Source organism: Polypterus senegalus, chromosome 12, assembly GCF_016835505.1.
Source record: "Polypterus senegalus isolate Bchr_013 chromosome 12, ASM1683550v1, whole genome shotgun sequence".
NCBI classification, from domain to species: domain Eukaryota; kingdom Metazoa; phylum Chordata; class Cladistia; order Polypteriformes; family Polypteridae; genus Polypterus; species Polypterus senegalus.
Window position 1 is genome coordinate 71,792,956 of NC_053165.1, and position 121,896 is coordinate 71,914,851.

The 121,896-nt window shown below is 42.7% G+C and overlaps 3 protein-coding genes across 5 annotated transcripts in view; 2 read left to right on the forward strand and 1 right to left on the reverse strand.

The window, feature by feature from the left end:
* The window catches only part of LOC120540989 (rabphilin-3A-like), a 169,171-nt gene extending 133,027 nt beyond the window's left edge, over positions 1–36,144 (forward strand). For all 3 annotated transcript variants that reach the window (XM_039772206.1, XM_039772207.1, XM_039772208.1), the window contains 13 exons: positions 1,719–1,874; positions 13,047–13,112; positions 14,172–14,225; positions 15,745–15,876; positions 16,049–16,128; positions 16,892–16,966; positions 20,975–21,084; positions 27,234–27,360; positions 29,105–29,161; positions 29,373–29,524; positions 31,890–31,971; positions 32,689–32,785; positions 33,611–36,144. In XM_039772206.1, the coding sequence (XP_039628140.1) occupies positions 1,719–1,874; positions 13,047–13,112; positions 14,172–14,225; positions 15,745–15,876; positions 16,049–16,128; positions 16,892–16,966; positions 20,975–21,084; positions 27,234–27,360; positions 29,105–29,161; positions 29,373–29,524; positions 31,890–31,971; positions 32,689–32,785; positions 33,611–33,741 (1,319 nt within the window). In that variant the 3' untranslated portion in view covers positions 33,742–36,144. The remainder of the gene's footprint in view (positions 1–1,718; positions 1,875–13,046; positions 13,113–14,171; positions 14,226–15,744; positions 15,877–16,048; positions 16,129–16,891; positions 16,967–20,974; positions 21,085–27,233; positions 27,361–29,104; positions 29,162–29,372; positions 29,525–31,889; positions 31,972–32,688; positions 32,786–33,610) is intronic.
* Positions 36,145–54,853: 18,709 nt separating this feature from the next.
* On the forward strand, positions 54,854–71,909 carry LOC120540991 (group 3 secretory phospholipase A2-like). The gene is made up of 7 exons (XM_039772209.1): positions 54,854–55,523; positions 56,146–56,278; positions 56,962–57,096; positions 60,027–60,595; positions 67,888–68,017; positions 69,121–69,237; positions 71,164–71,909. Exons 1-7 carry the CDS (start codon positions 55,070–55,072, stop codon positions 71,375–71,377), a joined length of 1,752 nt encoding a protein of 583 aa, XP_039628143.1. The 5' UTR covers positions 54,854–55,069; the 3' UTR covers positions 71,378–71,909.
* A 3,268-nt stretch (positions 71,910–75,177) lies between these two features.
* Positions 75,178–120,359, reverse strand: inpp5jb (inositol polyphosphate-5-phosphatase Jb). Its single transcript, XM_039772210.1, has 13 exons — positions 119,603–120,359; positions 105,545–106,190; positions 99,932–100,039; positions 97,163–97,271; positions 96,783–96,899; positions 95,123–95,295; positions 92,995–93,106; positions 90,386–90,495; positions 87,934–88,144; positions 86,441–86,578; positions 83,553–83,636; positions 76,644–76,748; positions 75,178–76,557 (listed from the first exon to the last, which is right to left on the reverse strand). The coding sequence occupies exons 2-13, from the start codon at positions 106,180–106,182 to the stop codon at positions 76,111–76,113; spliced, it is 2,352 nt and encodes a 783-aa protein (XP_039628144.1). The 5' UTR covers positions 106,183–106,190; positions 119,603–120,359; the 3' UTR covers positions 75,178–76,110.
* Between the last annotated feature and the right edge of the window lie 1,537 nt (positions 120,360–121,896).

Consider the following 121,896-nt stretch of genomic DNA (forward strand, 5'->3'; position numbering starts at 1 on the left):
GAAATGGACCGGCAGCCTTATTCAGATGTCACATAAATGATATCTCGACAGTTTTATGAATGAAAGCATGTTAGACACTTCTTATGGATGAGGGCACCTGTTGTTGTTGGTACAGAAACATACTGTGAGGTACACACAGAAAAATAACTTAATAATGCATTACTTTATAAGGAACAATGTCTGTGTTGGAGTTTGTCCACAAGAATTTATTTTTTTTTTTAAATGGGTCTTCCGCCTACAGAAGGCCAGGAAGTCCCATCTTGGATGGCAGTTGTGGACACCAAGGTGGCGCTGCAGCTCCCCAAACCCAACACAGACAGACTAATTAATTCTGGGTTAAACTCTTCTTATAACCAGCGTTTCCCACTACTAGCACAATAAACACAAAGTACAATTATTCCTTTATTCTCTCTCTGTCGCTTGGTCTCTGCATCCTCCGCTCCTCCCAACAAACTTTGCCCACCTTCCACCCAACTCTGGCTCGTCTCAGTGAGGCAGGCAACTTCATTTATGTTGGCCAACAGACATGTGCAGACTACAGAATCCTTAACAGTAACCCGGTTTAGGGTTTACATGGCTGTGTAACCAAATTATTCACGGCTTAATCTACTTCTTTTATTCGGGTTTCTCAGAGGCCAATAACCCAATTTCTCTTATCGGAAAAAGGCCTAACATGGCTTTATAGAAGTCTGGTTAAGAACCGGGTTGTTGAAGTGCAGGTAGGTATACCTATACACTCATAGTGTGCAAGGATAAAGTTTAAAACGTTAAAGGTTATTTCCATGCTGAAAAGGAAAGTTAAAAATGCAACATTTTGACTGTGTAGCCTTCATCAGGTGTGCAACTGAAAAAGGAAGAGCAGGTAGCTTAATATAGGAGGGGGACGAGGAAACTAAACCGGGGAGGTGACAGTAGGTGAGGAAAAGCTGCCATTATAGAAGATGAAGTGAGAGTTGAAAAGTTTAAGACCTGGGGCCTCATGTATAAACGGTGCGTACGCACAGAAATGTTGTGTACGAACGTTTCCACGTTGAAATTGCGATGTATAAAACCTAAACTTGGCTTAAAGCCACGCACATTTCCACGGTACCTCATACCCTGTCATACGCTAGTTCTCCGCTCTTCTGCTCTTCCGCCCACATGGTTTGTAAGCACTTCCGGTTGTGGTGCCACAGGGCTCCTCAGTCCTTGCAGCAGCCCCTGGCGGCACCCAACAGGGCTGAGGTAAAGAACTCCAAGTCCCATGATGCCCTGAGGGAATGTGGGTCACCACTGCAACCCAGGGGAGCTGCCCTCTAGCGTTTTGGTGGAGGCAGTGCCCTAAAGAAGCTGCCTTCTGTTTCTTGGGTGTCCCTGTTGGGTTGGGCTGCCGGCCATCCTTTATACGGCCTAGAAGTAATCTTTATTACTTGAAATATTCAGTTGGTCCACATTAAATTAGTTCTTGTAAAATTTTAGGATCAATATTACAAAATATCTTGAGTTAAAAAGCACAGTAGTCGGTTTTTATATTTGCCTCGTCTTTTGCCTAGTGCTAAATGTCAAAGTCTGTAAACATGCACTTGAAGTTGGTTTAATAATATGTGCCATATTTGATATTTACAGAATTCAAATCTGCATTTTGAGACCTTAAAGAGGGACTAATTCAAAAATACTCACTAAAACAGCACTAGCTTTATTGAACATTGTTAACTTGACATTTTCGGCTTTGTTTGCAGGCACAGAGATTGGCAGAGGAAGTTATCCACCAACGAACCGAAAAGCCCAGGATGTCCGTGCCACTCCCAGCAGTAACGAGTATCCTGCCGCAGAATCTGAAGCACGGGAGGCATGTTTTGACAGTGCGGACAGGGAGGCTAACCGGAATCCTGTAGGTTAGTTCAGTCAATTAAAATGGATGGAGCAGACTCTGGTGCTACGGTGCTGCTAGTGTGTTTTATAATCTTTTGGGGGTGGTCCGTTTAAATCTTTTGCACTGGGGGTCTGTGTTGTCCGCGTTGCCACTTTGTATTTCTTGTCTACTAGTGATTTTTACTTTGTCAGTTTGACTTTTACTCTTGCATTAGAAACTTTTTTCTCAGAAACTAAGAGCCAAATTACAAAAGAGGACTAATATAACACCATTTTGTTATTTTGCAAATGTTAAATCTGTTTGTCTTGAACTGGTTATTTTGGACACTCCTTCCACCTTCACATTTCACCTTCTCAAAAGACAAATAATGATAACCAACCATGACGTTACAGTGTACTTATGTTAATGTTAATTGTATAGATTTTGATTTTTTTTTTTTTAATAAATAAAGTAGACTACCTAGCACTTGGCAGCAGCACCAAGTACCCCGTTTTAGGGGTATGTCATAGCAGAATGGGGCTGCTCTTCTTGCAATTTATGCTTAATTAGTAATTAAGTGTCACCCTCTGAAACTGGACTTGTTGTCTTGCAACTGGTAGATCCCAGAATTTGCAGATTGGCTGTGCCACATTTTGTACACTTCTCCCTAATGGATGCACTCCACAAGGCAGTGAGATGGGCGTCCTGTTGTATCCTGTGTGATAACAGCACCACGACTCCTGTCGTAGGTCTCACGATCACAAATAATGAGAAATAAATAGATCTCTTGGTAAAACTAAGGAGATGGTCATACATTTCAGAATGCAAGAGGCAGAACATGCTCTCATCTACATGGGCAGGTATTTTGTGGAGCGACTCAGCAGCTTTGCATTTCTTAGTGTTACCACCAGTGAGAGTCTGATAGGGTGCATCAAACGTTTACTGTCTTCAAGAAGACGCAACAATGCCTTTTCTTTCTTCAGATGTCTGAAGAAAACCAGATTGTCAGTGCTTAGCAAACTCTTAAAGGTTCACATTTGAGCTTGTCCTTTCCTGGAATGGCCAAGGTTTGTAGGGCAACACAGATGGTGGTGGAGTAGGCTACTTGTGGCACATAGCTCCCTTCTGCCCGACTCATATGTAACACACGGCATCTCAGAAAAGGCATGTGATATTATTCAAGACCCCGAGAAGCACAAGCTCACTTTTCTTCTTCCTTGGTTTAGGTCCATTAGTACTCCTAGCACTTTTATATTCAGGAACAGTTTTGACCCTCTGGCCTTAATTCTACTCAACGGCCACTCGGAATAACAACTGCTTGTGTGTTCCTTTAATGTTTGATGTGGTATTCATTGTTTGTTGTTGATATTGTCAATTGACTGTGGGAGACATGCAGGTAAGAAGTGCATTACGATAATCAATTTGAATTTGAAGTCGTTTCTTACTGGATGGCAGAGGAGTGCAGTGACTAGCGCTACTCCCACAAAAGTTCAGTGATCAATATTAGATTACTGAACAGGTCCTTCAGAAAAATCTGTATCCATACCTGTCCCAGCACCCTCCAAACCTTTGAGGTTTTGGGTTCTTCCCACAATCAAATTGCTTATGTCAGCGGTGGCTTTTAGTTAGTCTGTTGTGCATATATACGTGTTCTACACCTGTCTTGTGTACAAGTATAATTGTGATAAAACATGGGATGTTATGGAATTCATAAAGTGGGTTCACAAAATAGGGAAAATGAATATGGAAACATGCTAAGTAACTCTATTGCCTTATCACGCCTAGGAACGAGGATCATTTAGGAGCCGGGTCACTGTCCCACTATTTGTTTGTGTGTTTTTCTTTTGTGTTTGTTTGGATTTCACCCCACATTCTGCAAGATTGATTTTGGGTTAATGAAGGGTACAAAGTTGTTCCGATTATCATGCGACTGTGGGTTTGAATGCGTTAGTCTGCTGTATGGTGCACCTGCATGTCATTAAATGTTAGCTGCCCATCCATTTTCATTGCTTGGCTTTTCTGGTGTAATAAACCCTCATATTTTCACTGCATCAAATCCTAATTGAAGTCTTCATTTACCTTGCTGTAAAACACTGCATTGTTTAACAATGAACCAGAGAACAATGGACTGTAACATGTTGCAGGAGCAGGACATATGTGCTTCAGTAACTTGAGATCTTCTTTTATCTCCTTTTATAATGTACTGATCTTCTTCGAAAGACTTAAAATGTTTTCAACAGAAGTTATTTCAAGAATGAAAACTTCAAAAATTTTACTCACCTGACTCCAGAACTCTTCCTGAAATGTACAAGAGATGACAGCAGTCCTGATCATCCAATTATGTCTGTGCTGCTCCACCTCTGGGTTTCCTCAAAATACTTTTTATACCTGCATAAGTGAAACCTGTAGACTATAGATAATAATAATAATAATAACAATAATAACTTATACAGTGGAACCTCGGGTCATGACCGTAATTCGTTCCAAAACTCGTAACCCGATTTAGGTGTGACACGAAGTAATTTCCCCCATAGTGTTGCATGTAAATACAATTAATCAGTTCCAGACCGTATGAACTGTATGTAAATATTAATTTTTTTAGTTTTTAAGCATAAATATAGTTAATGATACCATAGACTGCACAGCATAATAGTAAATTAAATGTAAAAACATGGAATAACACTGAGAAAACCTTGAACAACAGAGAAAACTAACAGTGTAAGAGTTTGTGCTATAGTGCTACAAAACACTCGCTAAAAACATTTTTTTTAAATGAGTTTTAAGCACAGGGAAAAAAAATGAACATTTGAAAAATCCGTAATTTAATAAACCACCAAGAAAAGTAACATTGCAACAATGCACGCAACGAACCGATCGCTGTAAACAGAAGTGAAGTGGAGGTTAAAGTCCAATAGAAAAAAGTCTTCATTAAATACAATGAGGTTAAAACAATGCTGGAATCAGTCGCTTTAAAAACAAGCCCAGTGCATCGTGTGTGTGTGTGTGTGTGTGTCTCTCTCTCTGTCTCTCGCTCTGAACTGAGACTGAACACGTGTGGAAATCATCAGCGCGCACAAACCGAAAGGGAAACTGGCTTGTTCGTATACCAGATGCAAAACTTTTTGGTCGTAACCCGATTTGTACGTGTTCAGAGACGTTCGTGAACTGAGGTTCCACAGTATTTGAATTTCAATGCTTGGTCTTTTGTTTTTTTAGTGGTTTCCCACGGCAGACAGCCTTGTTTATAATGTAAAATCATATTCTTTTTTTATCTCCACTGTAAGCCATTATTGTAATCTACTATAAAAGATTCTAAAACCAAATCTTTGTTTTAATAACTCTGGGATTACTGTAGCTTTACTGGTGTAATGAATTAAACATGGAAGCATGAAACCTCTCTTTAACATTCTGGTGAGTTTCTTGTGCAGGCAAATATGTATTTCTGTTCACTGCAGCAAATTGCTACATCTTCTTGTAGGGGTGCAGTCTATTTAAAAAAAAGTCTGTATGGCATGATTATTTTTATGTTATTCTGTCGAAACATTTGAGAGACAAATGCTGCTCCTTAAAAGATGTAAAATGTGTCAAAGCTCCAAGTAATCCTGTTATAAAGAGTTCTATGTCTCATGTGGAATGGGTGTGGAAAGAAAAGGAATACTTGTATCAGCACAGTCGAGTTGTTTTCTCTAAAAGTCCCACACAGCGTATAGCATTTTGTTGAACTGTTCGTCTCCAAACCCCCTTACTCAGCATGTCTAACATTTTTTGTTGGCTCAGAGCTCAGCGTCATCATTATTTCCATCAACGTCATTGCCATTTTCCAGGTTTATCCAGGTTCTTTTCATATTGTTTGCCACCACTGAGCGTGTCTTCCTTGCTCTCCCTCTGGGCCTCATCTCCTTCATGTCCGTGCACCTCTTTATCCAATCAATACAGTTTACAATACAATACAGTTTATTTTTGTATAGCCCAAAATCACACAGGAAGTGCCGCAATGGGCTTTAACAGGCCCTGCCTCTTGACAGCCCCCCAGCCTTGACTCTCTGAGAAGACAAGGAAAAACTCCCAATAAAAACCTTGTAGGGAAAAATGGAAGAAACCTCGGGAAAGGCAGTTCAAAGAGAGACCCCTTTCCAGGTAGGTTGGGCGTGCAGTAGGTGTCAAAAGTAGGGGGTCAATACAATACAATATACACAACAGAACAATTCCTTAAGACAGCATAATAAAAATTTTAGAATTACGGTTTAACAGTAGATGATATGACATAATTAGGTTTCGATATTTTTAGAGTCCTGGAGACCTCATCCATCTAGCTGCATCTCCATTTGGCCATGCCACGGCTGAAACATTGCTCCGATGAAAGGACCTCTCTTTCCCATGATTCCTGTGATCCTCCATCAGGGATGACTTTACCATAGGCAGGCAAACAACTTGGCAGGTGGGCCGTGGCACCAATGGCCACATTTGGGTACCGAGAAAAGAAACAGAATAGGTGAGGGTTAGTATTCAAATATAATTATCATGTTACTTATGTTATAGTGCTAATGACTAACAACAGAGATGCAGTATGTACAGTTAATCAGCAGCTCTAGTCAGGATATGCTAAACTGAAGTAGTGAGTCTTCAGCCGGGATTTAAAGGCTGAGACCGAGGGGGCATCTCTTATGGAAGCAGGAAGACCATTCCACAGTTTAGGGGCCCTGTAACTAAAAGCTCGACCTCCCACTGTTATTTTATTAATCCTTGGAATCCTAAGCAGACCGGCATCTTGAGATCTTAATGTGCTCAGGTTTGTAAGTCATGATAAGTTCAGACAAGTAAGCGGACCTTGGCCGTTTAATGCTTTATATGTTAAAAGGAGGATTTTGAAATCTGCCCTAAACTTAACTGGGAGCCAGTGTAAAGATTTAAGAACTGGGGTTATGTGTTCGTATTTTCTTGTTCTTGTAATAATTCTTGCAGCGCATTTTGGATTAACTGGAGGCTGTATAGAGAACAGTTTGAACATCCAGTGAACACCGCATTGCAGTAGTCAATCCTACTAGAGATAAATGCATGAATTAATTTCTCACAATCCTGTTTATTTAGAAAGCCTTAATTTCCTAATATTTTTAAGATGGAAAAACATGTTTTGGACGACTTTGTAATATGCTTTAAATGACATGCTAGAGTCAAAGATAACTCCTAGATTGCGGGCTGATTCAGTAAAATTAATTGGGATTCCAACTGAGTTAAATGATGACAAAATATTGCTGTGATCAGCGTCATTCCCTCCAACAATTAACATCTCTGTTTTATCTGTATTTAAAGACAAGTAGTTCTCATTCATCCATTCCTTTAATTCACTAACACAACTAATTAAAGACAACATCGGAGAAACTTCATTTGATTTAAATGAAAGGTATAACTGGGTGTCATCTGCATACAGTGAAAATTAACATTATGTTTCCTAATGAGAGATCCCAGTGGAAGCATGTAAAGTGAAAACAGTAAAGGTCCCAGTACTGAGCCCTGCGGACACCATATTGAACTTCTGTGTATAATGATGGAGTACTGTCAGCACATTTCTGTACATACTGGAATCGATTTGATAAATAAGAACTGAACCAAGCGAGCACGGGCCTGTAAGCCCAACATCGTTTTCTAGCCTGTGCAGTAAAATAGAATGGTCAATGGTGTCAAATGCTGCACTTAAGTCCAACAACATAATTACAGTGGAATTTCCTTCATCAGAGGATATCAGAATGTCATTTACAACCCGTGTTAGTGCCGTTTCTGTACTATGACCAGTGCGAAAGCCAGACTGGAATTTCTCAAATAAATTGTAATGCGTAAGGTGTGACTGAAGCTGACTGGCGACTACTTTCTCTAGTATTTTAGAGAGAAATGGTAAATTTGAAATAGGCCTATAGTTATTTAGTATGTGTGGGTCTAGGTCTGACTTTTTAAGTAAAGGTTTAATGACTGACACTTTTAGTGCATCAGGTACTGTGCCATGCAATAATGAACTATTGATAATGTTAGAATAGGTGCTACAAGAACATCCATTCCACTTTTTACTAGTTTTATTGGCAGTGGATCTAGGGAACAAGTAGTGGGCTTCATTTTAGAAATTAAAGTTAAGACTTCCTGCTCAGTTACAGGATTAAAATTATTAAAGTGCTGAATGCAATGTGAGCAGGGTCTGCTAAGCTAGTATTTGGTTTGTACTGTGATGCTGAGATCTGGGATCTTATATTTTTAATTTTCTCATTGAAGAAGTTCATAAAGTCTGTACTGCTAATATCTGTTGGTATTTTGCACTGTTGATCTGAATTCCCATTTGTTAATTTAGCCACTGCTCTAAAAAGTACCCTAGGATTTTTATTATTGCTATCTATTAATGTAGAATAGTATTCTGAGCGAGCTTTAAAGAGGGCCTTTTATATTTATTAACACTCTCTGTCCATGCAATTTGAAAGACATGTAGCTTTGTTGTTCTCCATCTGCTCCAGTTTTCGACACTCTAATTTAAGAGCTCGAGTGTTTTCATTAAACCAGGGAGAGTTTCTATGTGCTTTGATCACTTTTGTTTTTAGGGGAGCCACTGTGTCCAGAGCATCTCTCAAGGTCACATTATAATGTGATATTAGCTGATCTAAATTGTTTTCCACGTTTACATTTGATGTTAACTGATCTAAATGGTTTTCCACAATTACACTCGACTTACTCAAGGTATCTATAAATTTTGAAGCAGAATTACAATCTAGATGTCGCACTGTCTTTGTTTTAATCTGCGAGTGCTGGCATGGGCAGAACTAAATCAAACGTAATTAAGAAGTGATCGGAAATAACTACATTTAATGGAGTAATATTTAAATTTTGAATTTCAACTTTGTAAGTTATAATTAAATCTAATGTATGGTTATGATTATGAGTTGGACCTTTGACAATCTGACAAAATCCTACTGAATTTAACAAATAAGTAAAACATTTGCTAAAAGTGTCAGTTTCCACATCAATGTGTACATTAAAATCCCCATCAGAACTACGTGATCATAATTTATAGCCAAATCAGACAGAAGGTTGCTAAATTCAGTCATGAACAATGAATATGGCCCTGGTGGTCTGTAGACTAGCACTATAATTGTGTTGGAATCTGTTTTAATATTTAAAATGAATGCCTCAAAGGATGTAAAGTTGCCTAAATTTTTAGGAGTGATTTGCATTTTGTTACAATGAATTATTCCAAGGCCTCCTCCTCGACCAGAATCTCTAGACTTATGAAGGAACGAGTATCCATCTGGTGACGCCTCAGCTAGGGAACAGTGTCACATTTACTAAGCCAGGTTTCAGTAAGAAGACACAGATCAGATTTTGTACTTAATATTATATCATTTACCAAAACAGCTTTAGTGCCAAGAGAGCGAATGTTCAATAAACAGCATTTAAAACTGCATGGTTCTTTCTGAACTGCTGATATATTTTTTGTTTTAATTTGAATTAAATTTCTATTACAGATGCCCCTGGTGGAGTGTCTGGTTTTATCCCTTGGTCTAATTATACACCTTATTTTTTGGTTATCAATTAATTTATGGTTTGTTTCAAGACTAAATTTACTGGATGCCCCACAACAGGGATTATGGGTAACAGCTTCAGGAAAATAACAGGTGGGATAAACAACAGCCTGTGATTTAAGATCACATGACTGCGGCCTGGATGGTGCTCTAATCAGTCAACCAGGCAGTTTTGCTGCCATATTTTGGGATAATACATAAGATCCCTCCAGTTAGGATGAAGACCATCTCTTCTGAAAAATCCAGGCCTTTCCCAAAAATCATCCCAATTGTTCACAAATGCTATGCTTTTATTTGCACACCAGGTTTCTAGCCAGCAGTGAAAGGAATGCAATCTGCTATAAATCACATCCCCTCTATACAATCTTGGTAAGGGACCAGATACAATTAAATTCCGACATTTTGTTTTAGCTTTGGTGCATAGAGATGAAGTTCGCTTTAATACCTCAGATTGCTGTAAATAAATATCATTAGTGCCGACATGCAGCAATAAGGTAGATACTTCATCGTCGGCAACACGGTCCAATGCGGCCTTTATGCCAGAAATCTTGGCCCCTGCAAGGCACTTAACATTAACTGCTGGTTTAACATAGTTTGGAATTCTAACATTCCGCACTATGGAATCGCCAATTATGAGCACTTTATTATTCTCAGTTTCCACAGGCGCTGGAGAGCTGAGAACCTGTTCTGGGTCCGAATTGGTGACCTGGGTTCTGGGGGACTAAATTTTGGATTCTTAGACCCCCGTCTTACTGTTACCCACTCGCCCTGTGGCTGAATTGGTGCTGCTGATTTCGGCCTCGCACTGACTACAGTGGGACCTGGAGAGACTGAAGCGAATCAGATGTAGCGAATTGTCTAAACAAACCGAGTCGATCCAATTTTCGGTTTGCCTAATCGCTATCAGATTCCTAACGCGGTCCTCCAATTCGCGTATTTTCCCGACCAACTCTAAATTAACTAAACATTTTTGGCAGGTGAAGCTATCTGCACTGTCGGCCGGAAAACCTGAGCTGTACATACTGCAGGACACACAACATATAAACGTGCCCTCGATGGGCAGAGAGCAGATAGAACTTACATTAAATGTTGAAGTCATCTTTGCCGTTTTATAGGTGCTTCTGCGCTTTCCGTGTTGAGCTGAATCACCGTCGCTTTTAAGTTTCCACCACCCGCTAAGTGATCGACTTTAATTTCTCACTGCCGGTTATTTCTACTGGTCAGCTGCCGGCTTTATCTCAGGTGAACTTGCTCGTGTGCTTTCAAAGGGCTACGTGCCTGTGGGAGACGCCGCCGCTCTCTGCTTCCTCTCGCTGATCCGCTCTCTGCTTCCGCTGATCCGCTCTCTGCTTCCGCCGCTGATCCGCTCTCTGCTTCCGCTTCGCTGATCCGCTCTCTGCTTCCGCTCGCTGATCCGCTCTCTGCTTCCGCTCGCTGATCCGCTCTCTGCTTCCGCTCGCTGATCCGCTCTCTGCTTCCGCTCGCTGATCCGCTCTCTGCTTCCGCTCATTCTCTGCATTTTGCTCCACATGCCCATACCACCTTAGACTGGTCCTTCTCAACACAATACTTATTGCCTCCACACCCAGTCTTCTCTTTACTCAGCATTTGTCTTTATTGTAGTCCACGACACTCTGCATGTCCACCTGTACAACAACAACATCAACATTTATTTATATAGCACATTTTCATACAAACAGTAGCTCAAAGTGCTTGAAGTGTACAGCTCAAAGTACATGTTTTAAAAGAGAATAGTACAAGATCATCAACTGGATAATTTATTTTTTTTTATGTGGCAGCATGCTTTGTTGTCTGTAAGGCTGTAGATTGCAAATGATAGGATGATGACGACACAAACCTCATAATTTCATTATTGATCTATCAGAATAGCTAATAGTTGATTCATTATCTTGTATTTTTAATTTGTTAAATAAAGATGCATCTGGCTGATCTTTCCATGTGATGTCTCACAACTTGTATATTCATATTGTGGAAGCCGGCCCGGACACAGACCGGTGGACACGTTCATGTCACCCAACACAAGTTTATTGTACATTATTTACAAGTTCAAAGTGCGCACAAACCCCAAAACTCCCCAAAGTCCAGGCCAACACCAATGCCTCTTTCCTTCTTCAGGCCTCTTTCAGAGGTCTTGTCCACTCCACTCCTGACTCACGCCATCGTATGAAGGGAGGCGGCCCATTTTATACCCGGATGTGCTCCCGGTGCTTCCCAGCAATCTCCTACGGACACGCCCCCATGTGGCAGAAGTGCCGGCAGCATACCCGGAAGCACTCTGGGTGTCCCCAGTCTTCTTCCCCGCAGCACTTCCGGGTGTGACAGAAGTGCTGAGATCCAGGGCTCCAAAGGCATGGGTGGCGCCCCCTGGCGGTGACCACGGGCCCCTACAGGGTGGAGCTTCAAAGCTCTGTACCTGTGGCCCCCAAAGGAACCAGGGTAGTCGCCCCCATATAGTCTGGGGAAGGCGTAACCCTACTCCGGTCTGGTTGCCACCCCAGCCATCTCTGACAATATTTATAGTTTCTTGGGTAAATTTGAATTTGTTGTCATGTGATCTTTTTCCATGTCACATAATGCTATTAAGGTTAGTGTTTCCACCTCACATGTTTGACTTCTGATAGGGATACATTATCTAAAATTTGCATGTTACACCTTTGTTTAGAAATGCTGCTGGATAGAGTGAGTAATTAATTATAAACTAGCTTTTTATCTTGGCTGATGTTGATTACCCCAAGATTCTGTATTAGATAAAGCCAGTTAAGACTGAATGAGCGGAAAGACTGTTGTTTTGACAAGTTTCTTCTGAGAGCTTGCTTGAAAATAGTAGCCTGCCTCAGTTTATAGCCTAAATTGCCTCTGCCTTCATGATTTGACATACAAAAGGAAGTTGTGCCCATTCTTTCTTCCAATTTTTTGTGGTGGCAGAATCCTTACGCAAAGGGTCCTTCTAACTGCAAGCTTGTAAATGAGTATTTTAATATACATCTTTTCTGTATTTCAGATTTGTGGTCACACGTGCATCTGAGTCTTGTAATCTGTCTTAATTGTGTCAGGATATAAACATACTGGAGATTTTTCTCTACTGTCCAAACTTTTGTTTTTATTCCTCTCTGTACTTCTTCTTGTCACATGTGGAGTCAGTTTTTGATTTCCATTTGCAAATTTCCTTTACTTTTAGTGTATTATGTTTCAGTATGTGTTGGAGCATTTCGAAAACTGGAAACATGTTAAAATTCTACTAAAGATCATCACTGAAGAGGCCAGCATTTCATTAAATCTAGAATCTACATCAGCTTTCAGTAGAAATGAGCATTAGATTTTGGTTTCCAGGATCCTCCTGTAATCACAAACGTTCATTCCTATCAGTTTCATAGTACATCACTTCATGCAGCCATTCATATCAGATTTTTGTTTCATTAGTTGTCTTTTCCTGCAAATTGCGGAATGTAGAAAACCTACATTTTTGTGTTTTTTTGCAGTAGCCTGTAGAAAATGGATGTCTTTGTTCATTTTTTCCTCCCAGCTCTCCTTTGTTAATCTGTTCTCATCATTATCGTCCTCCTCACTCCCAGGAAACCTAATGTCTTGTGTCTGTCTTTCTACTGCTTCACTTTGTGCTGTCAACTGATGTCTTTCAGCTGTTAAAAGAGCTACTTCTGTGCAGGCACCTCGTCCAGCACCAGTGGTCCAGGCAACTCAGCCAGGTAAGGAATGAATGCCAACGTGAGCACAAATGTGAACCCTTGAGCTGCAGTCAATCTTTCAGTGTTGCGCATGATTTAATAATATTTAGGACATTGCAATTTGAATTTGAAGAGTAAAGCCTCCTGTTTAAAAGAAGATTTCTAGTCTTCTACCTTTATATAAAAACAAAAGAACAGAGTACGCCTGTCCCACAGTTAAGTCTTTACCAGGTCTCCGTAACTTTGCACTCTTTGCTGTTGCACTAAGAACACTTGTGTATTTTTCCCCCTTTTGTTCTTGGCTACATTATACAATTATATTGTAGACCGTGTGGCCATTAGAGGCGCTGTTGCCCCGTTGATCCCACCAGACAGATGTCCCAGACACACTTGTAAAAGCACAAGAATAATATTTAATAATTCTTGTCAATAAAGTGCCCAAAGCACCGCACTCTCCACAATTATCCAATAATACAATACATACAATAATCAATCACAAATAACAATACTCCACTCCCAGCAGCTCCGTCACACTCCCACCCATCTCTGGCTCCATCTGCTAGGGTTTCCCATAGTCCTTTTAAAGTCTGTGACCCGGAAGTATTTTCTCTTCGGGTCAAATGCCTTCTTCAGGTGTCCCGGAAGTACTGCAGGTTTCCGTCCTCGTGACTCCTACGTACTTCCGGGTTGACGTAACCATAATAGTCCCTAAAATCTTGGTGAGCGGCACCCTACGGGGCTGAAGAGACGGACTCCACGTCCCATGCTGTCCTGAGGAATCCGAGGAACCATTTCCATCCGGGGGAGCTGCCATCTAGCGTCCCGGGGGATGTAGTGCCCTGAAAAGTCTCCTTCTTTCACTTGAGGGACGTCCTGGCCAGAATGAAACGCCGGCCGTCCATCACAACCTTTGACTCTTATTAACTCTGAGTCTAAAACCTTCTCTTACATACCCAATGTACATTTTTACTTTCATGATGTTTAAGAGAATGAATCTTCAATAACCCACTAATTGTAGGTAAACACATGGTCTTACCAGATATTTGTAGCTTATCTTTTTTTTTTTTTTTTTTTGAACAGGGGTAAGGAGTGCACAGAGTGGTCCACCTTCTCGATACCTTGAGCAGAAGCCAGGTAATGCATTTGATATGTAATACTCGCTAATTAAATGATATCAGTTATAGCGGTTTTATCATGAATTTGTTCTGTGACATAAATTTCTCACTTACTCATTTAGTGCGACTGTAGCTCTTTAAACAGAGGTTTCGGTCTTAAATTTACATGCAGTTAAACAGTTGGTTTTTAAAACCACAGAGCAATTAAGTTCTGAAGCCATACATAAATACATGAATCTGAAATTGGCAGGAAAAAATATTCTTACAAAAAGGATCTTTTCCTCGCCATCTTTAGTTTTTGTTCACTCATTTAACGTTTTTTGTTTTGTACTCTCCCACACCATAATCTGTCATCTATGGCGGAGGAGCAAAAGCTTTAGAGTCATCAAAAATTTTGATCTCCGTTTTTCGATGGATCTTGACATTTTAGGGTCATCAGATATTGAAAACATGGATATCTTGATGATGGGTGTGTGTCTGTCAGTCTCTGTGTTTCACAGTTTCTTGAGGACACTCTAGAACTAAACCAGCTTGACTGAAAAATACCAAACTCGAAACTTGAACCTGTTATGAGATGATGATGTGCTTCTTCCATGTGAAGGCTGAAAACCATGAGGACTGATTGAGGCCATTTATGTTAGATAGCATGCCTGGAGGAGGATGGGTGGTCTCGTGTCCACCAGGGGGGCACAATGCGCTTGATTTTTTTTGTATACGTATTTGAAGGTTTTGGCTTGTGGGGACCCGGTGGAAGGCAGAGGGGTCCACACGTACCCAGTTGTCTGGGGCCCAAATCTTTCTGGCGGCGGGCCTGCCTGGAGCCCCTGCAGATTTAGGTTTTTTTTTTTTTTTTTTTTGTTTTCTCCACTCTGGAGTTTTTTTGTTTTTTCTGTCTGCCGTGGCCATCGGACCTTACTTTTATTCTGTGTTAATTAGTGTTGCCTAATTTTGTTTTTTATATTTTGTCTTTTTTTCTCTTTCTTCATCCTGTAAAGCACGTTGAGCTACATCATTTGTATGAAAATGTGCTCTAGAAATAAATGTCGTTGTTGATTCGTTTTTGAACCAAATCGTGCAAGAGAAAGAGACGCTCTAGAGGAACCCTCAAATACCATAATTGCACAAATTAATTATGAATTCTTCTTATCAATTGCCGATGTAATGCCCTATTTTATGATCAGAAAGATCAGCATCAGAGTGGTAAATAATTACTGAAATGTTAGAGAATAGTTCCAATAACTTGGTTCCTTGGGTGCAAAGCCTTCTTAAACTCACGTCCAAACGATGGAATCCGGAAGTTTTCTGCAGTCTTCTATAATGAGAACGGCTAGCTAATAGTTCCCGTGTGGACACCTGAGCATGTCATTTATTTTGTGGGTCCTATGAATTTCTAGCACATGACAATGGCTGCATGTCCTACTTTAGAATGGCATCTCTTCAGAAATATATCCCTTTGTTGGTGCATTCCCAGCTGTGTTCACCCAAATTAGGAGATTTAATTCCTCTGATTGTGTACTGTTGCTCTTTAATATCTGTAGGTGGTGCGCCAGCAGCTGTTGTACAGCCACAAAGTGTACCGAGAGAGGAGAAGAGGCAACCAGCTCCACCTGCGCAACTCCCACCTGAGGAAGATGAGGAGGATGCCAACAGCTATGACTCTGATGAAGCCAGTAAGCAGTTTGATATGAATGGCCAATGACTGGCACAGATCACCAGTTATACTGGACTTTTATATCTCTACTGAAATATATCGTTTGTAGAGTATGCCATGCGCAACGTGAATTATTAAGTTTGCTGCTTGTCGTATATTAAGCTGGGTTGTTTTTTGAATTTGTTTTTCAGCAACTCTGGGCTCCTTGGAATTCAGTCTGTTATATGACCAAGAAAACAGTTCCTTAAATTGCAGTATCATTAAGGCAAAGGTAGAAACATTTTTTTTTTATTTAAATGTCAGGGTTTGAGGGGTAATGACAAGTTATGGTGAGTCAGTGCCCATTGTTTGTTTGATTTGTGATATTTTTTAAAGGTAAAATAAAGTATCTGTTGACTGCACTGACATGTAGGAGGTAACTGCAGCAGTGCGCCAAGTACAATTTGTCACAAAAGCGGTGAATCCTGGCAACACTGCAAGATAAAAAGCGTGCGGAGGAAATGGATTAATGGATAGATCCAGGTTTTTTTTTTTTTTTTGGTTTGTTTTTTTTTTTACTGCCCATGCCATACTTAGAAAAAAAGTTTTGATAGCAGCAGGCACACTAATCAGAGAGTGAAGAATGAAAGCATGTGATGCAGTTGTTAAGCAGAAAATAAAGATCAAAATTTCCTGTATAAGATGTGCCGTTTAGCATTTGGTGTTGGTTTGCTGTGCGTTCATGAATCTCCGCTTGACAAGGTGAGGATTATTTGACAACTGAATAGAAATAGCCACAGCCATTTCATGTTTTTGGTTCATTTTCAGTTTATACTACCCTTATATCTTTCTGACTTCAGATTCAAGTGACATCTTTACTTACACCTGTCCACCAGTCAATAATGAATTTCTAGTAGTTAAAAATCTTTTGTTTTATGTTGAGGATTTTGCAAGAAGAGGACGCTGTAATAGGTGGTCTTTGTTTATCACAATTCTACTCAAAGCAGAATGCCTTCCCTAAAGAGGACATGAACATTGTGTTTGTCATTTTACAGGGTTTGAAGCCAATGGATTCCAATGGATTAGCTGATCCGTATGTCAAATTGCATCTTCTGCCAGGAGCCAGTAAGGTAACGATAAGGCTATCATGTTAAGGTTATACATTGTAAAGTTGACTGAAGTATTGAATTAAGTATTCTTTGGAGCTTGTGTTTTATATACTGCTGTTTATGGTAGCATTATATTAAACAGCAAAAAGTAAGGAAAAACTAAACTATATGTCAGAGATGGCTGGGGTTGTGACCCGGCCGGGACGCCCCTGTTGCATATGTTCCGGGGGAGCCACCATGGGCGGTTCAATACCTCCCCCCGGGACGCTTGGTGGCAGCCTCCCTGGCCGATGGTGATTCCCCAGCCTCCCGCATGGCTCCATGGGAGATGAAGTCCTCCACAGCCTGGTTGGGAGCTGGGGGTGCTGCCTGGACTCAAGAGCCCGGCTGGATGAGTGTTCAGCCCCACCCAGAGGTGCAATTGGGACCAGGTGGTCAAGCACCTGGAACACTTCCGGGTGGGCTATAAAATGGGCCAGCCTCCACCACTCGACAGCCAGAATTGGGAGGAAGAGGACAAGGTTGCCTGGGAGGAGTGGTGGTGCAAGAAGAAGTGGTGTTTGTGTTGTACTGAAGTGCTTTGGGACTGTGTTGGGCCGGTGGGATCGGGGAAGGCGTGCCCCACAGCTGAAGAGCGAAATGAAGAGTCTGTGCGCCTTTACACGTGCCTCTGCGTAGTCTGTGCCAGGCTGGGCGCCTATATAGCACCTTACTACACATAATCAACCAGGGAAAATTATCAGCTACGTGATTTTAGAAAATAAAGAACTGCATTAAAAAGTCAAATTAAGACAGCAGCATACTTCTGTATACATGAGAGTGAATATACTAAAGCTTTTTAAGAAAACAAACACTATAATTTGTGGTTTGTCAAATATGGAATACATTTATCAAGCAAAATTGTCCTAATTAATAATACTACAGTTAGGAAAAAGAATATTAGATCATTTGTTTTCTGGCAAAACTTTAATTGCAAATTATTTACAGGAATTTTAAGATCTCTTAAAGGAGTTCAAATGTTGATGCATTACAGATGATTGATAAAGACATATTCACATCTCTTAGTGTATTTCTTAGCAGATGTTGCAAAGTGTAAACCGTGAGCAGATGAATGCATAAACTTTTTCACAAAATGTTGCCGGGATCCTCAACCGTTTGCCGATGTATACATAGGGCTGGCAGTACTGCACATTTTTATAACATGCAAAGGAGCAGCGTAACGATGTTCTAGAGTACAGATCGAATACACAGCTCAGTGGTCAACCTACTGCATCACTCAAACAATATATGTGCACGGACTCAACAAAAAGCGTAACACCACTGGTAACAAAGAAGTTTGCAAAGTAAAATACAAGGAGGAGACAGATCATTGAAAAAGTGATTAACCCAGCTCGTAAGTACTGCAGGAAAAGAAAAATAAAGCAGCTGTCATGATTGTTAATGTGAATGTCCAGGGGAGATTTCAAGAAGGGTATAGCAGTGAAGAGCCAACATAATTGTACATCATAGTGGATAAGAAAGAAGTTAAACGTCTGGAATTGTGTAAGAAGTGAGGAGAAGTTTAACTTTGTTAAGTAAGTATTCATTTTGCCTTTGACAGTGCTGGTAAGTAATTCAATAATTCTGAAAGGCACCCACACTATTTACCTTGCCTTTCTCTATTGTAGGAGGTGGGCATCTAGCATTCAAGACTTTATATCAAAGTAACTGAAGCCCACCCATTTTAAGAAACAATATATATCTTTTTATGTATCTATATATATATATATATATATATATAGTGTGTATGTGTGTGTGTAATATAAACACAAACACACTGTAAAGGACAAACATGTAACATTGACTAGGCTGGCTGCTTACTCAATACTTTGAGAAATACTTTTATGATACCAACAACAACAACAACATTTATTTCTATAGCACATTTTCATACAAACAGTAGCTCAAAGTGCTTTACATATTAAAGAATAGAAAAATGAAAGACATAATTATAAAACAAAATAAATCAACATTAACATCGAATAAGAGTAAGGTTCAATGGCCAGGGGACAGAAAAACAAAAAACTCCAGACGGCTGGAGAAAAATAAAATCTGTAGGGATTCCAGAACATGATACCGCCCAGTCCCTCTGGGCATTCTACCTAATATAAATGAAACAGTCCTCTTTGGATTTAGGGTTCTCACGGAAGGGCTTGATGATGATGATGGTCACGTAGACTTCTTCCTTTAATCCGTCCATCATTGTTGGTGCATCATGAAGCTTTGAGTAGGTGGAGGTGGCGCAGGCCACCACCACAAAGAAACCGGAAAAAGAAACAGAAAGAGAGTTGGGGTCAGTACGGATTTTAGAGCCACCATGAATAGTTGTTATGATGAATTGAACATACAGAGTATCAGGATTAAGTTAAATTACGATTAAAATGAAGTTATAAAAAGGCCATGTTAAAGTAATGTGTTTTCAGCAGTGTTTTAAAGTGCTCCACCTTATTAACCTGGCGAATTCCTACTGGCAGGCTATTCCAGATTTTAGGTGCATAACAGCAGAAGGTCGCCTCACCACTTCTTTTAAGTTTTGCTTTTGGAATTCTAAGGAGACACTCATTTGAGGATCTGAGGTTACGATTTGGAATATAAGGTGTCAGACATTCTGATATATAAGATGGGGCGAGGTTATTTAAGGCTTTATAAACCATAAGCAGAATTTTAAAGTCAATCCTGAATGACACAGGTAACCAGTGTAGTGACGCTAAGACTGGTGTGATGTGTTCTGATTTTCTTTTCCTAGTTAGGATTCTAGCAGCTGCATTCTGCACTAGCACTGCACTACCAGTCTTTCAAAGGTGATGTTCCATGTTGTTACTCCTTCAGGTTCAGTCGGAGGACTCTTCTTGTGTATGTTATGTAATGCAAACACGGATAATATTACAATTTGGTCAAATGTAATATTTTATTTGTGAGTCATCACTGAGCTGGCCTGATTGCATTCCGCTGCTTGATGAAGGGTGTCCTCATTTGCCAGTTTGTCCAACATATTACACACAAGTCAAACTTGGCATAAGTATAGACAAGCTTTCACATTATGTTGTGTTTTTTTTTTTTTTTTTTATAAATCCTGATGCTTGTGTGGGACGTTTTGTACACACTTTTTCAACCCTCTTTTTGTGCATTAGCGAGCTTTATAAGTGAGGCTGTTGGTGTGCATGTAAAGCGTAGCAGAATAGGCAGTGCCCACTTTGTAATACACCTGCACTCGGATATTCTGCTAGTGATTATGTGGTGAAATTTAACTTTGGTCTGTCAATAGCGACTTGCTTTCTGCTTTAGTGCTGGAGACAGCACTGCTGGTTACAATTTGTCCCCATAATAGGTGAAATGTTTTTTAAAAATATTAAAGAATTGCACATCTGCTGCAGTTAGAATTTTATTCTTTTAGTCACTGTCCAGGCTTGTTAATATAGGTATGGATGGAAATCGAGACTAAGTTGTAAACTGGTAACTTCAACCCGGAAACTGTTATTTAAATAGCAATTCTCAAAATGCTACTAATAATATTAAGGTTACTTTGATCAAATAATTAAAAGTAACATGGATATATTACATTTTCTTTGAAAGTTCAGAATGCACAAGGTCCCGGATTCTGACGTCAATAACATTGCAACCAAGCCTTGTTTTTGGGCAAGACGAGTCAGGTTGCTGTCTGCGTGGAAGATGCATTTTCTGTCTTTCCTCTCAGGTGTTTTCTGTGGGTGGTATGGCGATCAGTCCTTTCTGTAGGACCCTATATTTGTTTGCATGAATTTTTACATTGACCTTGTACAATGAACTATTAGGCCTTGTAAGGTACTGTCCCATTTTGGATTCTGCTTTTTGTCACTTTAACAGTGTTTGTAATATTATATTTTTCAGTGTTTTTTCTGGTTTATTTTCTATGGAGCTTTGTATGAACTTATTGACCCAGTCATCATTATTTCTATGTGTTAAACCATGCTGGCTTTTATAAAGCATCTGGGAAATGTTGGTTTATTTCAGTCTAACAAGCTGCGCACAAAGACGCTAAGAAATACACGCAATCCAATTTGGAATGAAACCCTAGTTTACCATGGCATCACAGATGAGGACATGCAGAGAAAAACCCTGAGGTGAGGCGCATCGATTTGTCATGCTTTTTCTGTGTCAAGCTGTTTTCTTGCAATTAACTTTGATTTTTTAATTAATAATGAATATATATGTCTGTCCTTGTTTTATGGTTTTTACTTCTCCTTTCATACCAGTGCATTTTGTTTGTTAGACTGTATTATTTCAGTAGTAGACAATATTTGAACAGGTGGTCAAGGTGGCCGTCTTTTTGGCCCTGCCTTTGAAACTCCGGTTTTTGTCTCTTGCCATCTCCAGTTTGCCTCATATTGAATATTATGCAGAATCCCCAGTATGACATGTTGTGGGGCTTCCTCTTCTAGTGTATTGGACTTTCTCCTCTCAAGCACCCTCACATAAAGTAATTTTTAGAGCTGTTATTGAGGAAACACACTGAGTGATTAACTTAATAATTTTATATGAGCCATAATTATTTTCTAAGTTTATGAGAGCATTTATTTTATGGTGTGACAGATAGGGGGTGCTGTCGTCCCCTTGAACCCTCAGATCAGACGCCAGGTAAAAGTCCAAATATTGACTTTATTAAAGCAGATCAGTGCACAAAGCACCCTCCTCTCCACAATACTCATACAATACACTACAATTCTCAATACAATAAGCAATCCTCCGCTCCCAGACGCGTTGCTACCCTGCCACCCAGCTTAGTTCAACTCTGGGATCTCCCACAGTCCTTTATATAGTCCGTGACCCGGAAGTGCTTTTGAACCCGCACTCCGTGTGACTTCCTAGCATTTCCGGGTCAGATAAAAACTCCTCTTCTTCAACCCGGAATCACGTCATTCCCTTTGTCCGTGTGACTTAGACGCACTTCCGGGTTGTAGGGAAAACCATCGTCGTTCCTCCCTGCAGCGCCTTCTAGTGGCCCCCGTGGTATCCAGCAGGGTTGTGGATAAAAACTCCATTGTCCATAATTCCCTGCTGGCATTCGGGGCACCTCCATGCTGCAGGGAGGGCTCCACCTGGTGGCCTGGGGGTATTGGCCGGCCATATTCCACAATGGATTTGCCCTCATCTAATAATAAGCTTTTTTGCACAATCATACAAGACCATACCTTTAACACCCTATTGGGCATCTCATCACTCTGCATTGTTACTACTTTTCTTTGTCATGGATGTGGGTAATGACTACGTACAGGATAGTGACATGCATAACTTGTGAATGTGATTTGTGGCACAATGCAAGTGTACTGAAGAATAACACTCTGGCAGTTAGCCATTTTTAAATTTACTAGTGTGCAAGCACAATTTAGGGCATGGTAGACAGTAACACATGCTGCTGGCCTTGTTCTTGATGCACCAGGCATTATTCCGAGATAATCTGTTTTCCTTGGAGAAGCTGTGCCTGCACTCATACTAACTGGTGAAATCAATGCAAAATACAGTATGGTGACAACAAGCCCCATAGTACAATTAGCAGCATGCAGTGATAATTATTACTATGTGTCAGCACAAAGCTGGTTGTTGGCAGTTAATGATATGCAACACAGGGTAATAAAGAAGTTGTTGTTATGTTGTAGGGCTCAGACTGACTTGTCTCAGTGCCTAAGCCGTGAAACATTTATTTTTCCGCTAACCTCAGTGAAGGCTTGCACACTGTATATCGCTGCGGCCTAACAGCAGAGGATTCTTCTTCTCCAGATGTCTGTGTGGCTTTACACATGATGTTCTTCTGCACTTGCATCCAAATGAAGTGCATGTTTGGTTGATTGGTGCCTCTAAACTAGTGCTGCACAAATGATTTTATGTTAGTTCCTTTGTTTGTCCCTACCTCTGCTAGATGTTGCCAGGTTACACTCCATACAAATCCATGCAGGTTTATTCAACAACAAAAATCAATGCACAAAAAATGGTTCAGAAGAAATGGTTTGTTGTCTTGGTGTAAGTTTTTATAATAATGGTTAGAGACAAGAATACCATAATTTTTTTTTATTCTCTGCAGTAGACTTGTTAGGCAAAAAACCCAGCAGTCTCAGGTAGGTGAGTAAGTGATCACGGGTCCTGTTGAGGATGACCCTAGCGAGCAGTGTTATCTCCCTGTAGCTGCCACAATCCAGACTATCACCCTTCCCATTCCAGATAGGGAAGACAAGTCCCATTTTCCAGTCAGTTGGGATGATGTCCATCTCCCAAATGGAAGCAAAGATTTCTTAAAATGCCAGGAGGACAGTCTTACCCCTAGTCTGGAGAAATTCACCCCGGATATCACAGATCCCTGCAGCCTTCCCTACCCTCAGCTGGTTCACCAACCCAAGTGGTATAGTCATTTAAGAAAGGACTGGAATGCATTGTTTACAGTAAACATTAAAGAAGAAGGAATTGCAAGTTTAGAGATAAATTATCACATATTGCTTATCTCAGACTTTCCTTTCTAACTTTAATATGGCTGGGATAGGTTATTATTATTCCCTACTACAATATTCTTTCTTTTTCTTTTACTTAAATGTTAAAGATATATGCTGCTATGGTAATTTACGTTATACAGTACTTTGAAATTATCAGGCCTAATGGGAGCATGTAGAGTGAAAATAATAAGGGTCCCAAAATTGATCCCTGTGGTAGTCCACATTTTTGATGCACAATCACCATAACTGACACAGAATTTCCTTTCAGTTTTATATTATTTAAACCAGTCTAAGACAGTACCTGAAAGCCTCACCCACTGGCTAAGGTGGTTTATAAGAATCTCATGATCAACCTGTACTGTGGCAAATGCTGCCCTCAAGTCTAACAGAACAAGTACAGGAATTTTATTTGCATTAATTCGCAGATCATTTACTAATTTCACTAGAACTGTTTCAGTACTATGATTTTTATTTAAAACCTGACAGATACTTGTCAAGAACAAAATTTTAATTCAATAAATCACTTAACTGCTATAAAACTACTTTTTTTAGATTTGTACTCAGAAAAGGCAAATTGGAGACTGGCCTATAATTGTCTTAAGATAGAGCGATCCTGGTTATTTTTTTCTTGAGTAGAGGCTTAATTACAGCAGTTTTTCAAGAATCTGTGAAAATGTCAGAATCTAATGAACAAATTACTATTTCAAGAATGTTGTTGATAAGTCGATCAGAAACATCTTTAAAAGAGCTTGTAGGAATGTGGTCTAATACACAAGTGGACTGTTTTAACTTAGTAATTATTCTACGAAGTTCAGATTAACTCATTTTGGTGAAGCAGCTTAGTTCACAATGATGAGCTCGTTGAGGCTCAATAGAATTTTTATTTGAAGTCGGTTTTATAGTAAGTCTAATACGTTGTATTAGGCCAGGTTTATACTTCACGCGACGCGACACATGCTGCAGCGGACGCTCCTGCTAAGCAAGCGTTTTACTGTTTATACTCGCACGGGTACTTTACGTAAATCTGGAGGAATCCAGCAGGTGACAGTGCGAGATATTATCACGGTGAAAACAGGTTCGGCTTCGCTGTGTTGTGAACTGCCTGGAACACCCGTTAAATTCGGATGACACCTCACTGCAATATCTCTAAAAAGGATGTTTAATGATTAAATCCATCAATCCAGGGATGTGTCCATTCCAGCTAGCATTGGGCATGAGGTAGAAACAATCCCTGGACGAGGTATCAGCTCATCACATAGTGAATACAAGCACTCACATACACACTCGTGTCATTTTAGTGACACCAAATCTGCATATCTTTGGAAAGAAACCAGAGCACACGGAGGAAACCCAGCAGGAAAACATGGAAACTCCAGGCAGGGAATATCAGCGACGTGACTCCCTGCAAGACAGCAGTGCTAACGCTCCGCCACCGTGTCACCCCCATGTGTGTAATTCTTAACAGTATTCATTATTTAAATGAAATTACCGATTTATCTGTAAAATGTAACATCCATACTTTAATGTATGTCATCATGAAAGTGATATCAAGTATAAATCTAAAGATTGTAAATGTGCAGAGAGTTGGAATATCAGACATTTAATGTGTTCTGGGTGGTGATCTATTGCTGCTTGGCCGCTGCTGTCAGGTACAAGAAGCTCTTAGCGATTAAAAACTGGAATGACGTTTACGACGGCCTGCTTTAATGATAAAGTAAACTACGAGGTTAAAGTGGACATTTCGAGATTAAAGCCGAAATTTTCACTTTAATCACAAAATGCACGTTTTCACCGTGCCCTTATTTTTTTTCTCTGTGGCACAAATACAGCGCTGTATATTATGTTGATGTTGTGAAGTTGCAACAAAAAGACAATAACAACATTTATTTCTATAGCACATTTTCATACAAATAATGAAGCTCAAAGTGCTTTACATGATGAAGAAAGAGAAAAAAGGACAAAGTAAGAATTAAAATAAGACAAAACTCATTAACATAGGATAAAAGTTAGGTCCAATGGCCAGGGAGGTCAGAAAAAAACAAACTCCAGACGGCTGGGGAAAAAATCAAATCTACAGGGGTTCCAGGCCACTAGACGGCACAAAAGCTGGCATGTGAGTCTTTTAAAATGTATCGTGTCATTACGATCAGGAATATGGGACGCTCGAATATAAAAGCACCACGAATGCATCTGCATGTGGGCATTTTGCTTCACTACATCGAACCATTCATCACACATCGAAGCGCACACATCGAACCTACTAGGATCCTCAAAGCGGTTTTCTGTCACATGTAGATAGTACACAGAGACTCTGACGTCACGTTCCGACTTTTATCACACTGCGCCCCCCGACTTTTTGCTGGTACTGCAACTCGCGCACGCGTCGCGTTAATTACTGAGGACCTGCTCAGAGGACGCATCAAATGAACGCTGGGAACGCGCGGCAGCCATGATGCGTGTGGGTACGCGTTCTGAGCGTGAAGTATAAATGAGCCCTTACTTATCTCCTTTAAAATGTACTGTAAATTCTTCACTTTTACCCTCTGATGCTTTGAGTGCTAATGGAGCTGGGTTTAAAGAGTGATCAATGGTTGGATTTCCTGCACTGTTAATAATTTTGGAAAAATAAGACTTTCTCTCCAGTCGAACATCTGAGTTCTATTTAGTTATATGAGCCTTTAGGATTTCATAATGAACCATCCTGCCCTACGGCAATCCCTTTAAAGTTTTAAGGAATGTAAGTAAAAACAGCTTTGTGCTCTGTTTTTTTAATCTGTTTTAACACACAAACAGAAAGAGTTAGTAAACACCCAAATAAATTACCATTGTATTGTACATTGCATTGAAAACTTATTTTTAAAATGGCTCAAAATATCACGATTTCCTTAAAAGTTCAGTATATGGTTTAATAACATCGTGTAACAGGCACACACTACTAAACAAATCAATGGCAGTTAATGGTATTTGTTAACATCCGACTCGTATTATTGTACCATTCAGTATTAGGTGTGACTTTATTTGTGAAGTTCTGCTTCATTGGTGGTAATTAGTTGTGTTGTCAGCAGTTATTGGAGCTTTTGTTGTGCTAGACAATACAATTGTTCATAAATAAAGAAAATGGCCATGGGTTGGGCACACAGCGCAGCAGTACTCCAGTGTTCAGAGTGATAAAAGTAGAAGAGGCGTGCATTCTCCAGCTCGGAGGTCTACCTGTCAGGTCATCGCTGGTATAGTTCTACATTACGTTGTTTAGAGAACATTGAACTTTGTTACTGCTAACTTGGATGTGATCATGTTGAGTTCATACCCACTCTAATTTAGTGAGTTTTTGGTTGTGTCTCTTTGAGTGAGTTTCTGTGTCTCCTGCAATGTGAAATCAGTGTTCTGGTGGAGTTTTGCTTAACATCTGTAACCTACATAGCAGCTTCCACAGAACCATCTCTTAGATATCTGAAGCAATCCAATTATTCTACTAGTGATAACAGAGACATGACGTTTGGGATGTCACATAAGACTGAGTCCTTGGGGACTTTTCTTCTTTAAATTGCTTGGAAGTCTCATCCCTCCGAGAGCTGGTCATTTTGTTTGGAACATTGTAACAGACCAATTCATCATGTCTGACGTAGAGCATGAATTTGCTGGGGCACAGGTTCGTCACTTGAGTCCTTGCTCATTTCACAAAAGCAAATGCTATCTACGTGTCAGCTAAGAGTATTTGAAGGTCAGAGAGGGAAATGCTCCTTCTTCATACTGTTAGACATACGCAGTAATTGCCCTTTTTGTTGCTTTAGGATTTCTGTGTGTGATGAAGACAAGTTTGGACATAATGAATTCATTGGTGAAACCAGAGTGTCTTTGAAGAAGCTGAAAATGAACCAGAAGAAAAACTTCAATGTCTGCCTGGAGCGAGTTATCCCAGTATGTCCCTTTTCCTTTGTACAGTTTCTGAGTTACAGGTTTACTTTCTTTAAGTAAAAAGAAAAAAAAAAAAAGAACCAACTTACCGTATATTAAAGACTGGAAAGTGTTTTTAGCACCTTATAACTGTCTATCAAGCCTTGATTTATTGGGCAGAAGCAATATTATAGCAGTTATTGTTATTGAAGGTTCATCTCTGGATTCAGCTTTGCTGTTTGAGTATGTGCCAGTGTGTGTGTGTCATCCTGTTCATTGCTGTTACCTCCCTTGTTCTCCTTTCTGCTAAAGTGGACCCCAAAAGCCTGTGCAGCAGTAGTTGGAGTGATCATTTTGCATGTTTAGCTCTTTTACGTCTCCTCCTACTTTTTCCATCTCTTTGGGAATTTGGATCCCTTTTCACAATATTTATAAATGTCAGTGAAATTAAAACAACCCCTTTTGTTATCAAAATATGAGACTAAAAATTTAATTCAGTATACCATCGTGTTCATTTAATGTACTTTTCTAATAAACACGTGTTGCAGTAATAATAGCAACTTATGACAATTATAGAATGTCACAGTTGCATGTAAGCTTGACTTGTCTCCTTCACCAGTGTTGAAGGACTAAATTACAGTATTCTATAATTATTAGTTAACATTTACTGTTTAGTGCAGTTAACCTCACAGCTCCATAGATGTGTGTTCCATTTTCAGTGAGGAGAAAGAGATGTGACATATTTAATATTTGTTCAGCATTGTGAAGGACAGTTGCAGCATTGCAGTGTGATGGTTAGAAAAATTATATTCTGTTTAGATTTAGATAGACAGAGAGTTAGATACTTTATTAATCCTAAGGTGAAATTCCCATACTCTAGCAGCAGCATACTGATAAAGAACAATATTAAATTAAAGAGTGATAACAATGCAGGTATAACAGACAATAACTTTGTATAATATTAATGTTTACCCCACCGGGTGGAGTTGAAGAGTCGCATAGTGTGGGGTCTCCTCAGTCAGTCAGTGGAGCAGGACGGTGACAGCAGTTTGTCACTGAAGCTGCTCCTCTGTCTGGAGATGATCCTGTTCAGTGGATTCTCCATGATTGACAGGAGTCTGCTCAGCGCCCGTCGCTCTGCCACAGATGTCAAACTGTCCAGCTCTGTGCCTACAATAGAGCCTGCCTTCCTCACCAGTTTGTCCAGGTGTGAGGCGTCCCTCTTCTTTATGCTGCCTCCCCAGCACACCACCGCGTAGAAGAGGGCGCTCACCACAACCGTCTGATAGAACATCTGCAGCATCTTATTACAGATGTTGAAGGACGCCAGCCTTCTAAGGAAGTATAGTCAGCTCTGTCCTCTCTTACACAGATTTAGCAGTAACTCACTCTGGTGTGGTTCACCATTTAGCTCTGCTGCATCAGTGAGACATGAAGCTTGATTACTGAACCACATGCTTTCTTGGTAGAGTTTGTTGTATCTTTGTGGAGTTACTCCATAGAGTTCACTATCCTCCGTTATACCAAAGATGTGTGTGCCAGCCTGACTGGTGACTATCAATTGGATATGAACATGTTTGTGTGTGCAGTGATGGAGGTACTGTAGTAGTTTGTGCTTCTACTCCTGCTTCTGTGAGAAAAGGCGAAAGTAAAAATGAATGAAAATATGCTGTTTCTTAGTTCTCAACTTTAAGTGAAATATTAATGTATAGAATGAAGACACCATAAAGCAGCTGTGTTTTAATATCTTTTTATTCATTTGCTTTAGATGAAGCGTGCTGGGACTGCTGGATCTGTTCGAGGGATGGCACTATATGAGGGTGACGTAAGTACCAGAATATTGAAGATATTTTCTTCTTCTTTTTTTCTTTATGTTAGTATGTCAGCAAAAAAATCAAATAACAAATTGGTTGGAACATGAACTTTATTCACCTAAAACTAATGTGCTGGCATTAAACCACATGCCTACATGGCAGGCACTTTTAGTATATGAATTTTATCAAGTATTTATATTTGTCACTCTGTCCCTTTCATAGGCTGACAAAAGTGGTGACGCAGAAGAGCGCGGACGAATATTGGTTTCCCTAATGTACAGCACACAGCAGGGTGGTTTGATAGTGGGTATTGTACGCTGTGTGCACCTTGCTGCAATGGACGCTAATGGATATTCAGATCCATTTGTGAAACTGTAAGTTTCTTAGTGTTTATCTTGATCTGTTTATGAAGACCAGAAATATTTTCTCTTGTGATTGGATTTTTTTAAGTAACAAAGAGACAACCAAGTAACTGGCATGAATAGCAATGCTAGTGAAATCCAAAATTATCAAGGAAAATACTTGATATTATACTTTGTTGTACATCACTACAAGCTTGTTTGTAGTCACTCAACATTAGCACAGTCTCTGATATATTTATTTTGTATAATGTTTGTTAGCCTCACAATGGAGGATGTGTTGGGACAGTACTGGCAACCTTGTGTGTTATACAACAACATTTATTTCTATAGCACATTTTCATACAAAAAGTAGCTCAAAGTAGAAAAGAAAAATAAAAGACAAAATAAGAATTTAAAATAAGACAACATTTGTTAACATAGACAAGGAGTAAGGTCCTATGGCCAGGGTGGACAGAAAAAAAAAAAACTCTGGATGGCTGGAAAAAAAAAAATAAATAAATAAAAAACCACCATGTGGGCCACTAGTACTTGTGCAGCATCATTCATGAGTACAGCTTTATTTGTTAGAAGAATTTAGGAAAATACATTATTGTTCAAAATATATTAGTTGATTCAAAGGAGAAACACTTTACATGTACTATAATTCATAGGTAACGTGCTATGAGAATTAGAGGACCGGGCCTTACTTTCGGAATTTGAATTTGTTACTAATGATTTGATCTAATTTGATAATAACAGACTGAGGTATTGAAATACTGTTAGTGGTGTGATGGTGTGTCACGGCAGCCTGTTCACCGTCCATGTGGAGTCTGCGCATTCCTTGTATGTCTCTGTAGATTTTTCTCTGGCTACTCTAGTCCTGGTGCCTGATGGATTTGGCCCATTATGTGTGAATGTCGGTCTGGTTGTGTTCTGTAATGCAGACGCAGTTGGAAACTTGTTAGGGGTAAATTTCACACAAACATCTTTACACAGACACATGGAATGAGCTACCAAGTAGTAGTAGACAGTAACGCTGTAGGGTCTTTCAAAGCTAGACTTGATGTTTTTTAATTAAGAATTAAGTGGATAGGACAGGTGAGCTTTGTCGTTCTGAATGGCCTGTTCTCGTCTAGATTGTTCTAATGCAGGATTGATTTCCAAGTTCAAATCCCACACCTTGCCTACGTTTTTGCTTTGGTAGACTCTATCCTCCGTGACCCTGCATTGAATCAAAGATCATAGATCAAAAGTATTAAGGACACCTAAAGAATTAAACTGTTCTTTTGGCTCCTAGTGTGGCTGTTCATTGCCTTTACATGTACATTTCAATATAAAACCACACAAAAATGTAATTTTGCATTGACAGAATCAATAAGTTACTTGAGGCCTCCCAGTTTATTGTCCACATCGTGTCAGTTAACCAGTTGGTATTTCAGTGGTGGTGTAAAGAAGTGCAGTATAAAGACAGCTGCTTTTGTTTGCACAGTAGAAATTAGTGTTATTCTTTAAATGTAGAGACAAGCCAAGCAAAATGAAGAGCCTGCCAAATTTTAGCCTTCTACCTACATGCGAAGTTGGAGAATTAGGGACGTTGGAAAGTTTAATATGGCGGCCGACTGACCACCAAAACAAGTATGTACATCGGTTTCGGTTAGCGCAGGGAAGCCGCCTACCAAATTTCGTGAAGATGGGGCCATAAATAAGAAAGTTCAAAATGGCAAACGTCGACCGTTATGCGTAGAATTTCGAAATGAAACCTGCTTAACTCTTGTAAGTAAGCTGTAAGGAATGAGCCTACAAATTTCAGCCTTCTACCTACACGCGAAGTTGGAGAATTAGTGACGTTGGAAAGTTCAATATGGCAGCCGACAGTGGCATCATAGCACCGAAATAAGTACGTACGTCTGTTTCGGTCAGCGCAGGGAAGCCGCCTACCAAATTTCGTGAAAATGGGGCCATAAATAAGAAAGTTCAACATGGCGGACGTTGTCGACCGTCATGACCGTTACGTGTAGAATTTCGAAATGAAACCTGCTTAACTCTTGTAAGTAAGCTGTAAGGAATGAGCCTGCTAAATTTCAGCCTTCTACCTACACGGGAAGTTGGAGAATTAGTGATGAGTGAGTGAGTCAGTCAGTCAGTCAGTCAGTCAGTCGGTGAGGGCTTTGCCTTTTATTAGTTTAGATAAAAGGATTACAATATGCAAACTTTCGAGGCAACTCGGACCCCTTCTTCAGGCAAACCTGAAATGTTTTATGTATCATTACGATGAAATATAAAAAATATACAATTTGTAATATTGGTCTGTATAATGAAATGTTCTGTGTGCTAAAAAAAAGCTATTGAGGTGATTTCTGTATTAATGTACTGTATATGTATATTTTTTAACCACTAGCTGCTTAAAGCCAGATATGGGGAAAAAGGCAAAAAACAAAACTCAGATTAAAAAGAAGACCTTGAACCCGGAATTTAATGAGGTATTTATAAATTAACTTTTCTTATTTTATTAAGATTGTTTTTTCAAGTCTAAATCGTTTAATTATAAAATGTATTTTAAGGTGTAGTACCAGTGTGGTAACAAAATAAGAATGATTAAGTTCTGGTTAAAATAATTATTTTTTGGTTTTTTTCTGTTTTCTCTTGATTTTATTCTTTCTTTTTTATTATTATTATTATTTCCAACCTTTGTTTTTGTAAACATCAGTTTTCTTTCTTTTTTCTGTCAGGTAACTGTCCTGCTTTCTCCGTATTTGAGCCCTTGCATGAGTTATACTCTGTACAGATAACACTCAGCAGTCTCCTTATAACTACAGGATGTGTTACGACTCAAAGCATTTGTTTTGGTCTTGGTTTATATGGGTCAAGCGGGCCAAATTTATCATTTGAAGACTGAAATTTGGTGGCTTCCTAGGATGCCAGCAATAATACAATATACAGTATACTAGTATGTATTCATTTCTATAGCCTTTCTTGTAGGTAAATTAAAGTATGCGCCAAAAGAATAAAAAATACTCTTGAGGGTGCGTCCAGTAAGTGATTAAAATGTGTTTATAAATTTGTCAAATAATAAATTGTTTTACATTACATATGTATTTGGAATTACTTTGAACTGGTACATTTAGGCAAAAGATTGCTAGCCCATATTTCTTTTAATTCTAGTAAACCTGACACACTCCTGCTTAATATGATTTCAGGAATTTTTTTATGATATCAAGCATAGCGATTTAGCAAAGAAGACGCTGGATATCTCAGTGTGGGATTACGACATTGGAAAATCTAATGACTATATAGGTGAGTGCAGCTTGTTTTGCTGTGAGGCCTTTCTTGTTTGTGTAACTTTTGTTTTAAACAACAGCATACATTCCTTTGAAGATGTCTTATTTTGCTTTTAACAGCACGCACAGTGTGCCAGTATCTAGAATAGTGTATTTAAGGTGCCATCTGCTGGCCATGTGGGTGCATTTCTGTGAATGTGACTTGTGATGAATGGTGTGGATATAATCTGATGTCAAGCAAATCAAGTGCTCTGTTATGACAATTGTGTCTTTTAATAATAATAATAATAATAAATTCATTACATTTATATAGCGCTACTCAAAGCACTAGCCAGGGAACCGGGAAGCGAACCCACAATCTTCCACAGTCTCCTTACTACAAACCAAACCCAGCCAGTCACAGTGCTTCTTATTTTGTAGCAGACGGATTGACGTAGATTTAGTGCGTACATTTTATCCATAGAGCTACTGAACAGAACGATGTATCTAATCTGCCTTGTTGTTGGTTGCTGGTTGGGGGCATGCACTGATTGTAGTTGAAAAATATAATTAAAAAATACATTTCCTTCATTTGTATTCTCATATACTCTGTGAAAATAATTTGAATGATATGAAAAGGACTTTTTTGTGCTTTAAATTCTACTACTTATTTGCTTTTTTCTTTTTCTATGTCTTGGTGTCTCCTAAAGATCAAATGGTCAGCTTGCATGTTTGCGTAGTTGTGCGTTTTCTTTTGCTGTATTTTTTTTTCTCTCTCTCTCTGTTTAATTGTAACGATTGCTCAATTTTTTTTTTTTCTCTGTCTGTCTTTTTTCTCCTGCTTGCTTTCTCATCTCTTCAGGCGGTTGTCAGCTAGGTATCTCTGCGAAAGGCGAGCGGCTCAAGCACTGGTATGAATGCCTCAAGAACAAGGACAAGAAGATTGAGCGCTGGCACACTCTTTTAAATGAGAACCATGTTGCAAGTGATTAGGTTCTTTGTGCACAACGTCCTCTTTCGCACCAAGTCCTATGTTTCTCCTCCTTTTACAAGTCTTGTCTTCCAGCTGGCCACTTTGGGAAAGCTTTATTCTGCACAGATGCATTCCACACTCCTGTCCCCACCTTCCAGATGTATGTCACACTTTTATGAAGACAAAAGAGACAGTCAAGGGTGTCTCCCCTAATGTTTTCTTTGATGGTTTAAGAGAGGTGGTTATCCATTTTGTCTGTATATGCCTATATAAATATATATATATATATATAAATATTTAAATGTTTCACCATTATGAAAGTACAGATAGGGTCAAAGGGGGGAAAAAGCATACTTATAAAAAAAAAAAAAATTATATTTTTTAAAGTTGCCCTTGCGTCCAGTACAGTTACTCTCATAACATAAGTTTAAAGTTTTTCTTCATCTTCCTGGGGATGAAAAACTAGCACTTACTTTATTTTGGTGTGTCCCCTTTTAATATATAGGAGGATAAGTAAAGACAGTATTATTCATAAACACAAAAGAAAGCATGTATTAAATAGTTATGACATGTTTTTAAAATCTTTCTGAAGAAATGTTACACTGCATTGCTTTGTTCCTGTGATGATGTCCCTTTCCCTCACTAGACAGGGAAACAAACTTCTTTATTAAATTAAAAAAAGTTGCCCCCCATCAGCAGTGATAGTTTCATGCCTCGCACCCGCTTTATGTATCGATTCATGCTGTGACTGGCTTAGCAAATCGCTATACCGATTTTTGATTTTTTTTTCCCAAGGGGAATTCGCGTGATCATTTGGCCCGACTTGCAAATGGACACGGATCATTGCGTTTAGGAAACTTCTTTCTTGTCTTTTTGTTTAACGCCGTACGGCTGCCTTTTGTGTTAACTTTCATCGCAGTTCTTTTGCCGTGAGAATCGATGGAAGATCTAAATGGTATGGTCAAGATCTGTTTGTTTAAGTCCTGAGTTGTGAGCAAGTGTGATACTAGTTATCTGCAGACTAGTGTCCTTTCTTTCCTAAATTGTGAATGGCGGTCTGTAGTCAGACTTATCGAGAGACAAGGTGATGCTTGTTATCCCACCCAGCCCAAGATAAGAAAACGAATGAGATTTTGTTTGTTTATCGGCTTTTTTTTTTTTATGTCAGCACAGTAACGTTTCTAAAACAAGTTGTAGGAACAGGCGTATATTAGTTGACTGGGGTTGCCACCAAATGAGTGCAGTCTGTTTCTGACGCACGACTACTAAACGCAGAGTCTTTGGGGAGAATGGAAACCTGCCCAGTTCTTGTGAGGCTGATTTGTAGACCTCTTTTGGAGTGCAGAAGCTATTAGAACACTTTGTTGTCTTTGTATGTTACTTTTAGCCTTAAAGTAGTTTACTCAAAATCATGCTACTTAGGACACAATGCGTATGTGCAGGCAGCATTATGTCTGTTTAGTGACACAAGTTTTCCTTCATTTTTTCATTTTGTTTCCCTCAGAAGTTGAAAAAACAGACTTGTAATAATTCATAGACTGGTTAGTGACATGTACTGAACTTGAAAATGGGTCATCGTTGGTAATTAAGCCTCTGTTACATCAAGTTCAATGGCCATAAATAAACGATCTTCTGTTCACGAAAGCTGAATGGCTGCTGCAGAAGTGCAGCTCTTCCCTTTGCTAATGCCAGCCTGCATGTTAGCCATAATAAAGCCTGAAGGTGTTGCTATCTATCACTGCTACAGAAAGAAAAGCACACAATGTACAATGTATGATCTCATTCTTTATACTGTAGTCTTGCAGATGTTTCTTCACTCCCTATGCATGAAGCTTCTTGTGAAATGAATGACCTTCTTTCTTCTCTTGAGTAATGCTTCTTGAACAAGCTTCTATTAACCTGTCTATTACGACAACAGTCCTCTGAACACTGGCTGATGACAATTTCGGATTATAATGCTTGTATTCAATACTACGCACCTTACTGAGTGATACGTTTGGCACATAGAATTTTGGGGGTTTGTGCCTCATCTGTGCTATCTTAGCCAGCCATCATCCAGTGTCCCTTTCCTGTGTTTCTGAATCTGTACACCAACTGAGTCACCTTCTTCACTGTATTTGTGTCAAAAGTGTCATCTCTGGCTATATCGGGTTAAAGGATACATCAGTATGTGATAAGGTATAAATCACTCAGTGTGCCTGTGTGCAGAGATCATTTTAATGTGCGACCTCATTTTGCAAAGATGTCCTCCGAGCCACGGTGATTGTTACGGATACATTCATTTAATAAACTAGAGGTCTGCTGCCAACATTCACTTGCTGGAGTTTTGTTCAGTTGAACTGACATATTGTGACCCTAAATACAGACCAATATCTCATAATAACTTCAATACTGATAAACTAAAATGATATTTATGACCAGTATTTTGTTTCTCTCTTTCTTTTGCCCACTCTCTAACAATCTACGGTAACTCTCATTTTGAAACCTCCCATGGTGTGTGTTTAGGTTAGCGGTGTTGTCTCACTATTTCTGATTCCTGTGTTCAGATTTTTACTCTGAATGCTGTGCATATGGGGGTTTTCTCTAGGTACCCCAGTTTTCTTCCCTCGTCTCAAAATATTCCATTTTAGGCTGGTTTATGACCCCAAATTTGCCCGTTCCTTGGTACTTGCGCCCAACGCTGCCAGAATAGGCTGTGGCTGCCCTGAACTGGATTAAGCAGGTTCAGATATTCAAATGTGGTCAAGGACCAGAACTGGAGATTCACATGTTAATGGCAGTCCTCCCTGCGTGGAGTCTGCATGTTCTCCCCGTGTCTGCTCCGGTTTCCTCCCGCAGTCCAAAGACATGCAGGTTAGGTGCATTGGCGATTCTAAATTGTCCCCAGTGTGTGCTTGGTGTGTGGGTGTGCCCTGTGGTGGGTTGGCGCCCTGCCCGGGATTGGTTCCTGCCTTGCGCCCAGTGTTGGCTGGGATTGGCTCCAGCAGAACCCCATGACCCTGTGTTCGGATTCAACGGGTTGGAAAATGGATGGATGTTAATGTCTTGTATGAAACCTGCATTTCAATGAAAGTATTATTTTAATTGGACATCTGTCTTAATTAAGCAGGCTGTATTTAGTAATTTCGTCTTTATTGTGTCAATCCGGGAAAGTCAAACGGAGAATGGTTTCATGAAATGTAGCATTTATGTGTTACAGGACAATAAATTACATGCATTTATCAGTGTGCTGATTGTTGAAAAGACACTGAGATTGCTTCTTTAGTATAATATGTCTGCTCCATTTTGTTAATTGTCAGCTTTTCAGGAGCAAACTCCACAGAAATGCCCTACAGTAATGGGAGAAAAACACGTGTTTTATAATGTCTATATAAATATCACACCAATCATTTCTGAGTGAAGAATAAGAGGAGATGAAGGCAACCTAATAGAATAGTGAGATCAATAAAGAGTATGGCTGACTCGGTGATTGTGAAACGGATTGGACTGAAAACCTGCAGCCACGGGGGTCCCCCAGGACTTTGTTAAGAATCAATAGCAGCTTTGGTGCCTTCTTGCAATGTATTGATTCATGTACATTAGTCATTTTTTACTTCTGTCTTTCAAAAAGGCAATAATTTTTTATTCATTTTGCTGCCACAATCTCAATGTTAATACCAGAGAAAACCTGTTTACAATGAGAAGTTGATTCTTTTGGATATGGCAAGTTAACGTTAGAGTGAACTCTTACCCCAAGATGTCTGCAATCCCAAATATAATAAAGTGTTTGTTTTTGTTTTTTTTTTAATATAAAAAGGTGAACTATTTTGAAAAGAAGGAATCTAAAGGCTATTGATATAAACCATACATTACATGCAGATCTAGGGAAAAAAGTCCATGTTGTTGTTAAGCTGAAGTAGAGTGTTTTTATTTGGTCAGGGTTACGTGGCAGACATATTTGCACCTTGCATTTGAAAGTGAATGGCAATTAGAGAATAGGGTCTACAGATTGCACCGATGGATTTTAAGATTATAGCAGTCATTGTCTAAATGCGATAAGCAACCATTGGACTACCTACAAATAAAAGAAGGAAGATATTTAGCCTAAAGGGCTATTTTATAGCCTTAGAATAATCTTATTTGGGTTCTGAATCGGACATTTTATTAGACTAAATGGTGATTTTCAAGAAGTTTCTACTGTTTACACAATGTTTCAGATTAAACTTTATAGTTTTGTATTTGAGGCTCCATCCATTTACTTTTTACTGTTTTAAATTGCCTTTATTGTCTCTTTATTTGTTTCTTGGTTCTGTGTTATGCACTCGGTGCATAGCCGCACATATGCTTAGTGTATGTTTGCAGTTTCCCATATGTAGCTGATCTTATACTGTCTTTTTTTTTTGTTAATGTGAGGAGTTGCTAAAATGCATAGCTTAACACATCTTGTACCTTAGAAAACTGTGACTTTATAATTGGAAAAAGTGACTCTGTTCTCCAGTACACAGCTGGCTTCCTGTAGAGGCCACTCGTCTGATCTCTTTGGTTTGCCCTTGTGAAAGGTCCGTCTAATGAGCTCAGCCCTCAGACGGCCATTGACCAGTGCTCAAAGCCACTGCTGTTGTTTCTTTAGTTCTTTCTTGACAATCTGCACCTTTCTGTGCCCCAGTAAACCATGACATTTACTTTTATTGAATTGATTTACTTTCAGCGATGCAGGGCAATATTCCTGGAGCGTGTAAATACGTAGAGCATGTACCGCAGCTCCCCCTGAATTTCTAATGTAGGTTAATAATAGGCTAATGTTTGGCATTTGGTCAGCATGTAAAGATTTTACACCGAGTCACAGAAATAGTAAACCAGGTACATTATGTAAAAGCTCTGAATTTTTTGCATGCAAAATATGATTCTCTTATTCTTTCCATACTAGAGTGATGTAATAATTAAACATATAAATGTATAAAAACTGTCTCTCATCTCTTTCCTTGTGCCTGTGTGTGTTTCTCGATAAAGAGCTTTAAAAGCATGTGGACGTTTCACTTTTCTGTCTTTGCTTTGATGTAATCTTTATTTACAAACTTCATGGTAAGTTCATTTCTCTGTGTGCCAACTTATACACTAAAGAGCAGATCCGAAGCTGCAGCAATAGAGTAGCATAGACGTTAACACCGCTGCCTTATAGCTCTAAAAACATGGCGTCATTTTTTAGCCTGTTGACTGTCTTTTTAAACTTGGCATGTTCTCCCAGTGATCAACTTGGATTTTCACTGATGATGTTTTCTTAGGTTAATTGCTATTTCTGAATGGGTCTATTGTAGAAGCGACCCTAATGCTCGGCTAACAACCTGTCTGCATTGCTAAGTGCTTATCAGATGTTTGCTGTCTCAGATCCTATAAGTGAATAAAGCAGGCTGACAAAAATTTATAGAGGAGTATGGGACCTCTTTTATTTCTTAACTAGCCATGTGCACCCAACTACATTGCGCGTGTTAAAGTTGTCTATGAAGGGCTCCCTGTTTAAACGTGGCTGCCAGTCGTGAACTGGACCTTTCATCGCACAGCATTATGATTTTTTATAAGGGAAACAAAATTACAAAAGAAACCCCTTGGACATTGATTTGATAGGAACGGCCTACTCGGAATCACTGTCCGAATAGTAATTATGTGGTGGTGTAGGAGCATTTCTACTTCTGTCCATTCACAGTCCGTCTCGTTTTCACGACGCTATCGTTTCCTCTCACGATCTCTTCTCAATCTTTCTCCAATCTCGCAGGTTGCTTTGTGGCAATCCAATGAGTACGGCAATATACACGGAGCAATGGTTATAAAAGGGGGACACATAGGTATCCAGGCTCTTTAAAGCATAAATAGGGATCACTTCACTGACATGTGAGCAAGCCACGGTACACCTGTGAGACGCGCAGCACTCGCCGGCTACAGCGTAACAATAATAATTTCCAGAATGTGCTGTTACGTTGTCATTCATTTTACCCACTGTCTTTCTTTCATTCATATGTTACGTAGGCATGTACCTTTTATCTTCGGCAATCTCATTCTCTAACCAGGCCTCAGGAGCTAACCAGCGTAACACTGTCCACCACCCCCTTCATTATTCCGGCACATTGTTGACATCCGTGAGTAACAACAACGTCCTAAACTGGAAGGTGGTCTACGCATGTGTGGAATTTGTGGACAAAGATCAAGATCTAAATGTAAATCTTTTAGTTAATTTAATGCACAACAATTTGTTTAGTTTGAATGTCTGTGTTTTGAGGTGTGACAGGCGTACTACAGTCTTCAGTAGTCTAAGCCTGGAGGAGATTCTTAATGCAATGCCTATGTTTTAGCTGTCTCTCTACTGCCATCTAGTGCTTATAATTCATTCGCAGACAAACAAAGATCAAGATCCAAATTAAGATTATATGTAGAGATGGTGCATGTTTTGTACTATTTGAACACCACAATGGCATACTCTTAATTATGTTTACCTGTTGTAATAGATTTATGTTTAGTGCTTAAACTTGGGCCATTTAATTACGTAATGCAGAGTTATTTGGTATTCACCAGGAGGCCAAAAAAGATTAATTTAGTAAAATTACATAAAAAGGGATAAACACAAGGAGAATAAAGTAAATGATAAAGGAAGACCATTTGGTGCCTCTCTGGACCTTCCTAAACAGGTCTTGTAGGCTGCCTCACATTATGGCCATCTACCAAAAAACAGCAAGCCCACCCTTTCAAACCTCCCATGCCACTCTAAACTAGAGATGTTCGGTGCTAGGGAGCTGTAATAGGAGCTGCTTTTCACTGCACCCTTGTCCTGCATTTAGTTTTGACTAACCATGCTCGTATTTCATTGTACATTCCATTGTTGTATCAATCTAACATTTTTCACTAGGCTTTATTCATGCTATAAGAATTTAACAATTACTATGACTAAGGCTTGTTCATCCATCAATCCATCATCCAACCTGCTATATCCTAACTACAGGGTCACGGTGGGTCTGCTGGAGCCAATCCCATCCAACACAGGGCACAAGGCAGGAAACAAACCCTGGGCAGGGTGCCGGTACACACTAGGGACAATTTAGGAGCGCCAAGTAACATAACCTGCATGTCTTTGGACTGTGGGAGGAAACCCACGCAGACACGGGGAGAACATGCAAACTCCACACAGGGAAGACCCGGGAAGCGAACCCAGCAGCGCTACCACTGCGCCACCATGCCGTCCAGGGCTTGTTCAGTTGAGTTGTTTGATTAATATTTGACTTTTCTGAAATGTCTTGATTACTGAAGCCATTGTTTCCTAATGATTGCTCAAGAGGTGAAGACACTCCTTATTTTTATTCCTTTGCACTTCGTCATTATTTGTCTTTCTTTCATGACACAGCTTCAGAGAATAACCACTTAACTGGCAATACACCTGCTGTGCTCATTACACCCTCTCTAGTGACATTCTGTCTGAAGAAGGAATCAAAGTGAAGGTTCTACAGACACAGTTGTGCTTGAAAGTTTGTGAACCCTTTAGAATTTTCTCTTTTTCTGTATAAATATGACCTAAAACATCATCAGATTTTCACTCAAGTCCTAAAAGTAGATAAAGAGAAACCAGTCAAACAAATGAGACAAAAATATTATACTTGGTCATTTATTTATTGAGGAAAATGATCGAATATTCCATATTTGTGAGTGGCAAAAGTATGTGAACCTCTAGGATGATCAGTTAGTTTGAAGGTGAAATTCAAGTCCGGTGTTTTCAATCAATGGGATGCCAATCAGCTGTGAGTGGGCACCCTGTGTTATTTAAAGAACAGGATCTATCAAAGTCTGCTCTTCACAACACATGTCTGTGGAAGTGTATCATGGCACGAACAAAGGAGACTTCTGAGGACCTCACAAAAAGAGTTGTTGATGCTCATCAGGCTGGAAAAGGTTACCAAACCATCTCTAAAGAGTTTGGACTCCACCCCACAGTCAGACAGATTGGGTACAAATGGAGGAAATTCAAGACCATTGTTACCCTCCCCAGGAGTGGTCGACCAACAAAGATCACTCCAAGAGCATGGCGTGTAATAGTCGGCGAGGTGACAAAGGACCCCAGGGTAACTTCAAAGCAACTGAAGGCCTCTCTCACATTGGCTAATGTTCATGTTCATGAGTCCATCATCAGGAGAACACTGAACAACAATGGTGTGCATGGCAGGGTTGCAAGGAGAAAGCCACTGCTGTCCAAAAAAAAAACATTGCTGCTTGTCTGCAGTTTGCTGAAGATCACGTGGAAAAAAACAGAAGGCTATTGGAAGAATGTTTTGTGGACGGACAAGACCAAAATAGAACTTTTTGGTTTAAATAAAAAGCGTTATGTTTGGAGAAAGGAAAACACTGCATTCCAGCATAAGAACCTTATCCCATTTGTGAAACATGGTGGTGGTAGTATCACGGTTTGGGCCTGTTGTGCTGTATCTGGGCCAGGACGGCTTGCCTTCATTGATGGAACAATGAATTCTGAATTATATCAGAGAGTTCTAAAGGAAAATGTCAGGACATCTGTCCATGAACTGAATCACAAGAGAAGGTGGGTCATGCAGCAAGACAACGACCCAAAGCACACAAGTTGTTCTACCAAAGAATGGTTCAAGAAGAATCAAGTGAATGTTCTGGAATGGCCAAGTCAAAGTCCTGACCTTAATCCAATCGAAATGTTGTGGAAGGACCTGAAGCGAGCAGTTCATGTGAGGAAACCCACCAACATCCCAGAGTTGAGGCTGTTCTGTACGGAGGAATGGGTGAAAATTCCTCCAAGCCGGTGTGCAGGAATGAGCAAAAGTTACCGGAAACGTTTAGTAAGGGGGAGTCACAGCAGATACTGAAAGCAAAAGTTCACATACTTTTACCACTCAAATATGTAATAGTCAATCATTTTCCTCAATAAATAAATGGCCAAGTATAATATTTTTGTCACATTTGTTTCTCTTTATCTACTTTTAGGACTTGAGTGAAACTCTGATGATGTTTTAGGTCATATTTATGCAGAAATACAGAAAATTCTAAAGGGTTCACAAAGTTTTGGTGCCAATATCAGTTCCAGTGTTACCGCAACTAAAGAAAAAACCCCTTGTAGGAACACCTTCAGATTGGGTTTGTATTAAATCCAGAGGCCGAGTTCCCAACAAACCATTAGGGTAAAGGCTTTGTAAAGACTGGCAAAAAAGGGATTATGGCTGAAGATTAGTAACCTTGAGCTGCAGTCTGTTCTGTATCCACAAAGTACATTTTTTTTTGTTTTTGTGGTCACACCTGCCACCTAGTGGGTAAAACAATTCTGTACCTCTCCAGATAAACTGGCTATTTTATTTCTCTCTAAGTATGGTTTAGAAAGATAGTAATTGGTGCTACGTATTAAGCTGTGCCTTTGAAGCCACATATTAAACTCCAGGTCGGTAGATTTTTTTCAGCTCCTTAGCCACTGTGTACAGTAATTTGACAGCTTCACTGACATGGAATGTACAAGTACACGTTTCTAATTACTATTCATAATCCCTAAAGAAATAGCAGAATGTCACCAATGGCTCTGCGTGTGCTTATTTATCTTGTACTCAATGTAAAATCACCAATGATAAGCCTTTTTAAACGTTTGTTTCTCTGTAAAGTTCTTACCTGCGTTTGCCCATCCTATACTTGTAATACACCTGGTGCCTTTATCATCAAAGAGTAAAGATACCATCTGTGCCACCAATCTACGGTGATGTATGTGCCTTCCCTGGTTCCTTTGCCAATGTTAAAATAGTGACATGGAGCTAAACCTTTATTGTGTGTGTGCCTCCCGAATAATTCAGCTGAAAAAGACAGTTGTTTCACTTCCTAAAAAATGTACGACATGGTAAGTTATAAAAAGAGTTAATCTCATGAATGTTAATTACTGCAGACGTATAAAATGGTGTTACCTTCTTAAGGCCATTTACATCAATACTGTAGACACCTTGGAGAGCTGCTGACTTACTGGACTTTTGATAAGAACAAATCTGCATATCTCCTGTGTGTGTTTCTTCTCTATATAAAGAAAGTTTAAGTGAAAGTAGTCAAAATGTGCTTTTAAGAACATATAGGAAGAAAAGTGGAAAATGTCAGACAAAGAAATAAGGTTAAGGCTGGTGGGGTAAAAATAAATAATGCAGTGTTTTCCACATCTACTGTACTTCTAAGGTGCTTTTCTATGCAAGACAGACTTATAGCGATCTATAACTATCCATCCATCCATTATCCAACCCACTATATCCTAACTACAGGGTCACGTGGATCTATAACTATAAAAGAGATAATTATATGTTTCATGTCTGTCTTGTGTCTCTAAATGTATCCGTATGTAGAGTATTGTATATCACCTTAGTGATGGTTCCTACAGCAAGGTGATGAATTGCTAGAAGGTATTGTCTCAGTTCATAAACACTTAGGCAATGCTTTATTAAACTACATGTCATCATGTATTATCAGGTTTTATCGCTCAGCCTTTACTTAACTGAACTAAATTGCCAGTTCATTTTTTTTTTGTAGCTTATTGAAAATACTTCCTCAGTAGGAGTAACCAGCAATAAAAAGAAAGTATTTTGAAAACACAATTTAAATTGAATTGAGTATTAAACTGAGCTGCGTTTTTTATTTTTTATCAGTATCCACTATTCTGGCTCAAGGAAGATTCATGGGACAACTAGACATTAAAAAAAAGGACACCAAGTACACTGGCTGGCTGAGTTGTTGCTCTAGATTCCATGAAGGTTTATTTTTTTTATTATCAAGTATAAGGAAATGCTGGCTTGGCATATATCTATGTGTATCTGCCACCAACACCTTTTCCCTTCCAGCAAAAGTCTAATTGCTGGTAATATTCAAAGGTATTTTAATTGTATTACTTCACTACAGTTTATAGAAAGACTGAAGTGAACCTTCAAGATGACTTTACTATAATTAGAACTTAAACATTAGCAGTTAGAACTTACAATTTATCTTGCCTCTTTCACAGTAGCAGTTCCTCTTCACACGTGTAGTAACATTTCAATCACGTCTCAAACCTGATCATTTGGTTCAATAGGAGTGGAGCTTGGCATGCTTTCGTTTTCTGTTGTCTGATCGAATTTGTTTCCTTCTCGATCGCAGTTCGGTCTCTTCAGCCAACTATGAGGTCCATGTCCTACAGTACCCTTCTGAGCTGGCATGGAAGGAGGAACCTTTGGGTACATCAGGCGATTTGAGTATAATAGTGAACTGAACTCCACATCAGAGAGCAAGGCTTCCACGAGGTCTTAAACTTTGAACTTGTGGCCCGTTGGAAACAGACATTGTCCCCTCCTCTTCACCTGTAACGAATGCACATTTGCTCAGAGAAAATAAATAATCCCTTTCTTTTATTTTTATTCTTTCCGTGATAAGATAGCAGGGGGGAAAGAAAAGATAAGAGGTAGTGTTTACCTTCCGAAGAAAAGCACCTGTCTAATGGATAAACGATTGTAATGGTTTGAGTGGGTGGTCAGAGAGCACAAATTGCGACACTTCTAGCTTAACCTTTTACACGTGGCATTAAAACAAAATATTTAGAGCAAGTGTTCTCCAGACAAAACAAGAAGCCAAATCAAATTTGAGATCAGAGAAATTTGAATAAATGCAGACTGAATAAAGTAAGGATTTAACTTTATGGGATTCAGGCAGCCATGCGGTTTCTCCTCACATTAGTAATATGTTTGCAGAAAGAAGGGTAACTGCTGTGGCAAGAGAATTTCGTACATTTGCCAATATTCTTTAAATAATAATATATTCAATATATTCTTTAAATAATCACACTTAAAGTGAAAATTAATTTAGGAATAAACAGCACATTAGTGCATTGGTTAGTGCTGCTGCTGCACAGCTCCATCACCCTGGGTACAGATGTTGTCTTTCTTGTTACTCCTCCAGTTGACCCTAACATTCCCAAAGTCGTGCAGGTTAGGGTCCGTCCTTTGGATATATTCCCCTGATGTAGTCTGTAATAATATTACATTTTATTTATATAGTGCCTTTCAAATGCTCAATGCGCTTCACAGCGTCTCAAAACTAAACAGCATGGTACAGTATATATAACATTGGATACAAATGTTTCCTGAATAGAACAATAAAACAGATGCAGGATGTGCATAGCATTAAATAGAATAATAAAAGACAATAAAGCAGAGTCAAATACTAAATTCAATACTAAAAGAAAAGCCTAACGAATAGCATCATTTGTGATCTAACACACACACACATACTGTAAATTGTCCTCCATATCTGGACAGAGAGGTGAACTGAAAGAAGGGGCAGCATGTCTGGTCAAGTTAAAAGCCTTCCTGATCAGACAGTTTAAAGGAATGAATGGAGTCAGCTGATCTGTAATTCATTTTGGGAGGTCATTCCAAAGTCTGCTGAAGGCCCTGCTGTCACCCATGAAGTGCATGGAGGTCATGAGGTTGCTGGAAAGGGGTGTGTGGCGCTCCCGATATCTATGAAAAAGGACGAAGGTCCAACTCTTTGGAGTCCTGGTGCTCCCTGTTTGTGAGACATGGACGCTATCCAGTGACCTGAGATGAAGACTGGACTCCTTCATGTGTGTCTCTTCAGAGAATCCTTGGGTACCATTGGTTTGACTTTGTGTAGTTCATGGAGTCCCGAATGAGGCACATGACCTGCATTGTGAGGGAGCGTCACTTACAGCACTATGGCCATGTGGCGCCATTACCTGAGGGTGATCCGGCTTGTAAGATCCTCATTGTTGGGGACCCAAGTGGCTGGACCAGGCCAAGGGGTCGCCCACGTAACACCTGGCTGTTACAGATAGAGGGTCATTTCTGGAGGGTGGGACTGGACTGGTTTGACTTTGTGTCGAGCAAGTGGTTGCTCATGGAGTGCTGAGTGAGGCATATTGCATGCATTGTGAGGGAACGTCCATTAGCGGCACTATGGCCAGGTGACGCGATTCCCCGAGGGTGATCTGGCTCACAGGATCTTCACTGCTGTGGACCTGAGTGACTGGAGCAGGCCAAGGGGCTGCCCACGTAACACCTGGCTGTGGCAGATAGTAATTTCTAGATGGTAGAACTGGACCACATGTCTGCTTGGGAGGGGGTTGCCAATTGGGATGCCGATATTTTTCGTGGTGTAGTGGGTGTGGCAACGCACTGTATCAGTGGATGCCCCCTGACCTGACTATTGACCAATGAATGAGGGGGACATGCGGGTCTTTAATTCAAAGGCACAATTTAAAAGACTTTGGTAGTAGCTGGAAGGAAGAGTATCTTGAAGTAAAAGGACGACTTTGACTCCAAAGTATTTCGTAAAGGTAGGCAGATTGAGATTGATTCAGGGTTACATCCTGTATCCAGATGATTTCCCAGACTAGTTCAGCAGGTCCAGAATATGCAGATGATCTGAGGATGAGGATTACCTACAAAGAGGAAAATATTGTTTGTATCAAGAGAGCTTTTATTGTGGGTGCCATGTGCGGATATTGAGGTGATTGCCATAAAATGAAGTGAATGAAACGTCAAGTTTGGATAGTATGCCCTTTTTACCCTACTGCTTTTTATTTAAATGATGATTCATAACATAACTAAAAATTTTACTCATTGGCTCCTACAAACTCTCAGTATTTTTTGTATTTAGCAACTTAAGTTCAGGCGTCATTAAAATGCATTTTAGTGAGTCAGAAAGATTACATTTTAGCACAAAATAACTAAACCAAAACATGAAAAATTGACCAACACAAGTAGGAGCATGAAGCTCGATTGGGTAATCAAATTTGAATTGTGCGACATCAAAAGGGGCTTTACAGAACAAGAAAGAAAGCAAATGGAAATAGTGAACAGAGCCGCCATCCATTGAGGGAGAGTTGTGTCTGCGATGCCACCTTTGTGGAGTTCCTGTTTACTGTATGTGGATGTTGTCCTAAAAAAAATCCAGTTTGGGAATTTTATTGTGCATTTAATTACTTATTTGTAGAAAGTGAGCTTGCGGCTTTTTAGATTTAACATTTCAAGAAGTGCATGTGTGTGCCACGCAACGTGACCCATCTGTCTAGTGAGTTAAACAGCATTCAAAGAGTGTTTTGTTTTTTTTTATGAATCTGCTAAATACTTCCTCCTCATTGTGTCTACGGCCTTTTTTTCCTTCTTTGAAGTTTTTTTTCTTATTAAGATTTAATATTTGAGCATCTCCCAAGTCTTTTATCTCATCCTCTCAGGGACAGAAGAACACAAACAACATTTGTATTGCGATTTGTCCGCACTAAGTATTTTCACTGACAAATTATATTTCTTTAATGTTTAAGTGATATTATAAAGTATATCTTGAAACCAAACACCTTTGCAAAGTACTTTGTACCTACGAAGCTTAAGTGCAGTTCCTTCTGCATTCCTGTCACCTGAGCAATGGCAGGTGAACTGATTCGACTCGCTTGTGGGGTCACAGCGACTGGGACTGAAACAGTAGCCTGATGGTTTCATAAAGGCCTTTGTGTGGTGCACAGCGGCCCAAAGTTCTTTAGAAGTGCAACCGACGTGGCCTGCACGTGCTCCCTTTATGAGTTGGAGTCCGAATTGTGGTTTATCACTTGGCAATCCTTCACTTACCTCTTATTCAAGTAGCCGACTCTCTCTTCAGTGATTATTTCAGAGTTGAAAATGATAGAAATCTTGTGTGCCGAATATGTGAGGTATACCTCAAAAGACTGAACAGTGGGCAGCTCAAAAGCTTTGTATCAATTGTATTAGTTCCTTTGAGAACTGACATTAATTTCTAGCAGTCAGAATATGGTTTACACTTTGGGAGTACGGAAAAGACACTACACTATATAAATAAAATGTATTATTATTACATTACCTATCTCCCGGAATTCTCCATACATTTATCCTAGTCATTCATTGCCAAAATAAAAGGCCGTATTAGCCAAATGTAGTATTAGTGTAATTGGAATGCTATAATTTGACCCATTTGTGCTGCTCTGGAAACGGGCCAGCTTGTGATTCACTATTAAAGTATTTCAAAACCTTCACTCATCCATTTTTCCTAACTCGACCGGTACAAAACTAGTTCCACCAACATGTTTCTGCATTGTAGAAGACTTCACTTTTGTTTTATGAGAGGAAAATGCAAATTTCCTTATACGTTGTAAGACTCGGAGTCTGAACGTTGAAAAACGTTGTCAGGGTCTGCTGGTTTGCAGAACAATTGTGAGACTATGCCGGAAGAAACTTTTCTACCAAAGTCAACCTCTGGTTTGACCCAAACATCCAATTAGAGGAGGAATCTGTTTGCTCTCCCAACCTTCTCTTTCCATCACAGAGTTACGGGGAGCTGGAGCCTGACTTGGATGGGCCGCCATACCATTTCAGGCTGTGCCTATGTATACTTCAGCATTTGCTCCTACTGGCCACTCTCAAATCACCAGTTAATGTGACACATAAAGAAGCCTGAATACTTGGACAAAGCCCACTATGAGAATGGATTAACATGCAAACCCAAGATGTTTCATTGTCAAAAGAGCACACAAGATCTGAAGAGAAAGGAGAACACCAGATACCCAGCATTCAGTACTCAGTCAGTCCTGTCCCATGGCAAAGCCTAGAACCTTAAGAGGGGAAAAACTGATTGTCATGGAACTTGTGGGGCTGAAAAGTCCTGTAGGGGTCATGATGGCAAACACATTGGGGAGAAAAGTGTGCAAAGATGCCAATGGGAAAGGTGCTATATAAAATATTATTACAGCGCATCCGGAAAGTATTCACAGCGCATCACTTTTTCCACATTTTGTTATGTTACAGCCTTATTCCAAAATGGATTAAATTAATTTTTTTCCTCAAAATTCTACACACAACACCCCATAATGACAACATAAAAAAAGTTTACTTGAGATTTTTGCAAATTTATTAACAATAAAAAAACTGAGAAATCCCATGTACATAAGTATTCACAGCCTTTGCTCAATACTTTGTCGATGCACCTTTTGGCAGCAATTACAGCCTCAAGTCTTTTTGAATATGATGCCACAAGCTTGGCACACCTACCCTTGGCCAGTTTCGCCCATTCCTCTTTGCAGCACCTCTCAAGCTCCATCAGGTTGGATGGGAAGCGTCGGTGCACAGCCATTTTCAAATCTCTCCAGAGATGTTCAATCAGATTCAAGTCTGGGCTCTGGCTGGGCCACTCAAGAACATTCACAGAGTTGTCTTGAAGCCACTCCTTTGATATCTTGGCTGTGTGCTTAGGGTCGTTGTCCTGCTGAAAGATGAACCGTCGCCCTGTCTGAGGTCAAGAGCGCTCTGGAGCAGGTTTTCATCCAAGATGTCTCTGTACATTGCTGCCTTCATCTTTCCCTTTATCCTGACTAGTCTCCCAGTTCCTGACACTGAAAAACATCCCCACAGCATGATGCTGCCACCACCATGCTTCACTGTAGGGATGGTATTGGCCTGGTGATGAGCGGTGCCTGGTTTCCTACAAGCGTGACGCCTGGCATTCACACCAAAGAGTTCAATCTTTGTCTCATCAGACCAGAGAATTTTGTTTCTCATGGTCCGAGAGTCCTTCAGGTGCCTTTTGGCAAACTCCAGGCAGGCTGCCATGTGCCTTTTACTAAAAAGTGTCTTCCGTCTGGCCACTCTACCATACAGGCCTGATTGGTGGATTGCTGCAGAGATTGTTGTCCTTCTGGAAGGTTCTCCTCTCTCCACAGAGGACCTCTGGAGCTCTGACAGAGTGACCATCGGGTTCTTGGTCACCTCCCGGGCTAAGGCCCTTTTCACCCGATCGCTCAGTTTAGATGGCGGGCCAGCTCGAGGAAGAGTCCTGGTGGTTTCGAACTTCTTCCACTTACGGATGATGGAGGCCACTGTGCTCTTTGGGACCTTCAAATGAGCAGAAATGTTTCTTTAACCTTCCTCAGATTTGTGTCTCAAGACAATCCTGTCTCGGAGGTCTACAGGCAATTCCTTTGACTTCATGCTTGGTTTGTGCTCTGACATGAACTGTTAACTGTGGGACCTTCTATAGACAGGTGTGTGCCTTTCCAAATCATGTCCAGTCAACTGAATTTACCACAGGTGGACTCCAATTAAGCTGCAGAAACATCTTAAGGATGATCAGGGGAAACAGGACCTAAGCTCAATTTCGAGCTTCATGGCAAAGGCTGTGAATACTTATGTACATGTGCTTTCTCAGTTTTTTTATTTTTAATAAATTTGCAAAAACCTCAAGGAAACTTTTTTCACGTTGTCATTATGGGGTGTTGTGTGTAGAATTCTGAGGAAAAAATGAATTTTAGTCCATTTTAAAATAAGGCTGTAACATAACAAAATGTGGAAAAAGTGATGAAGCGCTGTGAATACTTTCCAGATGCACTGTATATATTATGGTCTGGCTGCCAATGTCCTTAACTCTGCTGCATTGTATATGCTTGATGGTGGCACAGTGCTATGCAGACTTGTGACATTGGTCATGTGGGCCTAAAAACCAGTAAAGCAATTATCTAGATTGCATACAAATTCTATTAATGTAATTGCTAATCTGAAAAGAAGACTATGAGATTCAGAGAGCCCTGCAAACAAACAGGCACACAGTGGTTTGTGTAGGTGCCAGTCAGTGGTAGAAGTTGAAGTTCAATTGTCTGTTTTTATGAGATAACAGTTTATTTACCAAGCCCTCCAGCGTCAGTGTGAAGCACGCTGAAGGATCATTTTGATTGAGGGGCAGTCATGAACATGAGAACTTGGGAGGCATGCCTGGGGGGAAAGAGCAACATAAAGGTATTTGGTGCAAGTCTGGGCAACCTGCTTGAGTCGAGTCCGTCTCGCATGAACCATAGAGCACACTTAGGATCACCAGGGCTATTTTAAAATGAAGATACTGAAGAAACCTTCTGACTTTGGTGAAATTATTAACCAAGCATTTCCTGAAGGTGACTTGCTCACAGACAGGAATGGGGGCCCAGTTGACATGTATTTCTGGGGAAGTTTGGGCAATGGATTTCCCATGCATCATTGATCTTCTGACCGTCCAGGTCAGGTTGAAGCAGCACCAGGGCTTCTCCCAGTGGCATCTCCTTGCACATCCATACACTCTCTTTTTTTGCAGGGCCAGTTTAGAGCTGCCAGTCAGCCTATCACTCATTGGATAACCTGGGAAGAAAACCAGCACAGTTAGAGAAAAGACTGCTGTGGGCTGCACATGTTGCATGCTGAGCACGGTGTACTTTTATTATTTATTTTTGTAGGGTGGGAAAAAGTCATTTTACAGTTGGGATTACTTGAAACACTGTTTATTCTTGTATTCTTATGTTTTATTTATTTGTCTCATTTATCACCATCTTATTATTATTATTAAAGTGTGCTTGAGTGTAGCAAGTAGATTACAAGAAAGTGTAAATAGTGAAGGCAGGTAATTTGAACACCTGCGAGACTGTGCCTAAGTGCACCGTGCCATTGTGATGTTCTTTTGAGTTAATAAAGCTATTGTAATAATCATAACCTGCATGTCGTTTTTCCATACAAACAACTGGAAACCTCCTTTCGCCCACCCCTGTGCTTTTGCCTACTGTTCTCAGGAGCCATGAACTTAAGAATGTAATTGTCCTACAGTATGTACACATAAGAGGTAACTTGGAGGTGTAGATTTGAAGCCATGACTCAAGCTTTGAGGCAGCAGCACTAACTCCTACACCACCAAGCTGCCCTGAAATAATTTTGAATTCTTGTTTTTGTGTTGATCAGAGGACAAAGTGTTTATTTGCATGTGCATCTGCTTTCTTCTCAAATGGATCTGACACCTTGTGACTTTATAAAGGACTTGTGTGGAATCAGAAAATGCACCTATATATATATATATATATATATATATATATATATATATATATATATATATATATATATATATAGTGGAAAATGTTAGACAAAGAAATAAGGTTAAGGCTGGTGGGGTGAAAATAAATAAATAATGCAGTGTTTTCCACATCTACTTATAAGGTGCTTTTCTATGCAAGACAGACTTATAGCGATCTATAACTATCCATCCATCCATTATCCAACCCACTATATCCTAACTACAGGGTCACGGGGGTCTGCTGGAGCCAATCCCAGCCAATACAGGGCACAAGGCAGGAAACAAATCCCGGGCAGGGTGCCAGCCCACCACAGGGCACACACACACACACACACACACACACACCCCCACTCAAGCACACACTAGGGCCAATTTAGAATTGCCAATCCACCTAACCTGCATGTCTTTGGACTGCGGGAGGAAACCCACGCAGACACGGGGAGAACATGCAAACTCCACGCAGGGATAACCTGGGAAGCAAACCTGCAGGTCCCCTAACTGTGACGCAGCAGCGTGCCGCCTATATATATATATATATATATGTATATATATGTATATGTGTATATATATATGTATATATGTGTATATATATATATATATATATGTATATATGTATATATGTATATATATATATATATGTATATATGTGTATATATGTATATATATATATATATATATACGTATATATATATGTATATATATATATATATGTATGTATGTATATATATATATACCTGTGTGTATATGTATATGTGTGTATATATATTTTTTTCTTTTTTATATAAAAAAGTAACTTTGATTTTAATGAACTTCACGTGAACATACTCTACGACAGCTCCTTTTAGGCTTTATACAAAAGCAGGCACACATTAGTCTTATTGCCCCGTGAAAGCAATAATGGCTGTCCAAATGCATTCCTGCGTCTTTGTTTGCAGTTACTCTTGACATGCAAATGCGGTGTGCATTTAGTGACAAAGGTGTTTAAACAGCTCAAGTATTTCCACTCCTGTGTTTTTTGTTTTTTTGTTTTTTTTTTGCTTTAAGAGAAACCAAGCACTTACCTATTTAGTCTGATTGATTCAAATTTGTGCATCACAAAGTTGTCCTCGTTCATCCTCCCTATGCGGACTGTTTCACTGGCTTGTTTAGTTTTCTGAACGTGCTCCATAGTGTGCATGAGAGATTTAAGGGAGATGCACTAAGCTACTAAAAAAGAAAAGTGTTTCCTGTGCTAAAGCACAGTGTCCAGTTCAAGTGTACAAGCCTCATTTGTTTCACTTCATATTGCCGGCTTAGTATTTCAACGCACTTCTCTTCATCTGTTCTGTAAGCGCTGAGAATACAACAGGGCCATGGTGAAGGAACTGCAGGTTTGTAAGTAGTACGTGGCAATTCACAGAGCGTCTTAAAATCCACATGTCACATGCATTGCCTCCTCCTCGTTGAATGACATTTGGGTGTGCCATCTGAATAGTGGTGGCATGTTCTCTTTGTCTAGTTGAAAGCCACCTCAGACTGTTTAGTGATTTTAAATCTGCCAGATGTGAGTGTGTGAGTCCCGTGGCTGACCTGGGTGTCATTGAGGGTTGGTTCTTGTCTAATGTCCTTCACTGCCAGTGCAAGTTCATTAATTTACCCAAAACACCACAATAGAATAATAAAAGTGCAGCAGAAGCCACCCTGCTGCTGTGTGCATGTAGTTGGTACACACTTGTCCACTTCTGTATATTCTTTAAATGTCACGGGACACTTCTTGAAATTTCCATCTAGTTACCGCCCTGCCCGGGGTTTGTTTCCTGCCTTTCGCCCCGTGTTGGCTGGGATTGGCTCCAGCAGACCCCCGTGACCCTGTAGTTAGGATATAGCGGGTTGGATAATGGATGGATGGACATCTAGTCACATTCAGTAGGTCACCAGCGTGCCCCAGTTTGATGGCGGCATTGTGTCCATGCTGCATTTCTGTCAGGTGTCCCTCACGCAGGGAGTCTTGTCCGCTTTCCAGTAAGACTATTTTAGTACATTACGGTTTCTTTCACAGACGCCGACCTTCTGCTCTGCTCAAGCTTGTGCTCACCTTGCGGTGTTATTTTTGACACTATCTATTTACGGCCGCGCTTGTTATATAACGACATGTTAGGATTCATCAGGAGAGCCCCCTCGCTGACTCGGCACTCCACCGGTCCCTGCGACACCGCCAGCTCGCCGGGTTATCTGAGGTCGCAGACTGACCCGTAGCTTCGGGATCGCGCGTCCAGAGGAAAGGAGAGCGGAGGGCTGAGTCACACACGGAGCATCGGGGAGGTCTGCGCAGGTGTGGCCGGGCGGGTCGCCTGACTGAACCAATCCGTGCGGCAGTTGCAACGCAAACTCGCGTCAGGGAACATCACCTCATGAGGTGCGACACACCCCCCGACATCTCAAAAACGGAGCCGGGAGCCGAGCGACGCGAAACGGCGCACCTCGTGGCAGAGTTGTGTGTTTGTAAACGTCGCGGCTATGCATTGGGTCCTGTGTCTGCTCCTGGCGGCCCTGTTCGCCTCTTCTCGCTGTGCCGGAGCGCCCGACACGTTCTGCCATCGTGAGCGCAGCGACTCCTCCGGACGCCGTCATCTCACTTTCTTGACGCGCCGAACCGGGCAACTGGAGCTCGTGCAGAGTATCTGGGGGCCGGAGAGGAACGGCCAGGGGCTCCTGGAGTGCGCGAGCAGCGGAGATCCGGAGCTGACCGAGACTTATCTGTCCCTTTGTGAGGAAGCCGAGCCCGCTACCCCGCGGGGTTTGCGAGATGCTGCTAACCTGGTCGGCGAGGACAGTCCATGCGTGGATTCATCAAAAAGAGCCTTTCGGCGCAAGAGAGAGGTGCGAGCCGCGAGGCACAAGCGGAGCTGGATGATCCCTGGGACACTGTGGTGCGGGACCGGGAGCGTCGCTGCCAACTTCACCGATCTCGGTAAGAAAGTGTGAAGCGCCATTGAAATGGTTCTCGAATTACAAAGAGGCCACACACACTGTTCAGTTGGCATACGTTTTATTCTGCCATGTCACCCCATTTTTGAATCCAGTTCTGTTCCTGGAGCTGTAGTAGCTGGAATATGTTTACAGTCAGTAAGCATGCGCCTTCCATTGTGTGGTGCATATATCGACAGAATTATCCTGCAAGTAAAATCACAGTGGTAACCTCAGCCGCAAGGACTGAACCCTTTTGCGTGGTGTTAGGTGACAGCAGCACTATACATGTTCTCCACTGTGACACCTTTTGTCTTTAGGCTGATTAAATCCTGGCAAAGTGCAAAACTAGCCTGGTTCAACATGGTTTGCCAAAGAAAGGACCCCTTATGAAGAAGGGGGTTGGCTGGTTTAAGGGGTGAACAGAGCCACTGCTTTGTGCTATTTGCTTAATTACCAGCTTATCCAATCGGCTTGCAAAACAAGTACATCGAGTGGCTAGTGTGCTAATCAGTGTTCTTCTTTTACAGGAACATTTCAATAGTGTTTGTGCTCCGTTAAGGTGTCACACGCATTGTCTGGTGCCGAGACTGACGCGCCGATTTCCTTTTCACTTTTTTTTTCAGGTGTCTTTGATCAGACTGACAAATGCTGCAGAGAACACGACCACTGCAGACACACAATCTCAGCATTCAGCCTGAAGTATGGCATCTTCAACCGTCACCTCTTCACGCTGTCACACTGTCAGTGTGACCAAAGGTGAGACTGCATTGAAGCCCTTTGGCTCAGTAAAGCATACTTCAAAGAGGTGCCAGCTGGCACATGTAAACCACGTTCAGTGGAGCGGACAGGATTCCCTTTTATGTTTTTGATGCGACACACAAACCCTTAAAGGTCCAAAAGTGGCATTTACTTGTTGTGTCACTGGATTATCTGGTTGCTGGTGCTTCTAACGTGGCCCCAATGCCCAATATGGACTCTTAAACAGATAAGGTTTCTGTATTGTTGGGTGTGCTTACGTAACAGACTGAGGAGAAGCTAAATATGATGCCCTTCATCTCAGATGCCCTTTCCTTTTGGAGTTTATTCACACAGTATATATATTTGCAAAAACATAGCTTTTCATAGCATTAAACTTGAACTTTTATGAGTTCAAGTAAGGTAAACTACCAAGTAACAGTGGCTTTAGCTTGTACAACGTCTTTAGATCCCAAGTTTCCCTTTTACTGTATTGACAAGGCACCAGTGGCACACAGACTAGGAAGACGTGAAAGGATCTGCTCATCCAATATTTCAGCAGCACAACAGGTGGTCCACATTTATAGCTAAGCAGCAAGGCCGCTAGACAGCAGACCCATCTTCACCCTCGATTACATGTTGTACCCTAGTGAAGTACACGACAGGCACACTGCCCAGACCTTAAAAGTTCTCTCTGTTTGCAGATTCCGGAACTGTCTCCTTGGCGTCAATGACACGGTCTCCAATTTGGTTGGCTACGGCTTTTTCAACGTTCTCAAAGTTCCTTGCTTTGTGTTTGAACCCAGGATGCAGTGCACCCGCTTATATTGGTGGGGGGGGTGAGTGTTTTGTTTTTTTTCCCCCCTTATCATTGCATGAAAAATGACATGTGGTCCTTGAACGGGTGCCAGGCATGTGTATGAAGAGGAGATGTCATTCAAAAGGTATGGAGGCCGCAGGGACCGGAACGTTCAACTTATCAACTCTCTGTGACCTTGAGCCAGTTTCACAAATATGTGAAGGATGTGTTGCTGTTGTCCTTGTGAAGCCCACCTGCGTGCTGTATGAAAGAAACACCAAATTCACTATAAGGGCCAGGGTTTCACCTTCTTTTCAGAATATTCCAGCCATCAGCCAGTAAGTAAAAGCCATGCGCAGTTTTTTTGGGTTGGATTGTATGATGCTGCACACCTGGATGTGCGTCTCGGGCAGGTAATCGGGCAGCTTCAGTGACAGAGCCGGCACGTGTCATTTTTCTTTTCCATTGAGAACCTAAATCACAGCAAATCCAGGTGTCAAGCCTGCTTCAGCTTGTTTAGGGAGGCTGCCAAGCAGGAACGTTTCCCAGTTGCCTCCAGTTGACCACGTGCTACACCCAAATTTAGGGCGGTGTCCTCAGAAAGCAACTCTGATTGGCTGCCGACGACTGGCATGACACTGTTCACATCCTGACAGCGTGGGAATCGTCTCCACACAAAGGACTTGAAGGAGGAAGTTTCTGAGTCATCAGATAGGTGCATGAAATTGCGATAACCTCCAAGATCATATCGCAAATGGAAATATTAAAGAGCAAATTAATGAAACTCCAGGCTTTCATCAGCCATTGTCAGAATTGCTTTATTGGCCTGCTGTATTAACCCTTTGCGTGTACATCTGCATGTTGTACTTCGGCCAGCAGAAGGTGTTGATTCATTACCATGCCTTTATGGGGTTAAGAGAAAAAGTAACTCTCAAAGTCCACACTTGATAGATACTTAGTTAAGCAACGGCAAGATTAATATTTATAGGAATTATGTTTTACCCATGAAGCTGCAGATGCACAAATGTGGGTATCGGGAGGTGGAATGTTCTAGAAACGTCTCACTTCATTAATGAGAATTGCATGATTTTGATTGTAGAGAAAAGCCAAGCAAAATGACACCTTTTATTGGCTAACTAAAAAGATTACGATATTCGCTCGGGGGTCGCGTAACTATGATTTTGATTGATAGGTCTGTTTTTCCACCTGCCAGCCGAAAATGTAGCAGAAACCAAGTGCTTGATCAGACAAGTCCGGCTTGACCTCCACTCCAGGACGGCAGCAGGCTTGCTTGCTATCCATAGTGTTAAGTTGTGAACGAGCACGTGCATCACCTCAACGAGGGTGAACAGATGTTTAAAAAATGTATATAAACTAGCGACTGGGAGCTCGATCGAATTGGGCTACAAGTTCTATGTTTGTGAAATCCATACTTTCTCTGCAAAGAATTATTTGTTTTGTTAAGTCCTTGAAATGATTTTGTTATCACGGCACTGATTTGTGCTTAAAATTGACCTTTTCGGCCGATGTAACGAAGAGCTTCCTGTTTAAACGGGGCTGCGAGACGTGAACTCAGCTCTTAGGCGCACCTCATTTGATTTTTTCCGGCAAACAAATTTTCAAAACAAACCGTATTTTACAACTCTAATCGGAGTCGGAGTAATAATTATGTTGACTTGGTCATTTTAGATCTGAGATCGGCTAAAGTTAAAACAATGACCGTTGTTAATACCCAGCCATCATTACTCAGTTTGCCAATAGATGTCAGAAGGACGGATGCCAAAACCGAACTGCTCAAAGATAGATTTCGACATACCAAGCAAATGGCGATACGTTCTAAATTACTTACGGTTCTGGAGCTATCGAATGGTTTAAGTCAGTCGACGATGTTAGTCCTGGAAAGTACGCCCCACCAAACCAACGTTCCAAAAACCAACTGAACTTACTGTTATCTGCTCGAACCAACACCGACTTACTATACTCGGCCATCCAGCGGCCTCGCTGAAGCTTTCGAACATTCTTAGCCAATCATGCAATACTGCGTCAGCGTTTGCCACGTTATGTTCTAACTATAGAGGCAGAGTCCCATTGGATGGTTCTAACTTGTATTAAGTTGAGGTATTGACGAGGCGAACACCATACATATGGGGTATTGACGAGGCGAACACCATACATATGGGGTATTGACAACGTGAACACCATACATACGGGGCAATGACGACGCGAACACCATACATACGGATAGTATCAAATTATATATATAAGGATATTATGACACAAGACTCTATATTGAACAAATCGAAGATGTAGGAGGTGCAAAAACCTGCACACAAGCTTCAGTTTGACTGAGGATCTTGGAAAATGAAATAGTAAAACGTGAGCGTATAGCATTATTGTGTGTTCGTGGTTCATGCAGAATGAGATGCTAATCCAGTCCTCATTCTTTTATTTGTTAACCATTAAACAGAATCTGGCTCTTGTTTAGAAAGCAGACTCCACTTGGTTGTTTCACGGTAATTAATATTAGGTATATAAGTAGGCTTCACGTTTCTGTTATCATTTTAGCCCTAAAATAGTGACTTAACATCAGGGACCTATTTTACTGACCTTAAGGTTAGGGTTTGGGCGAGAGGAAGGCCGTCTCAAGTGGCGTCCGCTTTCTGAACAAGACCCCAGGAGAAAGAAAGAGTCCTTCCTAGTGTATGTCCTGCTGACGTTCATGCAGTAGTAACCACCTGATACACTTCGATTTCAGTGTGCAACTTGTTTTACGGGAGGTCAATTGTTGTTTTGTAATTTATTTCTTTTTTTTGCCTGTAATTTACTTGCAAACAGAGCTCTGTTCAGTTTGCTTTTTATGCATCTTAGATATTGGAGACTCTGCAGGTCAGTAAGTGGAGAGGCAGATTTCAAATTTATCAAACTGTTCCCAAAAATTGAAAGCCTGCATTGTTTGCTTCCCCCCCTCAGATGCAAGAAACAAAGCCGAGCTCCTTTTGCTCTTGTCCGTGGCCCTACAAGGTACAATTCCACATACCCTGAGGAAGAAGACAAAGACATGGGTTGGAGGGCCAGGGGTACCAACAACAAATCACAACCCAAGATGCCACAAGAGACTCTTCTCACAGCCAAGCCACTTTCTAAACAAGGGGGAGCACAAACCCCTAAGCAGAGCACAGCAGAACCATCAAGGAAAGGAAACCAGGAAAGTCCAGCTCAAGGAACGAGACAAAGAACGGAGAAGCAAGGTGTGGCAAGTCATCAAAAAGGAGGGAGCAAAAAGAGAGGGCAAAGTAAACTCGACTCGAGTGGGCAGCAGGCTGTCAAGACAGCGAAGCCCCCTGTGACTAGTAAAAAGGTGGCCACCACATCATCAACAGCCACATTTTATGATGGAGGCCAGTGGCTGAAAATCCACAGGGAAGAAAACGCCCTTCCCACTGTAGAACCGGCATTTCTCGGCGACGATAAGTCGGAAAAAAGCGATGGAGTTGCACACAACCGCCCTTCACTTGTCGAAAGAAAAACCGAACAACACCGTAAGTACCGTTATGCTTGTATTTGTCCTCTTCTGATAGTTTACAGACAGCAATCGGGTCTGACGTAAGTCTTCAGTCAGATTTATATACTAACGCATGATGCAATGAGACTGTGTGACAGCAGCACTAGTTCCCTTGTAGGGAGCCCAAACTAATTTTACAAAATGACACTCGGTGCCTAAATATACATTCATTTAAAAAAGAGCTTGCCTGTGGTGGTGAAGTGGCAGTTCAGTTGCACATTATAAAACCTCTGCCAGCCATTTTTTTATATGTGACATAGTGACACTAGTGGTATGCAGCATGCCAAGGATCATTTACAGAGTGAAGTGGGTTATTTAGAACAGGGTTTCTTAACCTTTATGCCCACAGGATGACCCAAAGACACGTGTGATTAGAATAGCCCCAGGTGAAACGTGAGCAATTAGAAAAATGGGTGCGAAAAGGGAGAAACAAGTGCAGTTGTAAACCGTGACAGAACTGACCAGTCACATTAAAAATCAGAGCAGCAAAAGTTCATCAACATCATCAAGATGATGAGCAGCTGGAGCACTGCCATGGGAGGCGTACCTCGTAAAAAGTGTTGAGAAGTCAAAACGTGGGTATTGTCCAAAATTGCAAAAGTGTGAATCGGAGTTACAGTGTAGGATCAACTGACACCTTTTTGGCCGAGTTTCCAAAGCTCCTAGTGTAAAATATGGGGAGTGTGTGTCTGTGTGTGCGTGCGTCATGATGAATAGGTGGGACTGCCGAAACTCATCAGTCTTAAATAGGATCTTCTGTCTGGATGTGAGTGCCAACAACGATGACGCCACCGAGAGAGGTGCAGGAGGCTGTTCTGGACAGTGGAAGTAGCAAAGGAGAAAAAGCATTTGGCTTGAGTCGCATAACCATTAATAATGTCGGCTGTATGAGTGCTCGATATTATCAAGAGGTTTATGTGGTGGAAGTGCAACAGATGGGCAGAGTTTGTGGTAAGGATTCAGAGGGCACAAGATAAGGGACAGGAGTCTAGAGCCGATGGCTGAGTGGGAGTGTGGCCACAGCGTTTGATTTGAGCCAAGCTTGTGGCAGCTGCATTCTGAACCAGTTGTGATATTACACAGTAATACGATTAAAATCCATCCATCCATCCATTATCCAACCCGCTATACCATAACTACAGGGTCACGGGGGTCAGCTGGAGCCAATCCCAGCCAACACAGGGCGCAAGGCACAAACACAGGAAACAAACCCCGGGCAGGGCGCCAACCCACCACAGGATTAAAATAGAAACAAATGTAATTATTTAAAAAAATAAAAATAAAAAAAATCCTGCAATATGGTTGATCCACTTCTCCAGCCAGTACCAATCACTGATTCTGTGCTATTTGTTACAGTCAATTTCAACAGCAGGACAACTAGGCTGGAGCCACTTTACCACCACGTTTTGTTGTCATTTATATATTTACAAACTCTGCAAGATGTCATTTTGGTAGCATAGAAGTGGTGCCAGAGCTTTTAGGTTCAGTTTGTGTGGCAGTTCACATTTAATGGCTGAACCAAGTGCCCTAGATATACTTCTTTCAATATCCGGGACAGTCGCATTTCTGCATTTAAAGTCAGTGGGATGTGATCCTACCAGGTACACACCAGATGTCGCTGTTGTGCAAAAAGTGGTAAGCTACTTGCAGCAGCGCAATTTCCATCCATCCATTATCCAACCCGCTGAATCCGAACACAGGGTCACTGGGGTCTGCTGGAGCCAATCCCAGCCAACACAGGGCAGGAAACAAATCCCAGGCAGGGTACCAGCCCACCGCAGGACACACCCACACACCAAGCACACACTAGGGCCAATTTAGGATCACCAATCCACCTAACCTGCATGTCTTTGGACTGTGGGAGGAAACCCACACAGACACGGGGAGAACATGCAAACTCCATGCAGGGAGGATCTGGGAAGCGAACCCAGACGGGTCTCCTGACCGAGAGGCAGCAGCGCTACCACTGCGCCACCGTGCCGCCCGCAATTTATTAAATTAAAATGTTTAGTATATTGGGAGAAGGGGCCTAAGGATAGAGCTGCCAGGGAAGAGAACAAGAGGAAGGCCTAAGAGAAGGTTTATGGATGTGGTGAGAGAGGACATGAAGGTGATGGGGGTAACAGAACAAGATGACGAGGACAGGAAGATGTGGAAGAAGATGATCCACTGTGGCGACCCCTAACGGGAGCAGCTAAAAGAAGAAGAAGAATTGTCAACTTGGTCTCATCAGTTTTTTTTTTTTTTTACTTCTCCAACATGAACTCAGCATAATTTCCTGCTTCTAGTATGTGAAGTGGTATCAACATCTGGTGCTGCACGATTGCCCTGGGATGTTTTTTTTAATTGCTGATTTGCACTTTCGGTTATGGCCATACCATAGATGGTGACGAGAAGTCCAGTACTATTTGGCCTATTACAGAACAGAGAAAGCAGCTAAAAAGTCAAGAACGCTTCAAGCCCACGACAATACTGTGATCAGAATGGCGCTGAAAAGTGCTGTTTGCTGTTCTCTCGGCGCCAATACAGGGAGAGGTGTTGTTAAATCTGAAAGAAGTGCTAAGGAAACTTGTGTGTGTTCTTGTCACTTCATTGGTAAGGAGCCAGGAGACGGGCCAGGGAGTGACGCTCCTGTTTCAAACTGCCTTGATGTATAGCACAAGTTTCGGTTGTTTTGTCAGCCTTGCACTGCCCAGCAAACACTGCCTGGTTGGTGGTAAGCACTGCTAGCAGAGACCCCCAGAGTCTTGTGTTGAAGTCGCGCAGTGTGTTCTCGGCGTTCACTTCTAAACTGGAGATGTTTGATCGATTTTTGTGGAAACAGAGAGCGTGTGAGCCTGCACATCTCACTAGTCATTAGCAGAATAGGAAGAGCGGAAGTAATTTTAAGTGAATGGTGGAGATGTTTGGCCACATAAAGGACTGGCATGTAACTTCTTCAGAAAGTAAACTTAATTGGCTATGTTATTGCTGTATTCATGGACTGGTTGGTGTGCCTTTTTGGTTTGTGCATGTCATTTCTAACCTGCTTAATCTAGACCAGGGTCGCAGGTGGGGCTGAAGCCTAACTCAACCAATAGAGGGGGCAAAACAGGAACAAACCCTAGAGAGTGCCAGTCCATCGCAAGGTCAACACAAACACAGGGACAATTTAGAGTTGCCAGTTGACCTAATCTGCCAGTCTTTGGACAGTCGGAGGAAACTCACACAGACACGGGGAGAACAAGTAAACTCCACATATAGGATGTTGAACCCTGGTCTCCTTACTCGCAGCAGCAGCACTACCACTGTGCCCCTGTGCCCAGATCAATATGGCTTGTATAACTGTCGACAGGATTGTTTGCCTGATGTATTACAGTCTCTGGTGCTCACTTTGGTAGTCTCGTCCTCGCTCCTTTCTTCCGTGGAGGTGGAGTGGTTGTGCAGGTGTGATTTGTTTTGGTGTAATACGTCTGTGGTGGGATTGTCTAATTGAGTTTCTTTGAGTGAATATGGGGTGGCACCACCAGACTTTTTCATGCCAAGATACACGTGGAGTGACAGCTTGATGACAGAGACTGCTATCCGTTTTCATGTGTCGGTGTGCAATAAATAGAGTAGGCCCGTGTGTCTGTCTGTCAGAGGTGACTGTGGGTACTGGGCTCCTCCTGCTGGTAGGCCATTTGTGTGTCAAGATCAAGGCTGTCTTTTATTTGAAGGTTAGCGTGCAGGTTCAAGGGTTCCTGAGGTGGTATAGTTTTTCTATTTGAGATTATAAACCACTAAACGTCAAACATGGCAACATCCAAGGCCGTTGTCTCTTCAAAGATCTGTCACATTGCCTTTATTTGATGGCCATTTCTGTCACAGCTCAATATCTGGCTGAATAAAACTCCTGCCATCCACTTGAGCGCAGTGCAGGCAAAAGCGGACAAGATTAGTCATGACAAGAATCTGGAACATCTAGATTTATTTCTGTGGAGGTCTGTCAGGGAAACTATTTGCTTGCAGGGATACTTAAAAGCTTAAGATCTGATTTCTGACTTTTGTGTTTGAATGGAGGCTGTTTTTAACGCTCTAATAGTTGGAATTTGATGAATCCATCTACCATAAAAAAGACTACATTTCTGTACACTTAATCCAATTGAAAACAAATGGCGAACATTGAGCCACGTCAGGCATACTGTGCACGTTACAACATAGGTGGACAGCCTGAGTGAAGCTTTTCATTCTGACGTCAGTTAGGCAGGATTTCTTCATAATAAAGTCCTGCTGTCACTATGAGCCCCCAATGAAGCTGCCCACCTCTACTGCCTGTCTTATCCTAAACGTAGGCTTCTGTGCAGAAACATTCCCATTAGTAGTTTTCTGATGTAAAAAAAAAATGGAGGAATCAAGTGACGATACTTGTTACAAGTGTTCAGTTTAAGTATAAGTTTTCAGGGATATCTGAGGAAGTTGGTGAGGAGTTTTCTGATGGGCTAGGAGTCTGCCAGCTATGATTGGTACACAACTTGTTTTTTAACCAACTGGCGCCCTGCCCGGGGATTTGTTCCTGCCTTGTGCCGTGAGTTGGCTGGGATTGGCTCCAGCAGACCCCCGTTACCCTGTGTTAGGATAATAACGGGTTGGATACTGACTGACAAATTCCATTTTGCAAGTCTAAACCTCAGTGCTAGTAAATATGTTGCTAACGGCTTTTAACACAAGAAGTTCCCAACAGTGCTGTGGATAAATGCTGGAGGAGTCACGTACATGTGGTGGGAGGCAGTGAGCCTCACAACGTCATCTCGGTACACCCTCATGTCTTCCTGTGAAGGACATTTCTCCCTTTAGCTTTACGCCTTTTCAACATGTGGCCCACTATACATTGTTGTGGACACACTGGACCGGCTGAGGTTTACTGTCAGAACTAATACACCAGCAGATGACATCTGTATTGTGAAGTATCTCAGAATCTCCTTTCACACCAGAGGTGTCAAAACGCCTTCGCTTTATTAGTCAACTGTCATGATTGGCCGTTAAATTTGTGACAGCTGACGAGGAAAGGGCCAAAGGGAGATTAATAGTAAGAGATAAGCTGCCATGTCTGACAGCATGAAAAGCACTTCACCAGCATGGAGGGAAGTCACCATGGCAAAGCTGGGCTGGCATCTTCTCATGAAGCTCTGAGAGCTGACCATGGGTAGACGGCTACTATCTCACACAGTTGAATGCTAAGTAATGGCTTCTTTTTACAAGAACATGCGACAGTGAAAGAACCTGGAGAAACATGGGGAACCAAAACCAAACAAATTGGTATTGAACGGTTCCATGTAAAGTTCCTGTAAGTGATACCACAGGAAATTGATCAACTGAAGATTTTAGAATACAATATGGCCGACTGTGCAGTAACATGCAGTCAAGTACATTACCTTTTGTTGTTCACAGACACCACTTTGAAATGAACGTTTCTTGATGTTTTGACCAAAATAGAATTGGAATCTGACCTGAACTCGATAACAAATGTTTGACCCCACTATTTATCTAAATAAAAGTTAAAAAAGGGATTTTATTTGTAATATCTGACTTTTCATATTCCAAGTTGTTTTCAGGAAAGGATTAGAATTGGATAAGAAAGGGAGAGTGAATTGATGTACAAACCCGTACCGCGGCAGATTCTCCATCTCACAAATGTGAATATTGCTGGGGGAAACCAGTGGGAGTGACTGCTGGCCATTCACCGGCCTTTCTTAAGGTTATGAAGTCAAACACGACTTCATTTTGGGGGGGGGCGGGATAATCTGAAAATGTCTGAAATGGGACTTCATCTGAGGGGTGGGAGTTGTAGGGGTGTCATTTCTTTCACCTCTTTTTATCAAAAGATATTGCTCTTCTTTGTATTTTATTGCTTTTACATTATATAACATGTGGATCACAAATAACTTCATGGATAAACGATAAGTTGGAGAGGCTGCTGCATTCTTGACCTGTTCATGAGGTTCATTCACAGCATTTCATACCGCAAAACAAAATCCCATTTGTGAGCCTCTGGTAGAAAATAACGCGTAGCAATGGGTCATCGTTGTGGCGTTTTGTTAGAGTAGAAGTGAAAAGGCTTCATTTCTGTCCTTGTCATTACACGATATTGTATTCTTAGGTGCATGTCAACAGTTCTTAATCTGTCCATATTTGTCAGATCATTTAAATTCGGAGAATGAAGCACAGCAGACGTCTCCAGACTTGACAGATAATCCAAGGCTGACAAAGCCTCAAGGTAGTCGGGATGCATAGTGCCTGGTCAGACACGGGTCACACTGAGGTGTCAGGCGAGTCTTGAGTGCCACCTCAAAGTCGTCTTTGTGTACACTGCTGTGCTGTTAGCGCTGGCAGACCAGTGACGTGGTGTGTTGTGGTGCTCATCCACTCTTGCTGCGCCTTGCACCATTACTCCAGTTACACTTGCAGCTCTGACTGAGTGACTGGATTAGCGGTAAACGTTTCTAAATCATCTGCTCCTTGTCTTGTGTGTTTATTGCACTTAGGAAAGGTCCACTTGTTTCTGTAAAATGAGCTACTGTACATTGTTTGCCCATTTCTTCTTCTTCTTCTTCACACAACTGCAAACAACCTGAAGAATCAGTTTGGATTAAATTTTACTTATTTACCATAAAGTCCATGGACTTTGACGAGCAGTCTTTGTGGACATGGTGGTGTGGACTCCATCTGGAATATGACGCACTAAAAGTCAACACCTTATCTGTGGTACAAATCAAAATAAAGCAGAAAAATTATTAAATAGCAGTTACTTTAGGAATTTCACACAAGGATGACGATTCATTAAATAAGTGAGATGAAACTTACCGGGCCTACTCTGCCAGTATGTGTGACTGCCGACTGCGTGCCCAGGCTGTGTTTAAACTGTCTGCAGTGCACTTGCACCTAGTTTGGTCTGAAATCCGCTGACCTCATCACCATTTAGTTTGGTTTTTTGGTTCATGTAATTAAAAGTGATAAGTGGTTAAATATTTTAGTCAAGATGAACGGTAATTAAGCTGTAAAGAGAGAGTTTAAACTAAATTAAATTAAAGAATCTATTTTTAAAGTTGATTTCATTATCTAAGGCTCAGCACTCTAAGACGCGATCCTTTCCATCATTCAAGTTTTCTATCCGGTTTACCGCCGCCCTCTGCCACTCTCACAGTCTCGGTAAACCTCACCTGTTTCAGAGTGGCCCCCTAGAATTACATGGTGCTCAAGTTTGACTCAAGGTTGGCGTCACCACTCACATGTCCTTGTGCTTTAATGCAGATAAACTGAAGAACTGTGGCTGCTACAAGCACCTCGATCGATGCGAGTACAAAATTCCACCTTACAAGAAGAGATTTGAATTGCAGAACACCGAGTCCCGGATGCTGTACCACTGCAACTGCACACAAAGGTAAAAGAGACCTGAGCGGCAAAGGGTCGGGTGGTAAGAAGAGGGCCATTCAGCTAGGATGAAGCAGCAACTGGGGGCCTGCTGTTGGGCCAGGACAAGAACACTTGATTGATTGTCTCAGGGTGGGCTCATTTTATTGGCCAGTTCTTTTAAATTGCTTGTGACTCCCCAGTTTTAGTATTTCAGACTGAGGTTTAGCATAGGATTATGGACTGGGTTAAGTTTAATATTAACAGCATGGATCTTTTTATTAAGATTAGGGGCTAGGAGGATTTTTAACATTAAGGATTGGGTTAGGCAGTGGGTTAAGTTTAGGGTTTTTGGGCAGAGGCAAGCTGAGTTGCTTTATTATTATTCTGATTATCATATAAAGAAGAGGAGTTTTTGGTACCTGATGTACTTTGCAAGACTTGTTAGTGCAGCACAAAGAGTGATTCTCACTCCATTTTGGGTAAAGTGCCAACAAACCGAGCGCTTTCATGCCACAAAGTAAAATGGAGGACCCTCTCTGTTTCCACACATGGCTTTGTGCGTGTCTCTTATACTAACTTGGTTTTATGAACAGCTGCAGAATCATAAAGGAGAGCCAACAAAGTAATGCGTACAGTTCCCAATATGTCCATGAGTGCTGCAGTAAGCAAAAAGTGGTATTGGGTGTACATCAGGAAAACACGTAAACCTTACAAAACTACTTGTGAGATTTGGCCTGGTCCAGAGGTTTGGGGTTTTTGGGTGACAGAACAGATCGAGGTCCTTGGTAGGTGCCAAATCATTGAAAACTGCAGTTCTACTTTCGGAAAAAGGAACCCACTGAGTGTGCAGTTCTACCAGATTTGGCGAGGGTCACCCTGTTGAGCCCAGCGAAGCCACATGTCATCTGTAAGGCTAGGGAGGAAGTCCCACCTGGCTGCGTATTGGGTGTCTGCACACATAACAGTCTGCTGCTACATAGTTGACTCTTCAGATTTGTGTTTTTGTAATAAATATTTAGGGACACGGAATCTGTTTGCCAAGACTACTGACTACTACGGGAGCATTCGTGCTGTCCTAATACATGCCTGCTCTTAAGTATTCAATTTAACACTTACCTGCTTTTGTTGTAGGTTGGCTCGGCACTTACGCAAGATGGGAGAGTCGAATGCAGTGGAGTCCCTGGCAGTCAGTTACATCTCCTTCTCCTGCTTCAATCTACAAACAAGGGAAGAGTGCGATTCAGGACGGTGAGCAGAAGTTTCTCTTGCAGTTATAAAGGATTAAGGAATTGGGTCTGAAGTTGTGAAAAATGGCCGTGTGGCTTAAAGCCCCTGGGGAGTAGCGATTGCCTGAGTTCTAAAAGAAATAAATTAAGTATAAAAAAAAAAGCAACATCAGGCTGTTTTGGGGCGAGGAGTTTCTATTGTGAGTTTTTCTAATGAGTAAGTCATTGATAAGTGAGCCACTCGTGAACGGTCGCCATGGATTGTATTGTCTGGAGGCAGAGTGATTTGTCATTCACAACTTAATTCACTTTCCTCAAAGACTGACCTAGAATGCCATGATAGCACTAATATTAGGTTTGAAGATTTATTTTGTGCTGCTCACAGATGTATTTCACTTGATTATGCTGTTAAATGCTGTTGTACAAATGAATAATGTAGGCTTACTTACATCTGGCCTGCCGAGGTCTGTTTATAGACTTACACGTTAAAGGGTTATTGATATTCTGAACATGATGTTCTTCATTAAAAATCAAAAAGTACATTTTATCAAATACAGTCATCCCTCACCTATCACGGGAGTTACGTTACAGAACCCCTCGCAAAAGGTGAAAATCCGCGAAGTAGAAACCATATGTTTGTATGGTTATTTTTATATATTTTAAGCCCTTATAAACTCTCCCACACTGTTTATAAATATTCCCTGCACAGTTATACAGCATAATCCCTTTGTATTCTCTTAGATATTAGGTAAGATTCATTGAAATTATGTATGTAAACACACTGTTTAAATACAGTAAAACCTAAATATTATTTTAAAGATATCGAGTGTCTCCGATATCACATATGTTACAGCCATTACGACAGACAGGCCACCAGCAATACATACGTACAGTTATGGGTACTCGCCAACAATGACAAGACAACTTGTCCGTTAACAATGAGTTTAGTTTTACTGCACAACAAAGGAGAGCGTTACAGCCCTTCTAAAGGAGCCTCTTCAGGCAACTGTATATCACCGCCGTTGTTCTTCTTCAATCCAGATCCCTAAAGCAGATTCCATCCAGACTACTGCCTTATTACGTCCACTTACAACTTGTTTTGCACCCTGGTTAAAAGGACACTGCGGCTGTAGATCTTATATTCCTTTCCTACTTTTTAAATAAAAAGAATCGTAGCCTCATAGATGCCATAATGGCATCCTACAGCGGTGTATCTTTTCCCTTCCTTCAACAAATCCAAAACGTTTACCTTTTCGGCAATTGTTAACATCTTCCGTTTGCGCTTCGGCACGGCCCTGAAGCAGTAGCAGATCGTTTTGGAGCCATAATGAAGGGCTTGACTACGCACAAAGATAAACACAAAAGAGCACAACTCTTTACACAGCGAAACACGTTGATGCTGAATGAGCGAGACAAGACTTCCTGGTTAACACTGCATTCAGCACACACAAACTTAACTGCATGCTCTGATTAGTTAGCTTCTCAGCCATCCGCCAATAGCGTCCCTTGTATGAAATCAACTGGGCAAACCAACTGAGGAAGCATATACAGGAAGTAAAAAGACCCATTGTCCGCAGAACCCGTGAAGTAGCGAAAAATCTGCGTTTATATATTTAGTTATGCTTACATACAAAATCCGCGATAGAGTGAAGCCGCAAAAGTCGAAGCGCGATATAGCGAGGGATTACTGTAGTGATGTTAAGCATTCGTTTTTATTGTGTTATACTTCACATATTTTTCCACCTATTTTTCAGGCTGTATGGCCTTTGCTCAAATTGCTTGAAATTTGTTCACTGAATGCTGCATTTTGTTAATCAAATTCTTCGCCTACCCAGTCATTTGAAGGCCCAATCTTGTATCCTTGTTTAAGTTAGGACAGACCTGGTAGCATCAGTTGCAAGCTCTCAAAACCCACGGTGACTGACCAATTGCTCTTTTTCTCGTGCAGATGTAGCGTGAAGCACACAGCAGTCCTCTCACGTGATCATCGCCTCCAAAGAGCCTTGAGGCTAAAGAAGAACGTGGAGAAGCGAGCGCGGGTTGCGGCTGCTCCTAAAGTGAAGAGACAAGGCCTGTACGAGAACTTTCAAAGCAAGAAAGGGTTGGTGAAGCTGTATGACAAATGTTTGGAGATGGTCCATGCCGTCCAGCAGCAACAGTGACACCTGGGGTCCGTTTAGACTCGAATTGAAGCTGACCGTTTTTCCTTCCCTCATTCACATGCCTAAAAACTCATCTTTATATGAAACTGCGCTGGATGGATCCAAAAACACAGCAGCCTTGCCTGTTACAACTACACAACCACAGGCTAACACCAAAGCAAGCTAAACACTTCACTAACACCCATCCACATTTCAGTCTTGTAGTTTTGTACTTAAACCACCTGGAATTATGGAACAACAAGCCAAACAATATATATATATATATATTTTTTTTCCAGCAAGAAAAAAATATTATCGTGTAACAGAAACATGGCAACATAAACACAGCAGGGAAGCTGCCATATGATGCAGATTTAGTGCACTTCCTGTAGGTGATATCCTTGGTAATGGTCACCAACACACAGCCCAGCGTCCCCATCGGGACAGTAGAAGAGTGTTTTACTATGCACTTTTATAATATGAGCGGGAGTCGAGCTAAAGTTAGAAAATGGAGCGAACCTTCACAAAGTTGATGATGTCATTTCTCGATGGAGTCTCCACCCTTCTCAGTGCACTTGTGCCACCTGCCGGGCAGTGCCTGGATTCCAGCAGAATAAAAGGTTTGTCTTGTCCTCGCCACCAATCATGCACCGCTTTCTTCACGTCATCATCTGTCTTGAATCGATGACCACCCAGAGACCGCAGTCCCCGCCGCTTCACAGTGGTCTCCAGCAAGTCACAGGAACTTGCACTTAGTGACTGCAGTACCCCTTGGCATGGAGTGTTCGACAAGAACTCGGGTGCATGAGTGGTGACGAGGACAAGAGAAAGCCGTTTATTCTGCTGGCACTTCCAGGTAGGTGGCGCAAGTGCATTAAGACCCCATTGAGAAATGACATCACCAGGTTTGTGAAGGCTCGCTCCATTTTCTGATAAATCCCATTTTCTAACTTCAACTTGACTCCCCCATCATACTTGTTTTCTGTTGCTTGTGCGTGAGAATTGGCAGTGCGGTGTGGCACAGAATTGAGATGCCAATTAATCCACACCTTTACGTTTACCTGCAGAGCTGCTCCGACTTTGTGTCACATGTGCCAGCGTGCTCGCCCCTCAATTCGTCCGGCTCTGACCTGTACAGAGTTCAGCCCGGCTTGGGCGTGCAGAGGCTGTGTCTTTTGTGACAATCGGATCGTATTCCATGACAGAGGTGCATACTACTAAGGGTTTTAAAGTTATACCTGAAGACATCACATTGCTTGGCAAATGACAAGTAAAGGCCACGTGGCATTACATTTCTAATCGTCTAAATTTAAACATTTAGAGACAGTTACACATTTTTTTATTCATTCCCACAGAAGCCAGGAAAGTAAACTGTCACCTGGCAAGTGACAATGCTAACATCGTTATGAAATTCAAGCAAATGCCACTGCTTGGAAGTTGTTCGAGGTTTGGGGCGTACTACAAGAAATGAAATCTGACATTTTTTTTTGAGCAGAATAATTTTTTTAAAAAAGTATTAAGACCTTTTCGGAGGACGGACACGTAATGCTGCTTGATTTTATTTTGCACTGCTTGTGTCTGTAGAGCTCGGCAGTACACGCCATTTAGCGAGAGCCACTTGAGATCAACTGCTCGCTTGTCTCGGACTCCTGCAGGACTTGCAGGCAGGCGATCTCTGTAGCGCCAGACTCCTTCAGTGCCGCGTGCCGCTTGTCATTTGTCCTTTTACGAGACGTATTTAAAGGCTGCTTTTAATATTTCTAAGCGTAGAAGGTCAAAGGACAACTTGTACATTAAGTAACATTTAAGGGTATGTTTGTAAATTATTATTAATTTATATATTTTATATGCCTGGTTGGGATACTTGATGATTACTGTTATAATATTAAGACAGCACTTGATCTAATTAACACACCACCAAGATGAGCGCCTCCTATCCTCCTTCCTAAAGTTTTTTTATTTATGTTGCCCCCCATGCTGTACCCCCATGTACACATCAGTTTTATCTTCCTTACGGCAAACCTTTTTTGTCCTTGCTGTCTGATCTTTGCCGGACACCCTCAGCATTATTTTGTGTTACTTACAGTGAAGAAAACGGATGGGCAGGCAGCCAGCCAGAGCTCGTCTTCATTGCCCCTCATGTTGAAGTTCTGAATCTGCCGCAGCGCGATTCTGGGGGCAGCCACATGTCGTTAATATGTTTGTTGTGTGTGTGGGCGCCTTGCGTGTCACTCTGTGTGTGAACTAAACCAGGACGGAGTTCAGCGTAGCGTGGTGAACACTTTGAACTGACTGAGCCATTCGTGTGTGTGTGCGTGTAAGAAGTACGTAACGGTGGGCACCACAAGAAATGACGCCACCTGTTAACGTGACTCTGGTTATTTACTGTTTATGTGAAATGTATTACACTGTAGATGGTATTTATAATTTATATGAAGAAAACGCAAGGCTAGGAGGACTAATTTAATGTACCGTATATATTGTTTACACTGTGAATGGACGGGGACTTTGATGTCATTTCCGGTGGGGTGTCACATAGGCCGTTGGTTTTTAGAGACATGAAGATGTCCCCTCTCATTCAGCTTTGGTCATGATCATTTAAGGAAAGCTGAATATGTGACCTCCGATTCACTTGCGACCCTTTGCACCAGACGGACCCTTTTCCATAGTGAGGAGCAACGCAGGGCGCTTCACAAGTCCAGAAATGCATTACTATATGGAGCAGCGCAAGCCTGGGTGGCTATCTCAGGAGCACTCGGTGGGACGGGGCTGGCAGTCCAGTATATGAGACACTGTGCCACCCTGCCTAGCCCGCCTGCTAAACCTCAGGACAGAGACACATTCCTAGTACAGCTTTCAAAATGGCTGTAGAAACCCCTGCCCTGCAAAGTCAAGAGCATCCAGATGAGGAAGGGGGGGTCTGCTTTCAGGTATCAATAATGACAGGTGATTGTTAAGCCGAAGTGCCCGTCCCAATGAGCTCCGGTGCTAATGTTGGCAGTAAACACCCAGTGCACCCAAAGCCTCTTAACCATTAACTGCATTAGCCGACTGAAGGCGGTGCACAAGGGGTCCGGTGTTTACGACTTGAATAACGGCGAGTGATTTCGTCTGACGGAGGAGAGTTCTTGACCAGATACCTCAGGAGCCAAGGGGGGCATTTTATCCTCACGATCTCATCTCAGTGGACTTTTATAGCGATGATCATTCTACACAGGACACCAGCAGATGTACAACGTCAATTATTTATATTCTGTAAATAGTGTATAGTTTATAAAATATTTTGTACAGATGTTTTCTTTAATAAAAGCCAAAAAAAAAAAGTGAAGCTTCGCTTGTGTTCCTCGGTGATCGTTTCTCTCCATTAAAGCTGGACTGGGGACCAGGACAGTTACGGCAGAAGGCGACTGCAAGGTGAAGAAGCACAGGTAACCATTCCTGTCAAGCAGTAATAAATATACCATGTAGAATTGTAAGTGTATCTGCCACACTTGACAACAGCAATAGTAATACGTACCTGTTTGCTTTTTGTGATGTGCTGCTTTTGCTTGATATTCTTGGAGAAAAGGGTACATGAGAAGCTAAACTCTTGTGCTGTGTTGTGGTTGGGTGGTCCGAAGTTGTATGTTTGGGGTCTTGGGTTTGTGGTTGCCAAGGAAGGCGTTTTGTGAAATGTTTTGCTCGCTGATCCAGTTTAGTCCAAATGCCATCTAGCTGTTCCATTGGCACCCGACATGTGAGTTGGGGTTTATTTTCATGAAATACTAATTAACGCAGGTTTACTTTTTAAATTGTGTAATTTACAGAAATCACAACCAAAATACAGCATTGTACACAAAGGGTTTATTGAGCTTCTTCACCAGTCCCAACGGGTGACCATCAGTGGTGACGCCAGCTGCTTCACAGTCTGTTGACGCGGAGTGCAGGAGAGATGCCGTGGTCTGTAAAGTGACACTCGGGTCACTAACGCTACGTTCACATTACAAGTCTCATCGCTCGATTCCGACTTTTTTGCCCTTCTAGATGTTTCTAACGTGTCTGTCCACTGACACACACATTGATATGGTTGGTTGTGCACAAGTCATCTGTGTCACCAACAACAATAAAATCACATTTGTGAGACGACTTGTGGTATTAAAACAGCCCCAGTGGATGTGCTGGTAAGCTGGTGTAGGCATCACATTCTGCTCTGCGGGACAGCAAATGGTTTGTCAGATGTTTGTCATGAGTCAGTTGAGAAAAATAATCGGGCAGGTCTGGCTGGTACTACCATGCCAAGAGATGTGTGGGCATGAGAAAGAAGCCAGGAGTGGTAGGACCGCGACTGTTGTCCCGGCCGTACGCCTCCTCCATTGTTGAGTTACTGCCCAGCCGGTGCTGGCTGATGACGATGGCGCTCAGCCCGACTTGTCATTCGTGCCACATGGCTACAAATCGGATACGCACCTGATTTGGGACCACCTATGAAAGTGACTCCAATCTGGGTTTCTGTGACCACATCAGATTTGTGTCCCACTGGGCAAAAACAATGGTGTTTGAGTCACCTGAGCCTGGTAATGTGAGTGTAGCCTAAAGTACCAGTTGACATCGATAACATAAAAAGAAAGGAGAGAGTGCTGGGGAATCAGACGTGAGGGGTCCAAAGTCAGTGACAGAGACCCTGGAGAGGTTGGAGTTCACACAGCAGTGGACTGAACTGTCCCGTCTCCCTACTGTACGAGTGTGGGATTCTCCCCCCATTCCTCCCCTGCATGTCACAATCCCACGTCCTTGGACTTGTCTGACAGTGCCAGTGCACCATCGGGCGTTTTCCTCATCACCACTTTGTTCCTCTCTTTGGGTTCAGGGGTGGTGACCTCAATGCCAGGTCTGCTGTGGCCACTGCTGCGTGATGGAGGGGCCGCCATGCTGGCCGGTGCCTCTGGCTCGGGTACAAGGCGTTCTCTTTTACTTCCGTGCCCCGCACGAGGAGAAGGGCTGCGGCCTTTGCTCTTGTCTCTGGATTTTGGTCGTAGATTGAGGCCTTGGAGTTTTGGTAGCACTGGACTGCGGCTCCTACTTCGACGTCCTCGCTGCCTTGATTTTCCCGGACTGGGGCTCCTAGATTTGGTTCTGAGCAAAACCAGGGTACTGTCGTCTTCAGAACTGTACTCGGAGCTGTCGGAGGGGCTGCTGCTGGGACTGGAGGTGGGAAGCGAGATCTGTGGAGGAAAGGTAAAGGTTGTCTGTTAGTTTAACAAAAATGACGGTTACGTTTGATCGGAGTGGACAGACGTGTATTTCTAACCTGGAAGGGTTCGGTTACTCCCACAATGGTACTCAGGTTGTTACTGTAGTATCCTAAAATGTACTCCCCTGAGCCTTTAGGCAAGGACTCCTCGCTGAATGACACCTGAAGGTAGAGAAAACAAAAGGTGGTAATCGTCAGTGACGTCTCCGTACAAACGGGCCAAGTAGCTTGAGACCTGCGTGGAGATTCTGGTTTGAGTTTTAGGCCGGTCAGTCCGCCAGCAGGCCTCGTATGTTAGACTTCATTTAAGTAACGACAGCCCAAACAACCCATCGAGTGTGTGCTGTAATGGGTTCAGGCTGCGTGCATTTGACCAGAGCTGTGGAAAGAACATGGAAAATGAAAGGATAAGAGAGAACAGATTGAGGGAGAACTCTCGAAGAGAAGAGGAAAGCCAGTTAGAGCAGGCGCTGGGCAGGCACGTCTCTGCTTCTGTTAGATGTGGACCGGACCACCACACCAGGGTGACCGAACGTGGCTGTGGTGTATGGGAGCACAAAACAAAAGGCTGCATGTGTGCTAGGGGGTATTGGGGGAGTCGGTGTGAAAAGCTTTGAACGGCCAGTGGCACCAGTGCTGTCTGAGGAAGCTTCTGGAAATAGGGACAGGGACTGGCACATGTAACTGGGGGACACAAAGTCCTGTAAGGCAGTCCAATGACAGTCCCAGGTGGCTTTTTTAACTTTATGCATTGATCATTTTTTATATAGTTATTTTGATAGTTTTTTTTTTTTTGTTCCTTGTGTTCGTTCCTGGTGGATTTTCTTCTTAGTTCATCCAACCTGTGCTTAATTCCCCCCCAGACAGCCTTCTACTTGGGTGACAAGTGGGGGACTTGCTGGTTTATCCCATTTGTGATGACATGTTACGCACCATCCCCTCGGTGGTTAATTAAAAGTGAAGTTAGTGTTCAGTCGCTAACATCTTATTAACCGTTTAATACTGGACAACGTTTGCTGTGCTCCCCTCAAGCCAATGTCACGTTTTCTTGTGAGGCATGTCATAATCGCCGTTGCCCCATGAAAGTCACTGGGCTGCCACGCTGACCGAGCAGTTTCCAGCGCAGTTGTGCCCCCCTCACCCCTTTTTATGACAGCCAAACAAGGTGCTGCATTACGTCGATGCTGCTGTGCGTTCAGCAATAGGCGTTTTTTTACCTTCTTGTATACAAAGTATAGGGAAAGTATTGGAATTGTCCAAAGATTTGACGACGAGATTTTAATGAATCTCAATGTTAGACCTCCCTAAGTCCGAAAATACCACTTTTGGAATCGTGTGTCTGTGTGTCTGTAAACGTGATAACTTGAGTACGCTTTCACTTCGGTCAACCAAATTTGGTACACTAATACCAGGTACAAAACGTAGCTTTCTATCAACTTTTGCACTATATCTGCTAACCGGAAGTGGCACTTGACTTTTTTTACTAAAGTCTGATTTATTCATCTTTACTTTTATACTAATTGTTCAATATGTTATATGATTTGATTTGTTGTTGAAGGTTCTTTAATGTACATAATATCAAACTGTAATGGTTGTCTTGCGGTTTACTCCTCAAATATCCATCCCCATATCTGAGTATACAAAGAAGTCCATGAGAGAGCACTCCCGAGTTTTTGTTTTTCCGTTCTGTTTTAATACGTAAAACACGAGATATCAGACAGGCGAGCCTCACTTCGGTTTGCGAGGTTCAAAACGTGTGCGCATCGTTTGTTTCATTCTGTGCGTTCTACCTGTGGTTGAGCATCCATTGGGTGTAAACCCCCCTTTGCACACACAGGGAGCGATTTGCCAACCGGTTGCTCTCAGTTGTTCGGCTACTGGTTTACTGCTAGTGGGCTGCCAGTTAGTTAGATTACGTAAAAGTAGGTCACAACTGTAACGGGCTGGCAGAGTTGTCGAGTGTGACGTTGGCTTTACTTTTACTTTCCCTACAGCTGTACAACTCACCCAGCATGCCATAGGCCCAGCTTAGTCTTTGTTTACTACTAGATAGACCCCCTTCCTGAGTGCCCCCTTTTATTATTATTACAATAATGGATTAATTAATGGATAAAGATTGTTGTTGTCTCCGTTATCGTCCCCCGTTTCTGCTTTGTTTTAACAGATGTGTTTTTTTCCGTATTCAGTAATTTGCATTTTACCGGAGGAGGCGTCATACCGTGTGGTGAGTGTACTCAGTGAAAGGCATTATACAAAATGAAATGATGGAATGTGCAGCATCTGTTGTTCAGGCCCCGACCCCCTGTAGTCATTGGGCGATTGTTTCGAGGTAGTTGTGGTGTCAGTGATGTGGTTAGTGGTCACTGCGCCTCCTCTCTCTCTTCTGCAGCAACTGCACTTGAATGTGGAGCCTTGGGCTCTCAGAGGAAGCTTGGTGTGCCAAAGAAAATCTGACAAGACAAAGGTATGGATTAGACTTGTAGGTGTCAGACTTGGCCTAAAGATCACATAGTGTTGAGGTAGAAGGTTTTTTTTAGTGATGGAGGTGGGATTTGAACTGGTGACCTTTGGATTATGGAGCCCCTGCCTCATCGTGGTGAGCTATGTGGGAGGCTCTTAATGGTCCAGGGGCTGAGGATCCTTTTATCTACTTAAAGGGTTGTTTCCACAGCATAAGATTGGCAGCCACACCTGTTCAACACCCAGCTCATCCTGACCACCTGCACTGGGATTTGAGCTTGGGGCCTCTGGCACTTGGCTCACCAATCTCTACCGGCAGAGCCACTGGGGATCCCCTTAAGCTACTGTGCCCAGGCAGAATTTCAATTGCTCAGAGATGGTCCTTAGTTAAACACAAAACACACACTATGTGGTCATGGCAGGAGCTGGACTTGAACTCAGGACCACTGAGGCAGAGGCTACCTGTCTCTACCCTCAGAGCCACTGGAGATCCCCTTTGGCTATTGTAGCCAGGCAGAATTTCAACTGCTCAGAGGGTGACCTTAGTCCAATACAAAACTCACACTGTGTTCATGGCAGGAGCGGGATTTGAACTCAGGTCTCGTGGCACTAAACCCATCACTCTCTACCCTCAGAGCCACTGGGGATTCCCTTAAGCTACTGTCCCCAGGCAGAATTTCAGCTGCTCGGAGATTGTCCTTAGTTAAGCACAAAACACACACACTTCCTCTCCTATGAAGGAGCTGGGCTTGAACTCATGATGTTGGGAATGTCAAGGCCTCGCCTCAGCCCTTAGAGCCACCTGAGAACTCCTCTTGGTAGGGAGGCTGAAGAGACTTTTGTTTGCTAAGATGTCCTCCTCCACAGCATAAGGACAACCTCTACCCCAGCACTGGGATTTGAACTCAGAGATTGAGGATCACGGACCACCTGTCTTATCTCTTGGAGCTACCAGGGAGCCCCTTAAGCTAATGTCGCCGCTCAGAATTTTAGGTACTAAGGGGGGACCTTATTCCAACATAAAACTCATGGTAAGAGCTGGTCTTGAACTCAGGACCTTTGAGACCCAAGCCAACATCCTCTATCCTTAGAGCCACATAGAAGCCCTTGAGTTGTACTAGCAAGTCAGAATTTTGACTGCTAACTGGGGGATAGTAGTTCAACACAAAACTCACACTTCCTCTCCAAGGAGGGAGCTGGACTTGAACTCAGGACATTGGGAATGTGATAGCCACTCCTCAGCTCTTTGAGCCACCTAGGAGGACCTTTTACTTGTGCGGCTGAACAGACTTTTGTCTGCTACGATGCCTCCTACGCCGCATAAAGACAACCTTCACCCCAGTAGTGGGATTTGAACTCACAGGCTAAAATTCACAGACCACCTGTCTCAGCCCATAGGGCCACCAGAGAGCCCTTTATGGAGGTGTGGCTGAAAAGACTTTTATCTGCTATGATGGCGTCTTACAGAGCATAAGAATCATCAGCCACTCATCCATGAGATTTGAACTGAGGATCTCCAAATTACAAATCGCCCTATTAGCCAGTGGAGCCACAGGAGACCCCATTAAAGGCTGGTGGTCAACCTGACATTTGACTAGTAAGGATTCCCATTAAAGACCATTAAATATTCATTTTCTCTGGCTGCAGTGGCACCTGAACTCAAGTCACTGTGACCCCCTTGAACTACAGTGGCTAACCACATTTTTATCTTCTAAGAGAGCCCCTGACATAACAAAGACCAGAGAGGCTGTCATGTGATTCTCTCATCTACACCCACAACACTTGAACTTGGGACCTTGTGATGAGGAGCAACCTCTTTAACTTGTGGAGCCACCAGAGATTTCAGTCAGCACCCCTCACTGGTCATCAGACTTCTAACCAGCAAAGCCGCCTCTTAAATGGCATAAGGCTTGGATCCTCACTCAGTAAACTGATATTTTTACACAAACAAGGGAGTTGAACCCAAGACCTCAGCATAGACCACCTTGCTCAGTCCTTGGAGCCACCAGAGAAACATATTAAAGGGTCTGGCTCACTAGACTTTAATCTGTTAAGAAGGATCCATTATACCCCATAATGAGAATCACCTAACACTCTGTGTGCTTCCATTTCAGACCCTCTCACTAGCAGCAGGACCTTAGGACTTCAGCACTCCCTCCAGAGCCAATGGAGCCACAGGAGAACTTTGTGAACCACAAGGGTGATTAAATGTTGAAGTGCCATGTGTGGTTACTACGTGGCCTAAGGATCCCACTCCCTCTCTATGCCCCTCTACTGTCCTAGTAATGGGTCTTGAGCTCAGGCCCTTGGGCTTACACAACCCTCTTCTTAGCCATTGGGGGCCACAGGAAGGCTCCTTAGGCCGGTGTGGCCAATTAGACTTCTGACTACTAAGGGGGGCTGTTCACACTCCCCCTCACAGGACACCCCACTCATTCTCATCATCAGCCAGGTGACTTGAAATTACAGAGCACCCCCTTAAGCAGAGGAGCTCCACAAGAACTCCTAAAACCAAAATGGTCCACCAGACTTGCAACTCATAAAGGTTGCCCCCTCATCCATTCTACCCACCGTGGGATTACAGGACACCCTTCGAGCCCCATAGAGAGACCCTTAAACTAGAGACCAAACAGACTTGTCACTGCCAAAGGTGCCCATTATAAATCCTAAAGCTCACACTTGGTGTTTGTTTGCACACCAAAACCACCTCACCATTAGGGGAGCTGGAACTGGGGGCTTTAGGATCGTGGTACTCCCTTCCAAGCTATTGGAGCCATAGGAGACCTTCTTCAAGGACAGGGATGATCAAACCTCCGCGTGACACGTGCGACTCAATGGGAACATGAAGGTCCCACCCTCCCTCTTCGTCCTCTTCTACTCCACTCTTCCCTTCTTCTCTGGGAGCTTTGGGTCCTTAGGCTAGAGTGGCCAAGTCGGACCTCTTTGGCAACAGCGGGCCCACGTTCTCTCTACAGTCTACCCAGCAAATCTGGGGCACTGCAGCACCTGCGTACGTCACTCATCCTCTGAGGCAGCAGCAGGACCCCCCACTTTGGGCCTTTACTGAATAAAACAGCCTCATGAGCCCCCCTGACCCAAAGCTGAACACCTTCAACTCTACGAGCAATCAGACCCTACCACGTGCCAATCCAGGTCACCTCACACTGCACTCAGGTTGCCATCCCCGTACTCTGCTGCTCTGCTGGAGGCAGGCCTTGAATGTGGGGGTCCTTTAACGACATGACCCCCATCACAGCTATAAGCACAACTCCTTAACTGTCAGAAGGGGAGCGGACGTCTGACTGCTTAGGGTGTCTCTGATATGGCAGCTCTTGCGCACATTAAATCCTGTGCCTCCCACCTCGATCCCGGGTCACTGCACTTGCTCAGAGCAGAAGCAGGTTTGGGGAGACCTCAATAAACCTGAGATATAAAAGTCCTGTTTAGTATGTGCAGTGACGGAGTGACAGGCAAATCCTGGCAGTGATCGTCACTTAGCAGAGTCCACATGTCACTGATGCCGTCTGAAGGTCCCCCTTATTGTCTGGAGTTAGTCTTTTTACTGCAACACGTGCAACGCCAACGTGTCGCCATACTGACCATCACTTGCCTCCGTCTTGCAGAGCTCTGAGGCAGGCCCTGTGTCTGGTGATCCTGGTTGCTGACAGTAAATAAAAGTTCTCTGGTGCAGACCACCCAGCCCCTGTGCACCTAAACAAATTACTTTGATTTTATTCCCTTCTCTACTTGATTGACCACCATGTCAGGCTCTACTCTTTTGCTCAGTAATTACAGTAGGGGTCTTCGGTGTCGTTGGAGAGCAGCCTTCTCCCCAGAAGAGGCCGACAGAAACAACTTTTTATAAACAGGGGGTACATCTACAGTGGGTTAGCACAGCTCATTAAGAGCGGGGTGCAGTAGTTTAGGACCAAACACGACTGTATTTATGACGAGGTGGTTCAATGGAAGGAGGTGAGAAGACCAGGGGCCGCTCAAATCAATTCCAGATGCCGCAGGTTCATGCTGATGGAAGAATCAAAATGTAAACCGGCTGGTGGTCCATCTTACTTGGTCAACAACATAAAGGGGTGGGGAGTGGTCGTGTAGCTTGAAGTGGGACCCTTTGGTACAGCTACAACAGGGTATCTGTGATTTAGTGACAAAGAGCTACGTCACTTAATAGCTGCAGAGACGACATGTGCTGAATACTCCACAGCCAATCCTGGAATGGCCTCCAAAGTGTAAGAAGTTCATCTCATGGCAGGGGCCGCTCCTCTTACCAGGGGCATATGGAAGACGTTATCAGCCGATCCACCAGCGTTTTACAGATGAATGTTGTGAGCAGACCCCTGCCCCTTTTTTAAATACCCATGTGATCATTCAACTGTTTCACCTTCAGAAGGTGCCCACTCACTGCATGGCGTCTGGTGTGCCTGGCAGCAACGTGTGATAAAACACGGCAAAAGGAACAATAAAGAGGAATGTGTAAAAGCTGAAAATCACCACCTGGTAGTGCTGGTTTGTGCCCACCGGATCTTCATGCTTTGCCCAGACATAACTCACGTAGTCCTTCTGATGCCTGAAACCAACCTATTAAGAGGAAAAAAAAACAAAACACGGTAGTTTTAAAAGCTCATTCTTCATCCTTGGCAAGATCGACAACCCGTCACGTCACAGAGCTAAAGGGGTTGGTGTCGTAATTACTGAAGACAAAGGAAAGATGTGGCAGGCAGACGCCGCAGCGACATCCACGCTATTTTTAAACTATGCCCTGATGAGAAGCAAGTGACATCTCTGTAGCAAATTCTCCGGCTGATAAGAGTGAAGAGGCCACCGCAAATTCAGTAACGGGCACTAAACTGGCACGCAAGGGCGAGGAGCAGAAATAACTGAAGAGATGCAGCGCAAGAACAAACACTCCGACGTGCAGATGTGATCCTTCTAGAAGGGCCACAAGCACAGAGCAGACATGGAAGATGTGGCCAATCAAAGTGCCCCTTTTTAAACCAATGACACCCCCCTAGTATTTAGGGCCAAGCTCATCAAGTCGCACACAAGCCAGCGTACTAAAACTCGGCCGGGGGTCTGACACGAGGTCTTCAGGTTTTGCGGAGTTGAACTTGCAGTGCTAATGACAATCAAGGCTGTGAGATTTGTCAGTCAGAGAAGGAAGTCTGAATGTGAGGCAGCTCCGCTGACTGGTCATGGCGGCAGTAGGGGGCAGAAGGGGGCTTCATGTTGATTAGGAATGGCAGTGGACTCTGCTAGGTAGATGTGAAAGGTGCGATATGCTAATGAGACAGACCGGTGGATGGGAAAGGGGCTATATAGTAGACAGAACTGTATTTGTCCCCTGGGGGACAGAAGTGCAATAAATAAATAGTTATTTTTATATTATGACAAATAAATACACACCAGCATGATTAAAAAGGATGAACATTTCTGACTTGGCCCAAGATGAGAAGTGCAGTATGGCACTATAAAGGCATACTGTGGTTGGTATGAAGGAGCGCCAGTCGCGTTTCTCGACTCACATTTGCTGAATGATTCGCTGGCTCAAAGTCCTCTGTGTCAGATGGTCACGGAGAGGATGTGCAGCGTTGGCAGGGGGTGTCCCATAACGGAGTGGGCCTTGTTGATTTGGGGGTGGCACTTGCTAGGAGGTTAGTGGCCCAGTACAGGGTGGCAGAACACAATCAGAATGTCACCAAGCACAGTACTCCAAAGAAACAAGAGCGGGCACTGCCCTTTACCCTGGAGCGCCTCTGGACCCCCTATGCCCATTACATGTTTTAAACACACGATTTCAGAGCTGCCCATGACACTTTTTTTCGGTGACGTTTACAGCAGCTGCACCTAATCTAGAAAAGCAGCTGGGGAGTTACGATAAGAGGGGCTCCAGCTCCGGTATCTGCTGTGACTTGTCAGACTCCATACTGCAGCAGACGACATGACGCAGCCCACCACTGTGCGCAGCTCCTTCTGCCCTCGACTGCTCCAGAATTACAAAGAAGACACTAAAAGGTTTATCTGTTTAGCCACAATTTGACGCCCCAACTGTTCGTCCCTATTGTGAAGCTCTTCCAGAATAGCAGACGGCTGGAGTTAAGTTGTTGTTGTTTTGTTCTTTCTATTTGCGCTCAAAATGTCCAGCAGATGTCACCTTTGAGACAAGCTGTAGCTGTGATTGCTGCATTCCAACACTGAGACCTGCGTCTCCAGCGTAAAAAGGGACGTTTGTGAATATGGGGGACGCAGACACCGTCAGCAAGCTGAATGGACCTCTTCACCGGAAGTCTAGCAAGTTGTTTAAAGAGAAAAGGACGACCGCCCCAAATCTGACAAACCAAAGCACTAAGACCACCACACTGACTAGGAGTTAAATGATCGGCCAATTTTAAAATTCTCCTTTTTGACATTGTGATGGACAGCCGGGGTGGGTCTTCTGATGGAAGGACTGGGGTGGAGAGGACATGTTCACAGCAACACCTCCCACAGAACACGGGTGGGCATCGGGGCCTTGGGCTGGAAGCTTAGAAGCTCAAACCTGCCGGGGCCCGTGACCACCACCAGGGGGTGCCAGGACAGTCCCGGAGCACTGGACTGCAGGAAAAGGATCAGAGTGCACTATAAAGGAGACCACCTCACTTCATTTAAGGAGCCAGAGTCGGGTGGAAGGTGGGCAAAGCCTGCTTGGAGGAGTGGAGGTGGCAGAAAAGAGAAAGAAAGAAAGAAGGAAAGGACTGAGCAATATTGGGTGCCGAATCCTTTCCTAACTTCTTTCTCTCTCTTTTTCCTGCCGCCTCCTGCCAAATGCAGCCCTCTAATAGTGGTGTCTCCATTACTCCACGGTTTGGGGGTCTTGTCTTATCCTGTATGTTGTGATCACAGCTTACAGTTAACGTCGTGCCCGTCTGTCTAAATTTAGAATTGTGTTCCGATTAGGAGGAATGCTGAAGGGCATGCGGAAGGCGCATTGCATAGCGATGATGGATTCGTTGTTTTTGAAGAACAGCGAAAGCAAAGGTGAGCACCCGACTGAAAACTACAAGGGTTCACCTATCAAGGGACCCTCCACCCACTCACCCACTTCATTTTGGCTCACCCTGTATTACGAATACATTTTCAGTACTTAAAACGAAAAGGCCCCCAACCATCTTCTCGTCTTAGACACTGGCTGGCTTTGACTTCTCACATGGTGGCCTGGATACTTCACTTCACTTTCTGTTTGCCAACAGTCGGCAGCACTGAGCGGCGATTTGCTGTTTTGGAAATGGCATCTTTTTTGGCCTACGCCATAATTAAGGACACGCGAGTCAGAGATTGTGCAGATTCACACGCTAAACACAAGCTCATATTTAACAACACGCAGTGCACACGAGGGTCATAAATACCTTGTAAAGACCAATCCAGTCCCAAGAACTGCGAGGAAAGGTCTGCGCCATTTTATACCGGACGATGGCATCAGACACCGCATTCCATTCATCCTCTACTGCCAGCTGGACAAAAGGTACGTCTATCTTGTAGGGAAACTGAAAAGAGAGGCAAAAACGAGTTAAAAGCCAAAGCACAAACCTTCAGAGAAACCCTTTAAAGCAATCACGTCACTATAGTGCGGCACAGAAAGGGCACCACGAGTTTCCTGAGTGAAAATCAGCAACCCGTTTAACGACACACAGAGCTGGCAGAGAGAGGACCAGTCGTTTAATTCATGATTGGCATTATGAGCAGAGGTTCTGAACGGGGCGCAGTCCGGAATGTCATCACCAGATTACACACCTCAGCAGTCAACTAGCAAATCGTACTTGTGAATATTTCACGAGAATAAAAGCATTAACGAAATGATGAGGGAGAGAAGAACACGACACGTTAAGAGTAAGAACTGAGATTATTTGAACAAGTAGTGACTTGTGACTATTAGAATCGCGCCGTGATTAGTTATTATAGTCACTTCTTTACAATCCAAAGTGTCACGTGAACAGAACAGAAGTGTGGCCGTCAGGTCATGTGGTATACCGACGTCTATGAGAATCTTTGAAAAACGCAATTTGTTGCATAAACGTTATCGTCAGTGAAAATAACCCGCAAGTACCTGTACGTTTAACTCGGGTTTCAATGTCACTCTGGAAAATGTGTACAAGGTTAAAAACGAGACCTGGCAAATAAACTCTGACGTTATCAAACGTTTGTCGTCGTGACCTGCTGATGGTCGTACAATACGCTAAATGAACGGGCAATTGTCTACACCGTAATATAAAGGGAATGTCTTGTTTGCAGTCGTCAGTTTTTTGGAATCCCTGTAGTTTTTCTGTTGTAATGTTTCTCATTGTCTGCTCTTCAGAAAGGTTGTGCGTGTAATTCGTTTTTCGTTCACCATCGAGGTGTGAGACTTGCTGCCACTGATCTTCTGTGATTTGTCATCTGTTGTCTTTGTTGTTCTGAGGCCTGTGCTGGTTGGTCTTTTGTGATGTCGATGTTTCTGCTTTTGTGCGGTGGTGTGAGTCTGTAGGCTGGCGAGGCCGTTTGTGTTGCTCAGCGCTACGCAGTGTCTGCCTTTTCATTTTATTGGGAGGCGGACGTTGAAGTGAAGGAACGAGTAGGTGCAAAATGGTGGTGTCGTAATGCAGTTTTGCTCAGTAACAAAGTGTGCACCAAATACGATAATTGAAAAGAATTGAAGACTTGAAGAGAAGGCGAAGAGCAGAACTCTGCCAGGAACACAACACGGACTCCTCTCTATTGTTGTGGAGGGATAGAGCATTTGTGACAACCATTGTTTATATCGAGCACAGGCAGACACAAGCGAAATTATAGAGGGACTAACGAATCAATCAAACTAACAACAGCCACACAGGCATACGACCACAACGCTCTACACCGGCCTCACCTTGAGAGTGAAGATTGAGGAGACCGGCTTGTGGTCACTGACCACATACTCCATGTGACTCCGATAGCTGTGCTGGCTCACCACTAAGCCTCCGGCCTGCAGGACACCAGAATGGCGCTTTGAGGCCGTCTGTGGAGTCGAGGCTTTGGATTCGGGATTCTTCACCTTCCAAAGGATGCGGTCTGTCCAGGCTGGCTTTCTCTTCTTGGCACTGAGTTTGCAGAAGAAGATTAAAAACACAGCTTAATAATTAGCAACGTCACTGTGGAAATGATCTTTGACCCCGCGGATGCTTCCTGCCTTTTTTAAATTCTTTGACAGATTACGATTGGTTAGTCCTGAGCATGGCTGCGTTTAGGGGCTGCCGTCGATCCCAAGGCGAGAATAATCACTGGGCAGGGCGCCAGTCCATCGCAGGCTGGGGTGAATGGTCAGATGGACCAGTTTAGCATCGCCAGTCCACCTGACCTGCACACCTTTCGGACTGTGGGAGGACAGCCACACAGACACAGGGAGGACACGAACCCGGGCCGCCATACTGTGAGGCTGCAGCACTACCCACTGTGCCAACATGTGGCGTCCGGATAGGTTGTCCCCGACATCTCACCCCCTCCACATTTCACCAGTATTAGATTTTGCCCCGGTATTTATGTACATATCTATAATTGCAATTACAAATGTAATAAACCTTATTCAACACTGAATATAAAAACAGTTCCCTCAGGTAGTGTTCGTCTACGACTGATCAGACAGATCAACGTGTTCCACTGATAATACTATGCGTGATTACCTCCATAAAAGGTGGATACTGTACTTCAAATGTACTCCGTGTTATGTGATATCGTACTGTACGATTGTATTAGATTTTGCATGTTTTTCTTGCCAGCACTACGGCCGTTTCGAGTCGTGTATTTACGCTTTTCGCTGTGTTGAAGAACCACCAACACCTCGCAGACAGCGCGATAATCTAAACTGTTACGTCAGCACTCACCGCATCGTGTGTTACTTTCTCACTGAAAGCGTTACTTTTGTATCGTGACTAAACCTAAAATCAACTTAATAAAATTTCACTATAGCAGAAAGAATTTTATCAATTAGAGGTAAAAGAAAATTGATAGATGATGATAGGCAATCAGAGAAACAAGAAGTACGCTGCTATCAAAAGAATAGCCCAAAATGTTGAAAATCGTAATGTAATTGATTACCTTGGGGGCATCGCATACAACTTGGAGTTCTAATCAATAATTTTCTAAACAGAAATTATTTTTTGTGAACATGAAAATTACAAAGATATTAATTGAATACATAATTGTATTTCACGTATGTTTTTTTCATGTAATATTAATTTTTGTAAAATTGTTTAGATTTGTTAAATCAAAATAAAAATGTATATGTGTTTAGAGAGAGTTTCATTTAAGTGATGCACTGTTGCTAACTTTTTTTATCATTTTGTTACAAAAATATTTAAATTAGAAAAGTCAGTTTTGAACACAGAGAATGATTATTCACTTTATTTTTTCTAGAAACTTCCAACACTCAAAAGTCTGGGTGTGGGTATCAGAAGACACTGGGGTGGGGGAGAAATATCATGGAGGCCAAACGTAGTGGGGGCCAAACGTGAGGGGCAAAATGTGCTGAGAGCGAAACGTGAGGGGCAAAATGCGAGGTGTGAAACATGAAGGGTGAGACATGCTGGGGCAAAACGTGAGGGGCAAAACCTTCTGGCACCAAAATCTCTGTAAACCGCCAACATGCTGATTGGCCAACAAGCAGGCATTCATTTAAATAGAGAAATTTGGGTGAACCGTTTCTCTAACATACAAAAGAAAGCAAGCAGTGAGTGATCTGTCAAATGGAGATTAACTGTCGGTTGTAAAAACTCAAAGAAACTCTGCCGTGAATATGGCAATGAGAAAATCTTTAGTGAGTGACTCTGTCGAAACAACAGCACAGGAAATAATTCACTTAAGCGTGCATTTAGGAAATGTGATTAGGATCATTTAACACCTGCAAAAGGGCATCTGTGGAATAAAGAAAAGATATTTCCTTCTCAGAATGGCAACGGGAATTAAATCTCTTAAAGTGAGAAGTTTACGTCCTTCCGGAGTTCTTTATTAGGTAATTCAAAGTGTAAGTAAGCCTGGCAAGCCTTCTTCCTTAAGAATGTGGCAAAACTGTTCTTTTGTACTCGGTTAAAATATAAAGAAAATGGATGGAGGGACACATAAATGAGACTTCAGCTCTACTACGGCACAACAATTAGTCACGGAGGTCAAACCCGAGCGATTTTTAATGGAGTCTCAGCCTGTCGTCTGTACTCTCCGATGTAATGGGCACTTGGGCCTTCTGTGCTGTCCTCGAGGTCTACAGCATGATTAGGACTGTTCAGAGAACAAATGACTTGGACAGAAAAACAAACAAGCAGGCGCTTTCTTCAAAATGTGGTCCTTACCTGGTGTCATAAATGCTGGTGCCCACGTCAAACTTATATGTTGGGGGGAAGCGCAGCACACCCTCGTGAAAGCCCTCGAGTACTGGTTCCATTGTTTTCGCCATGTTCAACTAAATGGAGTTCATAAACACAAAACAAGATTACAGTCTCTCTCTTTGTTTTAACATATCTATACCATGTTGAAGACAGTAATTATGGCGGTGTGTTCATTCAAATATTTTATCAGTAAGTAAGCAAGCACAGTCATCCGAGTGTGAAGATATCAGATTGGCACAAAGCAGTCCTGTTCACAGAGGGCACCCATTTGGCATTTAAACACAATAAACGTTTAGATTTTGCTTCCTTCCTTCCTTTAAATGCGTGGTTTATTATCATTAGCACACAGACAACAGTTCATCTCACCCATGGTACCCAATAAAGATACACACAAAAAACATCAGCAGTATATGGGGATGGATATTTGAGGAGTAAACCACCAGACAAGGATTACATTTTTATATAACACACATTAAGGAACCATCAACAACAAATCCAATTAATATATTGAACAATTATTATAAAAGTAATCCATATCTACAAAAGCCAAAGAGCATGGACTCACTCATCACGAAATCTCCCGAACCCGGAGGACTTGGGCCCTGAAATCTGGAATGTCGGTTACCCTCGGCCCTCAGGTGCTCGCTAAGAAACGGTTTTAACAATTTCGTGGTCCAAGCGAGTTCTGTCTGTCTGTCTCTCTGTCCGCTGTTCACAAGAGAATTACTTAACGGGTTTTAGATCAGGTTGTTTTCTATAATTTGCGGGAACTTTCCGTTGATTTTGCGACTCCTCTCATCGTTCTACTTTCGGGTGGGCTATAAAAGGAGCCGGCAGCCACCACTCCAGGAACCAAAGTGTGGCAGAGAGGAGTGGGAGGAGAAGAAGAAGAAGAAGAAAAAGTATTGTGATTGGGACTGTGCTGTGCCTGTGGGAGCGGGGAAGGCGTTACCCGCAGGCAGAAGAAAAGAAAAATCAAACACTTATTTGTGTTATGAGTGTGCCTCCCGAGTTGGGTGGCTGGCACGCCCCTAGTGGTCTTGTTACACGATTAACAAGAAATCAACAGTAATGATGCCACAGAGCCGAATACAGAAGTAAAATGACCTTTCATAAGCTGATATTTTTTCCCCAACAGCTTATGAAGGCCAGAAAGGACACCTCAGGACTTCGGTGACACGTCTGATCAGCCTTCTTTTAAATTCCATTCTTTTGATTAATTGGGCGGATTTTAGAAGAGCGTAAATATTTAAAAGGCACTGCAGCGGGCCATCAATCGGGAAGCTCTGTGTGAATCATGAGACATAAGAGATGAAACCATATAAAATATTCATTATGTCTAATTAAATAAAATAATTAGACAGAACACAACACAAGGCTAGTGAGACACAACCACTTAACACAGCAGATGAAAAAACAAAAACTCAAAAATACAAAATCAATGATGTCAAGACAAAGAGCAGTAGAGCCTGACAGGTCTATGCAGAAGGCCAAAGTAACCAGTGGCCAAAAATGTCAAATGAGAGCATTGGGCCAGGAACAGTGTAGCACGTGCCAGCCAGCGCCAGGCTATTTGTCACGCCACAACATTTTTTAACCTGCGTAATCCAGACCAGGGTCATGGTGCTGGAGCCTAACTGAACCAGCAGGGGGCCACAAGGCAGGAACAAACCTTGCACAAGGCGCCAGTCCATCACATGGCAAACACACACACGCACTTGGGGCCATTTTAGCTTTGCCAGTTCACCTAACATGCATGTCTCTGGGCAGTGGGAGGAAACCACAACCACTGAGCTGCCTCGGCCACTTGTCAACTCATTCATTTACTTTACAACTCAAAGATCTAAAATAAATAGGTTTTATTTTATTCTTCTTTTCAACAGTTACTGACTTCTTACTTAATGAAAGTCATTGCCCACTCTTTTTCATAAAAGATATATAAAGTGGACCACCAGGGAGTGCAGAGCCCCCCAAACCCTAAACACACCAGACACAGAAGCCAAGCACAGCACACACAAGGTAAAACAAATTATGATTTGATTCCCATTGTATCACCGTTTAAGAGGGGGTTCAGAGGAGCAACCGTGTCTCCTTGTGGTGCGTTCAGCCCCCCTATTCACAATGGCGCATAACGAAGCCCCCTAGTTAGCTAAAAAAACCAAAAAAATCTACAAGGAGCTTGATGGACTGAATGGTCTCCTCTCGTTTGTCACATTTCTTATATTCCTACGTACATGAGCAATGCCAACTGGGTTTCACATCATCCCCAAAAAGAGCTTGGGCATCAAGGAGAGGGAACATTAGGTGTGAAACTGGCACAAACCTATAATAGCTAAGGCATGTGTTGTACCATCAAAGAATGACTTTACGGATGACCTCCTATCACCTTTCCGGGTGCTCAACATGGCTAGAAACTCATAACCCTGGAGTAATGAATACCTCATAGCCCACTGGATACCACCCTGAGTGAACGTCTCTGGACTGGTCTCCACTTCCACAGCACTGCTTTAGGCCTCCCTCAAGACAGAGAGGAACATTTCTGCATGTTACCGGACTCAGATTGGCTCTCCTACCTGGTCTTTCTCCCACAGCATGGAAAGTTTATTACTGTCAATAGCATACTTCACAAAATTCATGTCGTAATGTTCAATTCGGAAATTCAGGTCTCCGAACCAGAAGACAACACTGTAATAGAACAAAAAAAATGAATATATTGGCAACAAGGCTTCTTTATGAGACACTCCTCTTGGTCTTGGGCCGTTGTTCCCCTACTGTCTTATTTACTAAAATTTTCTTTCTTATTAATTATCATCTTAACATCATTTAAAACAATTTTATCGTATGGATGAAATCAACACTCGGGATCCCACAGGCCTTTATGTAGCCCCATTAGTGAGGCTGTTTACGCTTTTGGTTCAAACAACAATGCAGATTCACATGCTTGTTACATAAAACACTGAATTAGTGTGCTGGCAGTTTTCCCACAGCCACGAAGGCAAATTGTGTTAATGAATTATTTTTGCCCATTTCAGCCTCAGCATTGCCTGTTTAGGACACTATTAGAAAGGCCCCATTTCACAGATTTAAAACACAGAATATTTTCATGTGATGGTCAACAAGGACGATAAAAATTCAGTCATTGGCGATCACATTCCAGGAGATCATTATGTCTGGAAAACCATAAAACTGAATAAATAAAATAAGAGTACTGTAAATAAATAAATCAGTAAGTCAGTCAAATGGCTGTGACACTGTCCAGCACAGAACACAACTCTCCTAAAAAAACTCTTCAATCCAGGACGATAGGACAGCAGGATGGTTTCATGCCAAGAAAGAGCACCACAGATGTGATGTTTGCTCTGAGGGTTTTGATGGAGAAGTTTAGACAAGGACACAAGGAGTTGCATTGCGTTTTTGTGGACCTGGAGAAAGCATATGACAGGGTGCCTTGAGAGGAGCTGTGGTATTGTACGAGGAAGTTGGGAGTAGCAGAAAAGTACGTGAGAGTTGTACAGGATATGTACGAGGGAAGTGTGACATGGTGAGGTCTGCGGTAGGAGTGACGAAGGGGGGATTACATCAGGGATCGGCTCTGCGCCCTTTCTTATTTACAATGATAATGGACGGGTTGACAGACGAGATTAGACAGGAGTCCCCGTGGACTGTGATGTTTGCTGATGACATTGTGATCTGCAGGTCAAGGAGACCCTGGACAGGTGGAGATATGAGAGGAGAGCAATGAAGGTCAGTAGGACCACCAGGACAGAATACATGAGAGGGAGGTCAGTGGAATGGTGAGGATGAGGGAGTAGAGTTGATGAAGGTGAAGGAGTTTAAATACTTGGGATCAACAGGACAGAGTAATGGGGAGTGTGAAAGAGGAGTGAAGAAGAGAGTGTAGGCAGGAAGGAATGGGTGGAGAAGAGTGTCAGGAGTGATTTGTGACAGACGGGTATCAGCAAGAGTGAAAGGGAAGGTGTACAGGACAGTAGTGAGACCAGCTATGTTATATGGGCTGGAGATGGTGGCACAGGAGACAGAGCGGGAGGTGGCAGAGTTACAGTTGTTAAGATTTGAATTGGGTGTGACGAGGATGGACAGGATTAGAAATGAGGACATTAGGGGGTCAGCTCAAGTTGGACAGTTGGGAGACAAAGTCAGAGAGGTGAGATTGTGTTGGTTTGGAGAGATGCTGAGCATAAAGAGTGAAGGGTACTAAGGATAGAGCTGATAGTCAAGAGGAGAAGAGGAAGGCCTAAGAGAAGGTTTCTGGATGTGGTGAGAGAGGACATGCAGGTGATGGGGGTGACAGAACAAGATGATGAGGACAGGAAGATATGGAAAAAGATGATCCGCTGTGGTAACCTCTAATGGGAGCAGCCGAAAGAAGAAGAAGAAGATTGCAGTGTGTGGATATCAGGTTATGGTTAAGCGTTCACTTCTATTGTAATGTGCTGTAAAGATAAAAACAGTTACTTACCACAAAGTTATACCGTAAACCTAAAAATAGTGTCACCTTCTTTTATACGATAAACCACATCTGCACGCACTTTACCATAAACATAACATTATTTCTTTTTACACTGTATATTCTTAACTATGTAGAGTGCTTTGGACTTGTTAAAGGAAGTGAAGTATTTTGAGAAAACAAACAAACTGAAGTTAAGTGAAATGAGTTGACCGCAGACATTTGCGACTCACTCGTGGTCAAGAATGCTCGTGGCACTTTGGCTGTCAAACTGCTGCTGCAATATACTCTCAAAATCTTCCATACGCTGCTCCGAATTTTCCATGTGGGCGGGCAGGTGGCAGTTCAGGAAACAAACCATATGGCCAAAGACTGACATCCGGGCACTGACACCACCTTTGTTACCCTGGAGTGGCACAGAAGAAACAGGGTTTAGTACTTTAGAGCAGGACTGTGGAATGTGCAGAGCCGCTTGGGCAAAACAAACAAAACTAAGCAAAGTGATAAAATCAAGATGAGCTGTGCAAAATCAGACTGGCCTGTCATTCAAGTGTGAACCCTGATAAGAAGTTATAAATAAAACTTGACTGACTTGCACATGAAAATGCTTGTGTGCCCGTGACTACCCAGAAACCAGCTGACGGCTCTTAAATGACTTTAAAATCTGCAGAGCCAAATTAACGAAAAATTCCAAACAAGAGCACGGAGAGGGACGCACAGGCCGGTCCATTATGAGGACTGAGCAACTGAGAGAGGGACGTCAGAAGTGCAGGAGGACGTGATTAAGTGAAACACAAACTAATAAAGGAAAAACAAAACGTCCAATACAGAAATATTTGAGTTACTCGTAGGATGCACGGGTGCACCGTTGAAAATAACAGTTTTTGGAAATGTCTGGCAGTGTATGAATCGGACACCTACAGATTATTTATGTACAAAGGAACTGATCAAACAACTGCACGTGTCTGGAGGGCGTGGCTTGTCCTCAGTTTTAATCATATCGCAGTATTCTTCTCCATCCATCCATCCATTATCCAACCCGCTATATCCTAACTACAGGGTCACGGGGGTCTGCTGGAGCCAATCCCAGCCAACACAGGGCACAAACCCCGGGCAGGGTGCCAGCCCACCACAGCAGTATTCTTCTCTTTAAGGAAACTGCAAAACAACAAACTGTATACGTAACTTAAAATATGACCTAACTCTGGCAGAGTCTAAAATATTATTATTATCATCACCATAATAATGTAATTTGCAAGTCAAGAAACAGTAAGTGGAGTGTGACAGATGGCCGGGACGCCCCTGCAGCATATGGACCAGGGGGACAAGGGTGGGAAGCCCAGTATCTCCCCCGGACGCCAGATGGCAGCCTCTATGGGTTGCAGCGGTGCCTCGGACTCCCCCAGGGCTTCATGGGAGTTGGAGTTTAGTGCAGCCCTGTTGGGTACCACCAATCAAGCACCTGGAGCACTTCTGGGTGCCCAATAAAAAGCCAGCAGCCCCTGCTGCAGCACCCCCTGGTGGCGCCTGTGAAACCCAACATTGTCCAGCGTCCAGGGGGAGATATTGTCTTTCCCATGCTTGCTCCCCTTGAACATCTGCTGCAGGGGCATCCAGGCTGGGCATGAGTCCCGCCCATCCGTCACAGGAGTTAATATTCTAAAAAGAATTAAGCAAACGTCGCTGACGAACAGGCTGGTCTGACGCGCTGATGGCAGGAAAAAACGAGATACACAACTCCAGCTTAGCAAAGCTGAAACATTACAGGAAAGTGGGCTTGTGCAGCCCTCCAAAACGGCCATACCTTACACTGGAAAGGTAATGTCAGAGTAAATATTTAATATGAAACAATTATGTGGAGGAGTCCAAATGATTTGCCCCACAGCCTCTTACCCAGTAGCCTCCCAGTCCAGTTCTTGTTGTTTCCGTCTGGATGTCCCTCAGAAAAGGCAGATGATAGTACTTGACCAATATCAGCAGGAGGACCCCCTGCATGCGCTGTGATGTGACCTAAGGGAACGGAAAACGACAGCAAGCCGTCAGAGTAACACACACACACACACACACACACATCTCACTGCTGTACTGGCATCGCGGCCCATTAAACACTCGCAAATGGAAGGGGATTGTAAGAATGGTCATTATAGCGCTCAGCTGGGAGGCTTCTGACCCGTGAAGACAGCACATACACAATGCAGCTTGGCTGATCTTCTCAAATGAATGTCTTTATTCACCCTGAACAGTACGCCGCTCATTACAATGGCTTTACTCACCAGAACATATCCAAATGACGCCAGGGAATCCATGCAAAGTTCACTCCACTGGTCAGTAAAGATGGCGTCTTTGAGTCTTTTGTTGATCATGGAATTTACTTCTTGAAGTCTAAATACATTACAAGAGGGAAAGAAAAAAGGAAATGGCGGGTTCAAGGTGTATAAAAGGGCACAGAGTGCTGCATGAAAGGTCGCAGACTTTCTTAGACGGTGCTCCCTGACTCTGGCTAGTCATCCCGTTACTTGCACTGCCTGGATTCTTCAATGTTGACACTCGGACCTTCACTGCAAACCCTCTGCTCTGATTTTAGCCTCCCTACCGCCACTCTGTCTCTTAGACCTTCTGTTGTCTTCTCTTTCACAAACTTCTACTGCACTGCTTATGTCTCTTAGCTGTGCTCTACAGCCGGGGCCAAATGGGAATTTCCCCTTGGGATTAATAAAGTATCTATCTATCATATAGTGCCTTTCCTATCTATCTAGCTGTCTATTATATAGCGCCTTTCACTCTATCTATCTATTTTATAGTGCCTTTCATATCTATCTATCTAGCTGTCTCTTTATCTCTATTATATAGCACCTTTTACCCTATCTATCTATCTATCTATCTATCTATTATATAGCACCTTTCACATCTATCTATCTATCTATCTAAATGTTTTGAGAAGGACACAAATATAGATTTTTCACAAAGTGTGCTGCCTCCGTTTTTAATGACGTCCATTTGCATCGACTCCAGTATGTCATGAAGAGGGATTGGATTTCAAAGTCCCTCATTGGCATGAAAATGAACTTCATCCCAAAATCACCCATGCCCACTGCTGTTGTGAAGAAGGCATCAGGGCACCTAAGAGAGTCCAGAAAGTGCCAGGAGTGTTTCCTATAATTGATTCAGCTGTGGGCACCACCAGGGCACAGCTGGCACAGGAATGACAGCAGGCAGGAGGGAGTGAGATGAAGTGTTTTGGAGGATGGCATGGTGGGTGACAAGAAGGGCAGCAAAGCCAAGAAATAATCTGGGGCTGGACTGCTGGGTTCAAGTCATTTTCTCTGATCAATTCCCTTTCTGATTGTTTGGGGCATCCGGAAAAAAAGATCTAAAAACACTGAAGCAGCACACTTGGTATCATTCTTCACCCTTTTGTCCACGGCTGTAGTTCTATTAAAAGTCCTCCCATCTATTATCAGAGCTGTGGGGCTCCCTCTTGTAAGCCTTAGACACAAGGGAGACAAAAAAAAAAACAACATGGAAGGAAAGGAAAGGAAGCCCAAATGTCCAGGGGGGGAAAAACTGTGAGTAACTGAGGCAGTCTGCTGGAGCTGCACTGCTAAGCAATGCGCAATATTCTCCTTACTGCTTCTCATGATAAAGGAGGCTAAATTTAATAAAGGCTGACAGACATGTTTGGAACATTTTCATCGATGGGATCTCAAGTGTTTGTCTTTCTAAGCTGGGCTAATTCCAGAAATGCACATGAAGGGTGAAGATATTTTAAAAAAAGGCTCTTCAGTATACAGACTGGTTTCCCATACTGGGAGATCTTCTGCATGGCACTCGATGCACCCAGAATAATCTGTGACCCTCTATAACTCTGAACTGGATGATTTGGGTTGCTAAGTGTTACGTTTATCTCTACTCTCTAAATATAAAATCCTAAGTCTAAAAGTGCAACGATTATATGTGACGTTTTTATCTCATGCTTTAAATACAGGCTTATTTTAAAACCTACATATATATGTATAGTATCATTCTTTTCAGAATTTATCAAACTTTAATGTGATGTTGTTAGATTTTCAGATTCTTTTTCCGTTTTTAAATTATCAACTAAAAAATATCAAGTACTCGCGTCCCATGAGATGAGACTTTGTGCCAAGAGATTTAACCACGGAAATAAAAGACAAAGAGTAGATGACAAAGACGGCCGCCGTACAGACTTTTAAATGTTCAAAGCGCCGTGCGAGATGCAGATCACGTGGGACGGCAGCAGCAGCTGATCAAGCAAAGAGGAGGTCAAAAAATAAAACTGGATTTGTTTCCCATTGTATCACCATTTAAGAGGGGGTTTCGGAGGAGCACCCGCATCTCCTTGGGGTGGGTTCAGCCCCCCTCTTCACAACGCGAGCGGTAGAGACACAAAGTGGCTGGCAAGCGAAGCGGCGGGGGGACCCCTAGTATGTATGGCGCTTTAATGGGAGTCTGTCACTTTCAGTTTGGAAAGTGTCTCTCGATGGATTGCTGCAGGTTTTGACTGCCATTCTCTCCGTGGGTCTTGAAGATACCTTGAAGGGAAAAACTGAGTCTCAAAAAACAGAAAACTTTAAGAAACTCTGACTTAAATACTTGAAAAAATTGGGAGCGGTCTTCCCTAGGCTTCTCGTATACTCAGATATATGGGGTTGGATATTTGAGAAGTAAACTGCAAGACAACAAAGATCCATCAACAACAAATCAAATCAAATTCATAATACTGTATTTTGAACATTTATTATAAAAGTAAAGTTGAATAATAATCGGACTCTGCGGCTGCATGAATATAAGTTAATGTACCACTTCTGGTTAACGGAAATAGCCTTAAAGTTGATACTTTTGTTAAGTGAGCCATATTCGTTCTTCTCCTGCTAAAAGTAATTGGACAGGAATGGCATTGAAACTTCTATGACGAATAAACAAATGTGAAGTCAACTGTGGGGAAGACCCTCTTGAGAACATCCCACATTTAATGAGCAGAAGCTAACGGGGGTCTGAAAGCGGACCTCCTTAGTACTCACCCAATTATGTACATGTCAGTCCTTCCGTCGCCCACATTGAGACCCAGAAGGGACGTGATGTCATCAGGAGGGGCGGCAGCTGCCACGTTCCACGTTACAATGTGAATCCTGACAAAAGACAGAGCGTCACTGGCATGCCACCCTCGGACATAAACGGGACAAACCTGGTTGATCCAACATTATTAACATTCAGAGAACAACAAAAACAATAAAAGTTCATTTTTAGCCTGACGATTTTAGCAGAGCCACCAGGTCACCATAACGGGGGCCCACTGAACGACAGACCTCATTATTCTGCATTAATAAGTCACTCGGACTGTAAATCACTAAGTGATGACCAACAGAAACAGCACAACTTTCTCACCCAGAAACATCCAGTGAAGTCTCCTAAAGCAGGGCATCTCAAACCCGGACCCTAAGGGGGGCTACATTCCTGCCACTTTCTTAATTAGTAATCAGTTACTGCTGCTGATTAACAAACTTTCTTACCTTGATTATAATTTTCTTTTTCCTTAAATTGCAACCAAACAATAAAAAGATTTAAACTCAGGGGTCTCAATTACTCCAGGAGGGTTTCCACTTTCAGTCCCGTCATTCTCACGTGAAACCCTCTGTTTAATGACGTTGGCCATTCCGCCACACCAGGCGGATTTTCTTTTTTTCCTCGGACCACCATCCACATGTTTTTGCAGACCACCATTTCTCAGACCTCGACTCTTTTATTTTTTTAATATTTTATTGATTCAGTTATTGTATGAAAGCCACACGTGCAAATGTCACCTGTTGGCTCTCTTTGCACCTCATTATTATTTGGCTGCTGGGTAAAGAAAACAAATGTGAACCAATTCAAATGTTAAAATCGCGCCAACACACTGTGCTCTGTTAGCTTCAATAACTTCATGGATGGAGCGGGCGAAACGAAAACCAGTAGGCACCGCTGGCCCTCCAGGAACTCAGTTTGACCCCCCTGTCCAAACGTTTAGTGCAGAAGTTAGAGATTAGAAGGCTTAACGCGTGGCTCAAATCTTGGTGCAGGGTAGAAGGGTATAGGTTTATGGGGCATTGGGACTCCTTTTGGAACAGATGGGACCTGTTCCGCCGTGACGGGTTACATCTGAACCGGAGGGGCACCAATGTATTGGGGAGGCGTATGTGTAGGCTAGTCGAGGATTGTTTAAACTAGGGAATGGGGGGGCAGGGAGTTTAGGACAGGCCAGATTTAGATCTATACATGGAAGAACAAACAATGGTGTAGAAATAAAAATGCATAGTAATGTAAATTTTAAGCAAACACGTAAAGATAGAAGGATTAACACATTAAAAATAGCTTGCCTTAATGCTAGAAGTATCAAAAATAAGGTAAGTGAGTTGGAGTTGTATGTAGCAGAGCACAATTATGATATTATAGCAATAACGGAAACCTGGCTAAATAACAAAGATGGGGATGAGTGTAACATAGAGGGATACACATTTTTAGGAAGGATAGACAGAACAGAAAAGGAGGTGGGGTTGCTGTTTATGCCAAACAGGAATTAAATGTAAGTCATCTTCAGTTGGATGATGAGCCCCATCTTAGTGAGGACATGTGGCTTCGCCTGGAAAATATTAGGGAAAAAGGTCTCATTTTAGGAGTGTGTTATAGACCACCCAATTCAGACAGTAATTTCAACACACATCTTTTTAGTAATATCAAAAGGCAAGTTTACAGGGGATATTATAGTCATGGGGACTTTAATTATCCAAATATTAACTGGGATAACCTTACAGATGGAGGAGCACAAGAGCAGGAGTTTTAGAAGTAATCGCGACTGTTTTTAACACAGCATGTTAAAGCACCAACAAGGGGTGAAGCCTATCTGGATTTAGTATTCTGTAATAATCAGGATAGAATTGAGGGTGTAGAGGTGATTGAACCACTAGGGTCAAGTGACCATAATGTAATACAATTCTCAGTATTTTGTAAGAGTACAGATGCAAAGACTAAAATTGTTAAGTTGAACTTTAGTAGGGCTAATTTTGAGCAGATGCGACAAAGTCTAAGTAGGATAGACTGGGATAAGCTTTTAAATGTGGAGACAGTCGAGGAGCAGTGGAACAGGTTTAAAAATGTTTTACATGTAATGCAGGACAGATACATACCTAAATTTGGAAGTAATAGGAAACTAAAAAAATCTCCACGATGGATTAATAAAGATTTAAAAAAGAAGTTGCAAAGGAAAAAACTGCTGTATAAGGCATATAAGACTAATGACTGCAAAGAGAACCGTAGCGTGAGAAAATGAGGGCAACCATTAAGAAGGATATCAGAGAGGCTAAAAGACAGTTGGAGAGGAATATAGCAGATAAGGCGAAAGAAGACCCCAAGAGATTCTTTCAGTATTTTAGTAGTAAAAGAACAGTTAAGGAGGAGGTCAAGTTCATCAGGAATAGTAAAGGGAATTAAAAGATACAGACAATGAAATAGCAGATGCCCTAAACTTACATTTTTCTGAGGTGTTTACAAGTGAGCAAGTGGATAACCTGCCAGAGGTAAACACAACTACTAAGGAGGTACTGAGGGATTTGGAAATTGTAGAGGGAGAAGTGCTGCTCAGATTAAATAAGATGAAATCAAACAAATCACCAGGCCCAGATAATATTTATCCTCGTGTTCTTAAGGAGGCTAGTGAGTACATATATAAACCCTTGACACATATTTTTAGGAAGTCACTGTGCACTGGAGAGATTCCAAAGGACTGGAAAATGGCAAATATCATCCCATTATATAAAAAGGGTGACAGGGCAGATCCAAGCAACTATAGGCCAGTAAGCTTAACAAGCATCACAGGAAAATTAATGGAAGGAATTATTAAGGATAAGATTGAGCAACACATGACAAGGACAGGAGTTATTCTGAACAGTCAGCATGGGTTCAGAAGGGGGAGGTCGTGTTTTACTAACATGTTGGAATTCTATGAGGAGGCAACAAAAGGATACGATCAAAGTGGAGCTTATGATATTATTTATCTGGACTTTCAGAAAGCATTTGATAAGGTGCCACATGAGAGGTTGGGCATCAAGTTAAAAGAAGTGGGAGTTCAGGGTGATGTTTTTAGATGGGTGCAGAATTGGCTCAGACACAGGAAGCAGAGGGTGATGGTGCGAGGAACCTCATCAGAACTGGCCATGTTAAGAGTGGTGTTCCACAGGGGTCAGTGCTAGGGCGCTGCTATTTTTAATATATATAAATGATTTAGATAGGAATATAAGTAACAAGCTGGTTAAGTTTGCAGATGATACCAAGATAGGTGGATTAGCAGATAATTTGGAATCCGTTATATCATTACAGAAGGACTTGGATAGCATACAGGCTTGGGCAGATTTGTGGCAGATGAAATTTAATGTCAGTAAATGTAAAGTATTACACATAGGAAGTAAAAATATTAGGTTTGAATACACAATGGGCGGTCGAAAATCGAGAGTACACCTTATGAGAAGGATTTAGGAGTCATAGTGGACTCCAAGCTATCAACTTCCAACAGTGTTCAGAAGCCATTAAGAAGGCTAACAGAATGTTAGGTTATATAGCACGATCTGTGGAGTACAAGTCCAAGGAGGTTATGCTCAACCTTTATAATGCACTGGTGAGGCCTCATCTTGAGTACTGTGTGCAGTTTTGGTCTCCAGGCTACAAAAAGGACATAGCAGCACTAGAAAAGGTCCAGAGAAGAGCGACTAGGCTGATTCCAGGTCTACAGGGGTTGAATTATGAGGAAAGATTAAAAGAGCTGGGCCTTTACAGTTTAAGCAAAAGAAGATTAAGAGGTGACATGATTGAAGTGTTTAAAATTATGAAGGGAATTAGTACAGTGGATCGAGACTTGTATTTTAAAATGAGCTCATCAAGAACACGGGGACACAGTTGGAAACTTGTTAAGGGTAAATTTCGCACAAACATTAGGAAGTTTTTCTTTACACAAAGAACGATAGACACTTGGAATAAGTTACCAAGTAGTGTGGTAGACAGTAAGACGTTAGGGACTTTCAAAACTCGACTTGATGTTTTCTTGGAGGAAGCAAGTGGATAGGACTGGCGAGCTTTGTTGGGCTGAATGGCCTGTTCTCGTCTAGATTGTTCTAATTGTTCTAATTGTTCTAAGTAAAAGACTGAAGTAGCCATTAGAGCTCACACAGCATTACATTCTGCTCCATGCATTCAGGTGTCTGCTTTAAACAAATTACCAACTACTACATCTATTAGAGCAAGAATGAATCATTGGATTCATTCAGGGCACTGGCACAGACGCCAACCCACAGCTCCAGCTGAGCAGGGCACACAGAACATGCTGAAGAATGTCCTCAGTATTCAAAGGCACACTAATGACACTTCTGCAGGGCATCATGGGTAATCAGATAGACTAGGACAGCAAATGATAGCAATGTGAATGAGCAGCTTGACGTCTCTGAGGCGACAGCACAGAGAAGTGGGGCAAACAATACTTGAAGCAGGACCCCGTCTCATAATAATGCATGCTGGGAACTCTGAGTTTTACTTACTAACCGCAAACATTTTGGATTTTAATTGTATGAGCACAGATCAAGTGGTCACTTAACAAAGCTCAGTATGAACCCCTCAGTGATGTTTGATTTGTAGTTTAGGTGACGGGATGCCAAATCCTGCAGGTCAGGGGGTCCCGGAGGTCCACCGTGGCTGCAGGTTTTCATTCGAACCCTTTTCTTAATTAGTGAGGCGCCCTTTTTCCTTTATTTTAAACGACTCGACTCGGACACATCCATTGTTCCCGTTTTCCTTAATTAGCTGCCAAACAATAATGAGATGAGCCAACAGGTGACCAGCTGACCGGTGTCCATCATTCAAGATCTGAAAATAAAGAAAAGTTAAGGTCTCAGAGCTGTTCATCTACTGGGGTCCACAAAAGATTTTGCTGGAGCTATTAGGGCAAACACAAAACGTTTGCTGTAGAGGAATGAGAGAAGAAAGAGGCCAAGGAGGTAAGCGACAGATTTAAATAACAACAAGAATCGGTGCTAATTAAGAGACTGGCTGGAGTTTGATGTTCATCTTTTGGCTCATTTCACGTCTCATTTCTGTTTGGCTGCCATTTAATGAAGAGGCAAATCAATTCATAGGACTGAATCCTTAAAAACAGGGCTATGAAAATGAAGGGAAAAGGAGATCATTAGCAGTGAAAACTGATTAGGAAAAGGGTGAGAATGAAAACCTGCAGCCACTGCGGCCTACCAGGACAGGAGCTGGGGACCCCTGCTGTAGACCGATACAAGAAAGACACATTACAGATGCCATCTGTCACAGCCTACGCATGATTATGAAATGCCACTGCCGACTGTTCAATATTAAATATAATATTCATTTCCATTGATTTTACTTACTACAGGGGCCTCCCCTTTTAAACAAAGGGTTCACTCGAATTCTGGACACCTGCGATTCCCAAAAAGCTTCTTGCGCATTACATGCCTCTGTCTGAGGACCCAAGTGGTACGACACTCCCCATCACTTAACCTCAAGTGTCGCACAGAAATCTCCTCCTCCTTGTCAAACTTCCAAGGAAGCAAATGTTCAGTAAATGTTAGGAACCGACAACTTAGCCTTACCGAAAATCGTCGTCCTCATTTTCCTCCATTGGCTCCGTCGTTCCTTTCATCTTCAAGTCGGCATGTTTTCCTGAACTGGAAGACTCTGGATATTGGATACCGAGAGCATATACTGCAGACTTGAATGACGCCTCTCCTGCAAGCTCAGGTACACTGGGACTTGTTGGCGTACTTGGGGATCTGACTGGTGCGGCATTGACTTTACCAGAAGTGGCAAATGGTGGATTCTGGACTGCTTTTAATGAGGAACTAAAACCAGTAGGGCTGGAAACTCCAAGACCCTTTAATAAAGAATCTGCTGATTTCACAGGATCCCCAGCGTGTACAGGGGACCTTGGCCTGGTGGAGCTGGGAGAGATGTAAGCCCTGGTAGGAGAAAGTCCCTGTCCATATTGGCAAGCATCAGGTTTTGAAGACTGAGATTCTTCATCTACAGCAATGGCCAAAGATAATCCAGTTGGTATTTTTGGTCCACTATTTCCTTTGGCCTTTCTTTGCTTTGGTTCATGAAGAGTAAAAGATGGTATGTCTGCACGGCCCTGTTTAGGAGATCTTCGAGAATGACTGACGGTATCGAGGTCAGCTGTCAAGCGATCGCACGGGACTTGTTTTTTTGGTTCTTCTGACGCCGGGTTCATGTTTGCATCTGTAAATTAAAAAAACACAAAAAATCCGACCAGCTGAGTAAAGGAGGATCTGTTAGAAGTGAGACAAATCAGACATGGACATAAACGTACAGGATCAAATGAATAACTTTACAGTCGGTATTCACACTGAATGAGTGTAGCAAAAGACGCAAGATGCTTTGGAAAATTGTCTTCTTTTTTTACTTTCTCACAGGAAAAGCATTCAAATCGTCCAAATATTCAACCTCAAGATTTTGATGAATCTCAACGTTTTAGACCTCCAAGTGCGATTTACTTTCTCGTATCGGGAAAGGATTGGAATCCTCTAAAAATTCGACTTCAAGATTTTGATGAATCTCAACATTTTAGACCTTCCAGACTTTCTCATATATGAAGTACAGGGAAAGCATTCGAATCGTTCAAAAATTCAATGTTGAGATTTTCATGAATCTCGATGTTTTAGACTTCCGAGTGCAATTTACTTTCTTGTATCGGGAAAGGATTGGAATCCTCTAAAAATTCAACCTCTAGATTTTGGTGAATCTCAATGTTTTTGACCATCCTGACTCCAAAAATACCATTTTTGGAAATATGTCTGTGTGTAACACGATAACTAGTGTACACTTTCACTTCGGTCAAACAAATTTTGCATACAAATATCAGGTACAAAACATAGAATTCTATCAACTTCTGAGCTATTTCTGTGAACTGGAAGTGGTACTTTACCTTTTATTCATGCAACTGCAGAGTCCGATTTATTCAACTTTACTTTCATAATAATTGTTCAGTATATTATTAATTTGATTTGTTGTTGATGGTTCTTTAAAGTACATGATATAAAAATATAATCCTTGTCTTGTGGTTTACTCCTCAAATATCCATCCCCATATCTGAGTATATGAGAAAGCCGATGAGAGAGCATTCCCAATTTGTCTGATTGAAAAATGCAGAAATAAATGTTGGGTCAGCTACACCACAGCGCGCCACATTATTAGGAGTTCACATTAAACAAACCTGAAATCTTTAGACCCGTTCTGCACGTCTGCAACCCTTTAACGTCACCCAGACTAGTGTGAAATGTTGAAATTCAGGCTTTATTTTCAGACGGTCACCTACTGTAATATTCTGTCAGTAATTTAAGACAAAGTTCTGTTTGGTTCAGTAAGGCAACACTCAAACGTCTCTCGGCATTCTGGGCTACCTGACACACCCAAGTGAATTAACTGCCAGCCCTGCCAGGTGGGCACCTGCTACTCCGCCATGAGCTCTCGCGTTAGCTGTGCTGTACTACAGTTTGATCCAACAAGCAAATCCTAGGAAAACAAACAAACAGTCACCACCCCATAATCTGTAGTAGGTTGGAATTTGTATCCACAAAAAAATAAACTAATTATCTACATCAGGGGTGCCTGGTGGGCTGCAGGTTTTCATTCTCACCCTTTTCCTAATTCGTTTTCACTACTAACAAACTCCTTTTCCCTTCATTCTAATAGCCCCTTTTTTTAAGGACTCAGTGCTCTGAATTGATTCATTTCTTCATTAAATGGCAGCCAAACAGAAATGAGATCCGAAACGAGCCAACGGATGACCAGCTTAACTGGAACGTCAAACTCCAGCCAGTTTCTTAATGAGAAGCCAATTCTTGCTGTTCATTTAAGCCGTTATTGAATAGCAGGACTTGTTGCTGCTCTCGTTCTGCCACAGAAGACTGTTGATTTTCTGTTTTTTTCGAGTACCACAGTTAAGATGTTTTGGTGACCTGAGCAGATTGACATGACCGAGACCTTCACCTTTAATTTTAGGTGAGCTAGTCATGTGGCGGCTTGTTTTGTGTCTCATTATTATTTGGCTGCTCATAAATTAAGCTTGTTATGGACAGGATTAGAAATGAGGACATTAGAGGGTCAGCTCAGGTTGGACGGTTTGGAGACAAAGTCCAAGAGGCGAGACTGCGTTGGTTTGGAAAGATGCTGAGTATAAAGAGGGAAGGGTACTAAGGATAGAGCTGATAGGCAAGAGGAGGAGAGGAAGGCCTAAGAGAAGGTTTATGGATGTGCTGAGAGAAGACATGCAGGTGATGGGGGTGACAGAGCAAGATACAGAGGGCAGAAAGATATGGAAGAAGATGATCTGCTGTGGCGACCCCTAACGGGAGCAACCAAAAGAAGATTTCATTCCATAACTTGTTGCTGCTCTCATTCTGCCACAGCAGACATTTCCAAAACTGTTGATGTTCTGTTTTTTAATAAGAACGGCGTCAAAATGTCTTGGTGACCTGAGCAGGTCAACCTCACTGAGACCTCAAATCACCTTTCTTTATTTTCAGATATTCTGTGATGGGCACGGGTGTGCTGCTCATGTTTCATGTCTCCTTATCGTTTGGCTGCTAATTAAGAGAAAAAAATAAAAAAAGCAACTAAGGGGCGGGAGTCACGTTAATGAAAACTAAAGCAAAAAGAAGATAATCAGCAGCAAAAACGGCTCACTAACAAAGAAGACGGTTAGAATGAAAACCTGCAGCCGTTGCGGCCCACCAGGAGTGTAGTTTGACGCCCCTGGCCTACGTTTTGAATAAAGGAGTAGCCCTGCTAGGACGTACAGAGTTGGTCTGCTTTAAAGTCCGTCTATCCGTCAAAGAGAGTCCTACCAAGGCAGGGCCCTCGCCTGACTCGCTGTGCGACATTAAATCAGACACAAACGGATTGAACATTTAAAAAGAGGAATGAGACGGAGGATGTACAGAACATGACTGGCACAGGGCACATGGCACACTTGCAGCTCTCGTGAGCGATTTCTTCATGTGCAGGACATCACACCGTAGGAAGCCAGAGGTGTCAAGCAAGCAGGAGACATGGCAGCTTCTTTTTTACAAACAACTCGCCATTTGGAGTTTTCATCTCTCAAAAATGATCATCAATAAATCACGAGCTAAAAACTCTTCACAAAACAGTGAATCCAAAGCACGACCTTTGAGCACTAAAGCTGCGACCTGTTCTGAGGGTGACCCACTGCATGAGATAAGTAATACGCCAACATATACTCACGACTGGCACAAGTCGCTCCCAGATACGACGGGCCCCCACATTACACCCACTGTAGTTCTACAGTGCTGCGCGATTGAACGTTTGTGATCTTGACGTCAATTTCTTTTATTGATGCCCAATCTTGCAAGTCTCTCCTGAACACTGATTAATGGCTGTGCCCACGAAACATTTCCATTTTAAATATTGAGACTCACTTGGTGAAGTCAGCATTGCATAATAAACCTTCCTGTCAACATCTGAGGGTACGACTACAGTAAAATATGCAGAGTCGTCAACTCTGTCGCAGTCCAATTACACTCATAAGACCCCCTCAGTTCATTATTAACTCGCCAATGCCGGAAGCAGGCCGCCTGCAGACAGGTTTAGCCACAGGCTTCATGTTTATTACAGCTATATGTAAAATGACCCGACATTATGACGTGCCCAGGGACCTTGGACTAACGCACATAAAACCTGCGCCAATACCAGTAACAAGAGTGTTGGGGTGCCGTGACGTCTCCTATTCCCATTCCATTGTGCGTCCCTCCCGATATTCTAGGTGAGCGAATTAGAGCTGCTGCTGAAGTTCATGGTGGTCCTCCACTGTTGCCCAAGCTTATTTAACTTACTACCTACCACTTTTGATTCAGTAACATTAACACTTCAGAAGGGATTAAAACAAAACTAAACGTATTCAGTACTCAAGGTAAGTGAACTCAATTGCGGACAAAGAAATGAAAGCAAATTCAGCAAGCGTTTACACTTCTGTGAACTTCAAAGAGCCGATCCGTTACGCTTGATGTGGACGTCGGCTCTCATCACCTGGAGACCTTCTTGGGGCCCCCCGCGCTCGGGTGGGTTTCTTCTGCCGACACCGAGCCGCTAAGACTGTCGGCTCTCCACATTCTCTCACAGTGGGTATATGGAGGAGAGCGGTGCCCTAGGATGAAGTTCATTATGAGAAGCAGCACAGCAGGAAGCCCTCGAAATGGTGCCCTCTTTGGAGTCAGCTGTTCCATTTACAGCAGCGTCTCAGAATAGCCGTTAATGTTCAGTCGTGGATGAATGGGTAGGAAGTGTGTCAGCTACAGCTGTGACCAAAATGGTCGTGACAGGATACGGCGAGATGTCCCAATTACGGTTTGGCTAATTGCGGTGATTCTTTCACAGCAGGTGTCTGCAGTCCACAGAGTGCCAGTAAAGGAAGCGGACCTGACAGAGTTAAACGTCAGGCGGGTGCCATAGGCCTGGAAAGTTAAAGCTTCAAATTAAGGTTTGCTTGATTTGAAAAAAATAGCATTTTCTTATATTGCCACAGTCCAGGGGTGGGCAATGTTGGTCCTGGGGGGCCACAGTGGCTGCAGGTTTTGAAATGAGATGTGAAACGAGCGGACAGATGAACGTCAGCCAGTGTCTTAATGAGAAGCCAATTCTTGCTGTTCATTAAAGTCATCATTGAATATCAGGAGGGCGGCACGGTGGCGCAGTGGGTAGCGCTGCTGGGTTCGCTTCCTGGGTCCTCTCTGCGTGGAGTTTGCATGTTCTCTCCGTGTCTGTGTGGGTTCCTAACCACAGTCCAAAGATATGCAGGTTAGGTGGTCTAAGAAGTGTCCCTAGTGTGTGTGTGTGTGTGTGTGCTTGGCGTGTGGGTGTGTGTGTGCCCTGCAGTGGGCTGGCGCCTTGCCCGGGGTTTATTCCTGCCTTGCACCCTGTGTTGGCAGGGTTTGGCTCCAGCAGACCCCCGTGAAGAGAGCAGCAGTTCTCCATTTACACCCCCGTGTGTGTTTATCAGGCTCTATTGGGTTTAATGAATTACTTGGAAGGAAAGTGAAGGACTGAGAATTCCTCCTCCATTTTAGTCTTCAAATCATTTGGATGAGATCCTTAGAAAGGGGAAGAAAGTCGAGGATATGAGAACAAGCTGACATGGCAGAGTTAAAGCACCGACAGGCCATTAAATCAAATTATTGGCAAGAATTGCTTTCTAATTAAGCAACTGGGTTGGAACAAAAACGGGCAGCCACTGCAGCCCTCCGGGACTGACTTTGCCCACCCCTGAAATAAGGGTCTGGGTCAAGTTAATTAAAACCAAAGCAAAATAAGTTAATCAGCAGTGAAAATGGCTCACTGATTAAGAAGATGGTTAGAATGAAAAAAATCGGCAGCCACTGCGGCCCTCCAGGACTGTGACTGAGGACCCCTGGTGGTGAACTGATGTGCCTTTTGCTCTTGATTGTCAACTGATAGTTGGCTTAGAAAGCAAAACAGAATAAAAAAAAAAGGACAATTGAACTGTTTAAGACTAAAAGAAGCGATAAGGAGTGGCAAACGAGTTAACTACAGTGACGCACAGCCAATGATCCTTAAACAAAAATTGTTTAGAACAACTGAATTGAGAAACAGGGAGGAACAACAAGAACGTGCGCCCTCTGCGGCCCATCATGCCTGCTCTTGAGGACCACTTTGGTGGCACAGTATATGCACAGCATGGCACACTAATATGGACTACTAGTAGCACAGAGCGGCTCAGCTGACGAAGACAACCTCACTAACACAGCGTCGGCGCCAGCGGATGGTAAAAGGTGATCAACAAGGCCGGCGTAATGCTTTGCTTTTGTTCATTACTCAAATGTCTCACTTGTTACCGTAAATCTGCAAAACGAATAAAGCACCAGCTGCTGTTGGCAATGCAGTCATCAGATGGCAGCAGTTTGAGACCCCAGACCTGTAAGATCACACCGTAGCGTCGACGTCACTTAGTAAGCCTGGTGGTTATAAATAAACGGCCCTGGCTAGGAGATCTGCACTGGCAATCGGAAGGTTCGAATCCCGTAAATGCCAAAAGGGACTCTGCTCTGTTGGGCCCTTAACCTGCAATTGCTGAGCGCTTTGAGTAATGAGAAAAGCGCTATATAAATGTAAAGAATTATAATTATCATTATTAAACATCTAGGGGACACACTGACATTTCTGGGCAAACTAAAAGCCACTTTGTTGAGATACTTTTGTCCCTAAACTGTGGACTGGTCTGCCTGCTACTATAAGAGATGCCCCTTCACTCTCAGGCTGAAGACTCACAACTTCAGTTTAGCACACCCTGACTAGAGCTGCTGTTTAACTGTGCAGACTGCATCTCTGTTGTTAGTCATTAGCACTAAAACATCAGTCACATGACAGTTCGAATTTGTTCCTCACCCTCACCTATTCTGTTTTCTTTCTCGGTACTCCAATGTGGCACTTGGTGCCACAGCCCACCTGCCAAGTTGTTTTGCCTGCCTAAAGTAAAGTCGTCCCTGATGGTGGATCACAGGAATCGTCAGGCAGAGGGGTCCTGTCATCCGATTGGCTTGCCCAGCACTGACTCAGCTGTGGAATGGCCAATAGGGGAAGGCAGCTTGATGGCCAAGGTCTCCAGGACTCTCTGAACAAATCGGAATCATATTATGGGATATTATCTACTGTTAAATTCTGCTCTATAATTTTAACATTGTATTGAGGATTTGTTCTGTGTACTGTACTGTACTGTATTGTATTGACCCCCTTCTCTTTGACACCCACTGCACGCCCAGCCTACTTAGTAAGGGGTCTCTCTTTGAACTGGTTTTCCTGAGGTTTCATCCAGTTTTTCCCTACAACGGTTTTTAGTTTGGGAGTTTTCCTTGTCTTCTTAGAGAGTCAAGGCTGGGGGGCTGTTAAGAGGCAGGGCCTGTTAAAGCCCATTGCGGCATTTCCTGTGTGATTTTGGGCTTTCCAAAAATAAATTGTATTGTACCTGATAGTCTAAAGCAAGATGACCTGATTGTTATCCAGGTTGTACTGTATTGATAGTGTCACACTCATCTTACTCAACGTGTATGTAGGACACAATTGGAATTCTTAAATCAATACATGGAAGGGCCTTGCGGTGTCTCTGCTGTCACATTCATACAGGGGCCTGGCAGTGTCTCTGTTATCACATTCATGGAGGGGTCTGGCTGTGTCTCTGCCAAGAGGGGCCTTGCTCTGTCTTTGCAAAGGGGGCCTAGCTGTGTCTTTGCTATCACATTCATTGCTGTGTCTCTGCCATTTCATTCAAGGGCCTGACTCGCTCATTTTCAGACCAAAGACCAACCCACATACTAAGAGAGAGCAACCTGACAGTCTAAAGCAAGATGACCTGATTGTTATCCAGGTTGTACTGTATTGATAGTGTCACACTCTTCTTACTCAACTTGTATGTAGGACACCATTGGAATTCTTAAATCAATACATGGAAGGGCCTTGCGGTGTCTGCTATCACATTCATACAGGGGCCTGGCAGTGTCTCTGTTATCACATTCATAGAGGGGCCTGGCAGTGTCTTTGCCAACAGGGGCCTGGCGGTGTCTCTGCCAACAGGGGCCTGGCGGTGTCTCTGCCAACAGGGGCCTGGCGGTGTCTCTGCCAACAGGGGCCTGGCCGTGTCTCTGCCAACAGGGGCCTATCGGTGTCTCTGCCAACAGGGGCCTGGCGGTGTCTCTGTCAAGTGGGGCCTGGCGGTGTCCCTGCTAGCAGGGGCCTGGTGGTGTCTCTGTTATTACATTATAGAGGGGCCTGGTGGTGTCTCTGACAAGAGAGGCGTGGCAGTGTCCCTGCTATTACATTCATGGAGGAGCCTTGCTGTTCCTTAGAGCTGCTGATTAACTGTGCAGACCGCATCTCTTGTTGTTGGTCTTCAGCACTAAAACATCAGTAACATGATAGTTTTAATTTGTTACTAACCCTCACCTATTCGGTTTCTCTTGTCGGTACTCAAATGTGGCACTTGGTGCCACTGCCCACCTGCCTGCTTCTATCTCTGATGGAGGATTGAAGGAATTGTGAGGTAGAGGGGTCCTTTCATCGGATTGGCTGTTTCAGCTGTGGAATGGCCAATAGGAGGAGGCAGGTTGATGGCTGAGGTTTCCAGGACTCTAAACAAATCCAAATCATATTATGGGATATCATCTACTGTTAAATTTTTAGAAGGAAAATTTTTATATTAACATAGAGAATAGCAAATTAACATATAGAGCCATAAAAAGTAATTAAAAGCTTCCAAAATATTAAGATTAAGCATAAATTAGAATGTTGAGCAAATATGATAGGTCGAGCAAATAGTTAACTAACAATCAGTTATATTGCATTATTTTTTAAGCTTACAGCAAAATATCTAGTCTAGGAAAGAACAGAAATTCCAGCTTTGGACAAGATAAGAGTTTGAGAACACCTGCGATTCAAGGCTAGGAAGTGATAAAGATGGCTCTGAAAGGCGCATATCGAAAACCAGCTGGGTTGAGGAATCAGCAGAAAGGCAACAAAAGGCTTTGGCTGTAAGCAGGGTCACGCTGACATAATGCATGAAGAGAAAATCTTAGTAAATTCAGGCATTAGCAAAAATATTAGAAGAATATATTAGCAATTAACTTTAGCGTAGAAATTAAGACAAATCAAGCATGCCAAGCAATGATCAAATGAAAGCACATACTATACTTCTTTTTAATTAAAGCTTAAGCCTCAGGTCACCATTATAAATAGTTTGGAAGGTTTAAGAAAGGAAATGATGAGAGGAAACCCATATATGGAATTGAATCCTTGGCCAGTTAGAGAAAATGGGAACAACATAGCAAAATAAAAATACCACAAGGGGGCCAGTGATAGGAAAGTAAGGAGATAATAAGTGTTCCCATGGAAACTCAAGGTTCGGCCGGACAGGAGTAGAAGGGAGTCAGAGAAGATGGGCAAGAGAGCTCATTATAGCGAGGGCAGAAAAGATAGGAAATGACATAAGAAAAGCCCAAAGATGGTAAGAGGAAGCCATCCACCCAGTCTTAGACCAATCAGTATAAGCCGAACAGACACGAAGAGGAATGATGGACAGTAAAACCAGGTGCAGAATGAGCTAATCGAATGCAGCCAAAATGATAAGAAATTGTTATAAAAACTTCAATTGCTGTAATGTTCAGGGCTCAGTCTCATTCAGCCGAATTGGGTTGAGTCTGTGTGGTTGATTTATTGCAATAAAGCCTTAAAACTCTGTCTGTCTATCTCGAGTCCTAATAGCCTTTATTTTTAGGTAAAAAGCCTTCTGATGATGAATTTTTCGCCACGACAAATTCTGCTCCATAGTTGTAAAATTTTTATTTTAACATTGTATTGAGCTGCGGTGGGCTGGCATCCTGCCCGGGGTTTGTTTCCTGCCTTACGCCCTGTGTTGGCTGGGATTGGCTCTGGCAGACCCCCCGTGACCCTGTAGTTAGGATATAGCAGGTTGGATAATGGATGGATGGCACTGTATTGTATTGTATTGACCCCCTTCTTTTGACACCCACTGCACGCCCAACCTACCTAGTAAGGGGTCTCTCTTAAAACTGCCTTTCCTGAGGTTTCTTCCAGTTTTTCCTTACAAGGTTTTTTTGGGAGTTTTCCTTGTCTTCTTAGAGAGTCAAGGCTGGGGGGCTGTCAAGAGGCAGGGCCTGTTAAAGCCCACTGCGACACTTGTTGTGTGATTTTGGGTTCTACAATAATAAACTGCATACACTTAACAGTGTCATCTCCAGACAGAGGAGTAGCTTCAGTGACAGACTTTTGTCACTTTCCTGTTCCACTGACAGACTGAGGAGATCGTTCTTCCCCCACACTATGCGACTCTTCAATTCCACCCGGGGGAGTAAATGCGAACATTAATTTTATTTTAATTCTTTTCATTTTTATTACTATTTAATTTAATATTGTTTCTTTGTATCAGTATACTGCTGCTGGATTATGTGAATTTCCCCTTGAGATTAATAAAGTATCTATCTCTGTATCTAACTATCTAAATGGTATTGTATTGTATTCTATTGTATCATATTGTATTGTATTGTATTGTATTGTATTCTATTGTATTGTATTGTATACAAGGACTGCCACCTTGCAGACAGACCGCACATACAATCTGGTTGGCTAATCGACACCTCCGTCAAAGAGGTACATGCAGGTCATCCATGGCATACTGTTCAGGTTCAGGTGCCTTTAATGAGCCAATCAGCAGCAGCGTGAAGCTCTGTGAGCCTCGGAGAACGGCCGATGTGTTTTGTCCGAACGCCTTTCTGTTTGAGTCAGTGTGTGGTTGGTAGATGGACCCGTTTAGGGTGGGGATTATCACTGTTAGCCCTTGCAGCAGGTTTCACAGTAGCCACGTACACAGCAAAGCAGTCCACTTTGTGAACAGCGGAGTTACAAAGGCAGGAAAGAGAGAAGCCGTACAAATCAAACCGCATTGAATGGAGCCTGAGCGGCAAACAAGCAACTCAAACAACGGCAGCAGCCAAGAGACGTGCCACACGACGTAAAATGGCAGTAAACCTTTTGACTTGGGCTTAGCTTAAATAATGCGTTTCAGAATCTGAATCTCTTAAAGAAGGCCTCAAGTATTATAATCTGATTTTCAAAGAGAGAGCGGACAACACAAACAGTGGAGGAGACAGGGCTGCGTGAATTCGAAACTTTACTCGTACTTAAGAAGAAGAAGAAGCCATTCAGCCCTCAGTAGCTCATCAGGCCTTATCACCAGACACTGGCAGAACTGTGAAGGTGCCCACGGTGCTCCAGGCCATGCCACTGTGCCCATGGTTCTCTTGGCACAGAGAAAGCTCTAACGTACCCTTGAGTGGCGCCCGTCTGTGGCCCAGCATTCTTTCTGTTCAGCTCCTTTTAAAGTAACAACAGGAATCCATTATGCTAAGTTGCTGCACCATCCAGCTAGCATCCTCTTAGCCTCCGTTTCTTTAAAATGAAAGGCTCAGCTCCTTCAGTGTTTACTCTCGGGTCCCACTCCATTATTCTAATCTGGTCCCAGTTGCTCCTCCCTGCATTGTCACTATGCCCGTTATATTTTCCGTCATATGTGGGCCCGAACTTGCATGCAGGATTCCATCTGAGGCCTCACAGTGCTCGTGACCTGCACCCTGCACAACTAACATCTTATTAGCCCTCGCCGATGCCACATGGGCTGGACCGCCATTGCAGCCACAAGTGGGGATGGTTCCTTACTCCTACAAGAGAGAGGTGCCAGACCCGGAAGAGATGGCCAGAACACAGGGACGGACAGCCGACCAGAAGAAGAAGAGGTCGCTGGGGGCTTTCTATTCAAAAGACACTAGATGGCAGCAGCCCTCCATGGAGGTGCCCATTTGGTTTTACCCATGGGGTACAAACTGAATGTCCCACTGACGTTTCACAATGTCCAGCGCATTACAGCCCCTTTGCTTATTATGTTACGTTACTGTTGAAATGCTACATGAAATGTGTTAACGGTGTGTCTTATAAAAGCGCAAGACACCACATGACCAGCTCATCTGTGCCCATAATGTGTGTGTGTGCCCTGCGGTGGGCTGGCGCCCTGCCCAGGGTTTGTTTCCTGCCTTGCACCCTGTGTTGGCTGGGATTGGCTCCAGCAGACCCCCGTCACCCTGTAGTTAGGATATAGCGGGTTGGATAATGGATGGATGGATGGATGGATAAAGAAAGGTGACAGTGGTCTCAGTAAGGTTGATCTCTCAAGTCACCAAAACATCTAAACGATGTCCTTAGAAAAAAAAAACAGAAAATCAGCAGTTTTGGAAATGTCTGCTGTGGCAGAATGAGAGCAGCAAGAAGCCATGGGATTAAATAACGAGTTTAATTAATTGGCTTCTCATTAGGAAACTACTTGTCGTTTGACTTTCCAGTTTAGCTGGTCATCTGTCAGCTCGTTTCACGTCTCATTTCTGTTTGGCTGCCATTTAATGAAGAAATGAATCAATTCAGAGGACTGAATCCTTAAAAACAGGGCTATGAAAATGAAGGGAAAAGGAGAAAATTAGCAGTGAAAACTGATTAGGAAAAGGGTGAGAATGAAAACCTGCAGCCACTGCGGCCCACCAGGACCGGAGTTTGACGCCCTTCCTTCTAGACGAGTCTTTCTGTTCTTGATTTGAGGTGACGCAGCCACCTGCCAGACCTTAGCCATTTGCACAGGCTGTAGTAAGTGTGAGCTGAGTCCTCAGTGGTCCCGGCTCCCTCATACAGGTGGTCCCGTGGGGGTGGCAGGGACATCCCTACGACACACTCCACTGAACACACAGCTTTCCAAGTGGTCCATTTTTTTGTGCCATTTCCATACCAAACAGCTGAACGATTCTTGTTTGACCCTCTTGAATTTTTTAAGCCGCTGCCATTTCTGTTGTGTGTGCGTGTTTGCAGTATAAATAAGGTGGACCCTGAGTGTGACTGCTGATATTACTGAAGCTTTAGGTGTTTATACTTCATCAAAATAACATTTTTTAAGATGACGATTTGTAATCCGCCTGTTCATTTCGACATCTGCTATTAATAGTTAATAATTAGCTAAGGTCATTTATTGCGCTCCCTGGCTCCCTCTAGTGACAGCTGTGGTTAAGAGCACATTCGCTACGCTGTCACGACCCCTATAAGCAATGTCATTTTCTGGGTTGCTTCAAAATTTTTAAGAAATGTGATTACTTAAATAGAAACAATTAACTTGTGTTTCATACTAAGCGTCTTCTGTAAAGTCGCGACAGGCAGAGCCATCTACGATACTCACCTTTAATCTTTACAGCGGTTAGCAGGTGAAACATAGGGGGCCAACCAAGTCCTTCACTCGCTTTTAGGGGTCAACAGAAGCCCAAATAGTAATGAAATGGCGAGGCGAGAAACGAAGCCGTGTGTTTTGAAGGCAGGACGAGGAGTGTCAAGATCGCTTCAGTATCGTGCTGCTTTACCAGCCTCAGAATTAGAAAGCTGGATTTGGCTCATCGTGCCCACTGGCCCGGCCGATTTGAGCCAAACTTGCACTCTGCTTGTCCTTTATTTATTGGGCTTCTCTAACAAGCCCACCTGAGACATTAGTTTCTAAGGGACCCCAGTTTGTCAAATGAAATCGATACGAGATTTAGAAAAAATGATCACAGCAACACCACTGAGTGAGGCGGAGGAGACCCAGGCGCGCATTAATAGATAATAAATAATAATAATAATAATAATAATAATTATAACACAGAAGGACGCGACTTCCAGTTCCACAAAAGCACCAGCATTGCGAAATTTTCCTTTTTGAATTTACGAACCGCCATCGACAGCTTGCTACCATCTCGTTGAGATTGTATTGAAAAGTGTCAAGAGAGTCGGGAGTAGAAGAGTTCAAAGTTGAGAAATTTAATACTGAAAGAAAAGAGGAGGCGCGCAAAATGAGAACTCAATGGAAACGGGAGACGGCCAGTCGAGCGCAGGTCATTGCGGTTCTCGGAAGCAAAGCAACAGCATCTCACCTTCACCTTTAACATCACCACATATAAAATAAATAAATAATAATAATAATATAATAATAATAATAATAATAAAAAGCAGGCCCCAGTGCGGCCGTGACTCACCTGGATGGCGGGCTGCGGTCCCACACGCTCGCCTTGGACGTTCCTGCCTTCGCTCCGCTGGCGCTCCTCCGGTCCTCGTCACGTCAAGCCTGATGTCAAACTCGCGGCCGCCCTCCGTCTCGCATGGCCAGCTGCCCTACATCATCGCCTCACCTTCTGCGCCTACGGACTGAGCGGCTCTTGGGCATGAAGTGAAACGTCACGGGCACAAATAAAGCGAAGAGGCCAAGCAGCGCCAGCCTCGTCCGGGCAGCTTCCGCAAAATTCTCGCTGATGAGATAAAAGTTCAAATAAAGGCAGCTACTCAGCCAGCGACGCCCATTAGAACAAAACAGGAGCGGGGCGACGCTGCGGCATTTTACGTTTTTTCTCAAAAATAATAAAACGCGACGCCAAAGCACAGCTGCCACCGCTGCCCAAACACAAACTGCTGGCAAGTCGCTGCCGCGACGCGGAGGAGCGCGAAGAAGGACGCCGCCGTGCAGTGGCAGGTGATGCCCTGCTTGCCTGCCTGCCTGCCTGCCTGCCTGCCCACCCGGTCGCTCCCGCGCAGCCAATTCAACGCTCCTTAAGACACGTCCAGGAAACGGGCATCGCAAGGCGTCTTTTTCTCTCGAGGTGCGACCTCCTCATCTTTTGGAAAAGGGGAGTAATGCAGGCACCCCGGGCATGGGAAGCGCAAAAAATAAAAACCCGCTGGTGGAAACAGCGAGCGGCGTCTGCGGGAACGCGGCGTAGACAGCAGGTGCGCGCGCGAGCCGAAAGGAGACGGGGACGCGCACGAATAGGCGCGCGCCACTTATATGGTAGATAACGGAAATGCACGGAGGCGGCTTTTAAAGGGAATTGATGATTTATCACAGCAGATTCATCTGCTGCTCAGGGCCGTCGTAATGTATGGGCATTGGCAATGATGTTTCTGATGCCTATGTATGTCGGTGCACTACCTTGCTGGGGGTGGGCTATGATGCTGTTAAGATGGCCCTGCTTGTTACTCCAGGACCACTTCAAAAGTTCCCAGCAGTTCCAAAGATGGCAGCAGGAGTCTCACTTCACCTGCCACAGGTTTAGACCAAAGGTTCTCAAGGTCAGTCCTATGTTATATGGAATATACTGTGACATAAAAGGCGATGCAAGTTTAGCAAATAAGTGCAATGTGGCATAAACTTTAAGGCTTCAGACTTCAGACCCTGTGGTTGTGGGTTTAACTCCCACTACTGACACCATTGTGTGACCCTGAGCAAGTCCCTTCACCTGACTGTGCTCCGAATGGAGAAACAAAAGAAATGAAACCCATCACATCTCCAATGTGCTAAGTCATCTTGGGTGAAGGTGTCAGCCAAATAATCAGTAAATATAATAAGAGCGTCATAAATTGTCTACGTTTTCTTTTTTATTTGCTTCTGCATTCATCGCAGCGAGAACCCATGACTACCAACCCCCTTCATTTTACTTGTATATGCAAATCCTTTCCACCATAAATGACTTCTTCACAACTAGAGGCCTTCAAAAAGTCTTCTGACCCCTTCTCCTTTTCACATTTTGTTATGTGGCCACCTTGTGCTAAAAATCCCATCACTTTTTTTTTCCATCCTCAAGACCCCGGAATGACAAAGTGAAAACAAGATTTTGGGAATTTTTGTAAATTGATTAAATATAAAAACACAGAACTCTCATGCTGACACAAACATTCAGACCCTTGGCTTTGGCTCAGGTGTCTCCCATTATATTGATCAGCCCTGAGATGTTTCTACACCAGCTCTGCTGCCTTGACTGACCATGAAAGACACAGTAGGGCTCCAGAAGCCTGGAACAACCACAAATTGTCATGGAGCTGGAAACCCAGCCCAACAACTTCAGTAAGAATAGGAGAAGGCAGTTGGTAGGAGATGGTCACTCTGACTGAGCCCCTTCTCCAAGTCGGCTGTGGGTGCCCAGTTCCAGGATGATTTGTGGTTATTCCAGACGTCTTCCATTTAAGACTTATGGAGGCCATGGTGCATCACAAGCATTTATAGTAAAAAAATGCTTTACTACAACTGCCTATCATGCGCCCTCTGTTGGAATTATACAATACATATGTCTCTGTTACATACCATTTGGTATAGAAATTGTTAAAGTAGGGTTATTGTTTGTGATTCGTCATCTGTTGGAATGAAAAATGCAATGCTAATGTTTCTGCTGTATGCCACTTGGTAGGGGATTTGTAAAAGCAGTGTTAATGTTTGTGACATTCCATCTACTGGAATGACAAATGCAATGCATTTCATTTTACATTTACTTATTCTTTTGGT

Bases quoted from the DNA above. Each gene is read 5' to 3' on its own strand.
- inpp5jb (XM_039772210.1), bottom strand. From the start codon at position 106,182: ATGAACCCGGCGTCAGAAGAACCAAAAAAACAAGTCCCGTGCGATCGC. The intron at 97,272-99,931 runs GTGAGTACTAAG...TAATGTATTTAG, and splicing joins ACTGACATGTACATAATTGG to ACTTCAAGAAGTAAATTCCA. The intron at 90,496-92,994 runs GTAGGAGAGCCA...AACTCCATTTAG, and splicing joins TGCTGTGGGAGAAAGACCAG to TTGAACATGGCGAAAACAAT.
- LOC120540991 (XM_039772209.1), top strand. From the start codon at position 55,070: ATGCATTGGGTCCTGTGTCTGCTCCTGGCGGCCCTGTTCGCCTCTTCT. The intron at 56,279-56,961 runs GTGAGACTGCAT...CTCTGTTTGCAG, and splicing joins CACTGTCAGTGTGACCAAAG to ATTCCGGAACTGTCTCCTTG. The intron at 68,018-69,120 runs GTAAAAGAGACC...CTTTTGTTGTAG, and splicing joins CACTGCAACTGCACACAAAG to GTTGGCTCGGCACTTACGCA.